The sequence below is a fragment of the Corticium candelabrum genome, chromosome 15 (genome assembly GCF_963422355.1).
Source record: "Corticium candelabrum chromosome 15, ooCorCand1.1, whole genome shotgun sequence".
NCBI lineage: Eukaryota > Metazoa > Porifera > Homoscleromorpha > Homosclerophorida > Plakinidae > Corticium > Corticium candelabrum.
This window is the reverse complement of record NC_085099.1, coordinates 7,327,945-7,469,113: the sequence shown is the minus strand read 5'-3', so window position 1 is coordinate 7,469,113 and position 141,169 is coordinate 7,327,945. Positions and strand designations below refer to the sequence as shown.

At 41.6% G+C, this 141,169-nt stretch overlaps 17 protein-coding genes and 2 long non-coding RNA genes across 22 annotated transcripts; 9 read left to right on the top strand and 10 right to left on the bottom strand.

Annotated features, from left to right (window-relative positions):
* Positions 1-20,056: 20,056 nt before the first annotated feature.
* LOC134191216 (uncharacterized) lies at positions 20,057-22,300 on the bottom strand. The gene has a single exon (XM_062659809.1). The coding sequence runs from the start codon at positions 21,214-21,216 to the stop codon at positions 20,107-20,109; it is 1,110 nt and encodes a 369-aa protein (XP_062515793.1). The 5' UTR covers positions 21,217-22,300; the 3' UTR covers positions 20,057-20,106.
* A 1,949-nt stretch (positions 22,301-24,249) lies between these two features.
* LOC134191136 (uncharacterized) lies at positions 24,250-24,924 on the bottom strand. Its single transcript, XM_062659714.1, has one exon. The coding sequence runs from the start codon at positions 24,922-24,924 to the stop codon at positions 24,250-24,252; it is 675 nt and encodes a 224-aa protein (XP_062515698.1).
* Positions 24,925-26,979: 2,055 nt separating this feature from the next.
* On the bottom strand, positions 26,980-29,017 carry LOC134191607 (uncharacterized). The gene has a single exon (XM_062660228.1). The coding sequence runs from the start codon at positions 29,015-29,017 to the stop codon at positions 27,128-27,130; it is 1,890 nt and encodes a 629-aa protein (XP_062516212.1). The 3' UTR covers positions 26,980-27,127.
* A 1,109-nt stretch (positions 29,018-30,126) lies between these two features.
* LOC134191606 (zinc finger MYM-type protein 1-like) lies at positions 30,127-31,455 on the top strand. Its single transcript, XM_062660227.1, has 2 exons — positions 30,127-31,364; positions 31,438-31,455. Exons 1-2 carry the CDS (start codon positions 30,219-30,221, stop codon positions 31,453-31,455), a joined length of 1,164 nt encoding a protein of 387 aa, XP_062516211.1. The 5' UTR covers positions 30,127-30,218.
* On the top strand, positions 31,359-32,709 carry LOC134191336 (uncharacterized). The gene has a single exon (XM_062659944.1). The coding sequence runs from the start codon at positions 31,470-31,472 to the stop codon at positions 32,601-32,603; it is 1,134 nt and encodes a 377-aa protein (XP_062515928.1). The 5' UTR covers positions 31,359-31,469; the 3' UTR covers positions 32,604-32,709.
* Positions 32,710-48,242: 15,533 nt separating this feature from the next.
* LOC134191684 (GDP-fucose protein O-fucosyltransferase 1-like) lies at positions 48,243-54,880 on the bottom strand. Of its 3 annotated transcripts, none has more exons than XR_009971837.1 (8): positions 54,738-54,880; positions 54,520-54,638; positions 51,345-51,468; positions 51,127-51,289; positions 50,873-51,068; positions 49,696-49,932; positions 49,204-49,624; positions 48,243-49,150 (listed from the first exon to the last, which is right to left on the bottom strand). XR_009971837.1 is itself a non-coding variant. In XM_062660302.1 (7 exons), the coding sequence occupies exons 1-7, from the start codon at positions 54,856-54,858 to the stop codon at positions 49,424-49,426; spliced, it is 1,161 nt and encodes a 386-aa protein (XP_062516286.1). In that variant the 5' UTR covers positions 54,859-54,880; the 3' UTR covers positions 48,243-49,423. The 3 variants fall into 3 exon arrangements, 1 of the variants encoding a protein (XP_062516286.1); XR_009971838.1 differs by having other exon boundaries at positions 48,243-49,133; XM_062660302.1 differs by having other exon boundaries at positions 48,243-49,624.
* LOC134191685 (uncharacterized) lies at positions 54,878-55,180 on the top strand. The gene is made up of 3 exons (XR_009971839.1): positions 54,878-54,918; positions 54,975-55,012; positions 55,088-55,180. It is a non-coding gene; the product is annotated as an uncharacterized LOC134191685 (long non-coding RNA).
* A 9,321-nt stretch (positions 55,181-64,501) lies between these two features.
* LOC134191604 (eukaryotic translation initiation factor 3 subunit G-like) lies at positions 64,502-73,462 on the top strand. The gene is made up of 8 exons (XM_062660226.1): positions 64,502-64,546; positions 66,133-66,192; positions 67,906-68,013; positions 68,085-68,235; positions 68,308-68,424; positions 68,493-68,626; positions 73,145-73,251; positions 73,316-73,462. The coding sequence occupies exons 1-8, from the start codon at positions 64,502-64,504 to the stop codon at positions 73,329-73,331; spliced, it is 738 nt and encodes a 245-aa protein (XP_062516210.1). The 3' UTR covers positions 73,332-73,462.
* Positions 73,463-73,558: 96 nt separating this feature from the next.
* On the top strand, positions 73,559-75,873 carry LOC134190718 (nucleolar MIF4G domain-containing protein 1-like). The gene has a single exon (XM_062659202.1). It carries the CDS (start codon positions 73,559-73,561, stop codon positions 75,773-75,775), a length of 2,217 nt encoding a protein of 738 aa, XP_062515186.1. The 3' UTR covers positions 75,776-75,873.
* Positions 75,874-76,414: 541 nt separating this feature from the next.
* LOC134191603 (uncharacterized) lies at positions 76,415-79,701 on the bottom strand. The gene is made up of 8 exons (XM_062660225.1): positions 79,634-79,701; positions 79,152-79,449; positions 77,294-77,390; positions 77,164-77,225; positions 77,024-77,059; positions 76,887-76,964; positions 76,784-76,827; positions 76,415-76,729 (listed from the first exon to the last, which is right to left on the bottom strand). Exons 1-8 carry the CDS (start codon positions 79,699-79,701, stop codon positions 76,696-76,698), a joined length of 717 nt encoding a protein of 238 aa, XP_062516209.1. The 3' UTR covers positions 76,415-76,695.
* Positions 79,702-99,571: 19,870 nt separating this feature from the next.
* LOC134191602 (uncharacterized) lies at positions 99,572-101,792 on the bottom strand. Its single transcript, XM_062660224.1, has one exon. The coding sequence runs from the start codon at positions 101,790-101,792 to the stop codon at positions 99,783-99,785; it is 2,010 nt and encodes a 669-aa protein (XP_062516208.1). The 3' UTR covers positions 99,572-99,782.
* Positions 101,793-102,302: 510 nt separating this feature from the next.
* LOC134191326 (uncharacterized) lies at positions 102,303-104,154 on the bottom strand. Its single transcript, XM_062659931.1, has 2 exons — positions 103,606-104,154; positions 102,303-102,935 (listed from the first exon to the last, which is right to left on the bottom strand). The coding sequence occupies exons 1-2, from the start codon at positions 104,058-104,060 to the stop codon at positions 102,473-102,475; spliced, it is 918 nt and encodes a 305-aa protein (XP_062515915.1). The 5' UTR covers positions 104,061-104,154; the 3' UTR covers positions 102,303-102,472.
* A 1,784-nt stretch (positions 104,155-105,938) lies between these two features.
* Positions 105,939-106,861, bottom strand: LOC134191354 (uncharacterized). The gene has a single exon (XM_062659963.1). It carries the CDS (start codon positions 106,858-106,860, stop codon positions 106,300-106,302), a length of 561 nt encoding a protein of 186 aa, XP_062515947.1. The 5' UTR covers position 106,861; the 3' UTR covers positions 105,939-106,299.
* Positions 106,862-107,537: 676 nt separating this feature from the next.
* On the bottom strand, positions 107,538-116,658 carry LOC134191016 (myosin heavy chain, cardiac muscle isoform-like). The gene is made up of 14 exons (XM_062659570.1): positions 116,376-116,658; positions 114,706-114,752; positions 114,553-114,633; positions 114,442-114,494; positions 109,126-109,168; positions 108,943-109,060; positions 108,792-108,866; positions 108,364-108,740; positions 108,240-108,309; positions 108,127-108,184; positions 107,948-107,994; positions 107,843-107,890; positions 107,706-107,777; positions 107,538-107,570 (listed from the first exon to the last, which is right to left on the bottom strand). Exons 1-14 carry the CDS (start codon positions 116,595-116,597, stop codon positions 107,538-107,540), a joined length of 1,344 nt encoding a protein of 447 aa, XP_062515554.1. The 5' UTR covers positions 116,598-116,658.
* Positions 116,659-116,678: 20 nt separating this feature from the next.
* Positions 116,679-117,206, top strand: LOC134191015 (uncharacterized). 2 transcript variants are annotated; one of them, XR_009971708.1, is made up of 3 exons: positions 116,679-116,705; positions 116,762-116,825; positions 116,910-117,206. It is a non-coding gene; the product is annotated as an uncharacterized LOC134191015 (long non-coding RNA). The 2 variants fall into 2 exon arrangements; XR_009971707.1 differs by having other exon boundaries at positions 116,689-116,825.
* Positions 117,207-119,553: 2,347 nt separating this feature from the next.
* LOC134191339 (dentin sialophosphoprotein-like) lies at positions 119,554-121,815 on the top strand. The gene has a single exon (XM_062659947.1). The coding sequence runs from the start codon at positions 119,601-119,603 to the stop codon at positions 121,611-121,613; it is 2,013 nt and encodes a 670-aa protein (XP_062515931.1). The 5' UTR covers positions 119,554-119,600; the 3' UTR covers positions 121,614-121,815.
* Positions 121,816-133,021: 11,206 nt separating this feature from the next.
* On the top strand, positions 133,022-134,677 carry LOC134190665 (surfeit locus protein 4-like). The gene is made up of 2 exons (XM_062659129.1): positions 133,022-133,417; positions 134,062-134,677. Exons 1-2 carry the CDS (start codon positions 133,109-133,111, stop codon positions 134,557-134,559), a joined length of 807 nt encoding a protein of 268 aa, XP_062515113.1. The 5' UTR covers positions 133,022-133,108; the 3' UTR covers positions 134,560-134,677.
* Positions 134,678-134,709: 32 nt separating this feature from the next.
* On the bottom strand, positions 134,710-136,613 carry LOC134190663 (CWF19-like protein 2). Its single transcript, XM_062659127.1, has one exon. The coding sequence runs from the start codon at positions 136,529-136,531 to the stop codon at positions 134,714-134,716; it is 1,818 nt and encodes a 605-aa protein (XP_062515111.1). The 5' UTR covers positions 136,532-136,613; the 3' UTR covers positions 134,710-134,713.
* LOC134190664 (axonemal dynein light chain domain-containing protein 1-like) lies at positions 136,536-137,156 on the top strand. Its single transcript, XM_062659128.1, has 2 exons — positions 136,536-136,991; positions 137,056-137,156. Exons 1-2 carry the CDS (start codon positions 136,597-136,599, stop codon positions 137,138-137,140), a joined length of 480 nt encoding a protein of 159 aa, XP_062515112.1. The 5' UTR covers positions 136,536-136,596; the 3' UTR covers positions 137,141-137,156.
* The last annotated feature ends 4,013 nt before the right edge of the window (positions 137,157-141,169 follow it).

The window sequence follows — 141,169 nt, the reverse complement described above, 5'->3', positions numbered from 1 at the left end:
TGTCGACGTCGACGCCGACGTCAATATTGTGAACCAGGCTATACAAAGTAAAACGCAAACGGCGTTTGCGTGGGCGTCTGCACAGTCCAGCAGAATGACCTTTCTAGACTGTTTTCTTGGCTTTTAAAAAGCCAGTTATTTATGAAACGTTTCTTTGATGTAGACTCTGCTTTAATACTTCGTGTTTCCTCCTCTTGCTTTCTGGATTGATTCAACTCGTTGCGGAACACTCTACTAGCGCGCGCACTCCCTCTAGAGAAATCAACGCAAAGTCGCCTGCACTGCCGCCCACTCTTCGCGAGGATGACCAGCGGTTGCCGCTACTTTCAAGGTTCGCCAAAGGTTCTCAATTGGGTTGGCGTCAGGCAAACACGGAGGACAATCCAAAACAGTGACGTCATTGTCGCGAAACCATTGGCCGGAGACGACGTTCTTTGGTCGTCTACCGGCTTCTTGCGAGGGCGACGGGCGTGCATTTCTCTCTCCGCAAGTCGACGACAAACTAAAGATCTGGAAATAGCTTGTCCCGTGCTCTCCTCGAACTATTGTTTCAGCTGCCGCGATGTCAAACGGCGATTTCTCTTTGCTGTCTCCTCCAGAAAGCGGTCATCTCTGTCACATGTTTTTCTCGGCCGACGAGATCTTTTCTTACAGCTTATTGCTCCGGCCTCTAGTCTTTTTAGACAGTTTTTCACCGATCCACGTGAAACACCGACAGGTTTGGCGATGTTACGCTCACCCAGACCACATTCTTTCAAAAAAAAAAGCCTTCGATTTTACCGCAACGTCGTGGACTGAGCTGCCGATCTCGGGGCATCCCCAACTCACACCAGCTGTCCGACTTTTCCTCAATTTTGTCTAACGAAAGATTGGTCACTCAGCTACAGGAATCCGCAATTTGGTAGCTCTGAGCTCAACAACGACTAGACAATCAAAGATTTCGCGCTATCAACATCATTTTGCAACATTTCGACCACAACCATTTCAAACCGGAAGTTACACTTCTAGAAATTTTGTGTACAATCTAAAGAATTTAGTAGATTTTTTTACAAGATTTAGTTTTCTAGACAATATTCAGTTGATGTTTCAAGTTATTGTGGTTTTTGTGGGTTTTCTTATTGACAAAAATGACAAATAGTCCCCTCAATGACGTCATAGTGGTTTTTCGTTTTCTAAAGAAAAGCTGAAAGAAGTTTGTATTCCAAGTAGATTATGGGTAAAGCATGCGTAGGTTTCTTTCAGCAAATGGCAAAATTGAATAACAAGAATGTTTTGTTGAGCTATTCATCACGTGTTTGTTTTGTGGTGAAAGTAGCGCGCACTTCAAAATTCAAAATTCTGTCATAAGAAACAAACCCAATAGGAAGAGTCCTTCTCTGTAGTTTAGAATAGAAAATTTGCAGTACATTACAGTTGAAACTATTTTTGCAAAAGCTTTCACAATAATTTGTGGTCATTCAAACTTCAGGTATAGTCACGTGCAGGGAGTGGCTTTATACTTTTGCAACGGTCTGTATATATATATATATATATATATATATATATATATATATATATATATATATATATATATATATATACAGTCCGTGTCAAAACTATTGACACATTTAAGCTTGGAGGCGTGGCCATGGGTAGCGTGAGCAGGAACACATCCGTTTTCAGGTCACGGACGGTTTTTTTTTAGATAGAAGAGAATTATTGTGTATGCTCATAGGTTTGCTTTGCTAGACTTTTGGAAACTCACAAGTGCACATCAATAGTTTGTGTCCTCCTTTCATTTTTAATAGAATATACCCTTGCTAGCGTAGCTCTAGCGCATTCGGCTAGACATGCGTTCAGGGCAACAGATCACAAGGCGTGAGCAAGTGCCACTCTGCCTGGATTGCGTCTTCCAGTTGATGAACATTCTGAGGCCTAGGAAGCTCAACACGCCGCTTGATGACTGCCCAAAAGTTTTCTATTTCGTGCAAGATCAGGTGAGCTAGCAGGCCAATCAAGAAACCGTGGTGCCCGGAGTCTCGTTTTTCTAGCTTCACTAGCAGCGGAATTTTAATTCTAAGGCATCGTAGCAATACTTGCGTCATGAAGCTCTCTTCTGCTGGTGGAAGAACTGCATGACGACAACTTCCTGCACTGCAAGCTGATGTGCAAGTTTGTGCGGATTTGTTGTTCCTTGTTGCGTCATGTTCACTAATTGAAGCTCTTCAATGGTTTTCAGCTAGTTTTTGGTCTTCAACAGGAAGCTCTACGTTGAATTCCTTGTCCAGTGTCCAGTCTTTGGAGAGTTCAGTAAACAGTAGAGTGAGAAACACATGTAAAATTTGGCAGATCTTAGATGGCTTCCTAGTACTGGAGCGGTATAGTAACAGACTATCGCGGCATTGTCTTCCATGACTCCTTTGATGATGGATAAGTTCTCTACACGGATGTGCATACTATGGAATAGGTTTTGTGACTGTTTTTCAGCTGTTTGAGAAAAAAATGGCGTGGTATCTTAATAAATAGCAAAACTAGAAAACTTTCCAAAAATAGTACAAGTAAACCGGAAATGTGTCAATAGTTTTGACGCGGACTGTATATATATATATATATATATATATATATATATATATATATATATATATATATATATATATATATTATGTATATTATATATCCCAAGGCAGAGCTGTCTGCTACTGGGCGTGTCCACTGGTGGCGGATAGTGGAACAGCCTTTAGATATAAAGGTTAGCTGCGATATAAGCAGGGTACTCCCTGACGAATAAGCAGTCGCGGACCAACAGCGGTAATGTTAGCAGAGCGTGAGTGAGTCTGGGGGTGGCGCCTTTGTCTCAATGAAAAGCTCACAAAGCTTTATAACGACATTATGACATGGCGAGTACTGGCCGCCAATTAAAAAACGTCAGTGCCAAATGCAACTCAGTGGTGTGACAATCTACAGCTATAGGAGCATTAAGCCAATATGCTACTGTCTTTGTTTTGTAAGTTCTGCAAAATGTGACGGTAAATTTTGGAAGTCTGGTGTGGCTGGCATTCACAGTTACAGCAAGAATCAGGCACTCCAGCAGGGTAATGTGGCATACTTTTCTGGCAGTTGCACAGACCGAAACGTGCTTCTGGCAAGCCACTGCATATTGTTCTGCTTTTCTACTTGTTGCTATTACTAGCCTCAGTGGATAGAAGGCATTTCAAGACGAGAGAGTGGATCTGGGCATGCACATCCCTTATTCACTTTAATCTATTCCACGTGCAGGTTTCTCTTTTGTGTCGCTTTTTGTTTTTCTTGGAATTTTTCTTTTTCTGTTTCTTCCAAAGTCTCACGGCGATGGAGGAATGGTGACGGCGGCAGGCGTAGGATGGCGCTGGGAGTCGCTAGCCATGATTCTGCACGTGAGCGGTACCAGTAAGATGGTCGTTTGTGAATTAAGCGGGGGTGAAGTTCACACTCGGTCCTGCTGGTATGGCTGGGCAGCACTATTTAGTGATAGCACTGCCCACCTCACTCGAGGAAGGGCCTAGAAAAGGTGGCCTAAACAAAGCTCACCCTCTTTGTCCCTACCAGCTTACCGCGGTTGGTTGGGCATCCAATATTGCGGTCGAAATAAAGTGGAGCATAACCTCGCTGTTGCCTGTTGGAATGTTCGCTCGCTTCTGGACACGCAACAGCAAATGGAACGTAAAACAGCCATTCTGGCAAAGGAATTTCGTCGCTATGACATTGATATTGTTGCTTTAAGTGAAACCCATCTGTTGGATGAAGGAAAACTTGAGGAAGTCGGTACAGGTTACACATTCTTTTGGAAAGGACGTCCTTCAAATGCGACACGACAATCGGGTGTAGGTTTTGCTGTCAAATCCTCCTTGGTGGGTAGTCTCGACAACCTACCAAGGGGAATAAATGATCGTTTAATGACACTTCGCCTACCTCTTTCTGGTGGTCAATTTCTAACCTTGGTCAGTTCATATGCTCCAACGATGAACGCCTCCGAAGAAATCAAAGAGAAATTCTATGATGATTTGAGTAACATTATTGGTGCTGTGCCAAAGAAGGACAAACTGCTCGTCCTAGGTGATTTCAATGCTCGAGTTGGTAGCAATCATTGCACATGGAAAAATGTGCTTGGTAAACACGGCATTGGAAGAGAGAACAGTAATGGGTCACTTTTGCTGTCACTTTGTTCTACGTACCAGCTTGTAATCACCAACACACTGTTTCAACAGAAAACCAAGTACAAGACCACCTGGATGCATCCTAGATCAAAGCATTGGCACCAGATAGACTTCATTATTATTCATCAGAGAGATATCAGTGATGTTCGTCACACTAGAGTCATGCGGGGAGCTTCTGCCTCAGTCTTTTCTGACCATAGATTGGTGCGTAGTAAGCTTTCATTTTCTGTCGAGAAAACTGTTTCTCACCAGTCTTGCCAGAGATTTAGAAAATTGAACGTCAGCCAGCTAAATGATCCCTCTACCAGTCTTCGGCTGAAAAACGAACTCACCACAAAGCTGCAAGAATTGTATATTCCATCTTATGATTCAGCCAGCAACCTGGATGCATTATGGTCAAGTTTACACTCAGTTGTTCACAACGGTTCTTATGAACTACTTGGCAAGCCTAATAGGAAGCACCAGGATTGGTTTGATCAAAATGACACTGTCATCAGCCATCTCCTTGATGATATGCATCGCTTGCATCATGTCTGGTTATCAGATAAACGCAATCAAAGCACTGCTGATGCCTACCATCATGCAAGAAAAGCAGCAAGAGCTAGGCTCTCTGTGATGAAGAACAAATGGTGGTTACAGAAGGCAGAACAGCTTCAGTTAGCTGCTGACCAGCATAACTCTAGTGGCTTCTATCAAGGCCTAAAAGAGGTGTTTGGGCCAAGTGTAAAGACAATCGCACCTCTACAATCTGTTGACAACTCCACGCTTCTCTATGGACGACGAGAAATTTTGACTCGGTGGGGTCAGCATTTTGCAAGCATCTTGAATCATCCAACATTTATTTCACAAGAAGCTATTGACAGCATTGATGAACAGCCTGATCTAGTTGTAGCTTGTGAACCACCATCTAACAATGAGATAAATAAAGCTATCAGGAAAATGTCAAGGAATAGATCTCCTGGAGCTGATGGCCTACCTGCTGAAATTTTTCAACATGGAGGAGAACTGCTGTTGTTCAAACTAGGTGATTTCATTCGTCTATGCTGGGAACTCGAAGATGTACCCCAGAACTTTAAAGATGACAACATAATCCATCTATACAAGAAAAAAGGTAGTCAATCTGACTGCAACAATCACCGTGGGATCTCTTTGTTGTCTGTTGCTGGCAAAATTATGGCCAGAGTTCTTCTTGATCGTCTTGTCTCAAACTTTTCAGAGAGTATCCTTCCTGAAAGCCAATGTGGTTTTCGTTCTGGTCGTGGTACGTCCGACATGATCTTTTCAGCCAGGCAGCTTCAAGAAAAGTGTCGCGAACAGCACATGGATCTATTTATGGTCTTTATTGACTTGGTCAAAGCGTTTGACTCGGTTGATAGAACTGACTTATGGAAAGTCCTTTTGAGGCTTGGCTGCCCGGTAAAGATTGTGAATCTAATCAAAGCCTTTCATACTGGTATGATGGCTTGTGTTGTCGAGGATGGGTCAAAGTCAGAAATGTTTGCAGTAAACAACGGAGTGAAACAGGGCTGCGTTCTAGCACCTACTCTTTTTAGCATTTTGTTTTCCGTGGTTTTAAATGATGCCTTCAAGAACATCCGAGAGGGTGTTCGAGTTGAGTTTAGAACTACTGGAGGTGTATTCAATCTCAGGCGCTTACAAGCCAAAACAAAGGTTTCTAAGAGTCTACTGAGAGAACTCTTGTTTGCTGACGATTGCGCATTAGTTGGTCACACATATGAAGATATTCAACACATTGTCAACTGTTTAGACAGATCAACTAAACGTTTTGGCTTGAGTATCAGCTTGAAAAAGACAGAAGTGCTTTTTCAACCACGTCCAGGCTCAAACTATAACCCTCCTCCAGTTATGATTGGTGATCACCCACTGTCTTATGTCAGCAATTTCAAGTATTTGGGTAGTTTCCTTTCAAATAATGCAACTGTTGATGCAGATGTCTCTCATAGGATATCAAAGGCCAGTGCTGCTTTTGGTAAATTGTACAACAGACTCTGGCAAAGGCATGAAATCAAACTGACCACGAAGGTTGCAGTTTACAAAGCAGTAGTCTTATCAGTTCTATTGTACGGATGCGAGTCACGGACCCTTCTTCGTCGTAACCTCGAAAGTTTGGAGACTTTTCATCTGCAATGTCTTCGCCACATATGTGGAATCCAGTGGACTGACTATATACCCAACACAGAAGTGTTATCTCGTTGTAACATCAGTGGCATTGAATCTTTTGTTATGAAATGCCAATTTCGCTGGGCTGGTCACATGTCTCGAATGCCTAATGATGGAATTCCCAAACAACTCCTTTTTGGTCAACTGGAACAGGGCCATCGTCATCAAGGTGGTCCTAAATTACGTTATAAAGATTCTATCAAGGCTAATATGAAATCTTGTGGGATTGACTTCCTGCATTTTGAGAAACTATCCAGTGATAGAACAAACTGGAGATCTCTCTGCCATTCATCACTCCAACAGTTTGAAGAAATCGTATTAGACATCTTCAAGCTCAACGTCAGAAACGGAAAGAACAAATTGTTCCTACCAACAAGTCATTTGTTTGTCAATCTTGTGGAAAGGAATGCCGTTCAAAAGCAGGTGTTAAATCCCACCAGAGACACAGAGGACACTAAAGAGAGTCATCACTGTTATCAGTGGACATGCCATCATATATATATATATATATATATATATATATAAAGACAAGATCCTATTTGTTTGTTCGCCTACTTCCTCATGGTTGGCTCACTGTCACTCGAATTCTCCAGACATGCTTACCGAATGAAAAGGAACATAACAATGTCAGTTTTGATAGGTGGGTCCCTTTTTGGTGGTCGCAACCCTCAAGCAATAAAGCTCTCTATTCTGTCCGACACCGATCAGATTTCTAAGCACAACCTTCAAACTATAAAGAGCATAGTGTGCAAGGGAATAAACAGTTTTTTCCTTTGCATAGTTGAAACAGCAAGAATAGAGCATCTAATAGGACATTCTAGGCAATGTCACAATAGGTGACGTCACAATTTAATGCAAAATCACAATATGTGACGCCACAATGGATTACTTAATGGTTTCTTTTATAGTTCAAGAGATGACGTACGCTTAATTATAAGTGCATTTCGGTGCAGTCTAGGAGTGTTTCATTTTTTCTGGCAAGTTTCCTATATTAGAAATAAATTGACGTCAACTTGAGCCAGCTGTCGCTATCCAAAGCTAACGAGCAGCAAATAAAATCTAATTGTAAACGGACTACTCACTGTTAATTACTTAGAACATCTAACTGTAACTAAAATTTTAGACAAGATACTTTCATGGTAATTTCTCACAATTGAATGCACCCGGGCAAAGCCGAGCACTGTAACTAGTATATACATAATATTGTATGTATGTGTGTATATATATGTATGATTGTAGTAGCTTTGAACCTATATTGTGGTTCCTAGATGTCAGCAAGCCTTCATCAAACTTCCTGTTCAGAAAGACGTGCAGAATTTCCATTGGCACATCATTTGCAATCTGGTGTCGAAGAAATTCAGACTGTTCGATGGCCTCAGACCTATTTGTGTAAAGTAGTAATAGCTTTAATTCTGCTTCTTTTTAAATTTTGACTCCTGTTGTCTGTTGCTGTTTAGTTTAGTGTTTAGTGACCTTTTAATCTTGCACCGTACTAGTTGTACGTACGCAGAGGTCTCAGACATGCCCCTCAGGATGAATAAACCATGTATATATGTATGCATGTGTATGTATGTATGTATGTATGTATGTATGTATGTATGTATGTATGTATGTATGTATGTATGTGTGGCTCAATTGGTTAGAGTGTGCAGTTGGAGATTGGCAACATCTGGGACCTTTGGGTCAGAGTTCAAGTGCGGGAGGGCCACATACATAAGTTCCCTTGGGCAAGGAACTAACATACAATTGCCTCTCTCTCCAGAGTGTCAGTTCTGTCAGTACAGCAAGTATGAAGTACATAGTGACATAGAGTAACGGCTGATAGTGTTAGATTAGCAAGTTTAGTGATTGCAGTATCTAACCTGGGCCTTAGGGGCTCTTGAAAACAAAAAAAATTATGTATGTATGATGCAGACTTTGTAGTACACACAGAGAAAGATGAACAACTGATAATGGATCATTTCTCTGATGTTTGTGATGCTTTTGGACTGACAATTAGCCTTAATTAAGAAGACAAAGCCCTATAAAGAACCAATAATATTGGTGAAAGGAACCAGATTGAAAGTTGTTGACACTTTTCTGTACCTCAGAAGCATTATACCAAGGGATGGTGCATTGGATGCTGAGATTCTCTCACGTGTCCAAAGGCAAGTGTTGCTTTGGCAATCTCGAAAATAGAGTTTGGTCAAATAGAGGCATTACCATAGGAACAAAAGTCAGTTTCTATAAAATCTGCATCCTAACAACCTTGCTCTACTCATCTGAGATCTGGACAATGCATTGGAGACATATTCAATGGCTTGAACATTTTCATCAAAAATGCCTGAGGAGCATCCTCAACATCAAATGGCAATCACTAGCTCCAGATACCGATGTCCTTCAAAGGTCTCACTGCACAAGTATTGAAGCAATGTTAATCCTCAACCAGATGTGTTGGGTTGGACACATCATGAGAATGGAGGCTAATAGACTCCCTAAACAACTGTCCTATAGAGAGCTGCTGACAGCAAAGCACCCACAACATAAGCCCAGGAAAGGTTTAAGGACAATTTAAAAGAAAGCCTGAAGGCATTACACATAGATATGCAAGAATGGGAAGAGCAGGCTCTGAATCGTGCAGATTGGAGAAAATCCATTAAGGAAGAATGCAGCAAATTCAAGGACAAGCAGGTCCAGCATGCTAAGATCAAACTGGTCTTCGAAAAGGTTGTCCGCTAGGCTTGCCAATCAACAAGCTATCGTGGAAATGTGATGTGTGTGACAGTGCACTCATGTCAAAGCCCGATATGTGAACCATCTTAAGGTCTGTGAGAACAACCAGAAGAAAGCTAATGTTGCCAGCCTATCTCCCCATCCAGGCAACAACTCTTGCGTAGTTTGCAAGAAAAACTGCAAATCAACATCTGGACTGAAGCGGCATATGCTGGTAAAGCACAAGAAAGCTATAAAGCATCTCGATCCAATCAATCCAGTCAAAGCAACAGAGTTCATTTGTCACATATGCTTGATGCTAATGAAGTTGAAGACTGGTCTCAAGAGCCATCTCAGAGACCACAAACGTAGAAACGAAACAGTCGATGTTGAGAAATAGAGACGGCTTTCATCTGTAGAAGATGTAGCAATCACCATATATAATATGTATGGTATATTAGACATACCACGAGAGATGTGCACTGTATACAATATTTAACAAATCGGGACATTTCGAACTGTAGGTCTTTATAAACCAAAAAAATAGATAACGTTTATCTATTTTGCACTTTCGATGTTTCGGAAGCTGGGCTCTCTTCCCAGCAGCAGTACCAACTGCTACAGAGTACGTCCACAGGATGCAGACAGTGAAATGGACCTTAGATATAAGGGTTAGCTGTGAAATAAGCAGGCTCTGACTGACGAATAAACAGTTACGGACAATCTGGTGGCAGTGGTATCAGAGTGTGGTGAGACAGGTGGCACTACTGTTTCTATAAAATGCCACAGATACTCCATGACATCACTGGACATGGCGACTGCAACCGCCATTTCAAATAAGTTGTTGCACAACTAAAATTCTGATTTGGTCAATTAATGAGCATTTCAGCATAGCACTTGTAAGCAGCTGTGGTCACTTTGGCTAGAAGAGCCGTTGATTGAATACCGTACTGATGCGATTAATACCCCAGGCCTCGAGTAAAGTCCCATCCCCACTTTTGGTCCAGGTCCTAAGATTGTCCCACCTTCTTGTTCTTTAATTGTTGCTAATTGGCGCTTTCTATATAGACTAGCTTCTTTAATTGCCTACGCATTCGGCAACGTGTTCTAGGCAGCTATGCCCAAGAGATATCGTAGCTTCGCTGTTGAATACAAGATCAGCGTTGTTGAATGGCATCGAGGCAATGGCTCGGTGGTGTCAAAAACCGTCAACTAATTTAGCATTGACAGGAAGTGTGTGCGGGACTGGAATGCAAAGTACGAGGAGCTAAAGAGACACGAAGCAACTCCGAAAGGAAAGAAAGCAAGATAGATGCACGACGGACGTGAACCATTAAGTGTACAGCTTGATGATTGGGTGTTTGACTTTTTGCAAGAGAGGCGAACCTTTGGCCTGGCAGTTTCTAACGTCGCACTGATAGACGAAGCAAAGCGAGTTGCTGCAGAACTAAACATTGTAGGATTCAAAGCAAGCAATGGATAGCTTGTCAGGTGGAAGCAACGCTTTAACATAGGACTACAGCGCAAAACGTAGGACTACAGTGCAAAATGAATGAGTCTCAAGCCCTTCCGGAGCATTATCAAGATAACCTTCTCGGATTTTGCCGACAAATAATCCGGTTGCGTGAGACACATGACTATACTCCGTATAATTTGGCAAACATGGATGAGACAATGGTTTGCTACGACACTGTTGCTACCGTTACCAACAATGTTTGTGGTGAAAAGACCATAAGAGTACGAGATACCGGTTACCAGAAGAAGGCTGCACTGTTGCTCTTACAATTACAGCTAGCGGGCACAAGCTGCCGGCACTTGTCATATTCAAGAAGCCAACAGGTGCAATCCATCCGCGAGTGAGGCGCCATTTGATGATTCCAGCTAATGTCCTTGTAACTGCGTCAAAGAGCGGTTGGATGACTAGAAAAACAATGGCCTTTTGGATTAGAAGGGTGTGGGGTAATCCTGAAGACGATGTTCGACGTCTCCTCGTACTAGATGAGTTCGCACAACCACTAGATGAGTTCGCACAACCACTAGATGAGTTCGCACAACCACTAGATGTTTCAATCAATAAGCCATTTAAGTCGAATATGCGTCATTTGTGGGAACGATGGGCATTTGATAACCTAAAGCCAGGTTTACACTAAAGACGCAAAGCCTTACGTGTTTGCATTTGCGTCTTGCATCTCCTCGCACATTTTTTCTGTTCACATTAAAACTGCGTTTACATTATACACGCTTGCGCCTTGCGTCTTCTGGTTAACGCGCCAGCCTTTTGTGACTTTCAACAACATAATTTAACGCACACTACAAATTTTTTAAGAAGCTGTTTTGCTGATTGCAACCTCGATTTTGGCGCTTGCGTTGTGTCTTAAATGACAACAGAGGAAAAGGAAGAGAGAATGGGCCGCTCCAGTTCCTGCCAAAAGGCTCCAGCAAGGAACCTATCATAATTTGATAGAAGAAATGCATCTCTGCAATGTAAAAATACAATGATACAAACAAATGCTCTCAATTAGACGTTCTTCCATTAGAAATACGGGACTATCATCACCCCACAAGTTAGGTTGATATAAAAAAACGTGAGAGGCACGACGCAAGAATAGAAACCGAGTCTATTTACTTGCGTCTCTTTACATCTCCCTGTTTTGCGTTCAGCGTTTTAATGTGAACAGACACATAAGAACGTAAGAAAACGCAAAGCACGTAAGGAGCATGTAACATCTCCTTACGTCTTTAATGTAAACCCAGCTTAAGAGGCACAGCTAGGGTGCATCCGTGACGGCAGCAAGTAATCAACTGGATTTCCGAAGCATGGTCATCCATTTTACCAGATACAATTGTGACATCGTTTCTCCGCTGTGGAATCTCCAATGCATGGGCAGATCACAAGATGATGAGTTATTAGATCACTTTCCACTAGATGAAGCAGAGACGAGACAAGAGGCAGCAAGCTTGCTATTCAGTGACTCTGAATCAGATTTAGATGATTAGATTCTTCATTTTGCCTTGTGACTTCGGACGTCTGCAATGGATGGCTTGTCAGGTGGTTAATTACTTGTCAATTGATTAAGTTAATTACTTCCACCAACTAAAACCTCCAGGTGTCAGGTTTTGTGTAAAGTCCCATCCCCTAGTTTACCTTTGATGCTAGCCAACCATGGGGTGGGGTATTAATCGCGTCAGTACGGTATATAATACATGTATAAGTTTTCTGGTAGTTTACTGCATCTGAACTTGCTGTTTGCCACGTATCTTTACACCTGTCAAATTAATCAAGTGTTGGAGGAGAGAGTGAGATCAGTTCTGCACATTCTCATTTCACTATAATCAATTCTTTGTGTGGGTCTTTAAGGCAATGTCTGTATTTTCTGTTTGTTTTGTGTTCATCAATCCAGTCCAATGGTGACAAGCTAGTGGTGACGGGGGGGGGGGGGGGGGAAGGTGTAGAATGGCACTGGAAGCCTTTAGCCATAATCTTGCACGTTGGCGGCTCGTGTGTGATGGTTGTTCGGCTGCTGAATGGAGCAACAGTATCGTTCGTATCCTGTACGGGTGTCAGAGTAGCCCTATTCAGGGACAGCACTGCTCTACACACGGAGAAGGAAAGAGAAAAGTATCTCTAAACAAACCTTGCTCCTCCAAACCATGCTGGCTTGCCGCGGCCAGCTAGGCATTCAACTTGCGGTCGAAAAAATGAAATAATGACAGACTAAAGCTTACCCTTGCAACTTGGAATGTTTGCACCTTACAAAACAGTAACAAAAATCATGAACCTTGGTCTGCAATTATTGCAAGAGAACTGAAGCGATATATAACATCAACACAACAGCATTGAGTGAAACCCATCTTCCTGGGGAATTAACTTTTGAAGAAATGGGAGCTGGATATACTTTCTTTTCGGCAGGTGTGCGTCAGGTGTGCCCATTCTACTCTAGTCTAAAATGGGACCCAATCAAAAAGTACCACACTCACTCCTCACCAGACACAAAGATATTCTTCAGAGATGGGCTGTTCTGTGCTAAACCGTGGACAATACAGTTTGGTTGAAACTCCACAGATGGCAGAACAATTTCAATAGCAGCTACTCCAGATATTGATGAAGTTATGGACGTAATTTAGCAAATTTCGTCTGGTAAGGCATGTGGGTCAGATGGCCTACCAGCTGAAATTTTTAAACATGGAGGAATGACTGGTTAATTAAGAAGTCGACTGAACTTTACAGTGATATTTGGCAACAACAATCGGTGCCTCAAGACTTTACGGATGCCACTATTATTCACCTATGCAAATGTAAGGATGAACGCTCTGTCTGTGACATCACCGTGGTATCTCACTCCTGTCTAATGCTGGAAAGATACAGGCTTGCATCATTCTGAACAGACTCACCAATCACATTTCTAACAGCGTATTACCACAGAGTCAATGTGGCTTTCGGTCTGGTCGAGGAACCACTGATATGATATTCACAGCCAGGCAAATACAGAAAATGTGGTACAGTTGGTTGCCCGAGCAATGTTATTAACATCATTATATCTTTCCACGACGGCATGTCAGCTAGAGTAATTGACTCTGGTGACTCTTCCAAATCTTTTGAAGTCACAAATGGTGTAAAACAAAGCTGTGTTCTTGCACCATTGCTATTCAATATCTTTTTCCCCATGATGTTGCATGTTGCCTAAAAGACTTGTAATAGAGGTGCCTACATTTAATCACATACTGACGGAAGCATTTTCAATCTTCGTCATTTCAATGCTAAAACCAAGGTCAAAGACATTCTTTTATGGGATTTACTTTTGCAGATAATTGTGCACTCGTTGCACAAGATTTTGAAGACATTCAATTCAGCATGGAATGCTTTGCTCATACTGCACATTTTGGTCTCATTGTCAGTCTGAAAAAGACTGAAATAATGTTCCAACCAAGATCTGGGGCTCCATACATACCTCCTGTTGTCAAAGTTTATGATGCTCCTCTTAGGACAGTAGACAAATGGACAGTAGACAAATAAGTCTACTTGGGGAGTATACTTTCTCAAACCCCTACTATTGATGCTAAGATTTCATTGCACCTACATAAGGCTACTGCTGCGTTTAGAAAACTTACTAGATGTCTTTGGAACAAACACGGTATCAGCATAGATACAAATTTGTCAAAAGTAGAAGTATATCAGAAGGGGTTTCCCTAAAGCACGACACAATGGCGCAGTGCCACGCTACTCTCCGCCTTGCTATCCCCGCCTCGGCACGACATGTGTATGCGCAAACGTGGGGAGCGCGAGGCCGCATGCGCAAATGAGCCAGAACCAGCTGACGCACAATACCGGATGGCGGCGAGAAGCACTATTACTGCGTACTTTGGGAGTAAAAACTCTGAAGATCAAGGAAGAGACATTATGTGTCAATTTGTGTCCTACTGATTTACAGTAGATTACAAATGATTACATCAGAACTACCAGTAATTTTAAGGGTCACAATATTTCAGGCCATGCCCACTCAAATAAACCACTCCCCAAGCACCACGCTACTTTTCAATCCTGGGGGAACCCTTGATCAGTCAGTGGTGACAACCACAATATTCTATGGATGTGAGACCTGGACATTGCACAAAAAACACATCAAGCAACTCAATCAGGTCCACATGCGCTACCTTCATAAGATTGCAAATGTGAAATATTATGGTAAGACAAATTGTCCAACACTGATGTTTTGAAGAAGTGTAATAATATGTCAGGAGTAGAGCTGATACAGGCTCAACTTCTTGGTGTGTGGCCACATCGTCCGCATAGATGATGATAGACTCTCTAAGACAGTGTTTTAAGGGCAACTAAAGGAAGGTTTTAGATCAGCTGCTGGTCCAAAACTGTGTTTCAAGAACACACTGCAAGCAAACATGAATCATGTGGCATCACTGTACCGCACTGGGAAAACGCAAGACTTGACAGGACTTTATCGAGATCTTACTGCAAAAACTCAATCAAGTATTTTAAAGACAAACACATGCAAGCATTACAACAAAAGAGGGAAAAGTGAAAAACTGTAGTGTCATCAAGGAGTAGCAATTACATCTGCGATATATGTGGCCGCTCTTTCTCAGTACAAATTGGTTATGCAGACACAGACAAAGTCATAATTGAGCTTATACCCGTTTACACAAGCTCACATAGCGAGCCGAGCCAAGCCCAGTATTCCAGGCAGTGTTAACATGACACTCTGTGGAAAGAAGCAAACGCGCGTCATTAATGTGGGTAGTTGCTTGAAATTTGACATAGCTTGCGTTAGCTCATGTTTGCAATAGACAGAAGCCAAGCTGCTCGTGTTTTTCTCTTTGGCTTTACAACAGTCATATCGAGAATTGCGTAGGACATGTACTAGACGTCGCACTATTTATACGAGACATAGGTCTATCGCCAGGCAACTGTTGCTGCAACAGAGTTCAAAAGCTAGATTTCTTGCTCATCTTGGTCGGTCCACAATTGGATAAGACAGAGTCTCCGTCTCGCTCCATGCTATTTGTACCAAATGAGCATGTGCAGCTTGCTTTTCAGCACGCTATGTGTTCACATGATGTACTTGACCCGAGTCAGCCCGCGCTAGCCCGGCTAGAAACACCAAGTCAAGCTGGCATGGCTCGGCCCGCGCTTACACGTACCGTAGAAACCGAGCCACACGATCTGGCCCACTTACAAGTGCTCGTGTAAACGAGGTATTAGTCGTATCGACTACTCATTCCATCATCATCATCGTCATCACCACCACCATCATCATCATGTATGCATGCATGTATGTATGTATGTATGTATGTCCCAGATAAAGTCTGGTCGCTCACTCAGTTAGGATGCACTCTGCTTCCTTAAGAATGTTTTTGAGAGTGACTATCAAATTCCATACGTCTTCAATGGTTGCTAATGTCTGTAGCCTTTCTTTTTGGTCATGAGCTCCGCATCTACTTTGTCTACTTTGCAAGACAACAACAAACCACCTGACACAATATCACTTTCAACTCAATCATGTGCTTCATGTTGTCTTTTGTGTTTCCCAGTCTTCCAAGATGCTGATGCACTGTTCCAACACATCATTTAAACCACATATCACCAGTGAAGTTCCCAGATGTGGCAATTGCTGAGTCATACAATAGATGTGCTTGTTCTGTTTGTAGTTTTATGTATGCAAAGCAATTTGTTTGTGTCGCCAGTCTCTGGGTCATGGTCATTCAAGATGCCTTGATTTGATGGTAGAGCTACATAATTCTTCATGGCTGAACCATCTTACAAGGGAACAGGACTGATGGTGTTGTTCCTTCTGTCATCAATCTCAGCTGAAACATCGATTCTATAAAGATTCATGATTTCATGTTTCGAAGAAAACAAAAACTTTGATGGAAGGTAATGATCTAGTTTCGGAAGGAATCAAGGCAGCTGCAGACTTGAGGAGTCCAGGAGAAAATAAATCACTCATCTTCCAGTCTTCGATGGAATACATCAGTACCTTGCAACTAAACACAGTTTGTCATGTTCCTAGAAAGTGTTCAACCTCTTTTAGGTTATGTCTGTCAGCTGAATTCAGCCATGCATGCCATGAAAGACCGTGGGGTTTTGCTCCTTTGTTCACTTTTGCTAAAGCTGTCCTACGTTCTCCACCCTGAGAAGCAAAAAGAAGCATAACGTTATAAGCATCATTTTGTCTGTCTGTGCCAATAGCAAGAGATCTTGTATCTCTGTGGGAAGATGACAGAGTTGCTGCTAAACGTTCATCATGCCCAAACATCAAAGAAGTCATTGTCCCAACAAAATGTCCAAAGAGCACTTCCCTGCCAAAGAGGGACAAATCTGTGATGCTATGTAAACTCCCAAATTGTGCTCATGTTAATAACGCCAAAGCGCTCCATGTGAACTAACTGAATGTCATCCACAACACAAATCGCCAAAATGAACTGATTGATTGCCTGCCCCTTTATGTGTTGGTCATGGAAATCTTGACAAAATTCCTCGAATTAAAAGTCCAGGCTATTATAAGCTATGTTCACATCATCAGGTCAATGCCATAGTAGGTACCACTACTCCAACTGCTCAGAAAATTCTCGGAACTTAACACGCTGGGCTTGTCTTGCACTCACTAGTAGTATTGATCAACATATTGCCCATGGCTTACTAGGACACCCTTGACTGCACTACATAAGTAGCAAAGTCACCGAGGAATCAGGCCAATGGCAGTTGGTGAAACGCTATGACACCTTGTCAGTCACATTTGCTGTGCGTCTCTTATCCCCACAGACAAGTGGGTGTGGGGTTCCCAGAGACTTGGAAGCAGCTGTTCATTCCTTACTGACACCTACAATAACAATCCAAATCGTGCTGCCTGAAATAGATCTGTCAAATGCATTCAACAACAGCCACAGAACATCATTCCTACATTGGTTACACAAAGAGCTACCTGACGTCTATCCATGGGCTCTCTGGTGCTACATACATAAGGTCAACTTCACTTTGCAAGTCATCATTTAAATTCAGCTGGAGTATAGGAAGGAAACCCTCTGGGTCCACTTTTGTTCTCTTTAGTTGTGACTGGACTAATGGCTGCAGTTAGAACTGATGCTTCAGACATTAAACGTAACTGCATAAGTTGTATGAACACAAAAAATAAAACACAATAGTTGATACATATCAAACCCAAATTTCCGTCCTAATCAAACGTCAAAGTGTATGTAGACCAGGGTATGCATGTTAGCAACTGCTTTGCTGATGATGCTTATAAGAAGAACTACAAGTTGTAGTAAACCCGTGGAAAGTGCGCTCAGTATAATGACAGCCACGTAAAACACTAATGCAACCCCTTTAATTAATTAATTAATTAATTAGCTTTCTAACTTAATTAATAATGATTTTCTACCTAGCTAAGCCCCTCTACTCCGCAACGTGTTCAATGAATGGTTTCTCTTGGTATCAAACCGTACAGTGAGACTTCTGCACTACGTACACTACCTCTAAAACAGGAGGTCGCCACGTCAGCTAGTCAGCAACCTCAACATGCCAAAGTAACGTGCAATTTAGATTCAACACTGTCAACAATGGCAAAAGACACTACACTTGCCTTCAAGTTGTGTATATTCCAAGTTTTGCTGATAGTTAGTACACGATGAGCAGAACGGCAGACAAACATCGAGACGAGGCATGCGCTACGTTGATATCAACACAACATTGTTTCTTATTAGTTAAAAATTTGCTTTCCGCATGCGCAATGATTGGTTAGTCGGTCCTTCTACGTAGTACGTATTGTAATATCTGTTTGTCTGTCGACGATCTCTCTGTCAAAATCGATTTATTTCATAAATAAAATATCATCGCTACAACTCACACCAATGCAAAGTTGAAACTATTACGTACTGATGTCCAGGAGCAACCACGGCAGTTAATTAAACAAAAGCTAATGAAAAACTAACTGATTTCTGTTATGTAGCAGGCCTAGTTACGTAGCTAACTCTATATCTATTAATTAATTGTCCCTCAAGTTGACCCTACTTAGGCTACTCGCCAACACAATGACACACCGTCACACAACCACCACAACTTCAACTATAGTACCGTTAGAAGCGCGGAAATACGGTACAACTACAACTGCAAGTGCAGTAAGACTGACTCTAGTGAGTCACACTATACTACACGCGCATGCTCAGGCAGTCCATCGATATCACACTTCTCCCCCTCTCTAGAAAAATCTGGGACCTATACTAGTTGTACGGTATCCGTAGGCGCCTCCCGTTCGTGAGTAACACGTCCAACGGAATTTTCAGACCGTCTACTGAAACGCTGAGTCCTAGCTAGACAGTACGTATTTGTTGAAACCCTAGCTGTCATGGAAGTAAACATGCTAACTTCCTAGTAGTTTAGATTACGTATAGAGGCCTGGTATAGGTAGTCGTCGTTTTGCGATTGTGATCAAGACAATTGAAATGTACAGTCTAGGTATGCACTCAGTTTCGTTGTAACGACAGTGGTATGCTATTTACTGACATAGAAATTGATATCAGCAAACATTGACTATCAGCAGTGTTAGATGCAGCACAGTGTAATAAAGGATTGATTGTAGTACGGGACGTGTGACTAGTTGACTGTAGGTGGCATTCAACTCCTGAAGGTGGTTCTTGGTTGTCACGTACACACAGTCCCTAGCTACAATACAAAAGTATGGGGCGACGGAACTTGATGAAGCATTTTCTTCGTGGTTTGGTCACTTGCGCGAATCGTTCTTAGACGCATCTGTAGTCGGACACGGAAACGATTTTTAAGGTAGGTCCTATCATGAAACGTGGTCGTGGGGAGGAGAAATTTGAGATTTGTGTGTACACATATATTTAAACAGAGTTACCAACTCACACGCAACTTGCGTGAGTCTCACGCGAGTTCCTTCAGGTCACACGCTCACACGCAAGGAACCCAGATCTCACGCAACTTTTAGATTGCTGGAAGATCTAGGCACACGTGTACAGTGAAACTGTAGGTACACCGTAGATTCACGTAAAAATCTGTAGTGTCTGATAGAAATCTAAAATCTAACGAGACTGCCCTAGAGTGATCGATCATTACGAATAACCAACCCCAGGCAAGTCTAGTTCTGAAGCTGTCAAACATATTCTGCCAATTCTAGTACTGTACTAGTCCGCGCATCCCTAATTTCCCTCCTCCTTTTCAACTTTCGGATGTCGTCAGGAAGTCCAAAACAGAGAGGGACTGATTACGCGAGACTGATTTACTGCATGCCTAGACTATATTGGTTTATCGTTACCAGCAGAAATTCTAATTCTGCGAGTACTTGCTAGATAATTATTGTCTAATGCGTATTGACACACTATGTGTTGTTTTTTAGATATTTAGGTATTAGTTTTGTGGCCACGCCTATATGTAGATACAAAGTACTGATGAAAATCTGAGATCTCACGCATTTTCAGTATTCCTGGTTGGCAACTCTTTATATATATATATATATATATATATATATATATATATATATATATATATATATATATATATATTATATATGTATATTCTTATTGCAGATAACAACTACCCGTCCCCTGCCAAAGTTGGCAAATCCCAAAAGTCAAACTCAGTGTCAAATCGCAAACTAGTGCAAATCATACGTGCGTTAAACTGAAATAAGCGAACTGAAAGCTGTTGCAGTAGGTTACTGACTGCCCTACTAAAACTTATTCTGCTCTTTGCTGTGGTCTTGGACGCGATAACCTTTAAAGTGGCAAGACTGGAAGACGTCCACAAACCAAAAGACTCCACTATTATTGGGTAGAAGTAACCTCCTGCCGCATTGACTTCGCTGTCGTGTCGATGGTCTTTCTCTTCTTCACCAGCCATTGCAGCGGCTCCAGCAGAAATGGCGGATTTAGCGACGTACGCCGGCTGCATGGTGTTTCTTATCGAAACGTCGAAATAACCTGGTCGTCCATCAGCGAAATCTGGATGAAAGATATGTCCAGGGCGGCTATTGCTGTCTGGACCACAACGTTGCTCGAGCTGAGCGCCTTCGTTATCCACCAGTAATGCGTGATATATGATGTCCCTCAGTGCATCGTGGTGTTTAGAACGTAAAGAACCGTGACCACATCCAAGAAGATGGTCGCCAAAGCAATCAATTACACGCCCACATGAACAACGTATTGATTGTGAAGGAGAAATAATCGGAATTCCAAGCCATAGCTTCAGAGCAACTGTAAATTCATGCGGAGCCATGGATAGGCCTAACTTAACTTTTGGAATGGCCCGTAACCATGCTGCAGCATGAACTGACGACTCTGTGTTGAGACGTGCCTTGTCTCGAAGACTGCTTGTGTCTTTAAGGGTGGAGAGCAATGCGTCATCCAGCTGCTTCTGTAATACACGTTGAGACTCACCAGACGAGTTATTAGGATGACCGTCCGCGACGTAACTAGCCAGAACTTGTCTATAGCGGACAAGGGCGTTTTCTTCACCTGGGATGGATATCGGCGTACAAGGTGATTCGACAAACATTGGTGACGTTGGAACTAACACATGTGTAGGCAACTTCTTGTTCTGGACTAGAAGGCGTGTTGAAAGCTCCCGAGAAGCTTGACAGCTACCAAGAAAAGCGGCAGCCGAAGTTGTAGCTGCCTGTCTCAACCCCAGGCCTCCCATGCGCATTGGTAGAGTAGCTTGCTGCCAAGAAGCATCAGGCAGAGAAGTCTTAGTTATAAGTTCTAGAGAACGTCGTGTCCCGGTGTCAAAGCGTGTCCAATGGTGATCAGTTGTGCCCGGAGGAACTGTTCTGAGAGGATTGTTGATCTTGCAGAGGCTGAGGCAACTGCGAAGTAGATGAAGCTCGACTTGGGGTTGTTCAATTCTGGCAGAAAGCTTTGATTTTCAAGCACACTGTCAACCCTTCTGCCTACAATGGCACTGTAAAAATCATCCGTTCCACAGACGGGTGACCCAAGCAGCTCAACTCCGGTATCTTCAATGCAGATGCGGCGGATTTGTGATGGAAACCTAGGAAATGATTGATCACCTGACGGCCAACAGACTTCGCACTTCTTCAGGTTGAGTTTTAAGCCAAAAGACGGTCCATTGTTAATCAATGAAATCAAGAAAGAAGAAACAGCGTCTCTGGTCCCAACAAAGGTACCGTCATCAAGATACCAAACGTGAAGGAAAAGTCCATCGATTGGACCAATGGTATCCAACAATTGAAGAACTACAAGCGAGAAAAGCAGAGGACCCAGAGGATCACCTTGCTGCACTCCAGTTGTTGACAAAATACGATGTTGACCAAATCTTAATTCTTCTACAGTTGTTTAACACCACTGCACATAGAGAAATAAATCAGGCAAGTTTTCCTTGACACGCTCCAAAAACGATGAATGGTCACATTCATAAATGCATTTTGCATGTCTACTTTGAAACAGCATAGATCATCTTTGTGACCTTCCTCCTTGAAGACAGTACGCAATGTATGAATTGCAGCCTCCAATCCTCCCTTGGTTCCAACACCCACTTGACCATATGGTAGCAATAAATCTGGAAGACGAGATTTTGCAGCCTCACAACAAAGCCTGCTAGCTAAACGACGGATAACTTCCCCCACTGCTATTGGCCGGTAACCTCCCGTTTTCTTGCGGAGGGAGGTCAGGGGAGCTCCTACCAGCCACGGAGATATGCTAGCATTCAACTTTCCAGAAACAATAAATGACATTAATCTAGTGAGCTGATCCAAACAAGTCTGCGTAACTGGAACAACAGGACCTGCAACTGCCTCAAGCAGGGCCGTAGGAGCCGGTGCGGCTGGTGCGGCCATGGCCGCACCACTTTTTGTAGCCTCGCCTAGCCAGACCCTTCTCTGCGCGAGCGAAAGAGAGAGAAGAGGAAAAACAAACACATATAAGGAGGCATTCAATTTGAAACCAGACTGACAGACATTCACACACACGTACACGCACACACACACACACACACACACACACACACACACACACACACACACACACACACACACACACACACACACACACACACACACACACACACACACAGGTAGACATACAGAGGGCCTGGGTACGAGGCTACCCTCTTCTTGGCCTCAGATAACGCGCGTTATTGACAATGGCGAAAGCTCCTCATCCGGCTTCTTTCTTTCTCCGCCAATGTCCTGTTATTGGAAAGAAAAACGATACAAGATCAACGCCTTCTTTAAGTGAGTCACCTCACCAGCCTACTGCCATTCAGTTTCACCTTCGAAGCACAATGAGCCAAATCAGGCTTAATAATTGTATGGTACTGCACGTTCACAAGGACCTTACTGATGATTTAGATTTAGCAGAGATTGGGAATAGGTTCGTAGCAGGGTCTGAGCACAGGGAATCACTATTTGGAAAGTTTACTAAATAATCATTATTAATTGGAGCATTGGTCTCTTGCTTTAACGCGCACTAAATTAAAAGCCACGCCCTTTAGCGTGCGTTAGGCCGTACCACTTTTTATTTGCTTCCTACGGGCCTGTCAAGTAAATGCTGAGCTCGAAGCTGGGATCCTCCTGGACTTGTGCCTCTGGGAAAAGCCCTGAGGGCAGTAAGAACAGCAATGGAATCAATTGCCAGAGGAGCTGGTAAATCTTCAGAAAAAGCTGGTAGATCATGCTGCGGATGACGTTGAAGAAGGTCTTGAAGCGCATCAGGATCAGAATGAGGTGCACAACCTTGGGAACCCAAACAACGCATGCCATCTCTATATCGACCTTCTTCTGCAAGCTTGATAGCTCTGCGCACATTGTTTCTTCTTACGGAGTCGCCATCACAAGTAGTCTCACGAGACATTGCATCGTTTCTAGCTTCCTCCCACAATTCGACCAGATGCTCCTCCCGCCACTGGTGCAGGCGACTGAACAACAACGACTTGACATGTCTCTTCTTCCTCCCCCTGCGTGAAGGAGCTCTGAGGACACTTTCTGCAAACATAAACAGCCTCACAAAACCCCAAAGACCATCCGCATAAGCATGACGTAATATATATATATACCAGAAGCTCGATGGAGACCCATATAGGACCACGCCCATTTCTGTTGTGCGACCCTGATTAGAAGCCTCGCTACGCTCGGCAATAATCAGTAACCTAGGAGATCAGTACATAGTAAGAACAAGATCCTACCGATACGGTTAGAATTATATCTCTTTGGCTGCAATCTTGTTCTTACTGATCTCCTAACTCCTGTTCCTTGATCACCATTTGGTTCTCTCTTCATTCTGATTGCTGCTTATTTTTGACTGTGTTGAAATCAATTTATCACAATTCCAAATTGATCCATCCTCCAATTTATAAGTATTTCTCTTATGCAACCTTCATCACTTGTAATGGAGTACTGTCGATCTAACTTATGTCGCTTAATTGACAGGTGATTTCACTCTGACCAGTTGGCCTTTCTCAAAATTTGAATCCTGAACTGATTTCTTCTTATCCCAATAGCTTTCATTCTTCTGTAACGAGTATACGACTTGCAACAGTTGAAACCCAAAAGGCCACGATTCTATTGTGCTCGTACACTATATACTACTTTACTAGTCAGAAAGTAGGTGTGTCCATACGGTAACATGAAATCACTAATTATTATGACTGAGTTACTCTACATTCCTCCCTCCTACGATTCTAACGTGACCTCACGTTACAATGACACAACTGCAAAAATCACTACTTTGTGTCACTAACTACGTAGTCTTGTAGCCATCTTGGTCGATTATGTTCTCTAGCAGGTCTTCGAAGCGGTAAGTCCACGACCAATGGTTGGTCTAGTACATCCGGGACTTGGCCTTCCGCGACTACCTCCTCAAAGTACTGAACTGCTGCCGGTAGAATATTCGGACTGGCCTTCTCTGCTTGTTGCTCGTTCTCTTCAGTTGGTTTCAACACTTGTTGTTCTCGATCTTCCTGACAGCTGTCGTGTACCGGATGTCTGTAACATGGCTTCACTCGGTTATAGTGTACTCGCCTCCGTCGTCGTCTTCTACCTTCCGCAGGAATGACGTCCATGGTGCCATTGTCGTACACTGCCAATACGCGGAACGGATCCTTCCAAGGTTTGGCTAGTTTGCTGGACATTCCTATATTTACAACTGGAGTAAACAACCAAACTAGATCACCTGCCGTGTAATGATGATGCGGAGATGTCTTCTGGTCGTAGTTCTCCTTCTGACGACGTTGTGCTGACACGATGTGCGTCTCTACGAATTCCTTGGCCAGAGCTCTGTCCTCCTTCAATCGTTGTCCGAACTCCGTTGTTGCTTCTGGTTCAGGAAGAGGTGCTCCAGTCTGAACGTCGACAGGAAGGCGTGCACTTCTTCCTAACATCAATTCAAATGGACTCATTTGTGTCGTTGATTGCTTTGATGTTCTGTAGTGAAACAGAAGTACAGGTAGACATACATTCCAGTCTCGCTGATTGTGGGAGACATGCTTAGCAAGCAGGTCTAGCAGAGTTCTATTTGCCCTCTCGACTAACCCATCACTCTGGGATGATACGGAGTAGTTCTAACTTTCTTTATCTCAAGTATCTGGCAAATCTCCTGCAGTATCTTGCTCTCGAAATTTCTCCCCTGGTCACTATGGAGGATAGCTGGTGTTCCAAGTCTGCAAAAGACCTCATCAACAAGTACTCGTGCCACTGTTGATGCCTTCTGGTTGGGTAGTGCAAAGGCTTCCACCCACTTGGTGTAATAATCAGCCATGACAAGCAAATGCTTGTTTCCCTTTTCTGTCTGAGGTAAGGGACCTAGAAAGTCAATAGCGATCATTTCCATTGGACCTCCAACTGTAATGTTGTGTAGTGCTGCTCTTGGGTGACGTGGTGGTCTTTTCCTCTGACTACACTGTATACAACACTTGATCCAGTCTTTGATATCTTGAGTGTATCCTGGCCACCAAAATCTATCCTCCAGTCTTCCCAAAGTCTTTTCCAATCCAAAGGTGTCCACTCTGGTCATGCAATTGAGTTAAGATCTCCGATACTAAAGATGTTGGAACAACTACTAATTCTTGTGTTTGTCTTCCTGTAGCCATTCTCCTGTCCCGAATTCTGTACAGTAGTCCATCGTCTGTTACTTTCAACTGATGCCACACTCGACCAAATTGTTTAAGCTTTGAATTACTTTTCCACTTTCCCGCAAACTGTGGTCGTCCTGCTGGCATCTGCTCAAGCACTTCCTTTATTTCAGTGTCACTTTTCTGCATGTGCTGCAAGTCAGCAGCTGACCATTGGGGAAGGAATCCAACTGCTGCACATGATTCAGATGTCTCGTTGTGGTGAGTGGATAGCATTTCCTGGTCTTCTTTGTCTGTGTCATGGTGTCGACTCCATAAGCTATCTGCAGTAGTATTGTCCTTGCCCCTCCGGTAGACAACGTCCATGTCATACTCCCCTAACATCAAGATCCATCGTGCCAGTCGTCCCATTGGTTCCATGACTGACTTCAGCCATGATAATGGACAGTGATCCGTTGCTACTGTAAACTTGTGACCGTACAAGTAAGGACGAAATGCTGTAACTGCCCACACAATTGCGAGTGCTTCCTTCTCTACTGTTGAATAGTTGTGTTCTGCTTTACGCAAAGCCCTGCTAGCATAGGACACTACTCTCTCTTTCCCCTCGATCACTTGAGATGGCACTGCCCCCAATCCTGTCTCACTAGCATCGGTGGCTAGGTGGAACGGTTTATCAAACTGTGGAAAAGCTAGGACTGGTGGTTCCGTCAGTCTCTCTTTTTAGGACAGTGAAAGCTCTTTCACTGGCTTCAGTCCAGACGAAGTCTGTGCCTTTCTCCTGCAGTTGAAAAAGTGGGGCAGCAATCTGCGAAAATCCTGGTACGAACCTCCAGTAATAACCCGCTAAGCCAAGGAATCCCTTCAGCTCTTTAACTTCTGTTGGTCTTGGAAAATTCTTGACTGCCTGAAGCTTTACCGGATCCGGTTGAATACCCCTCGCAGATACTATGTGTCCCAGGTACTTCACGGAATTCCTCACAAAGTGACACTTAGCAGGTTGTAGCTTCAAACCTGCTGCATTCAATCTCCCAAATACCCTTTCTAGCCTCAACGTGTGTTCCTTGAACGATGATGAAAACACTATGATGTCATCCAAGTAGATTAGACATTCTTCCCATGATAAACCAGCTAGCACTGCTTCCATGAGTAGCTGAAAAGTACTGGGCGCATTGGTAAGACCGAAAGGCATGACATTAAATTCGTACAGCCCATGCATTGATGTGAATGCCGTCTTTGGTCTATCCTCGGGTGCCACCTCTACTTGCCAGTACCCAGAAGCTAAGTCCAACGTAGAAAAGTACTTGGCTCCTGAAAGGCTGTCCAGTGCCTCATCTATCCTAGGCAATGGGTATGAATCTTTAGTCGTGATAGCGTTCAACTTCCGGTAGTCTACACAGAATCTAAATCGGCCATCCCTTCTCTTTACAAGAACAATCGGACTTGACCAAGGACTTGCTGATGGACGAATAATGTCCCTCTCCAGCATCTCTTGAACTTGGTCTTTGACCACGTCTCTCAAGCTGTGTGGAAGTCATCTGGGGTGCTGTCTAATTGGGGGACTGTCCCCAGTCTTGATTCTGTGTTGGACCCGATTCGTTCTGCCTACTTCGCCTGCTTGGAATGCAAACAGATTAGTATGCGTGATGATCAGTGCCTCTAATTGTTTTCGTTCGCTTTCCTTCAGTTGCAGCTTGTTTAGTTCAAATTGCTGCACTAGCTCATTGTTCTTTTCACTAACTGATGCATTAGTAGGTATGACATCACTTCTAGGGACTGTATCTTGGCTAGTGTCAATTCCTGCATCTGGTTCTTGAATTACGCCTACAATGGGGACGTCGTGGTCTATGCTGGTCAGTTGCCCCAATGCAGTTCCTTGTGACAGCTGCACTGGTCCACCAAGTGCCATCAATTGCACTGGCACCACATCCTGATCCAAACTGATTAGTGAGTGGGCAATCATGACACCTGTCTTGCTAATGACAGTATTGTCTGGCTCTAACATTGCCACTCCCTCTTGACATACCTTGTTACCATACTCATCCACTATGTGAGCTTCTCCCAGCTGTCTGGTCATTGTGGGAATCTGCATGCTGTGGTTGAGAATCAGAAAACAATGATTGCTTTGTACTCCTGGTGTGGTCAACCTTCCAATTGCACTTCCTGGTAGTGTCAGCCTGCTTCGCCTCAAGTCAACAGTATTGTTGTGCTTCAGAAGAAAGTCTACACCAAGAATGGGTCCTGTAGCTATGTTGACTACCAAAAATGTATGATGAGTCTTCCACTGACCAATTTCCACTTGCAAATCCATCTTGCCACAGACATGGATATCATTTCCATCCACTCCTTTCAGTGAATTGTGGCTATTCTCACCACTCCTAGATGAATCGTGGTTTCCCAGATAAAGCCTGCTGGGCACCAGAGATGCAGATGCACCGGTGTCTACCAGACACTGCGTCATCTGTCCTGCCACAATCGCTTGTACCGTGAGAGAGCATGATTGATCAGCTTCTCCACCAGTCAGAATACCCACAGTATTACGTTTCTGCGGTTTTTTGGTCAGGCTAATGGGGTTACTGTTGGTCTTCTTCCATGCTTCCTTGTGGGTAGGTTTCCCAGCCGGCACTGGACAATCTCGTTTCCAATGATCTGTACTACCACATCTGAAGCATCCTCCACTAATCTTTCGAGAACGGGACTGTTGCTTCCCAGTAGCTCCACCTTGAATGCGGTCTTCCAGTCGTTCCATACGCGAGGTCAACGCTTCTAAAGAACGCACCATTGTTTGTGCTAATGATTCCTGATCAGCGGACTGCGCTCCTGTTGTGGCAGCTATCCTCCCTTGTCTTGTACCTTGCCTGTCCTCTTTGCGACGCTGCAAGAGACACAGCTCTCTAGCTTTGCTCACCGTTTCGTTAAGGCCCACTGGTGCTAAGACGTATAGCTGATCACTGATGACCTCCGGTAACCCGGCAATGAACCGGTCAATCAACTGCCGCCGACGCAACTCTGCGGATAACCCAGGCTGTGCTCTGTCTAGCAAACGTTCTAGATCACGTACAAATACATCAAGGTCCTCACCCGTCTGCAGAGTGCGACTATTGAGCTGCCGCGTTGCAAGGCGACGACGTTCTTCTGTACGCGGTTCAAATGCTGTTTTCAGAGCGGCAATGAGGTGGTCGTACGTATCCGTTTGCTGTTGGGTCAGCCGTTCAAACACTGCAAAGGCTCGTCCTTGTAGCAGAGTAGGCAACCGTACGACCTTGTCGTGGGCGTCCCAGCGGTTAGCAGAACAGCAGAGATCAAAGCGACGCAACCAGGTAGATATGTCGCCATCAGCAAAAGGTTCTGGTAGGCACGGCTGACGATAGGCTTGAACATGAGGTTGCTGTACAACTGGCTGATCGGCACCTTGCTGATCCATTGAACTCACTTCTGACACCAAAATGTAACGAGTATACGACTTGCAACAGTTGAAACCCAAAAGGCCACGATTCTATTGTGCCCGTACACTATATACTACTCTACTAGTCAGAAAGTAGGTGTGTCCATACGGTAACATGAAACCACTAATTATTATGACTGAGTTACTCTACACTTCCTTGTTTGACTTCCACATCTGCTGCTACTTCTTCCATTGATCTAGCTATGAGCTGCTACCTGTGAACTTGGCTGAATAATCTGTAACGGTAGCCGTAATTCTTGCTTGAGCATCAACTAAGCTACTACAGTATTTCCCGCCCAATTATCCGGTTGGGGCAACCAATTATCCGACTCAGTCAATCAATTATCCAGTTTGGGGCAACCAATTATCCGCTTCAGACAACCAATTATCCGGTTGAGGCAACCAATTATCCAACTCGGCCAATCAATTATCCGATTGGGGCAACCAATTATCCAATGTCGCTCTGGCAAGCTGTACACTTCGCGAATGAAACTCTCACCTTGCATCGCTGGTTAGTTGTTCAGTTCTTTGGATCTCAGTCAGATTGATCGCATCGTGGGAAACGCTATGACAATTAAGCTACTACACATATGAATGTGAGGATCCAGCTGCAGCGCGCCGCAACTGAACAGCTCTGCTGTCTTTCTTTTCGCATCAGTCTCATTGACATGAGAGAAAGATCACTGCACCACCGACACTCTCAGCTTCGCGCCCTCATCCAATTCTGAGTGAAACAAATTCACAATCGCCTAGCAATCGACCTGAAGAGTTTAGAGCTACCTAGACTGTAGACGTAACATGTACTTTATCAACGTGTGTTTGAGTAGCGTGGTTGTTAATTCTGCTGAGTTCTACAGTACATATTTTCTCTAATTTTGCTTGCATGTGCAGCTTTACGGTGAGTACATGTTAGCTAGAAAGCGCGTTGAGGCCTAGAGCATCTGCTAAGTTCTTTAGTGCGTCAGAACACAAATCTAGCAAAAGTTGCCGTCTGGCTGTGACAAGAGTCTGACCCTCGCTGCAACAACTGCAACTGCACCATGTCTCTGTGTGGTCATCCGCGCTGGTGGCAGGGGCGTAGACACAATTCTAAAACTGGGGGGGCTTAACCAAGAGGCCTAATTGTGCTTTTGCGCATGCGCCCAGTGCACGTTCATCACCCGACTGCATCCGTATCACAATGTCTCTGATAGCGTGGCTGCGGAAAGCGCAACAACCGGATGGAAGTGTAACTAACTATCCCACTGGCATTGACCATGAAAGCAATGTCTCAGGTGAAGAAGACGCCCAAGAGCACGCCCAAACTAGCAACGTGGCTGGACCAGCCTCTACAAGTTCTGAAAGCGGCCACCACTCTCACCAGCCCGACGCAACTGATGCCTCCGAGACAAGACCGGTTGCTGGCGCCCAGCCTCAGCCCACCTTGATGCCTTGGAGTCCTCACCAACCCTTGCTGTCCTTCCCATATCGCACATTTGCTAAGCAGCAGCGAGCATTCTGTTCTTCTTGGTATAGAAGATACCCGTGGTTGCATTATCAAGAAGCAGATGACAAAGTCTTCTGCTTCTACTGCCAGGTGGCGGAGAAGAAGGACTTAGGCTCAGTTGCTCTGCGCGCTGGGAACTTGGACGATAAATTCGTGAGAACTGGCTTTACAGACTGGAAGAAAGCACTCACTAAATTTGAAAAACATCAGAAATCAGTCTTTCATCGTGATGCTATGGATATGGTGGTTGGCAAGGAACAGAATGTTGGGCAAATGCTAGGGAAAGGTTATGCAGAAGAAATGGTTGAGAATAGGAATATGTTACAGATAATTATTAGTTGCATTCGATACCTTGCTCGGCAAGGTCTCGCCATGCGTGGTCGGTCTAAACCTGAAGGTAGTGTCGCTCTTGAAAGGGATTCCAACTTAATGCAACTCCTCATTATGCGTGCTGAAGACAATCCGAGGCTCTGGAAATGGTTAGACAAATGCCAGGCCAAGTTCACAAGCCCCTGTATACAAAATGAAATTCTCAGTATCATGGCATTAATGATTCTGAGAGATGTTGTTAGGAAGGTATCGGGAAAGTGGTACACTATCATGGTAGATGAAACTACAGATTTGTCCAATACTGAACAAATGGTCTTCTGTCTTCGATACGTAGATGATGATCTGGAAGTCCATGAGGAAGTAATAGGGCTGTATAGCTTAGACTCAACTTCTGCTGACTCTATACTAGCAACAGTTCAAGATATCCTGTTACGCATGAATCTAAGGATTGACCATTGCCGAGGCCAGTGCTACGACGGCGCTAGTAACATGGCAGAAGCGAAGTCAGGCGTTGCAAAAAGACTAAATGATCTAGAGCCCCGTGCGTTGTACACACACTGCTATGGTCATGCATTAAACCTAGCGACTCAGGATGTGTTGAAAGGTATCAAGGTCATGCGAAGTGCTCTGGAGACCGTACATGAAATTACTAAGTTGATAAAAAAATCACCCAAACGTGAAAGCATCTTCAAGAAGTTTAAAGATGTTGTCACTGCTGGCTCTCCAGGACTACGGATTCTTTGTCCTACACGATGGACGGTCAGGGCTGAGGCATTAACGTCAATATCTGAAAACTACACTACACTTCAGATGACTTGGGATGTGGCAAAAGAAGCCACAAAGGATACTGAGATGAGAGCTAGAATTGGAGGAATCGCTTTGCAGATGGACACATTTGACTTCGTTTATGGTGTTGAACTTGGAAGAAAGCTGCTGAACATAGTGGACAACCTGTCCCGATCCTTACAGAGTTCTACTATTTCAGCATGCGAAGGCCAAAAGCTAGTCAGTACTACAACAACAACTATCCAGTCAATGAGATCTGATGAGTGCTTTGATATATTTTGGAAGTACGTTGAACGCAAAAGATTGTCACTTCAAGTGCCATCCCCTACCCTTCCACGACGTAGGAAAGTTCCAAGACAATTCGAGGTAGGAGAAGGTGCAACAGTACATCCAGTAGAAGTGAAGGAGATCTATCGAAGGGCTTACTTTGAGGCCATTGACTTGATTTTAGCAGCAGTCAAAGATAGATTTCATCAGAAAGGATTCAACATGTTACAGAAATTAGAGACAGTTGTAACTTCTCTTCAGCAACCCCAGCAATCGGAAGCACTGAAAGAGATTGTCAATTTTTATGGTGATGATTTCAGTCACCCAGACCGACTTCAAACACAGCTCACTCTTCTTCATGCAGGTACTGAACAGCCACTGACGGATGTACGGTCTCTGGTCGTATACCTCAAATCCTTAAGCAGTGCAGAAAGACAGTTTTTTTCTGAAGTCATCAAAGTAGTCAAGCTCATTCTGGTAATGCCGGCAACAAACGCCACAAGTGAAAGAAGTTTTAGTGCTCTCCGTAGACTCAAGACATGGCTACGTTCTACAATAAGTGAATGTCGTCTCAACTGGTCTATGATACTCCATATCCATAAGGACAAAACTGATGCATTACCAATAAAAGGTGTTGCGAATGAGTTTGTTACACGTAATGAAAGCAGAAGACGACTATTCGGACACTTTGATTAAACTCTTTTGAATTAGTAAATGTAGTGTTGTGTTGTACGCGTACTGCCTATCCCTTAATGTATCAAAGATTTGAAATACAAGTCTCAAATTCTGGGGGGGCTTGAGCCCCCAAAGCCCCCCCCCCGGTGTCTACGCCCTTGGGTGGGCGATAATTAATTACCAGACAATTACTGATGGTTTTACCTCCGCGATTTAATTAATAGCGAAAACCAGTATTACCCTGTTTACTGGTGCAGCAGTACGGCGACAACATCCGTCCGTACGCTGTATTATTCCTCTAACCAGCGCTTCCATATATCTACACTGCTCATAATTGAAACCATGATTCGAATAATTGGTTGCCCCAACCGGATAATTGGTTGTCTGAAGCGGATAATTGGTTGCCCCAACCGAATAATTGATTGACTGAGTCGGATAATTGGTTGCCCCAACCGGATAATTGGGCGGGAAATACATGGCTGCAAGCCTTGATCTCTGGCCATTTGAATGTAAATCATGGACTGCAACAAGATATTTGTATACTATAGGTCACTGGTGCTGTGTATCTCACCAACAATATCTACCTGTAACTTGTCCTAAGGTAATTTTGGCGAAGGAATAGTTTGAGTGGAGCTGGTCTTGAATTGACTGACTTGCCACTCAATGAGCAAGCTTCGCAGTTTCTGATGAAGCTCTCAATTTGATAATCCATACCTGGTCATCATACTGATCTTTGACAGTGTTGCTTTCTTCGCATTGATATTCCTAAATAACCCGCATGAGCCAGTTCTGTCTCAAGGTAGGTGGAAACTGCTCTTCCTCCTGTTGCTATGCAACACTTGTTCCATACCGTCAGTTCTTCTCAAACATTCAAATATGGTCTTAATGACTCATCTACATTCATAGGCATCTTTGGCCAATTAACCTTCACTAATGTAATCCTTGACACATTCAATGGTGTATCTTTCTTGAGAAGCTTTTGCAATGGTGCAGTACTAGTGATGTCAGCAAACGATAATTTGTAGTTCCTAGAAATGCTAATAATTCCCTGGCTGATGTTGGTGCTATTGCTTTCCAAATATAGCCGTCACATTGGAATGGAAATGAAATCGAACCCTTTCTCCTTGACACATGTAACATAGAAATTCAATCTCTGACACTCCCACTTGACGCACTTTGTTCGTCACATTGAAATCGTGAGACTCCGTTGTTGGACCAATGGTCCATGCACAACATATCGCCCCTAGTCTCGCGTAGCACTGCATGAAAGAATTGCCGCCAGTCTTTTGAAAAGCACTAATTTGTAAGCGGGCACCGGACAAGACTAGCGAGAGAGAGAGTCTGGGCACGAGGCTATCATACCTCTGTTTTGCCCTTTGTCATAGCTACATGATCTACCGACTCTCTCTAGCCTCGACACTAGGCCTCCCTTTGCTTTCGGTGGTCCGACCGCGCGAGGACAGCAACGGGACTGTAGACGTGATCCAGTCTCGTTGCTATCCTCGCGCGGTCGGACCACCGAAAGCAAAGGGAGGTCTAGTGTCTAGACTCTCTCTGTTGACATCATTACGAGCTAAATTTAGTTGTGAGCACCCGGATTAAAGATGTCTGCCTCAAGTGGACACAGTTTTCGGAATCCGAGGAAGGCGATATCCAGTCCTGCTGACATGGAACTATGGATAAAATCACAGGCAATGTTTTATGAGTATTCTAGAAAGTTGTTGTTTAATTAAACTATCTGCTTGCACATATCACTCTAGACGTAGCTAGAAGAGCATTGCTTTTGTTTACGACGTTCTGATATGTTAGACTGTTTGCAATCTTGACTATTTGTGATCTCCAACTTTTACGGCTGCTTACTTGCTAGCCAGCCACCCAGCCAGCGTGATACCTTTGTCTGTCCGTCTGCCTGTCTTTTTCACATATTTACAACCAACACTATGTAAAATGTTCCAGAGACCCAATAGGGTCAATACACCTCACAAACTAATGTACACAAAATTGAGTATGATAGTTCTTTACATTACTAGAGCTCATAAAGGCGTGACTAGAGTTTCCTTGCAATAGTCTTAGCATTGCAACGTTGTAGCGCTGTTGAGAATCGTTTTCTTCAGTAACACATGAATTTTTTGCATTCTTATTGCCATCATCATCCGTCGGCCTGGTTGATAGTTCCTGTAGGCATCTGATGGCTCGTTCTCCCCAATGACCAAAATGCTCAAACACAGTGGAACAAGTGTCAAGGAAGACGCACCAGGGAGAGTGACTTGACCATGTTTAATTAAGGATGAGCCAAGTGTCTGCCTGTCTGTCTGTCTGTCCAATACATGTATTTCAACATTGAAATCTACATACAACACAATGTAAGCAACTTTACTGTCCCAATCGCACATAAACTCTACCAAACTAAAACTCTACAGAAACCAGCTCTATATAAGGCTGTACAGTAAAGCACATTAATAATGGTGTATATTGTTCATTCTCTTGACTTTCCTTGTGCTTTCCGGTAAGAGGGATGTCTTCCTGGAAATCACTCTAGCATTACATTGTTGTAGCTGAACTGATAAATGTTGTCTGTCTGTCTGTCTGTCTGTCTGTCTGTCTGTCTGTCTGATATAACAACATATGATCCCACTGGACACTTGACAAAAGACCTGGACATTTCACTTGCTCATCCACATTCTTGTGACACCGTTCAATCAGCTGCCAAAAATATCAGGGTATGCAGCTGAGTTGAGAGAAAAATGCAAAATGACAAAATATAGTCAACAGCAGTCTATAGCAGGATCTGTTACAACATGTATTCCACTGGTTTTAACACTTTGGCTTTTTGGGCCCTATGGCTGAAGACTATCTCGATAAGATCTCCAAAATTTCAAAAGATGCAAATGGAAAGCAGCAAAACTGACTTTAGAGATAGATGGAGAAAGCAACTGTCTGTAGTTGTACAGTCTTGCAACTCTCGTGTGATTTTTAAAAAGTTGTCGAAGTAGTCTAAGTGCAATTTTTATGATTTTATGCATATGTAAAGTTAGCGATTGTTGTTGGTAGAGTAATAGTTCAAATATAACAATCTGTCTGTCTGTGTGTGTGTCTGTCTGTGTGTGTGTCTGTCCATCTGTCTATCTGTTATTGTTTTACATAAAGCTAGTGCTTGTTATCGGTAGAGTAAGCATTCAAATAAAACAATCTGTCTGTCTGTCTGTCTGTCTGTCTGTCTGTCACAATTTAGAGTACATGATCATGGCTATTACAAACCTCTACAATTGTTCAGTAATGTCCAAGCTACTTTCATCATTATCTACTCCAACGCCACCAGGCGTATCTATCTGTCTCTGTCTGTCTGTCTGTCTGTCTGTCTGTCTGTCTGTCTGTCTGTCTGTCTGTCTGTCTCTCTGTTGGTGGGTCAACTGAAAGCCTTAAATCAGTTCTTGAAGATCTCAAAGCTTCTTTGTAGTAGTTGGGTTAGAGATTTGTGACAGAAATGTGAACTGTAATTGCTCATCTTGTGAGTGTTGCCATTTTCCAACTGCGGTTGCATATGATGGAACTATCATTTTGGGCACTCCTATAGGGAATTCAGACAATAATGATCTCGATGCAGTGATATAGCCAAATCTGGTGATCGTCTCTGTTCTGAAAGTGTCAAGTTTCTTGACAGTCAAAGCTTGATGTTTATTTTACGCCACTGCTATGTCCCCAGAGTCCCCAGACTGAATTACCTGGCAAGGCATTTCCTGTTGATTGAGAAGCAGTGGCAAACATCCCCATGATAATATGACTAGATCATCATTTGAATGCATTATAGGTTACAATCATCTGGATGATATCAATTGGAAACAAGTAACTTTAAGTATCAAATTGGGTAGTTTTGGATAGATACAGATCAGTCAAATTTCACCAGCTGCTTTCTTGCCTTCATTGTGTTAAGCCATGTAAGACATACCTGAAAGGTTTTTATCATTTTCTGATATAGTCAACTATCTTCAAAGTAGTGAATCACTACCAGGGCCAATCGATTCCATTGTGGCCTCTTCCTGTCAAGCTTTACCATCAGTGCCCAAGTCAAACCATGAAGATGGAGAACAACAGTCTCTAACGACTTTATATCATATCCAAAGAAATTACAGCATTGATTGTCAACCAAGATTGCCAGTGATAAGTGCTACTGATATTATTATACAATCACAGTCTGATAGAGATGCAGCACTGTTGAGATCTCTGCATTGACGAGGGGCTGGTGCATGGCTGGATGTCCATACTTCTGCTAAGCACGCTTTAAAAACAAACAAATTTCTTTAGCATCTCACCTGAGGTTGGTAGTGGCTCTACTTGTCACCAATTGGATTAAAAAGTGTGATTATGGTCATGACTTGGATGAATACGGATACCATCTTTTAACCTGTAAATATGGGGGTGGACCTGTGTGGTCTCACAATTCAGTCTTGAATGGGTGGAGTGAGTGCCTGTTTGACCTACACCTTCCCCGTCAAACAGAACCACGACGTCAATGCATCAATACATCAATACTCATGACCGCTCAGACATTACAATGTTTGATCCAAATTCTGGACTGAATTTGTATCTAGATGTTTCACTTGCTTGTCTATGGAGTCAGGACATTATTAAGAGGGCTAGCAGGGAAAATGGTCATGCTGCCACGACAAAACAAGAAAAGAAAATGAAAAAATGTTCAGAAGAGCTTGTTCCAGGAGGATATGTATCAAGACGTGTTCCTCTTGTGATAGAACATTTTGGGAGGTGGGGCACAAAAGCAGAGATTTTTGCAGAATTTGTTACAAGCCAGAAATGTTAACGACTACAGAGATACAATTGGTGTGATCTCCATACTTCCCACGCACTTTGAGCTTTTTCTTACTTCCTCTTTGTTGCAACTTCTGTACACTCAATAGCAGATTGTGAATGAAATTGCCCTGCTCAAGAGCTGGCTATTGAAGTAGCTACTTAATGTTACATCTTGTTTGGTCATTAACTTTATGTCTGGTTTGTTGTCACTGTTTAATAGTGTAATGATTTTGTGACTTTTGTTGATGAGTTGCAAATGTTTGCAGTAGTCTATTGATTAACAGTTTTTCTGATATGACATTTAGTGTATCCTATAAAACTAGATTGACTGATATTTATGCAGTTTAAGACTGTAATTCTTGATGCAAATGATTTCTTATATATGTGCACATACCGTGTGTGTGTGTGTGTGTGTGTGTGTGTGTGTGTGTGTGTGTGTGTGTGTGTGTGCGCGCGTGTGTGTGTGTAGGCAAGGAACTCACATGCAATTGCCTCTCTCTGTGGAATGTCGTTTCTGTCAAAACAAGTACAGCAAGTGCATAGTGACTGATGGTTGTAGCCAGAGTTACTTCGTAGCGAGTGTATAGTGACAAAGTGACTGTTGGTTTACGAGCCACATCGTAGCAAGTGTATAGTGACTGTTGTGCCTAGAGGCTCTTATAACAAAAAATGTGTGTATGTATGTATGTATGTATGTATGTGTGTGTATGTGTATGGATATGAATGAATGAATGTTATTGTTATCGCACATAGTGCAGTTCCCACTCAGGACTAATACATAAGCGCACATGCACACACACTATATATACATACACGTAGAACAATATGACATACACAAAAGACCAATACCACAACATATCCTACATTCTATATTCATACCACCCCATCCCCTTAGGTAGTTTGTTCGTAGACCTACTGCCCTCTTCAAAAAGCTAACTTTGATTCGCACAGTTTCTCTGCTCCTTCTCGAAATCAATCTGGAAATCTGTCTCAGAGAGAATCTTGATACCTAATCCCATGCCTCTACGAATGCCCTTTTGATAGGCCCTATTTACCGTTGTACATACCACCAACTTCTATATATCATATGTACTATGTTTGTATAAATGTATGTATGTGTGTATGTAGGCGTATGTATGTATGCGTATGTATGTGTGTATGTATGTATGTATGTTTGGTGTACAAGAAAGTCGGATGTATCTTTTTGGAAGCCTTTGGGACCTTTTGTATACCTAGCTTTAGTATAAAGAATTTAGATTGATTTAGAAGTTGTACCAACTTTTAATAATAACAAAAAAATGTATGTGGCATGTGTACAAGTGTATTGTGAGGCTTGGAGGACACCACGAGGTTTGGTAGCTTTGCCAACCTTCTTGATTCAGAGCAAGGTTTTCAAGTTATTTTGGAAAACTTTAACAAGAGAAAGCTATAAAGACTAAATCAATAAGAAGAATTTTTAAGAATGGTGGCCGAAACGGTGCAGAGACTGTTAACAGTCAGATTGGTTGCGGAATGCGTGACAGCATAAGACGTAGTGAAGGCTTTATTTTATGCAACTGCCAAAAGAGTGTATCATGTGCGTATGTCTGACAATAGCTGAAACGTGGCAGGTTACCTTGATGCATGAAGTAAGAAGCCAAAGAAAGGTCCATAATGATAGGTCTGATAGTAAATAATGTTCAATTGAAAGTAACAGCACTACAGGATCCACCAGCTTTTGTCTCAGTCAAAATGCCCTTTGAAATGACAGCTAATGTCGTTATCTCGAGAATAGCAGATAACGGTCAAGTTGCAAAATGGTCAAGTTGCAAAAATCACAAGGCATACATATTTTTTGCACATGCACAGAAACGGGAGTGAGAGTATACAAAGTACAAAATCCAAGAGGGTATTTCCAGAGTGCATAATTTATGGAAGATACAATATATGTCTGCATGTGCCAAATGCTGGACAATTAACATCAAACATGTTATAGATGTGGCATCACCACTCACATGGTAAGGAAGAATTGTGAAGACCAGCATAACGAGAATCATGAACACGATCTTGACAAAAGCCACAATGTAGAATGCAGCAAGAAAACAAAAGAAGAGAATGTGGAATTCAAAGAACAGGAAAGTCAAACGCCAACAGAAATGAAACATCCAGAACAGAATTCTGAAAGTAGAGACACTGTGGAACCTCTACAAGAAATGACAGGTTCAAAAATGGAAACCACCGATCAATCACAACCAGAAACAGACTACAAAAGAGTAAGTGGCCAATCAGTAACAGCCATGTTACTAATACTAGAAACAAAACAGTGTGCACAAATCATCCAACAGAAAGCACAGCATATTACAAGCAAAAATCTAGAGATTGGTCAGAGATTGAAGTATTAGACAAGGAAAAAGAGGAAAGGGAAGGAAAACTGAACATGACACTCTAACAAAAGCGTAGAACAATTAGCTTACAGAAAAACAAAATCACAGTCTAGGTCACCGGTCATTCAGCAGAGTAGCAAACGTTGAAAGGGGCACACAAAGGGGCACGCAAAGCACCACGGATAAAACTACATTTTCTTTTATATGGCTTGGGTTTACATTAATGAGTTATGTTTTGTTATATCAATCTTTCTATAAATTATAGCGTTAAGATTGCAACGTTACATGTCAGCGGATTACATGATGAGCAAATGCAAAAGTTTTATTATCTTGGTTTAATTCACATTGGATAGACATATCATGTTTACAAGGAACATCTACTTCAAATGATAACAGAAAACGTCAGCAATTTTCAAAGTACTGCTTAGGTGCAATACAGTATCATTCGTATGGCACCAATCATAGTAAGGGATTAACAATCTTATTATGACGGAGTCCAGACATGACAATGGCAGTAGTGTCACAAAGTGAACGTCACCATACCATTCTATTGAAAACAGATTTTTATAATTTTTATTTGGCCAATGTCTATGCACCAAATATACTAACCAAGAGAGTGCTCTACTTTGACGAACTTTGTGACAAACTGGAAGGAGAACAAAACAACATTGTGTGTGGAGACTTTAACACAGTAGCAGATCTCGTATTAGACAAACATTCCCAAGTGACCACTAATTCCAGTAAGGCACCCACAACATCTTTACAGCAATTTATGACTCAAACCAATCTTATTGATGTTTACAGAGCCAGGGGCGTAACATGGCAGAGAGAAAAGATATGATCTAGGTATCCAATTCATTCATACATGGGTGTCAGATATGCAAACTACACCGAAAATCTACAGTGACCATTCTTCTGTGTACTGTGCTTACTAGAGACTGAACATGACCACAAATAAAGAAGAGGAATATGGAAATTTAATGTCAAGTATATAACAAAGACAACTTGCTCTAATGCCAGACGACACTTTCTCAGCAAGATAGATACTGTATTAAATGACAACAACTGAGTTTCATGTGAAGGTCCTCTGTCATTAGAGGAACTTACTATATCCGTGAGACAACTCAAGACAGGAAAATCTCCGGGACTGGATGGAGTGCCTGTTGAGTTTTATCGTGCATTTGGGATTGCCTCAAAGACGACCTTGTTCAAATTGTTAATGAAGTCAACATCTCAAGATTTTTGTCATCAAGTCAAAGAATGGGTGTTATTAGATTACTTACAAGGGCAGAGATCGCGAGAGCTTTTTGAACTGGAGGCCTATCAGTCTTTTGACTACGGATTATAATAAAATCATTTCTAGAGCTTTAGCCGACCGTCTCAAACAATACCGCGACTTATTCATCCCAATCAGACTTGCTGCATTTTAAAGAGGACTATTTCTGACAATTGTGCCATAGTCAGGGACATCATTCAGCACTGTGAAGCTAAAGAAACTGCAGCAGCAGTTATTTCTCTGTATCATTTCATAGAGTTGACTGGCAATATTTATTCACCATACTGGAGAAGTTTGGTTGTGGTCCTAGTTTTATTGCCTGGATCAGGCTTCTGTATCACAATATTGTTTCTCATGTCATTGTAAATAATTTCCTGACCGCCAAGATACCGTTAACAAGGAGTATGCCAAGGTTGCCCATTGTCACCACTGCTGTATGTGCTGAGTGCAGAACCTTTGCCTGAAGCTATTTGTGCAAATGTAAGAATAGAAGGAATTCATGTGCCAGACACAACGCACTCAGTCAAAGTTTCAGCATATGCAGATGACACAACCTGCTTTGTTTCAAATAACGAGGGTTTTGCAGCTCTCAATGAGGAGCTACAACTGTATGAACTGGCAGCAGGAGTAAGATTGAATCGTATGAAGTCAAGAGGATTATGGCTAGGATCTTGGCACTCACGTCAAGATGCACCGTTACAAATAGACTGGACCTCAGAAAGCATAAGAATTTTGGGACTGACAGTCACAAGAACCTATTTTAATACGGTGTTGACGAACTGGAAGGATATCCTACAAAGACTTCAAACAGCATTAGCAGTGTGGAAAAAGAGAGATCTATCCATTTTTCGGGAGAGCCAAAGTGCTGCAAAGATTTGCCCTGTCCAAGGTATATTACGCAGCATGTGTTCTTACAATGCCACAGCACCTAATGAAAATGTTCGAAAATGCGATCTGGTCATTTGTCTGGCAGGAGCGTCAACCTCTTGTAAAGCGTGGAGTGTGTATAGCATCAAGGGATTTTGGAGGACTAGATGTATCACACCTCCCATCTAGGATAAATGCAATTCAATCCAGAGTCTGAAGAGGTTATATACGGCAAGTGTTTACACAGATTGGATGAACTATGCTTTCTACAGGTTCCGAAATATTGGGGGTTTATACAGGTTGGGGATGCGAGCTTTTGGTGCAGCCAACTGGGAACCATCAGGTCGGCTTGTGGCAGTACTACCACTCTTTTACCATCATCTGCTAAAGCTGTGGCAGAAATGTGGAGGAACAATAAACCCAGTGAAACCACGTTTTTATGAAGAGCATGTGCAGAAGCACTGTGGGGCAATGCGCTTATTACAGATGAACATAATCGGGCCTATACTATCTGTCACTGGCAACGTTGAGATACATAACAGTACATGACTTTTACAGTAATCCGAGATCACGATCAAATGCAGTGTCTTATTCAGTATACTCAGCTTTAGGCAGAGCCATTCCTGAGCACTGGCAGACACTGCCAAAAGCATCATGCTGTTTCAGAATAAATGGATGCGAGAGCTACACTTATTTATGAATGGAGATAGTTCTACTTCAATACAAGATGTCTCAACGAAGATTGCTTATAAACATTTCAAAGCCTCGGTAACAGAAGTCCCCTTTTGTTATGAGAGATGGAATGCTGTTATGTCAATTTCGGAGATGCAATGGACTCTGGTCATCCCATCAGTGCATTCAATGACATCATATCAAAAAGACATACTCTGGAAAATGTTGCATAGGGTATTACCAACACAGCACAAACTTTTTGTCTGTGGTCTAACTGATGATGAGATGTGTTTGGACTGAAACACGCAAAAAGATACATTTGACCATGTTTTCACCGACTGCTGCAAATGGCAGGATACTCTAAAAATTGTACAAAAATATCTCTGTCAACATGGGGTAAGAATATCAAGAAGTACCAACATTTTCAAGCAACTGTTATTAGCGAATAGCCAAAGAGAAAAGATCTACTTCAGTGTGCTACTAACAACTTACTACACGAAGAGACAGACAATGCGACCTCAAGCAATAGTGGCAACATATATTTATCAGTTATGATTAGTTGAACAAAATTGTAGTATACTAGTTTCAATGTAATCTGTATTATCACTGAGTTTTATGGACTCTTAATAAACAGAAAAAATGTATGTATGTATGTATGTATGTATGTATGTATGTATGTATGTATGTATGTATGTATGAAAGATTGCTTGCTAAACGATCTTTAATTCACTTGAGTATGACCTTCTAGTCTCAAATTATACCTACCTTCTACAGTCTGTTTACTCCACTCTCAGGCCAGACATAGTGATTTACAATTCAGAAAGAGTAAGTCTAGTTGAGTCGACGGTCACATTTGATGAAAGAATGGCAAAATTCCAAACTGTTGAAACAAAAAAAACTATGAAGATGTAATTGGAGAAGTAGCAGCCTGTGGTTCCTAAGCTACTCTCCACACCATCGAGTACTTACAGGTTGTCCTTTTTATGGTTGAAAGACATCACCTTTCTTGGCAAGGTCTGTAGGCTGTCTGTTGCTCCTATATTTTGTGGTGTAAGAGAGACTTAGCTGAATGGGATTGTCAGAGTAACTGACTTAATAGTTAAAAGTGTTGAGTGTTTTATAATTAGTGCAATGTATACTAAATAGTTCTAAATTGAGTGACGCTGCATAGTGTGCATTGATTTAAAGGCAATGTTGACATCACTTGTAGCAGCTCCCCTTTAAGCAATAAAGGGTTGTCTCGTGTATGTATGTATGTATGTATGTATGTATGTATGTATGTATGTATGTGCAGTGCCAGTGGCATATCCACATGGAGCATGGTGTGTACGTGTGCCCCCTTTAGGCCATTGCCTGTATGTCTCCCTTCCTATCTGATCATTATTTGTTGTGTATTAACTAGTACAGCCATAGCATCATTTTTTGAGACCACAGAAACGTTACCAGACATACAAGGACAGCTGTGACTTAGTCTTGCACAGCCAGCCCCTCCCCTTTTTGACTGCCAACGGAAGTCAAAAGGGGAGGGGCTGGCTGCACGAGACTAGCTGTGACTTAACAAAATTGGTGTGACATGTAGCTGTGATCTGATGGTTGACAACTACAATATGGGGATATTAAACTGGAAATTGGTTTTGTTTCCAATGTTATCTAAGTAGTTAAAAACTGTTTAAAGTCTACTCATCAATTTTGCATCCTTCCTGTTGTAAATTTCTGGATTTGCCACTGATATCTCTATGGATATATAATCTGAGCTATTAATAAACTCTCACCATCGATCAAGAGACGAGCAATCAAACCTATTGACAAGTCTAAAACAATTTGGAGGCAACGTTTCCAGTTGAGTTTCCGAAGTGGTACATATGCAATTAATAGCAATCATAGTTCAGAGATGTAGTGCTAGAGTGATGCACTGCACTTAGAAACTGAATGAACTACAGTGCTACTAATGAGCATTATTTACAGTATTGTGTGCATGAGACATACATCTGTAATGTTTTTATGTTTTTCATATAGCTTGCGAGTTTAATAAATCAATTTCTGTTTGTTAGTGTGTCTGTCTACCTGCTTGCTTGTCTGTTAGCCAGCTACCCTGTCTGCTCACTTGCCTGCCTGCTACCCTGTCTGCTCATTATAATTTTAAATAATGTAGTAGTCACCTTGGTTGAATATATACATATATATATAGGTTATATATATATATATATATATATATATATATATATATATATATATATATATATATAGGTTTTGTCTTCATTGATGCACTGACAGAAGTACATAATATTTTACCTATACAAAGACCTACCTAACTATACTACCATATCTATAGCAATCAATGAATGTAGTCTATGTTCTGTATGGTTCTAATTATTAGATACATTATGTATTTGTACCATGGCTATACAGGGGCATCTTGAAGCAACTCAATAATGCTTGGGGCTCCCAGGGGAAAAAATTGTGCAGTATAATGTTGTGTTGGTTTAGGCATACAATGATATAGTTGGCTTAGTCTTAGCCTTCAATGAGGCAGTAAAAGGGAAAAAAGTGTCAGAAGAGTATTGCAAGTCCGAAGTGAGTGCTTTACTAATCATTTTCTGTTTTCTTCTTCTAAACCTGTAAATGCCAATTGTAGCCTTCTTGTGTTTAGGCAATTGGCAAATTGCTGGTATTATTGGAACGATTGGACAAATTGATTGATGAAACACCAGCAACTGATCATCCACAGAGATTTGGAAACAAGGCTTTTAGAACATGGCATTCTCATCTTGTTCAGGTAATTGATTAAGTTAATTATTTTGTGGCTGGGCGGAAGTGCTTCAAGTCAACAATGTAGAACAGTGTAATCTGATGTGACTGTTAGATTTACGGTAATGTCAGAGTCAGGTATGCATTGCATGCAAGACCAACCATGCCACAAACCTAAACTTGTTTGGTGTTGTTTTAGTAAGATTTCACTGGTTTTAGTAATACAAGCTAGCATTATTGGATCAATAACCTTTGCTGTACATATCTTGCTTAAATCTATGCCACAATGGTTTAGTTCTACGGTCTTTGTGACATTTTGGTACAGGAAGGTAAGCAGCAATGGTCACTCCTCCAGGTCAGAGTAAAGGGCAAGTGTAGAGATGTTGCTGCTTCATAGATTCCCTGAGTCACATTTTAGTATCTAAAGTTGACTCGCCTCTTTTGCATCTTGTTTTGGCAGAATAGTCTTTCAGGTAGATAGTGACTGTAGGGGGATATCACTTACTAAATCTGTATCTGATTACCTCCATGTTAGCACTAAATCTACATATATGTAGCAGTGTCACTGAGGTGTCACTACGAACATGTTGGCGCTCTAACACCAATCAGCCTACTGATACTTGATGGTCTACATTTGAAAGCCTTTAGCCACGTTTACATGACGTTTTGGGACCCGGGCCCAACTCGGGCCGAACCCCGGGACCGTGTGTTACACGACAATTATTCGGGCCAAGTTGGGCCCTGGGCCCACAGGCAAGGCTCATTTTCAAATGCCAGGATGGGCTCCAGTTATGATATAGCTCCCCCATCAGTGACTAGTGCTCGCATGCAGTTAATCATGGTGGAAAATCATGAACTCATCTCACATGCTTTTCAAGTAATTTCTTGTCATGCCATCAAGCTGGTTTTGCATGCTCTCATCATGAGTGTCATCACCTCTTTGTCATTCCACGTACAGTACATAACGCTTCTGCATCCCGCTATTATTTACAGACCACGTGATTGACTCACAGTTCAGACCCTGCACATCTAGATGAGATTTCGATGGTGAGTATGGACGTGTGAATGCTAAACAGGCCCGGGCCCAGGTTGAGCCCAGGACACAATTTAGTGGGCCCCGTGTAAACATTTAATCAAAGTTGTGAGGTAGTTTGATACAGTAGCAATATCTATACCATTTCTGCAAGTGCTGTTGGACCTTTGCTTTCCTGTTTTTATCATAATTATTAAATTGTTTATAGAACAAGACAAATGACATTTCACTTGCACTTAAATCTGTTTTGGTCAATTTGTCATCATTTCATTTTAAATATATCCTTATGAAACATTTCATAACTGCATGATACCCACCCATTCTGCATTATGGTATATCATACACTGCATTGTACTGACTGTTGAAGTAAAGCAAGGAATACGTTACCATAAGACAGGAACTTCTATTCCTAGTACATGTAATAGCAGGATTGTTAATTTTTTGGTTTACTTGACTGTCAAGAGGTATTTCTGGCTACAGCATGAATGCTAGCTGGCTAGTTAAACACACTAATGACTTGATAGTTTGTTTAAATAGCACAAAGGTACATTTCTTACTGTACACTTGGAATCCCTAGAAATGTTTTTGGTACATGTATGTATGTGCAAGTGTTTCGAAAACTGCAGATGTGTATGTATTCTGCATTTCTTCATTTCTTCTTCTTGTGTATGTTCTGTTGCGACTACGTAATTTTGTCGTTAGTGTGTATGCCTTGGGTACTGTGCGTGCCATCTCGGTATGAAGCAAAATACATGTACTGTATGTATTATTAAGAAGCAAACCATAGATGTAGATGATTCCTTTGGTTGTCTTTCTAAATCTGTTTCAAATCTGTGGACTGCTTGTGCCTATAGGACAGTGACACATTGTTGGTTGAATTACTGGGTGTTGAAGGCAAGGAGGCAGCAGTAGAATTGACAAAATATTTAACTGGTAATTTTTTAGTAGATCTGTACAGTGGTGTTGAAAAGGAAGTTATTTACTATTCAATTGTCTGAACAGGTGGATTTGGAAATGAAACTAGAATAGACTATGGAACTGGTGAGGGGTATATACCACTGCTCTGATACTTCCTCCTATGTAACTAACGTCATTTACCATCAGGGCATGAATTGTCGTTTGTGGCCTTCTTGTGTTGTTTATTCAAACTGAGGATACTTGAAGAAGATGACTATGTAGCCATTGTATTCTCTGTCTTTACCCGGTAGGTCTGGTATTGTTTCATAGTTCCTATTGACACTAGTATGTTCTAGCTATTTGGAAGTAGTGAGAAAGCTACAGGCTGTATACAGAATGGAACCAGCTGGCAGTCAGGGTGTGTGGGGTCTGGACGACTTTCAGTTCTTGCCATACATTTGGGGCAGTTCCCAGCTAATAGGTAACACTGAAATGACAATTACATTGGTATGTACATTGATCTTGTGTATATTTTCTACATACTAGATCACCCCACAATTCTGCCAAAATCAATACCAGACTTAAATGTTGCTCAAGTAAATGCTAAGGACTACTTATTTATGGGATGTATTCAGTTTATTCATGAGGTACTTTCAATCAGGAAGGTTGACAGCTAATGTACCACCACTGACTAGGAGGTGAGGTGACTGTTTGATGTCTGTTGTAGATGAAATCAGGGCCCTTTGCAGAGCATTCCAATACATTGTGGGGCATCAGTGGCGTGCCACATTGGGGCAAAGTTAATTCTGGTCTAATCAAAATGTATAAAGCTGAGGTAATTGGATACTAGTAGTATGATGGATTTTAGTTGATTGGATATTTGATGTAATTGTAATTGCAGGTTTTGCATAAATTTCCAGTCATCCAACATTTTGTGTTTGGATCCTTGCTATCAATTGGGGCTACAACACATACTTGAAGTTTACACACCATCCAGGTTACATACTGACCATAATTCTTTTATTAGATGTAGTGTAATACCTAAGAATTATGTTTATTAAATATAATAACCATTTGTAGGCCAGCTACAAACAGCTTTGAAAGCTCAGCTTCCACTCAACATACTGTAACAACAACTAATTTCCTACAACAACTTTTAACAGTGCAATACAAGCTAGAAAACTAGAGCTTCTTGCCACAGTCTTTGATGTGGTAAAGTTTGTTCCCACCAAACATGATGAAAAGGCTCTGAATCAAACCGCGGGCGTTTACACGCCCTACTAAAGTCTAAAAAAGACTTGCTGTCCTTTTCTGTCGAGCAGCCTTGGAACTGTTCCGCCTCCACAGAAGAATGCATGGGCGTGCCTTTGTGGCTGGCAACGGGGTCAATCATCGAACCCACTTCCCTGTAGGAGGTCTTGGAAGTCGAACCGTCTGTTGTTACACGTGGCCTTTTCCGGCAGTTCCCTCCATTCCAAACATGTGAGGATGTCCGTCGTCTCTCCATTTCCATGTGTACGTGATGTGAAATCAAGTCTTCTGATTGTGACGAGTAAACCACATCCATGTTTGATTGCATTTCCTCGTACTGTGACTCATCGTCCGTGTCACTTCGAGAACTCAAATCATAGTCTGTTTGGTCTGACTCGCATTTCTGAGGCGGCGGTGAACCAACGACCTGTACAAACGTCTGACCGTTGAGAATGCCAGCTCTCGCACGATTAACGACACTCGCTATGAGAAGGTTCTCACGTAGAGATGGTCCGCTACGACACCGTTGAGCACGAGATGCTTTATGAAGTGAAACCTGAAGTAAGTAGTACGCATCCATCTCTCGAACGGGAAGTGAGCTGTGCCCGCCACTCGCTTGCTTTTTATTAGTCGTGTGCCTATTCACGTGAATAGCCTAATTTGTGGTCATCAGCAAATGCTGACCAATCACAACACAGGTGACCTCACCTTTCACCTAGTTGACGTCAGCGACAAAGCTTCTCATGACGTGCTCAAATTTCTCGGTGCGTCATATGATCACAATGTCACACACTTGCACGTAGTGTTTAGAAAGACGCGTGCGCATTGTACCCTGACACCTGAACTAATTACACCTGAACTAATTACACCAAACAATGCGGATATACCCTACTGGAATTTGTTTTTCTACATGACATGTTGGCAACGGCTAGAGTTCCACTTTAGCACCTACTTTTATTTTCGGAAAAGCGAAAAAAGAAGAGGGTTTGCCTGCAGCTTCCCTTTCACGTACCACAAATGCAGTAAAACTGGAGACACAGTTTCCAATAAAATGATCGGCTTGACCAAGAATAGCTAGGTCCAGCTGTGGTGACCAGTCATGGCCACCAAAAGAGGTTACCACACTTACCTAAACACGTACAGCCACCAATCAGTTATGCAAAGAAGGGACAAACAAATCACAGTTGACCTAGACTTGACCTTCATCTTAAGAGCTTTCAGGTGTTCACGTAGTTCTTTTAGCATAGGATCACTGTCTGTTGCTACAAACACACCCTTGGCTTTGATTGATTTGACTAGCTTTTTCACTTCCTTCAAAACGTCCTGTTTTGAAGGAAGACACAAGGATCTAGTGAGCTTGACTGCTGGCTGATAACCCAAGCACTGAGGTGAAGCCATCATATTTGTTATTCCATCAGCATGCTCACAAGCACGAACCTGTAGAAATTAACAATAAAACTGAAAATAGCAAATCTATTGTACACAAAATAGCTCATTCACAAGTGCTCTGGTTCAAATTCATAACCAAGCCAAGTCGATCGAGTCACACCAGTTCCTGTTCACCAAGCCAGAGACAAAAGTGAGCCCTGTCAGCTAGTGGGTGTGTTTTGTGCACACTAGCATTCATTGTGTACTGAATGTGCACGCTATGATAACTATAGATTAAACCAATCATTGATTCAGCTACACTGTCATACACTACAGTCGAACTTCGCTAATCCGAATCCTTGCTAATCCGAATTACTCGGATCCTACTGGGCAGCCTTATCCAGGTTGTGGTTATCTAGTTTCAGCAAACGCACGCATCTGACTATTTTCAATCTTGACTGTCACATTTATTATTTAGAAGTGCATGTAGTCATTGCGGCAACGTCCTTTACCATAAACACGACATCTGTGTAGAGATACATTAATGTGCCAGTGGCCTGGGTGTCCGAGGCAAGGTCTGGACCTCCAAGGCTATGCGGTTTGGCATTTTGGTAATTCGAACAACTTCACTAATCTAAACAGGGCTTCCCACGGGGTTGTTCAGATTAGCAAAGTTTGACTATATTTTGTTCTGGTGCATGATTCTATTGGTCTTGAACTCGGTTGCTGCTTCAAAGATGGACAAGGCAGACAGTCTCCTGCTCATTTCACACTATTTTGTAGGTAAACATGTGTAGCCTGCAACTTGGCTCGAATATTCACATGGTGCAAGGAGACTCTGTCAGCCCAGGCTAGCATGGCAAGATTTGCTGAACAAGGCCAGCATGACTCAGTCATGGCTCAGCAGAACTAAGCCCATGTTCACACAAACTCTGAAACCAAGTTTAACCTGTGCTGGCCCAGTTTCAGGTGCTCGTGTGAACAAGCTATAAGACACAGTATGACTAACCCAATCAATTCCATTTCTTAGGTGAATTCCTATCCATGCTCCTGAAGGTAACTCCCTGTTAATAAACTCTTGGACTCTCTTTATTATTGCAGGAGACCATTTGAGGTATTTTTGAAGCCACTTATTTTCCTCAGCTACTGGAAACGCTGCTGGAGCACCCATAAAAGCCAAAACTGGATAGTCTTTGGGTGGAAACCTGTAAGCACAACAACCATACAGTGCTACAGTGTTATGGGGCTTCTGTTGGGTCTTACTTCCTGTTCCATTCATCTCTAACCCAATTATGGTGAGTTGAGAATGATAACCTCGTGTAGGTCACAGAGTCATCAAAATCCACACCAAACCGGTCCCAGAAAGGACCAAATGGATTACCCCGCTTCATGGGACAATCATTACCAGGCTCTCCATAACAGAATCCTAATCAAATTAGTCAGACTCAGCACTCATTGAAGACTATTTAAAGGTCACTCACCTTTTCTTTTGCCGGGTGGCCAAACTTCTGGTGCTAGCTTGTCCATAAAGTATTCCATTGGCATCACTCGATGATATTTCTGGAGAGAGGAGACTTGGAACCAATCCTTGAAAGGAACGTGGCTCTATGTAAACACACATGCAATCTACAAACGTACCTTTGAAAAGATAGGGAAAAGGCAAGAGAACCATGGGGCACCCTTATCATTTAGAAATCCACCTGTTACCAGCACAACAATCAAGCCAAGTATAGATGATGAGGAAAACAAATCACAACTTCTAAATTAGCAATAAGGTCAAATTCACTTTGACAAAGCAGCATCACTTGAATATTTAATTAAACTATTGCAAAAATTTTAAACATTGTAAGAAACTAACTTTTTGATGGGTAAAAGGTGATGTATTCACCTTTATGAATAACTGCAAGCAACAGTGATATCCAGCAGTGGCATACTCAGGATTTTTCTCTATTGCTAGCAATACCCCTAGGCTAGGGCCCTTTGTCTCGAGACATATATGATGCCTGTACACAGGAAACTTTTGATTTGGGACATCAAAAAGTCATCAAACTCGTAAAGATGACTATTCCTACTTGGCAACCGGCGTAGTTCTATACTCCTTGAGCTTCTCATTAGGTGTTTTCACATCGTAATTAACCGGATTTTCAGTGGTTCTTCTCGAGCACATTGCATCCCATTACTCCTCCAGATTCTGTGCACCTTGCCTAGCTGTCACTGCAAATAGTTGTGAGCATAGCTTTTAATAGCAAGCTAAACCTGCTCAAAAGCCTACTTGCGTTCAACAATGACCAATGACAGGATGTCATGTACATCATGATTACTGGGGCACAAGGGCGGCGGAAGCTCATTTGGATTGGGGATATTTTGTAAACATACTGCTGCCATTTTGATTTAACTACAGATGGTTGGTTTGTCATTGATTAATCTGTGACAGAAGTAGAAGCATGCACACAAATGATCACGACAACCTGTATAAAGCGACTCAATTGCAACACCATCCAATAGTATTTCTATGTAAGTATGTAGTCTTCTTAGTTGAAAACGTTCTTTCTGAAGTTTCTATGTACGTCCACGGTCGAGTATTGGAGGGGCGATGCCCCCAATCCCGATATTGGAAGGGCAGCCGCCCCTCCTGTTTCCCAGTTCTGTTGCCCCTGTGGCGCTATTGTTTGTTCATCGTGGATTCAATTGGCAGACTAGACAACATGTGGCTGGTGTGGTTGACATGTTTGTCAAGAGGAATCCTCATCGTATGGCCTTGAAGTTTTCACAGCTAATGGTTAATTAACTACATAGCCTATCAAATATTGAGATGTTTAAGTCTTGATGTTTTAATCTGCATTGGTGCACTGTTTTAAAATCATTTTTACAAGTTAATTAAATACCGTATTCGCCCGTAATAATGCCCTGGGCGTATAGAAAAGAAACGCTTTTCTCTGGGTGTATACTAGGGCATGGGTGTTATTTTGGTCCCAGGCGTATCTAGCGTTGCAATATGCTGTCGTTTGGCCAGTCATCATCTAATCCCTTGAAGACAGAAATACCACAAATGCTTGCAATTATTCATTTGCAAGATCAAAGGTACTGGTATCCGTACAGCATCAGCATAGACACAGAAACTAAACACTACACATGCAAACCAGAGTGGTCAGCTTGAAGTCTGTCAAAAGCATCAGGATCGCTAATTGCAACGAAGAAATAGTAAGCACTTTCACGCACCACGGACCCCATTTTGTTTTGTCTGCGCATGCGTATCCTGGGTCTAAACTTGGCCATGGGCATATATACGGGCATGGGCGTTATTTCGGTGTGGGCGTTATTACGGGCAAATGCGGTAACATTATTAGTAGTGTATGATAAACAATTGATGACAAATTGATGCACAAGCTTCTTTCAGCTATACCCTGTAAGTAACCCTGCCTACACCACTGTCCAGAAAACACAAATTAATTCCATAATTGCACATGACAATCCATTTAAAAGGTATGCTGTGACCTATGTGAAGTCAAGTCCTACATAGAGTCACTCTATATTAAGTTAATTAAAGTCACCTTATATTTTAGCTAGCCTCAGTAGGTCCAACCTAATCAGATCACTATGTTCAAAGTTGAACATGCATGACCTAGTTTGTGGAACTATCAAAAATTGTAATAGAAGGAACTGGTTTACCTCCACACAGAGGAACATTACATGTGCCAAGATGGATACAAATGACATATTCTACCCTATACTACTAGCCAACTAATTTTAGCTGTTAGCTAGCACCTCTCTGGTAGACATCTACTAAGAAATACTTGTGAGAAAAGTTGGCACACACTATTTACTACATAGTAGTCAGCCCATTCAGTGTTACTCATGCTCATGTGCAATTAGGGTAAGTAGTTTGTCTGTCCATCCGTCTGTCTGTCTGTCTGTCTGTCTGATTTTATTAGACAAACTTCTACATACAGAACACTAAAGGTTAAAAATATTATCCATGACAGTTCAAGTCAGTAGAAGCACGGTCACAGCAAACTACAAGTTGAAACTATGCGCAAATAGTAGTTCTAGATCAATTCTAATGAACATCACCTTGAATGTCTGTCTGTCTGTCTGTCTGTCTGTCTGTCAATACATATCTTTCTTGTCTGTTTGTCTGTCTGTCTGTCTGTCTGTCAGTCTGTCATGATCATATATTTCTTAGATCAAACTAATGCACATTTTTCTGCAATAAAATTAAAAGGCTACGACAAAAATGAAATGTCTATAAATCACTACTGCAAGAAAGCTAATGTGGGAAGACCTGAGTGCTAAGAGTCATGGGCTTCTCAGGTCCACCACATAGTCCGGACAGTTTCTTTAAGATCACTTGTGTATTGCACCTTTGTAGCTGGATGGAAAAGTGTTTTCTCCACTAGTCCGAAAATTCTGGAGCATTTGGTCTTCCGGTTTTGTCTGATGTGTGTCTGTCTGTCTGTCTGTCTGTCTGTCTGTCTGTCTGTCTGTCTGTCTGTCTGTCATCACATATTTTTCAAATATGAACTATGATACGTAGCTAGTACAACTAACTATCTATATTGTCTGTCTGTCTGTCTGTCGATGACTACAAAAATGCCAGATCTCCTTGCCCAGCTAATGACAACAGGGTACTATAATTATATTATCGAAAACTCGTACAGATGTTGCTACTGGCTTAGATGGGTACACAACCCATGGAGGAAGAGCTAGCGTTCGGTTGAGACCATGAGCGAAGGCCAAAGATCCTAGGAAATGATCGCCTTGGTTGCCAAAACGGCCTAAAACAAAAAAAAAACATCAATCAACAGTGCATGTCTTCTATGACAAATCAACAACACAGTGAGTTTGATCACGCACGTCCAGATCATGTGACTTACCCATACAAGGACAGTACAGGAGATAACCGTTGAGGTCAATCTCCGACGACAAAACAGTCAGTAGCAAGCCATACACGACAATCCCATGACTTGTAATCGAGAGAAACAAACCGTAACTCATGCTAGTTTTGTGAAATTAATATCAACTCAACCATATCATGCCCGAAAAAGACAGCGCAGTGTACGTGAACGCAACTGACTATTTAGAGCGACGATGTAATTTTGATGTGTCGTTAGCGATAAGCCCAGCTGGGCTGACCAGGTGGAGGCTGCAGGTAAAAGAGATTCCGTGTATGCGCACGTGGTGTCTGCGTGAGCCCAAGATTTTTGCTGTTTTGGACATGTGGTAGGATCTGTACCGCCTGGATCAGAAATAATCGAAGGTGATACGAAGATCGTGGTAGAGTACAAAAGAGGTGATGATAGAAAACTACTAAAGGTAATTTTCTCATTCTAGTTCGTACCATCTAATGGATGTAGCTATAGTGTATTGGATGTGTTGAGAGGTTTGGGGTTGGCACCGTTGCTTAATTTAGACATATCCACTAGTGTATAATACAGACATGTGACCAACACGGGTGACTGAGACTGTCAGGGTTATCTATATATATAAAGGAGAGGTGTCTGTCTGTCTGTCTGTCTGTCTGTCTGTCGGTCTGTCTGTTTGTCCGTGTGTCCGTCCGTACGAGCGTTTCTCAAAAACGGCGAGTCCGATCTCGGCCGAATTTGGCTCACGCACGCCGAATTCATTCCAGTCGAAAGTGAGACTGTGGTCGTCTTCCTGACTTCTCCCACGATGACGCCATTTCCTGACGATCGCACTCGCTTCCCCTCGCGTGTGAATATCTCCGGAACGGCGCATCGTATCTCCACCAAATTTAGACTGCCCATTCCCGATGTCGGACAGTACGCGCCGAGCGTGTTGTTTATTGCGGGAAACGGAAGATATTTTTGCTGATATCCGGGTCTTGAAAAAATACGCCCATAGTCGTTTGCCAGTCTACGAGGGTCGAAGAGCTGCTGTGTTTCATGCACCTGTTCCCCGAAACGCCAGCAACGACTTTGAAGAGACGACGTTCAGCGGGACTGTCGAAATGACAAGAGTCGGTACGAGTCGTGACTTCGTTAGATACGGAGCTGCCGTATTTAATGCACCTGTTCCCTGAAACGCCAGCAATGTCTTGGAAGAGACGAAGTTCAGCGGGACTGTCGAAATGACGAGAGTCGGTACGAGTCGTGACTTTGCTACATACGGGGAACGGATTATCCGGGTGAGTACTGCATGTGACTTCTAGTTCTGCTCTGATGGATTCGTCTAACTGCACGTGACTTCATTTCGGACAGCGCAATATCCGGGGATTATCCGGGTAAGTATTACATGGGACATCGGACAGTATCTCCACCGAATTTAAACGGCCCGTTCCTGACATCGGACGGTATGCACTCCCTGCAGCGGAGAGAAGTGACCATGTCTCTAGAGGATGGTTCACACTGCCCATAATTACGTTATCAAATAAATATCCGGGAGTGCTATACGATTTGTCTAACTGCACGTGACTTCATTTCATTCAACGGGACAGCGCAATATCTGGAAGTGCTATACGATTGCAAGTGTATACGAGACATTTTTTATTCACTGCAATCATTCATGGCCAACATCACCTATGATACCATCAAACGCATTTTTAGATACTTTCTGCTATAATCTCTATCTATAAATGCGACCTGGCTCTCCTCCACTTCTGTGTTGTATTGGCTCTATGACAAATGTGTGTCAACTGCGGTGCTATGAAGTGGAAAAAAGAAGCACCTGGCATGTGTTGTCCCCCGGGCGAAGCCGGGCATTGGAGCTTGTATAATATATAACAATGACTGCTAGGCAACAGGTTACATTCCTTCAACTGGATCACTTCAAAAGAATGTTTCTGCTTTTCATTACCGGCCAATCCTTAAAGTCACACTCTGTTGGCGCATGCTAACGCCCCCAAACTTGATGGCAAAGCTGGATATCAGAGCTTAGTCACTGTTACAATTAAAGAAAATGTATGGGGGTGATTTTGCACTCATTGTTGAAGCAGAGTTCGGGTCACTCTCAAACCAACTCGTCATCTTTCCTCAGGTTGAAGGCATCAAATAGGTTATGTTTTACAGGAAACCAGGTTCGAATATGCGATCGCTACATGTCAGCGTGAAAACAGAGTGCATACGATGATCACATGGTAAGCAATAAGTAGGTCACATGATAAGTGCAAGTGCACAATGCAGTGCAGTTGGTCCCTTCAGTCATTCACATTCACACCCATTTTATAACCCACGAGCACATTTTCTCAGCATCTCGTGAGTGACAAATAACATTTTGACCATAGCGAGGCTCTTAGCTTAGAGCGTGTCGACGGAATATTTTTACGTGACCATTGTATGTGCTCTTTCACGCTATTTGCGGCTAATACCTAGCGCTAATATCCAGCTTTGCCTGTAATTCAGCCCAACCTTCTATCTTGATTGCGTAGCTATGCAATCAAGGTTACGGGGCATTAGCACGAGACAACAGAGTGTGACTTTAAACTAGGGGTGGATTCTCTATCCTCTACTATCTAATCCAGTTGAGGTTGTGGACTTCTACCAGGTGAGGTATCATGTTTAGGTCTTCAACCAGAATCGGTGGAGCTTAACCAACCTCAACCAGCTAATCTAGCCGTAGTGGATTAGCTACGGCTGGATTAGTTGGTTTTAGTCCATTGGCCAAAGTCTAAAAGACGCCTAGAAATCGACTTTCATTGCCTCCATCTCGCAAGGAAGGTTTTTCGACGGTAAATGGTAGCCAAAATAGTCACTAACAAAATTCAAAATGTTGCCACTCATGAAAGGTGTTGTTGTTGAAATAATAACTAATATCTAATGCGCGCATTGCCTTGGGTGGCAAGTGAGGGTTATACAGGTAGCTACATACTTACAAAACACTGAAAGCATTTTTGGAGCGGCTGTTTATCACGTTTTGTAGGTAACAAAGCAAGCAGAAGGTTGTATAAGTAAGGCAATTGTATCCTTAAGGTTATATTAAATGCAACGTGCCAGGCTGCCAGCGCCATAAATCTATGCGGCCTAACGCTTTACATGGGCGTGGCTTAGGGAACATTGTTAGCTAAGTCTCTAATTTGACGGTACGCATGTTGCCAGAGTAACAATAGCTCTAAAAATATATTTAGTCGTTGTCTGAATCAGAGTTGAGCCATTATTGTTACTTCTTCTGTGGCCTATTATCTAGCATGCGCTGCAGTGAAAGGTCTGTGCAGTTAATTAGGATGGTGACAGGTCGCTGGTGCATTGGGCCGTGTTGTAATCGCGTTGACATTTATAGCTGGCAAGTTTCTGAAAGCAATCACATGTACATCCGAGTCCTCCACTATGATAGCTATACAGCTGAGGTTGTTTTCTTATCGTTAGCTCTAGACTATTGAATCTACTTTGTGCTTGTGCGTGTAACTAGAACGACAGCTTTCATGGTACTACAGGTATTATATGGTATAGTAACAAATTTTACAAGCAACGAGGTCAGTCACTGTGCGAGCGAGAAGTGCAGTCCTATCGTCTTCTTTGATTTCAGCAGTCTTGTGAACCATATGTCCAACTTTCTTAATTAATACTCATACCGCAAGTATATTTTTAATTTTTCAAAGTTTTGTCTGTTCTTTATATTCTATTGCTTTGTGGTCTTCCGTCACAAAACAGACACCTACCGGCCAGTGAATCGATCCCTTTGCTGCATTATAGTGGATGTACTTGTACTTCTGGAAGTTCTTGATGACATGAAGCGGTACTGGCAGCAACAACAGGTGTTGCAGTATAGCACTATGCATGTCAGCTATCTTTGATGCAGTAAAACGACCAAGGTATATACATTTGTATGTTCTATACGTTCGGTAGCAGATACAATATGGTAATTTCCTTGTAGCTCATCCACTGAATGTAGCTCGTCCACTGAATACGTACTGAATTGTTTATCTCCGCTAATTAGAACTCTAATAATTAGCTATATTGGTAGCGTTCAGAAATGTCGACCAGGTAGCAAGTGTAAACTCCATCAGTTTGATCATGACCAGGCGGACATGCAGGGTGTTTTAGAGTCTAGCTAGTGGTTGAATTACGCATACATCAGTAAGCTCATGCTCTAGGTAACTTCTTCGCAGGAGGCTTTTTGAGAGCAATTTTGCACAAGTATGTCCTTAGCTATAGTGACCTACTTGCAGTGATGCACCAATTCAGTGTTACAAAAAAACAGCAAATCCGAAATCAAATTAAACTGCCATGTTCATTTGTATAAAGCTTGGCGTTCACATCCACACTAAACATTAAGTTGCTAGCACTTATACCCATGCATTTCAAACTAAACTCACAACGATGTGAGTCCATACCTCTCTTATAGAACTGTAGAAGTCAGAAATATCTCTGACTCGAGGCATGATCTAGGGGATCGAGACGTGAGCTTTGACAAGATTCTACAGTTAGTCTGTTGGCAGCTCATGCATGTAGTAGCGCAACCAACGCGTGAATTCGAAGCACCAACATGCAGGTATCATATACAAAATTATGTCGATCGCTATTTCAGAGAAATTGGCTTCGGAGATGAAGCCACTTGCAAAGCAAACCGCGATGTATTCCATGTATTTTAGTCAGCAAAGCGATGAACAACAAGGCTAGACCAGTAGAAGGCAACTAACTAGATTTAAAACATTCTGTCGTTGGAACCCAGAAATTTAATTCGCAGTAATTTTTGTCTTGATTTTCAAATCGCAGTAATTTAAGACGGCAGAAATTACCAGCTAGATAATTATACGAAACTATGATACGTGTGGTGAACAACAATATTTTAAAATTTGAAAATTGCGTTGATTATTGTGCGGTAGACGGTTAAACGGTTCGAACTTAATGCTAAAGATCATCTAATAGTATGTGAGGTCATGTAGTAGAAGGAACCAGTCGTTAGAAACCCTACATCAATGCAGCTGCAACCCAGGTCTGGTTCACAGTTTCCCGTATGTCAACATTAGACGCCGACAGGAAGACACCATTAGCTCTAGTTTAGTGACACTAATCTATTCCATTCTGCTTATAGTATATACTTCTAGTCAATGTACAACTGCAAAATGCCGCAGACCTCTCTATCGTCTGTGGGAGAGAGAAAAGAAACGCTGAGACCCGTATGTAGGTACTGGACGCTTGAGGCGATTAGATCATTGTAATTTAGCACAACGGCCAGCTTTTGAAAGTGGCAACAAATTGAAAGTAGTCAATAAGTACTTTGTCTAGCATTTGCTACTAAGATACCTTTCTTGCGAGATGGGTGCAATGAAACTTCACATTTCTCGTAGTTGGCCGATAGACTAGTTGAGCTCCACCGATTCTGGTTTACATAAAGAAATGTTACCTCACTCAGTAAAGGTCCACAACCTTAAAAGGTAACTGCAACGCAAAATCAAAAATCTTTTATGTTGGAAATTGTTAGTTCTAGTTGCATACATGACGGGGAAAAATAGTTTTGGATTTAAGTTCTGGTAACACGTTATAAGGGGCATAGTGTAGTGTACACGTCACAGAGGGGAGACGTGTGTGCGTCTGTATAGTCAGCGGCCTGTAAAGATGACTACATCTTTATATCCAAAGCAACGTTACCAGAGAAGAGGCAACGGCAGCAACAGTTATTCTTCTGAAGAGCCCTCTGGAGGTTTTTACGTGATGCTAACGTTCCCTCATTGCATGAATCGCAGGATGAAGAAAATCTGCTGGGAGCCATTCTAGTGACTAGACCACACAGGTTCGAGTTCAGCGACAGTGTCTCTGCAGCTTTGAGATTGCCTGTTGCCTTGGAAGTGGACCAGGAAGAGGACAGGCTACCCAATAGCCTGTCACCATTGTAAGTAGGAGTAGCAAACGTAATCAATGCACATCCGGGTAAGTAAACAACCATTACAGGTGCAGCTGCGGTTGTTGTGAGATGATGGATACATACTCGTGGGGAGTGTGTGTGCTGTCAAAATGTATTTGAGGTTTTCTCAAATAATGAAGTGATAACAATGTCGAATACTAGTGACAATAGTGGCACAGTGCACTGGTGAGTTCATGCAAAACTCTATTGCTGTGAGAAAGAGAACGAAATGAGTTGAAGTTCGTACGTTGAATTCACGTTGACACAAGGTTTGATATCACTGTACAGTATACTGTAATGCATACGACTGCACTCACTACACACATGCACCTATACATGCGAGTCTATATATAGTCATCAAGAGTCTGACCTCTCCTAGCCATCTGCAGTACTTTTAGTCCTGCACGAGAGTCTTCCTTACCCTCCCGCTTCTCAGATACGGCTCTCCTTTTTTGCGAAGGTTTTAGAGTGCTGCGATCTTGAAGTGTGGAGGCAAGTAGTTGGAAAACGGTGGCCTTAATTTCGCTCTTCTACAACCCAGACCAAGCTCTTGAATAGGCCTGGCTGTATGTATCTCGAAGCAATCAGGCTAAGAGTAGCTACTACAGACTCTCGTCCACTCAGTAGGACGCGTTTTACTCAGTTGTAGTCGCCTGGACGACACAAACGTTTCTGCAATTGTCCTCTCTATTTGTGATTCCCATTCTTTCTTAGCTTGGGGATCTTTGGAAATTGAAACACGCTTGTGTATGACTTGCGCGAATTGGTGCATCCTGCAGCCACACAACACCAAACCATTCTTTTGCCACAGATTCCTTTTTTACAATACACACTAGCGTGGAGTTTCCCCTTTGTGATGTCACACTACACCACGCCCGTTAAAATGTGTTACCGGAACTTGAAGAACCGGAAGCAACTTTGACCTGCTATATCTCAGCGAATACCTAACTTAAAAATCTAAAACTATTTTTTCTGTCATGTATGCAACTAAAATTATCAATGTCCAACATAAAAGAATTTTCTATTTTTGCGTTGCAGTTACCCTTTAAAACTGGATTAGCTGGTGGAGATTAAAGAAATGCACGCCAGTTTAGCTTAAACCATTCGTTTAAATGCTAGTGGAAACATGGTCTAGAAGTGGTGCTTAGAGTGTCTTAAAGGGGAAGTCCAACAAAAATGAACTTAACTTGTATGAGTGGATCTTACCAAGACAAATCGATCGGTATAAGTTACTCCGTTATCTTCGCTTTTGTATACGAGAACAAGCAATGTTTCTGTGATGTGCTACGCCCATGCACCTGCTCCACGCTTCCTAGTGGATTAAGCTCCGCCCACTGCAAACAAATTGAGAATGCTGAATGTGAATGTGAAGATATTATGAAGATCTGCCTTCTTGCCGTCAGTGGCTCCTCTCTAGAGTAAAATGGTGTTGGTAGAGCTGTTTTCCCACCAGACTTTGAAGCAGAATTTCTCAATACCACGGCTTACCTAGAGAACGTGCTTGTGCTTAAGTATTTGTTTGTCCTTGTTCTTTTAATATTTGAAGAGAACGTTCAGCGCGCCGTCTGGCGTGTGCAACAGAGGATGATCCTATTTTTACATTTGGGATTGTAACCTTCTCCCAATCAGCGGCTAAAGAAAGTGAGCAGATCGGATGTGAAAATAGGAACGTCCTCTGTAGCACACACCAGACGGCGCGCTGAACGTTTCTCTTCGGATATTAAAAGAACAAGGATAAACAAATACTCAAGCACAAGTGCGTTCTCTAGGTAGGCCATGGTATTGAGGAATTCTGCTTGAAAGTATGGCAGGAAAACAGCTGTACTGACACCATTTTACTTTAGAGAGGAACCATTGATGGCAAGAAGGCAGATCTTCATAATATCTTCGCATTCACATTCGGCATTCTTGATATATTCGTAGCAGTCACCCGTAAATGCATTGATTTGTTTGCAGTGGGCGGAGCTTAATCGACCAGGAAGCGGGGAGCGGGTGCATGGGTGTTGCACATCACAGTAACATTACTTGTTCTCGTATAGAAAGACGAAGATAACGGAGTAACTTATATCGATTGATTTGTCTTCGTAAGATCTACTCATACAAGTTAAGTTCATTTTTGTTGGACTTTCCCTTTAAATGTGACCATGTACACTGGTTGAGCTTGAGAACAGTAGAGTCAACAACCTAATATTGGACACTTTCATACGGATAGCAAACGAGAATTTCTTTCATCTAAAGGCATAAATATAGAGAATAGTTACAGAGAAAAAGACATGTTAGATTGGGCTTGATCGCTTGCCGTCTTGCCATTCACGTCGACAATTTACAACTTCCACTGCTGTTCTCATATATCAGACACACCTACTAATTATCAGACAGCGGTCGGTTTTTGCTTTGAACGGTGCTACGGCTTACTGTTTGCACCTTTAAATAACAGGTACATGTTTCTTCTACGCACTGCGTGAACAAAACAGATTGGCAGCTTACCACGTTGAGAAGTTGAAGAAGAGGGTGGGTTGTGTTATCTAATGTCAGAACCTGTTGTGCCTGATTTGAGTATAATGCGATGGATTATGTCAACGTTGATGGCAGACGTCCAGCAACTGTTCCCTTAGTATGAATAGTCTTTCATTCGTCTCCCATGTCAAACGAGGCAAGTAGCTGGAAAGAGATGAGTCTTGAAATTGCTCTAGTATTGCATGTATACCTATTATATGCCCAAAATAGACAACTATGATCGCAAAGTGCCTGTTCTAGATGTCAAAACTGCATCCACATGTGTATCTGCCCTCGTACTGTACTCAAACGAATGGGTCTTGTAGAAAGTGGTAGCTCACTTGAATGATCATGCTCGTTCTGAGCATCACCATCGTTTGTGAACAAATGAATTTAGAGACGACGGTAGCTGACAATACCTTGAATTAGTCTTGCATAGCCAGACCCTATACTCACGTAGCCAGACCTGTTGCCGCATAGCCAGAAATCGGCCATCTAAAGACCAGATTGGTATGCACACAGTGTAATCCTATCTTAAGTAGCTTCTCTTGTTTTATAGAGAACACCTCAAAGACTACAGCTAGAGTCGTTGCTGTTTGTGAAATCTGCATGTTAACAGCAGCACTTAAATGCGGCCGGGAACGTTGCCGTCGACAGGCTTTTGATCTCATGCAGTCATGATCGATGTCATACGTGTAGCGTTGTGCGCTCGTGTCACAACCGTGAACGGAGACTGAATGCAAACATACTCGATGGATGTGAACGTACTCAATGCTGTTTACTGTTTGACGTCCAAGCTGACCACAGATAGTCTAGAGTGAGCAATATATCTGGAAGGGCTTGGAGCTGATGTCATCGAAACAAGATTTGTCATCTTTCTGTGTTTGGGTTTCATCTCGTTTGTTTTGTGCATTGCTTTACGTTGAGTACTTTTGCATCCATCCAGTACGTTCGCACTCAGTCTCCGTTGTGACACAAGTGCATAACGCACGATGTCGATCATAACAGACTGCATGAGATCGAAGTCTGTTGAAATATTTTCGTGGTCGTGTTTAATTGCTGCTGTAGACATACAGGTTTCACAAACAGTAACGACTCTAGCTGTAGTCTAGAGTTGTTCTCTACGAAACAAGAGAAGCTAGTTGAGATAGGATTGCACTGCTTGCGTACCAATCTGATCTTTAGTGAAACATTCAAGAAACCAAATCAGGTCTTTAGATAGCCGATTTCTGGCTATGTGGCAACACAGCGACATCAAAGGCTGGTACCAGACCCAATTTCACCCGGAAGTACCACTACCCACTACCCCATCACCTCTACCAACACTATACTTGCAGGCAAATGCATGTTACTTTCTTTGGCACTTAATCTTCAGTGTGGAGACATAACAGTCAGTATGAAAGTTGCTTTGTCAAAGTGTAGTGATCTTGTTTATAGCAAACAGTTGTTTGTCTGCAATGTTGCTAAACTTTCTCAAATGTTGTTGTATTTTTTGTAGAAAGTACAGTTGCAAACTCATAAATTTTGCAGCAAAGTGCAACTTTTCAAAGAATAGAACCATCATTTCAAACAAAACCTATTTACTTTTACGAAAATGCCACGTCATTTTTCTGGCAGTGAATTAGGAGATTTTGTATGATACTGCACCAAGAATTACCTAATGGTATTTACTGCGTTTACTGCATAGTTCATGGTTAGGGAATGGCAAGTAGGTGTGAAAGTTCTTGGAAACAATGCATTTTGTAATCTGTTTGTTGAGTGAGATAGAAGCTCCATGCAGAAACATATTTGTCGTGATAAGCACATAATGTGACATGTATGTAGTTGAAAAGTTTCGTATTATATATAAATGAATTTGGGGTTATCGTTATGTTCTTGTTAACATTTTTACCTTGAAATTAAAGAGTTTGAAATGAAATTATTTTATACACAGTCTTGGGGAAGGTATTATTCAGATGCTTTTGCACTGTGCACGTGCTAAACGTGGTGACTATTGGAAGATAACCGATCATCATGGGCCACAGTGAAGACAGTGAGAGTGATCTAGACAGTAGAGATATTGGCAGGGAATAAGAGATGTAATGCACTCTAGTGTACATACTTGTATTTTTAATGGTAACAAAGACAGTGCTGGTTCATTATCATCTTGGATTGTGCTCTTTTGGAGATGACAGAAATCGGTAATTAAATTTGGAAAACCCAATAAACAGTAAAGATTGCTTAGAGACAGTAGTGATCAAAAATTAAAAAGAATTTGTCTAGTTCAAAATTATTATTGTTTGAAATGAATTAGTGGTAATACAGTAATCTCTCAATTGTGTATACTTAGCTGTAGTCTGACCTACTTAGATATTTATTAGCACACAATCTTGAAGTTTGCACAATTGTATTGATGCATTCTTTGAGAGTACAATAGAACCTCGCTATTCCAAACAGCCCCGTCCCAAGCCCTGGTCAGATTAGTGAAGTGGTTCAGATTACTAAAAATGCGTGGGAACATGTAGCCTGGGAGGTCCAGACCTTGCCTCGGACGCCCAGATCACTGGCACATCTACGTATCTCTACACGTATGTCATGTTTGTGATAAAGGACACCGCTACAACGACTATATGTACTTCTGGCAGTCAAGATTTAAAATAGTCAGATATGCGCATTTGCTGAAGACTAGGGGCGCATTTTTTATTCATCACAACCTAATCTGGTTGAGGTTGTGAACCTCTGTCTGGTTACTTTATCTCCACCATCTAATCGGGTTGAGCTCACCCAAACTCCACAAACTAATCCACCGTCCCACTGGATTGGTTAGTGGAGTTTGGGTGAGCTTAACCGGATTAGGTAGAGAATAAAGAAATGCACCCAGATAACTGCAACCCGGATCAGGCTGCCCATAGGATCTGCCAAAGGTAATTTGGATTAGCGAGGATTTGGATTAGCGAGGTTCAACTGTAGTGATGATCCATTTTGCATTTGTTTTAGATTACGAGAACATACAGGATTGAAAAACGCCAGCTGTCCAAGAAAATAGCACAAAGAAAGGTGAGACAACTGCAGTACTTTTAACACTCTGTCTCAAAATATACAATAAATAAGTGATCTAAATGCATTGAAACTAGTAGGTGACACTGTTTTAGAGAAAAGGTCATGACCATGTGGTCTACACCTATCTTTATGCTTAACTTAGGAGACAATGAGCTGGGTACATACCATAAGTAATAATTCAACTTGGTACGTATGCAACCATGAACTAATTATGACGACACATATCCGCCAAAGATTTGTTGCTAATGGATCAAGCTGGCCAGTTCTTCCTGTAGCAAGAGCACTAATGCTTCTGCTCTCATGTTTGATTTTGATGGACACCAGATTCTTCTCATCATAAACAATTTAAGACACATTGGATTTCACATAAGTCAAAGGGATCTGGTTTACTTTATCTAAAGCAGTTATTGATAGGACTTCTTCTAGGAGTGTATGGAATCATTGAGATAGTTACTGCAAATTGCTTTCTTATTGCTTGAAGCATATTGACAAGAAGTTTTGTGCGTTTCTCTTTTATTCTGCCTATGTTGACTTGAGTTTTTCAGGATAAAGTGGGTGTCTTGTGATGTCAACGTTGAATTAACAGAAACTTCTTTGAGCATCTATTTGTTGCTTGGTCTGTTATTTTAAGATATCCAGACTTTGGCAATGTGGTCACTGTGTTAAAATCATTTACTTATAGATAATTGACAGATTGTCAATGTATGAATGGCAAATTGCTTAGTCTTCTCCAGACTTGGTGGATTTTACAACTCTTTTATTAGAACATGAGCTTGCTTGCTTGCTTTTGGCATGGCACTAGATAGCAACAGAACTGTAGTTTCTGACTGCATGCGTTTCATCATGGCAACTTGCATTTGTTGTTGTGCAATGACATCTGTAATTAGTAAGGTGTAGAAAGCATTCAGTAATTGAGACGTGAAATGGAGTTGGCTTGCATTGCTCATGGTTGTATTTATTTGTTTGTTTAAAGGTGCCCGCTCACGATTCACCACCCACACACAGACACACCCACACAAACTTGAAATCGTGTACCTACTACCATCATATAAGATGAAACATTGGCGGGAATTTATTTGACAGTTTGCTAGGAAATTGACAGAAGAAATGATATTGGCAGATTTTATTTTGGCAGTTGGACATCGTTTGCTGATTGATGTATGTACGGTATTCCCACCCACCTCGTCAAGTGGCTGCATCATGGAGGAGTTTGCAATTGACAGCTGCATTGATGGCCATTGCACTTTTCTAACTCACTGGTCTCCAACTACTGTATGGTGATGAAGAATTGCTGTGTCAGCGCGAAGAATGTAACCCGCATGATTCCTCCTGCTTCATCGATAACTTTACAGCTTCATTCTCATGTTTAACCTCCCTGCTAGACAGGGTATAGGCACAACAGACGGCAAGCAGGGTTACCATCTTGTGGCCTCATCCACATGACGTACGTACCACCACATTGCGCCTAGATATCTGATCCACATAGGTGATGACGTCAATATATCCCGGTGGCCAAATTAATGGCGGATTTTTATTGGCACTTGCTGAAAATCCGCAAATCTGCTAAAATATATTCCTCGCCAATATTTCATCTTATAGGTATGCATGGTTCTTGCAGAGTTATCAAGCACATTATATAGTCAATGTACAAAACTTGGATTCTGTATGTAGTCATGCAGTGGTTACTAGAGTATTTTGTTTATGTTGCAGACATGGCGAAAATTTGGACAGGCAGCACAGGATCTTCCGTCAGGACCAGATCTTGCTACAACTCAAGTAGCTGATGATGTCTTTCTTACTCTTGCTACAAATAAAGAGGCTAGAGCAAACAACTTTCTTTTGGTGGCAACATCATGCATAATACTTTTTGGAACTCTCTGTACTACTAGACTCTAGAACAGGATGACGATCCTTTGAAGAAATTGCAAGGTCAAAAAATTGTACAGTGTCGCATTTGCAAAGGTGATCACTGGACAACGAAATGCCCTTACAAAGACATGCTCGGACCTATAGTAAAAGATGTGGAGTCAGAGTCAAAGGGTGTGTCAATAAGAACATGTTGAATGATCGAGATCATGTGGAGTTTCTTGATGTTGTGTTAAACTTAATTAGGAGGTCAAACAGAAGCAAGAGTGAAAGGTGTTGCTGTAGCTTCTGGCAAATACATTGCACCAGGTAGAAGAGAAGAAGGTGGGGATCGAAGAGGAGAATCAATGTCTATGAGAAGAGGTTTTTGGAATATAACAGGGTTGGATATACATGTATAGTATATTGATGTTGTGAACATGCTGTTGCAGATGACCAGGCAACGTTACGGGTCACTAACCTGTCAGATGAGACAACTGAAGCAGATCTTCAAGAACTCTTCAGGAGATTTGGAGCTATTGCAAGAATTTATCTTGCAAAAGACAAAATCACTCAACGCTCAAAGGTTCTGTTATGAATGCTAGGGACATAGAGTAGTACAAAGTGAAACAGAGAAAATCAAAAGTCGTTTATAAAAATTATGATGACCCAATTGATGAATGGGTTACAGCAGTTTGCCTTTCAATCTAGATGGAGGGTTGTACATGTATGTACATCAAATAAGAATATTATTTTCGTAGCTCTCATGGGGTATTGCAAGAATCATACATGTCAACCCCAAGGTTTAGGTTCCGGGAGACAAGTCCTTATCCTTGGATACTCAAAGACTTTTCTCTGCAATGACTTGTTCTTTTATTATCTAGGTGGATTTGTGTGTAGAACTATATAAATGAGTTGCAGACTTGGCGGCTTTCAACACCTCTGTACAGTAGTTCATTTCTGAAGGCTGTTCATTGATTTTTACTGACAACAGCGCCAACAGCGTGTCATGGGCAAGTTCAGATCTGAAGTCTGTTGAAATGTTTCATATTATTGAAAAAACTCTCTTACTTGATCTTTCTGGCTGAGTGGGCTTGGCTTCAGAGTCCTGGACAAATTTGGTAGAGGGTTTGGTGTCACATCTTGCTCTCGTGAATCCTCAGTTTCTCTCAGCTTGGGCCCAAACAGGTTTTCAAGGGTTTGCTGTGTAGCAGCCATCTTTCATGCTTCTGGAGCATGTGCTCTCCTGTGAGGTTTGGAGATCTCGAGGAGCACAAACTTACCAGAGCCTTATGTTGAGCTCTGTATAGAACCTACAGTTGCTTCCCATTGTCCCTTCCAGGATTCCACAATTTTTTATCATTTCTATAGTCTAGAACTTGGATTTGAGTTGCTTCAAAACTAGGAGTTTCCGGGAGATTTGCAGCTCTTTGCTAAAGTGCAGGAGTTGATTCCAGATTCCACGAGACTTCACACCTACGGGAAGGTCACTTGCAATAGTTTACAACAACAAGGTTGCTGCAATAATGCAATTGCTCTGTCCTAACACGGAAGACTGAATCACAGTGACTTAGTCCCAGCAACCATAGTTTTGAAAGCAGTAGGAAATACTGGTACTGGAGAATTCAAACTGTTTGGAGACACTTGTTTACAAGTTCTCAAAGATAAAGTCAAGGGTAATTTTGAACAAACTGTTGATAGCAAGTAGCTCAGATGAGCCAAGAATCATTTAATAGAGGCATTTTACTAGATAGCTAGATGTATATGAGGACAGAGCATGTTGGATCTTTACGTATCATGAATGAATTTTTGGAGCTGATTGCAATTTTAGCTATACATACCGCCCAAGTGTATAGCCATGTCTGCCAATCTAATCAATGTCAAAAATACTCTTGTCTCAAATCATCCTGCTGTTATATTACCGTTGGCTCACTGACAACATTTCGTGTAGCTTAGAAATAGCGTGAGACCATGGTTAGGCGGTTTTGCTGACACTACTTTTGAGCAATGATCGAAAAATTTCCAAGCCATGTTGTGTCTAGAATCCGTTGCTCTCCACAACCAATGTATAGAACATTTCTCCATGCATGCGGACTTGGTTATCATGCTTTAAGTCGTCCATTACGCCAGCAATAGTTGCAACACCTGCTTTTGCTGCTGAGACATTGATAAAAGATGGCAGGAGGGATTTTCTCACAGAAATGTCTTAAGACATCGGTTACAAGCTGATTGCAGTAAACAAATATTTTTGGTCAGTACGGTATAGAATTAGTTCAGCATATTTTCAAAATGTCTCATTCTGTCAGTCTACTTGTCAGTAATGAGTCATGTCAGCAAGCTAATCTTTGTGTACTGGTACAATAGTGGTAGGTGAGAGAGACTATAAAACTGTTGTATGTAGAATAAAGAGTGGGCCAAATAACTGAGTGTAGTCATGACTGTCAGTTGTGTTACAGTACTCGTTACATGAAGACATGTTTTGAACACAAGTGTTTGCATGCAATTCTCTCAAACTGCTAGTGTGCAACTGAACTAACTGGTGTACATTTTTTGCTTACTTGAAGAAAATTTGTGCCCTAGATATGGACATCTTGGTATCCACACAAATCAGTTATCTCACCGTAACTATCGTAGACATTGATAATCTCCAGAATGCCATAAATGTTTCCTACTGATGTAATACCTGAAATGTATCTACGTTATTTAACTGTTTGCTTACATAGTCTATAATAGTTAGTATTTTAAAGCTTTTCAGTATATTGCAGAAGGCTTTTAAGTAGACTCTATTTAGATTCACATGCATGCAAATCCCTACTGTGCAACTATATTTTAGGTAATTAGACTTCTGTGCTGACCTGACTGTAGTAGTAGTTCTAGAGAGCTGCCTTTATCTTTAGATCAGAAATTAGTACGATTTACTTTATATACAAACTGTCTAGAACTAACGTTCATGTTGAAACCCTGGCTATTAATTTTGCTGTTGTATGTACATAATTTGTTTTGTCAAATATACCATGTTTGTCAGTACAGTAGACCCTCGATTATCCGACCCCCTTTGAGCAATCCATGGAGAAATGGAGGTCGGATAAGTGAAAAGAATGGATAATTGAAGCATTAGAGTTTCTACCGTACCTCGGAGTTCCGGTCTGCTTTTTTGAGTCTCAGTATAGTGGTCTGAACTCTGAAACATGTACGATACCCTGGTGATAAAAGGATAGCACGAAGACGTAATACGTGTACTATATGCAAACTACAGTCACCAAACTAAGCCTCTGTATCTTTCATTGCCATCACTGCATGTTCTCACTGCACTTGCACAAACGGGTTTGTGACATCATTACAGTTGCGATGACAGTGGAATCTCTGGCATACAGAGATTCCACTGTCTGTATGCCAGTGGAAAGCAATCTTTCACATACAGAGATTCCACTGAACGATCTCCAAATAGCCAAATGCTACAATAGAAGTCGCTGGCAATAAAATGGTAATGCGGTAATGCTTCTTCGCCAATTTGGCTAGCATTTACAGTGTACTATGTACACCTTCCTCAGGATCAGATCTTGCAAGCACAGTCGCTACAGCTCACTCAGAATGGTAATTAGCACAACGCATTGGAGTTTCAAGGACTATAAGGCCAATCTATGGCGCATGATTTGTTTATGTCTTGCACTTAGCAGGCACGTGTTAAACTAGAAATAGTCACAGTGAAGATGACAGTCATGGTTCTGAAGACAGCTGCTGAAGTAAAACGAAGTAGACCAATGGTAGAAACTACAAGGAAAATGACAACGACGACTTCAATGATGCCGAACTTTGATGATACTGAGCATAGAAGGGCCAAAACTTCAAGATTTTGATTTTGATGAAGATATTAAATTTGGTATAAAAAGCTAAAAAGGATAGCACTAAACACTTGAAGTCTGATTTGTTTACACTTTGTCTTTCAAAGTCATGTTTCCTGAGCATGACATTTGTTAGATTAGTGTACTACATTTGTTTGCAGCAATTGATAAATGCTGCCTGTCTGTCCGAACAAGTTAAACTTGACTCAAGAGTAGTTGTTGTTTTCTGGATTGTTAGCTGTTTGATGTTTGAGTGATTTTTTCTTGGCTCTAAAAAGAATGCTTGGCTACAAATGAACAAACTCCTTAGCCAATTGGCTAGTAATCAATAATTTCGAGCGGAACACTAATACATGTGTTTAGCATAGTACTGTAATGGTAGTTTTGTTGTCAAATATACCATGTGTCATGAGTAGTAGTTTCACAAACACAGGTGCAGACAGAGAACAGCACGTGGCCTGTATGAGCATAGGTTCTAACACATAACAGTGCCTCAAGTACTAGATGCCTGAGCTAGCTTAGTCGTTGTCGCCAAAGTCAGCTATCATTAGGATTTTCTCGGTTTTGACATCTTGTTTCTCTTGTTATTCAAGTTTTGTGTGCATTTATATTGAGCACTGAGCACTCTGCTAATTTTTTTAGGAAGTTTGGAATTGTACATCACGTGGTGCGCCTAACTGTGCATATTTAGTGTTCTACTTTTCTGTGCATTGCAAATAGATTTTTTCTGAAGTCCAGTGAGAAAGTTGAATATCCATTGACTTACACAGATTTAACAATAACCAGTTGGTACACATTGTTAAAAAATACATTTTCGCATGCTCGTTCTCATGTAGGTGAAGTGAATTTATTTGTGACTGCTTTGAAGACTTGTTGGAAGCTGTGGAACGAATAAGGACAATACAACTTAATTTTCTAAACATTGCTAAAACTCTGTGAATAGCATTAGAGGACTAAGAACGGTTTCTATACCATAACTGTACTTAGATAGGAGTTTTGTCTTTTTTTGTTTTGTTTTGACGTCATTGTATGTGAGTGTCTTGTACGTCTGTAATTCTTTTTTCTTCTCTTCTTACATTTCCCTTAGAGGGGAGCTACACCATTATGTTGGTGTGAATCAAATATATCATATCATATCAATATGGAGAGTTGTGGCCTCTATAGGGTCTGTGTCTAGCTAGCAGTAGCTATGTTTCTAATTTTTACTATATGTTGTTACTATGTTTTATATTGACCAACTATTGCATTTTGGTGTTCTGAAGGGTTTTGCATTTGTGAATTATCACCACAAGGAAGATGCAGCACGTGCTATTCAAGCTCTTAATGGTTATGGATATGATCATCTAATTCTTAGTGTAGAGTGGGCAAGGTTATTTATGATCTATGTAACTTTCCGTTGTCTCATTTTCTGACGTTTGTTTTGTTCATTTTAGGCCTTCACCGAACTGAGCAATGTTTCAGTGTTTACATTCTTGCATGCCAACGCTACAGCTATCATTTTTGGTAGTTCCGAGTGACCTTACGTTGCAAGGCTTTGCTGTTTTCGGTTGTTAGAATACTGTAATTCAAAATGTGAACAACGCAGTGTGGATTGCAGTCCCGGATGTGAAGACTGCTGTGCATCCGGGACTGCCATCGGGCGTACTGCATGTGAAAATGATAGCCGGGTAATTGAAATGAGAGTCAGCGGTGCTGTTTCTTCGAAAGTTACGTCTAGTGGTCGTCGGAAAGCGAGGAAGAGGATACGTAAAGAGAAGAAAGAAAGATTGAAAGTTTTCTTCGAAACAAAGGCAAAAAAGGGCCGTAAAAGAAAAGGCCGCTTGCCGGCAGTTGCATGTGACAGCGAACATGGCTACCGGTTATTTCATGGCCAAGTTGTGACGAGGAACCTCGATGATGACAAAGACAGCATGAGTCGGCAACGTCAGAGAAATCTGAAACACAGCGTGGCTTTTGGAACAAAGGAAGAAGTGCATGTCAGTTTGAAAGATTCAGTTGAGTCCAGCTGTCGCAACTTTCGATATTCAAGGCAAACGGCATTAATAGCCAACAGCAAAGAGGATAAAGAGATCGGGAGGCTTGAGAAAAAATTAGGATTGAAAAAAGGAAAGAAGTTACCTTCGACTTTCAGTGAAGACGGTCTAGATTTCTTACTGGAAGTAGCGGACGTTGAAATTGCGGCAAATGAAGTTGAGGAAGTAGCGGAAAAGAAAGCGAGTGACACTGAGACAGACATAGAGTTAGATGGTCGGTCCAAAATGAAGAGACATGTAGGGCACGGTGAACAAGTCAACTTGGATAATGATAGTGATATCATTGATGCAGAACCATCTGTAGCAGTGAAGTACCTTCCTCCTCATCTTAGAAAATCAGAGGCCAACAGAGAATCTTTGACTTTACAAAGACTTCAGCGTGTGTTGCGTGGACTAGTCAATAGGCTTAGCGAGCATAATGTCAAGTTGATTGCAGGAGAAGTGGAAAGCCTGTTTCGTGAGAATAGTCATAATGACATGAGCAGTAGTTTGACTGAGTGCCTACTTGATTCCTGCGTGAAATTATCTCATGTAGGGGACCAGATTCTAATGGAAAGCATACTGTTATTAGGGCTTGTGTGTCATAATGAGGGTGTTGAAGTTGGCTATTTTTTCTTGGAGTCATTGGCCAAGAAACTAGAGCATACTTATGAAGAAGATAAAAAGAAAGCAACCAAAGCAACTGCCAATATTGTGATGCTGTTTGCCTTTCTCTACACACTCCAGATGATAGACTGTTGTCTGATTTACGATTTAGTTAGGAAGTTTGTGGCTTCGTTTCATGAATTGGATATTGAACTTCTTTTGATGCTACTGAGTTTGATAGGACCCCAACTTCGAAAAGATGATCCTCGAGCACTGAAAGACATTGTTGTAGAGGTTGAGGCAAAAGCATCTTCTATACCTCACAACCAAGGAGAGAAATCTCGTGTGAAGTTTATGGTGAATGCAATTACAGCACTGAAAAACAATAATCTTAGAAAATTGCGACATGATCCGGTAGCAATAGATTGCTATAGACAACGTTATCAGGAACTAACTAAAGGAAGAAAATCAGCTGAGTTGCCAATGAGGATGACTCTAAATGATTTACTGAATGCAGACACTCACGGGAGATGGTGGATTGTTGGATCAAGTTGGAAAGGGGGTGAAGTAGGTATATTAACCAAACTAAAGGAACATGAGATGGCTGGTGTGTCTGATTTACATATGCTTACATTGGCACACCAGCAGAGAATGACGAGTGACATTAGAAGAACTATATTTTGTGTGCTCATGTCTAGCGATGACTATCTTGATGCATTTGAAAAACTACTTAAACTAAATTTGAAAGAGAAACAGTCACGGGAGATTGTTTACGTACTTCTTGATTGTTGCCTTCAGGAGCAACTATTCAATCCATTCTATGCATATTTGAGTGAGAGATTATGTCAATGCAGTCGTAGTTATCAAGTGACATTACAGTACAGCATTTGGGATCGTCTGAAAGCAATGGAATCACTGACTGAAAGCAATAGACACAATTTGGCTAAGCTCCTTATTCATCTGTTTATCACTAAGGCAATGTCTCTTTCTGTATTGAAGGTTATTGAATTCTCACAACTGGGAAAGTCATCTGTTCAGTTTTACTCATTTCTGTTACAAAGTCTTTTTGATGAGTCTGAAATGTTTCAGTCAGTATTTGCTCAAATTGCTGCTACACCAGATTTGTATCACTTGAGAGAAGGGTTGCATGTGTTTATGCATCATTACATGCTCGATAAGATGTCGAACTCAGTAGAAATGAAGGCGTTGAAAAGGAAGATCCGATTGGCTGAAAGGAGTATGCAGATTGGCATGCTGATTAGTAGACATAGGTAGTATGCAGTAGTTTGTTATGCTGTCATTTGTATTATAATAACCTACATACAGTACAAGTAACAATATATCGACTATGAAGTATCTTTGACTTACAGTCAGAAAAGAGACATATGAATTAAGACAAGTTACGGATACTCCAATAGTAAGCAAAGAATCACATAGGATTCAATTCAATCAGCTTGATATTTTAAGACTGATAAAAGCAAGAATTACTGCAGGGACAGGTATTGAATTGAAATCACTCTCACCAATACAGTACAGTACTAGAAAGTATATGTATTTGATCCCTTGATAATATCAGACTTAAAAAGGAGCATGAGATTATCCAGAAGAAAAGGTGTAGAATGAGCGGAGCTACAAGAGATTGTCCTTTGGGTCTATTGATATGATATTGAATTTGATGGGTGGTGGTCCATCCAAGACCAGGCTCAATAATATTATGAAGCTCTAACAGCAGAGCACTGAATGATTTCCGGTAGACTGCATTGATAACACTAGTAACTACTACTAGATGCATGCCCATGCAACAATTGTGGAAAACTATGAGTATAGTAAAACTGGCAAAGACATCTACTCAAAATCAAGTTAACTTTTAACCAAGTTCAAACCCTGAAAATCTAAGCAGTTTATTTCCACACCATTGACAGACATAAAAATGAACAAAAAGGACACAGCATTCAAATTTGATGAATGTCGCATATATTATTTTAGTATTAGGAAAATTAAACTTAGAATTACATGTAATTAACACAATAAAATTTCTACTATGTAAATGACGTTATAAAGACATATATTGCGCCGTCTGATAGTAGAGACTCATTGCCCCTTAATTAAACCAAGTTATTTGCTAACTAAAATATTTTATATTATATTCCTAGAGTCTTCATAGAAGGTGCAGCAGAAATAGAGCATGTCCTGTGTTATGTTTGAAAATTGCTAAGTTGCTTCCTGAGCCTGTACACAAAGCTAATTATGAATCTTGTCCTTCACAAAATTGGCATCAACAACCTGTCATACTGGTCTGTGATTGTTTGCCGTGCCCTTCTGGATTCCTACATAATCTCAGTAAGTAGGATTTTATTATCATACACATGTCAGAGATTATACCTACTTGCTTTGCTTCTAGATCCTCCATGAGACGCTGCTTCTCCCTTAGTGCAGCAGAGCTTGCATGTAATGCACGTGCTCCCTACAGAAACAATGCAAGTGGTTGGCAGACCAAACTGCTGATTACTTATTAGCAATTACTTTTTCCAGTCGATCGGTTAGCTGAGCTGCTTGTTCCTAAAGCAAAGAAAAGATTGTAATTTGGGAAATTGTCTGTGGCAATGATTGCACCAAATAATATGCAAAAGTCCTAAATGACAGTTAATTCATGTTTTGCTAACTTGTAATTGTTGAAGGGTCTTTCGAGCGGCCAAATTTTGATCAGTTCCAAATGCTCCCAATACTGAGACACAAAAACCAGGTCTTAGCAAGCAGTATTTTTTTAGCTATGGCCTTATATCCAATCATAACCTTGCCTGTCCTGAGCCAATGTTGTCAGCATTTCTCTGTGTTTTGACAATTCAGACAAAAAGTAGCGACGATCTTCTTCAGACGCTTGTATCAGCTCCTACAAGTACATCAGTTCATAATAACTATTGACTTAGAATTTTCTGTTCCAGTCTACCAGCTAAGGAAACATCAGACAGGACAAATACTTGACCACTCAAGATGATTGTAAAGCAATCAGCCACACAAATTCTACATTGTAATAAGTCAGTCTTTCACAAAGCCACTTCCTTTGTCTTGTGAGCATCTGCATGGTTGAATTTGTAATAGTTCTTATCTCCTTATCATCAGTAATGATCACATTAGTAACAGTCTGACTACACTGCATACATGTTCATTGTTGTTCCAATAACTATAGTTAGTGTATTAAATACAAATCATAAACTTAAAAGCAGACTGACTACAAAGACCAAGTGACTATAATGACTACAGCACTACATGTTGTACTACTAGTAGCTATAGTACTACAGTGTAGCCCAAACTGCTATAAACCCTACTCGTACTTGTTAATGCTAAAATGTTTGCAAAGACAGTGCTGGCTACACAAAAACTCCTAGACATAATATACATACAGATTGATTTGCATGCAGTTCTAGTTTTGGACATAGATTATATTGCATGTACATACCGGTAATATGCAAAAGAATTAGATAATACATGATTACATACATTGGATGTTGTGTTTCTGCTCAAGAATTCTACACATTCAGTCCACAATTGTCCTAAAGCCTGAGTGCTTAACAAAATTCTCATACTTAACAACTGATTCGCAATTCTGAAATATATATTGAATGAAAGATCCTAAACAGCCACATCCAAACTTTCTCACGGCAGGTGGCCAGAGCCATGCAAAAAAAGCTATAAATATATATGAATATTTGTAAGTAGCATGCTACATCGCAGGATCCATCAGATTTCCAGGTCTGTGATTTGATCTGTCTGAAGAGTATAGTATCAATCTGTCTTGAAGGCAACACTTTTCTTGAAGACATGCAGTCACCACACAGCTGTTGCTTCTAGTAGCAAATACAGTTTTGCAAAGTTGAACAGCAATAAAATTTATGTTAGTGATTAGACAATTTGCTTCACGAGACATACTTTTAGCACAGTGAAGATGATGACATCATACATACATAAATTCTCTGAAGTCCTGTAACTACAGCTCACAAATTTCACCTATATAAGTCCAGTAACAGGCCATGTTCACACTGATCATTATTCTAATCAAAGTGTGGTTAGTTAAGAGCGTGTTCACACCGCTAACTATGATTAGTAAGTCACATGGGCACATGAGTGTAATTAGCCTGGACAGTTTTCATCCGTCATACCCGGCAAGAATTCGTGTGAATTGTCTTGACGAATCCATTGCTTTAGGTTTTGAAGCGGGAAACATCTATTTTGCTTTTTCTAGCAGCTCCTCCAGAGACGGCAAGAAGTTGTCACATGGGACATCTGCCTGCGCTTCTGTAGACGTCGCCATGTCGTTGCTGCGTTTGTACGTTTAAACATACAACACCACATCAGAAACATCGGCAGCATGCTCTTCTTGTATACTACCTCGTGCCAGAGTCACATGCAACCACTAACGCCACTAATGTGGTTGTAATACTACTCTTTACGGCATTAGAATGGCGTTACACTAATCATGATTAGGACAGGTGTGAACATGATTGACAACATGTGAACACGCTCTGAGACTGTGTAAATGCAAATTGGGATTGCACCATAAAATGTAAATATGCCTTCCATCTGGGTGTATATCCTTTCTCAAATTTTGATCTCTCTCAATTTGTCAGATAGAATGTGAATAAAATTAATGTACCTCTGCATGCTGATGGCCTCTTGTCACTTGTTGTCTCAGAACTGCATCTCTCTCTAGTCGTAGCTTGATCTCCTGCTGTAGCCACTTAAGCTTACTGATCATATCTGTGACCCACTTTCGCAAATCATTTTCGGTTCCGATGCTTAAACACATTGCTGGGTAGCCTGAATGGATGTCATGAGCCAAATGACTGACCAATACATCGACTTCACTGGCTACTGCTCTGAGCACAGTTTCCTGATCAGCAGAAAACTGCTGAAAAATACGTTGGGATTTTTGTAAATCTTGCTCCAGCTCCCTGAAACCAAAACACGAGTATTAATTACAACATGTCAGTGTCCCGGAGTGACCTAGACTGCTGCTAGAATCCCATTGTAACTAAGGTTTTAATTAAACAAACTTTAGGCCTTAAGTTTTGTACACTCAGTGCGCACTTGTGCACATGCAATGCATGCATATATGGCTTGTAACAACTAAGACACCCGTTTCTCTCCTTTGTCTGACCCTCTTTCAATCCTCTATCTGCCATATGTCTCTCAATCTTGAGCATGTGCTAAAGGTGCTAAACATTTACATTAAATGTACCTGCATATGCTCAATTAATAAACATCAACTCTCAAATTTATACAAGAAACCCAAAAGACAGGTTAATTTAAGTAAGTGCTACTTGTTAAAACTAATGGATGCTGCACTCACTTACATAACATCAGAACATTACTCACTTGCATCATGTGTGCCTTCAGCCAAAAATATCAGCAGCACTAATGCACCAATACATGTAAAGCTTATGTCTGTTGCAGTAATCTGTAAAATACTGAGAGATCTAGCTTTTTGCTATTGCCACAAAAAATTTAGTATATATGCAAATATGACATCCTACAAGCTTCAAACTTCCAAGACCCTTTGGGAGGCCAGCTTATGGCTGAAAGGGCTTCCTGTTGAACTATGATCTATCTATCTATTAGTAAACCTATATAATTACTATAATATAATATAATTACTATATTATATAACTATACATATACAAATGTATGACAACGATGCTAAAAATACCCTCAATAATCAGTGATAACAATCTAACTCTACTGCGTATCATTGGTCGGTCGCTTGGTTTTTGTTGGTCTACAGCCAGCATTACTATCCCTAGTGGCTTCTGCACCTCGGGTAATAAGCAACCTTTACATACAACACTAAACATCGTGTAGCAAGGGTCCCCCAGCTAAAGGCTGCATGATCAACCCTAACTAGAATACTACCAACTAGAACACAAAAACAGTAACATTCTCAGCTTAGTGTTAATTTGAGTGTTGGTATGCAAAGTTTGCAAAGTGATCTTCTCGATTTCAAGAATATGAACCCTTCAGAACTGACAAGTACTCTCTGTTCGTGATGACTTTGTGCTCGGAAGTGAGTAATGATGCAGCTGTATTTGTTTATGTTAAGTGATATCCCATTAACTGTACATCCTAGAGGTCATATTACAATACAAAGATGTTAGGTAACAGTAGAGGAAGTCATAGGCTATCAAGAAGAAGCAGAACGAGAAGAGGAGTCAGAATATCAAGCAACTACTCGCGAAACAAGAGCAACTGTGAGTTGATGTCAAGGCAGTGGACCGTTTAGTGACATTGCTAATTGGCTACTTCCTCTATTAGCAGCATTCTTGTTGTAAGACCAAACCTTCTTAATGAGTTAAGAACCCTAACGACTCTTGATACGCAAAAGCCTTATCAAACCGCCTGTGTAATACATACGCCTTCGTTACCCTAACTATAGAAAATCCGGGAACTTGCGGTTTCAAATGATACCAAGATCGTCACTGTCTGCCCTATGCGCAGAAGTTATTACAGATTTTCAAAGCGCAAAGTCAACGCGAACAGAGAGTAGGTGCAAAAGTACAGTTTGAATGTGTTTGTTTTGCCTGTTTGAACAAGCTGAGAATAACGATTCACTTTTCTAAGTTTTGGATTTCAACAACTGACTCAAATGAACAAGCCAAGTGGCTTTTGATGCCTCATCCCAAATAGCAATATGTAATGAAGAAAAGCAATTGCTATTAGATCTCACTGTTCAGCCTTGACATCCCAGCACTGCACAGTAACACCTTAGACAGATGTAAACTATAAATTTGTTTGCAGGAACAAGATTCAACTCTTAGTAAGCAAAGCTGTAGATATTTGAAACTTTTGGTTTCATCTGTTATGTCATCAGGTGACATCCAACACCAGCTAGTAGAGACAACTAGATCTTTTGTCTGAAAACGATGGCTCTTGCAAAATAGAAAGTAATGGTCAATAACATTTTTGTTTCTTGGCTGTAAACCACTTGTTTATGTCAAACCTTTGATTCGGCACTCTACGTTTGGCAAGATGAGAGCTGTTTACTATAATTGGACATCTCCTCTCCATTCTAGTAACATTCCAGTGTTGAACGTAGAGTGACTAAAATAAAAGATTTCACATAAACAAGTGTTTTACAGCCAAGAAACAAAAAATGTAATTGACCATCACTTTCTACTTTGCAACAGCAATCGTTTTCAGAGAAAGACCTAGTCGTCTCTACCACATGGTGTTGGATGTCACCTGATGACATAACAAAAAACCAAAGGCCCAAATATCTACAGCTGTGCTTACTAGACAAGAGTTGAATCCTTTGTCCCTGCGACCAAATATGTAGGTTACATATGTTAGAAAGATACTGTTCCTGGCATGAGAATGTTGCACATCTACTGGCATTTGCTATTAATTAGACCAAAGCAATTGAAATATTCCAATGTGACATGAAAAGCAAGAAATGTGCCAGTTAGAAGTGGAAACCATAACTTGCAGATTGTCATAAGAAGGAACATCAGATTAGACAAAGTGGTATTGCAACGATAGTAAGAAAGCAAATTGAATTAACTTGTGGTTTACATTGCCCAATGTATCAATTAATCCACAGCACTGGTATGGTGTAGCTTTTGGTGTGTCTTGGCATCCTGAATTGCTTCAAATTGAACTTGGAATTTCACTTTACTAAAGAAAGAGGAAGTGACATAGGCATGATTGGTTTAGAAGGAGAGTCCGTACACAAGTTACAGAAGCAGCCTGTACACCAGTTACAGACGCAACGAGTACCCACAGCAGGTAACACACAAACCGACTGATAAGATATCTGGTTGTTGTTATCACTGTGGTAAACAGGGACACAAACAGTTCGAGTGCTGGTTCAAGAATGTCAAGTGTTTTGGTTGTGGCAAAATTGGGCATGCAAAGGCTGTTTATTGCACAGTGAGAAAAATGGCTCAGAAAGAGGACAGTGGTAGAGGTACATACAAAATCGACTATGAGAAGGCGCAGTCAGATACAAGTGAGGATGAGGAGTTTGAGTGGATTAGTGGCAATATTCACACGTTACACAAAGGAAAAGAGAAGCCTAGACAACGTTGACTGTACATGGACAGCCACTCGAGATGGAAATAAACACGGAAGTGAGTGTCAGTATTGTGAGCAAAACAACATGGAAGTCAGTCTGGAAGAAGGTGAAGCACCATTGAAAAATAAAAAGAAGACGCTGAAGACATATACTGGGGAACCAGTACCTGTGTGTGGAAAGTTGAAAGTGTGGGTAAACACTTCAGATGGACGCCGATTGTCTCTTCCCGCTTGTTGCAGTGGCAGGCTCTGGCCTGAGTTTATTAGAAAGAGACTGGATTCGACAAGTACAAATTGATTGAGGAAGAGTTCATCTTTTGGAGGCAAACCCTCACCAAGAAAAAGTGGAAGGGTTATTGTTATTACACAGTAAAGTGTTCAGTGGGAAGCTGGGCAGATTACAAGGTGTGGAAGAGAAATTACCAGTGACAGAAATGACAAGTCCCAAGTTTTACCGACCAAGACAAGTACCGTATGCTTTGAGAAAGAAGATAGGAGAAGAATTGTTCGACATCACAAAAGCCGGAATGATTGAGCCAATACACTATTTGGAGTGGGCGGTTCCCATAGTCCCAGTATTGAAACAGTGGAAAGATCAGAATCTGTGGAGACAATCAGTTGACAGTGAATCAAGTGTCAAAATGCGATACTTATCTGATTTCACACATTGAAGACCTGTTCACTCATATAGCAGGAGGAGAGCAGTTTACAACCCTGGATTTGGATAGAGCGTATCAACAGCTTGTACTTGATAAGGAATCACGTAAGTATGTAGTCATCAATACTCACCAGGGATTATATCAGTTTAATAGACAACCGTTCGGTGTTTCATCGGCTCCCGGTATCTTTCAAAAGACGATGGAAACTCTGTAGCAAGCAATTCCAGGAGTAGTTGTCTACTTAGATCACAAGGAAGAAACGAACAAGAGCATTTGTCTAACTTAGGTAAGGTGCGTACAAAGTTGGAAGATGCTGGACTAAGGCTGAATAAAGACAAGTGCCGGTTCATGCAATCTGAAGTAGTGTATTTGGAACATGTTATTGACAAGACAAGGGTTACATCCAGAAAAGGGACGAATTCAGGCAATAACGGAAGCACCCACACCACAAAATGTGACAAAATTAAAAGCGTACCTAGAATTGCTATCTTATTACGGCAAATTCTGTTACAACAGGAGTAAAGCAGAACTGGTCATGTGAACAAGAACGAGGTTATTGCCAATCAAAACAACAGTTAGTGTCAGCCAAAGTGTTAGCACATTTCCATCCACAGTAAGAGTCCGTTGTAACCTATGATGCTTTGTCATATGGTTTAGGTTCTGTATCTGCTCAGAGAGGGAAGACTGGAAAAGAACATCCAGTAGCATTTGCAGTGCTCGAAATAGTGGTCGGACATCGGACATTTCCGAACACTTTTGTTGTTTGTCCGATCACGAAGAAGAACGTTCGGACAAGATGTCAAACTTTAGAAATGTAACTGTAGACCTGCCGTAAAGGAACTCTAATGTCTTGCTCTCAAGGCTTGATTTATTATTTTCCACTACAGCTAGCTGCACAATGAGCGTCTATTCGTTTTGCCGCTTGTTTCCGATGTCTATTACCCAGTGATCGCCGCTCTTCATTTGATAATTGAATTATAATTACTAGGCCACAGGTGCAGCCAACTGTAATCAACGTGTTTCTCGTATATGGGTTAGTCAGAAGAGGTACACATGAGTTAGCATACCCCAACTGGTCTTGTAAAATGGATCCCTGAGTTACGTGATGTAATGATATGCACGGCGTTCTCCAACTATGTCGTAACTTGTCTGCTGTAAACTTCAATCTTCTGTCGCTTTTCAATGTTATAGTATGTACAGTATCCAGAGGTTTACAGAGGATACTCTCTGTTCGCGCTGACTTTGCTTCCGAAAGTCAGTAATGATGCAGCTGTAATTGTTTACCACACGCAGATGTTAAGTGATATCCCAAAACTGTCCATTAGAGGTCATATTACAATAGAATAAGGTTATGTAAATGTAAAGGAACTCAAAGGCTATCAAGATGAAACAGAACGGGAAGAAGAGTCAGGAATACCAACCAACAGCCCGCGAAACAATGAGGACTGTGAGTTGATGTCACAGCGGTAGACCGTTTAGTTACCTTGCTAATTGGCTACTTCCTCTAGACACTAGTAACTGTAAAGTCATACCTTCTTAATTCATGAGCTAGGAACCCTAACAACTCTTGAAATGCATCAACAGCTAAAAAATTTGCCAAGATCACGCCAAAGATCATGCCAAAAGTGAAATGCATGACCTGGCAATGAAACTACTAAAGAAAAAGCAGGGTGCAACATTTGTTGAGTATGCTCCAAAGATGAAAAGTATAGCATTACTGCCAAAGATGGATGCTGGTACCAGGCACAAATGTGTGCTAAGTTTGATATTCCGTACTTTCTTGCAAAGGAAAACTAGCGTTTGTGAAGTTCGAGTCATTGTGCAAGTTGGAAAGAGGCACGGTGTTATGCTAGGTGATATGTACATCAATGATCACGGATGCGCCATGTTTGTAAACTTTATTGCTTACGAACTACGACAATGGCTTGTGACTGCTATTAACAAAGCTCATTTCTTTAGTCTGCAAGTGAATGCATCAACAGATGCTGCAAATATAGAAGTTGAGCTGTTCATGGCAATCTATTTGGATCCATATACTGATGATGGCAGAATGCACGTTCGAAACTGCTTCTTTTCTTCAAGATATCCTTGTAGTGTGACTGGTGAAGGTTTGTATCAATGTTTCTGCGATGCTGTGAAGTTTGTCGGGGTTGACAACTGGAAAACAAACTTATCGGTCCTGGTTGTGATGGTGCTGCTGCCAATATGTCTACTAGTCGTGGTTTACATAGATTACTAAAAGAAGATGTTCCATGGTTAACAGTATCTTGGTGTTTAGGAAATCGTTTAGAACTTTCTATTAGAGATGCACTCAAATCGACGTTCTTCACAACCATTGATGAACTTCTGCTTCAAGTCTACTTTATGTATGAAAAATGTCCTAAAAATGTCGAGAGTTAAAGCAGGTGATAGAAGAGCTTAAGTTCTGTTTTGAAGATTCTGAATTGCCTAGGGCTGGTGGGCTTCACCCACTTCATGCTTGTGGCACGCGATTTGTATCGCACAGAATTGCTGTCTTAGCCCGTCTCATTGACAGATTTGGAGTACACATTAGCCATCTGACTACGCTGAGTCAAACATTACCACGCTCAGTTGAGCGTCAGACTCTTCATGGTTATATACTAAAGTGGACCAATTCAAAAATTCTGTTGGGTTGTGCAGTGTTTCACGACATTCTTAAACCAGTTGCTGTCTTGTAAAAACTTTGCAGGAAGAAGACTTGTGCACTGTTTGTGCCATTGGTTCTATCATGAAGACAAAATCTAGACTTGACAAGCTACGAGTTACTGCATTCCAAGAGTTACCTTCTGTAAAAAAGGTAACCGGAAGAATAAAAAGCGATAGTAACAATTCTTCGCTTTTGCTGTATCAGACTGTACAGTTGAAAGACTACAAACCATCGCTAGAGTACTTGGAAACCCACTACCTTTCTTGGATTGATATAGTTGAAACATGTTCTCATAATCGTCTCGTTTCTCAGGGAGTTGATGTTGCACTTCTTCAGCAAGCTGTTCTGATACTAGTAACAAACGGATGGCAGCGAGTGAGTGGCTCTGAATCTCCTTTTGACTATCATACAATTAATTCAGTCTGTGAACGTTTTGCTACACCATTAGAGAAGGCAGAGGTAGATATAGCATTGGTGCAAGATGAGTGGGATTGCATGGTAGCGTATGCCAGAGAATTTCTTGATATTGTGCGAGATGACTATAGAGTTGTGTGGTGGAAGCTCTTCAACTGCGCAGACTCCAGTCGCTGGCACAACATTCTTAGAATAATTGAGCTGTTCTTCTGCTTGCCTGTTGCCAGCGGTCATTTAGAACAAGTCTACTTGCAGCATAAGATGATAAAGACTGACAGAGGGACATGCTTGGCTGAGGACACCCTAGATGATCTCATGGGCATCAATGTATCTGGACCTGCTCTAGCTGACTGGGATCCAGACTCAGCCATTGATCACTGGTGGAGAGTAGGGCAGCATCATCCCCATAAGCAAGCACTAAAGAATTTTTCATCGCAATCACAGGACAGCCACAACAATAGTGATGATGCTGAGTTTTCTATTGAGGATTGGGAAGCTTGGGTGGAAACTGTTGACAAGCACTAGTTTTGTACATTGTACATGTAACCTGTACAATTTAATGACAGTTTAAGCCTAAGTAGTAACTGATTTACTCTCTGATACAAAAATTAGTACAAGCTGCTTTACAGGTAATTAATAGTTAATTAACAGTGAATATAAATGCTTATGATCAGTACAGAACATGACTCAACTTCTGCTTTACTATTAATTAATTTAGCTTTATACATTTTGTCTTACGTATCTCGTTATAGAAAATTTTTAATGTCGCGAAATCCACAGACTTCAAATCACAAGTCATGAAAAACAATCTGTGGTAGACCATTTTAGTCTGACTTCTATCTCAAACTCCGTTGACTTGTGGATACTTAGTACTGTTATAGACCAGAACTGGTCTACCTATGGCTGGACAGCTTTAAAATGTCTTGTCTAGTGTCGTTGTAAAAATGAAGAAATTATTTCCACTGTTGTGTCTTTCAAGAATGGCAAAAAAATTGCCTCAGCTTTTGTGATACCTTACTGAACTTTTGTGCTCATGTAGCTGTTGACTGTTTATGGATATCATAAGGCATGGTGACACCGATCTTTTGCACTCATCATGTTAAATTTGGCTGCCTTTTTTATTAACGCATGTTATACCAAACAAATTAAAATCAGGTTTTGATGCTCCTGAGTAAGTTAGTTACAACGGAAAACATGTTTGAACCAATTCTAGCTGTGAAGTCTAATCAATTTAAAATTTTAGTCTTGCGTAGCCAGCCCCTCCCACTTTTGATATTGAAAGGGGGAAGGGCTGGCTACGTGATACTATGTCTGGACAATGTTGAAACCTTAATTCGAGCACTGATTTGCATCAAAAACATTGACGAGAGCGGAGAGGAATTACGCACAGGTGAAAAGAAAAGCACTGGCAGTAATTTTTGTCTACAAAGATTTCACCAGTATGTTTGGTAGAGAGTTTGTGCTAGTCTCAGACCGTAAATTCTGGTAGGATTGTTGGGGGGAAATATGCCTCTTCCACCAATGGCATCAGCGAGAATCCATCGATGGGCCGTGTTCCTATCGTTATAACTTGCAATACAAACCAGACCGGGACATGGTAATGCAGATGACTGCAGTTGGTTACCCTTACAACTACCGTCGACAACTGAGGAAGAAAAACCAGAGCCAATCAATTTTTACAGCAACTGGAATTGTCACCAGTACTGGCAAAAAATGTTAGAAGATGAACAGAACAAGACACTAGACTGTTTAAAGTACAATTTTATGTCAATCATGGTTGACACAATAAACCACTAATCGAAGCGTTGTCTCCTTACTGGTGAAGAGCAAGTGAATTATCTATAGAAGAGGAATGGGTATTATGGGGTACAGGGTGATTTTATCATCACAAGGGCAACAACGAGTTTTGGAGGAGTTACATGCTGGTCATCCTGGTGTGGCACAGATAAAAGGCTTAGCCAGAACAATAGTCTGGTGGCCTGGACTGGATGTAGACATCAAATGCAAGGTCCAAAGTTGTTCTAGTTGTCAAGAAACAAGGAACGCACCACCAAAGCTCCACTGCATCCCTCGTCTTGACCCCATCAGTCGTGAATGAGGGTGCATGTAGACTACTCTGGACCCTTGTTAGAAAAAAACCTTTCTTGCACTCATTGACGCATACTCGAAGTGGATTGAAATAGAACCTGTAGAATCCACGACAACAAAACTATGGTGGAAAAGAAAATTTTCTCAACTCATGGAATTCTTGAAAAACTGGTATCAGACAATGGGTCAGTATTCACCAGTCAAGAGTTTACCGATTTTGTAAAATTGAATGGAATTGTCTACATTAAAGCAGCACCATATCATCCGTCAAGTAATGGGCTGGCAGAAAGAGCAGGACAAGTATTGAAGAAAGGACTGTCCCTAGCAAAACAAGGAACATTGACATATCGCTTGACACAAGTGTTGTTCGGCTACCAAATTACATCGCATTCCACGACAGGAATATTGCTTGCGGAATTATTAATGGTTGCAAATTACTGTCACGTTTAGATTCGTTACACCCCAACTTGGAGCAAACGGTACACAAAAAACAATGGCAACAGAAATATTTCTACAAGGGTAACCGGAATAGTATGATAGACTTTTACAATGGGGTGAGAGTCTATGTGCGCAATTACAACAGAGGTCCCCCTTGGGTAGCTGGTGTAGTTCAGTCCCAAACAAGCTCACTATCATACACTATCAAACTGGAAGATGAGAGGGTAGTCAAACAACATTTGGATCAGATTCGGAAAACCTTACAATTAAAAAAGACATGAAAGAGATGAATCAGAAGATTTACTAGTGGAACCAATACATCCAATGGTACCAGTATCGCCGGGAGAACCCAAAGAATGGGATGTCGCACAACACTTACCAGAACAACAACACAATGGAGTTGACAAACAAATAGAACCAGTACCATCACCGGAGATTAGCACAGAACCAGAAGACTTAGAGACACACGTGGAACGAACTGGAGCATCAAATCTAGGTGCCAACAAAGGAGTGACTCCAGTCTGCCGTTTCAGCAGAAGAAGAAAGGCACCAGACAGACTGAATTAGTAATTAGATTATTGTGTTGTACTGCATACCTCTTAATTGTAAATATCAGTCACATAGTCGGGGAGGGAGAAGGATGTAGTATATGCATACGGGAACTCGCATTTTGTTACAGTTTCAGTCATTGCCCAGCATTAATGACTAGCCAGTCATTCTTGAAATAGATTGACTTGAGTTAACAGCAAGACTGGCTGAGCGCGTGCTAAGGACGCGGTTACTTGTGACAGAGGGGTAATTTAGTCTCTCCAGGATGCAATCAGTTCCCATAGCATTCCTAGCAGCTTGGGCTCACACATCCCAAGAACTGTCTTTGCAGTTGAACTCACATGAGTTAAATTGACAACTTTTTAGAAAGACAGTTGTTTGAAGGATCTCTCTCTCTCACCAAGGACAGCTACACAAGAAAAACTGCCAGAGAAATCCTTATAAAAGTCAAAATTCCTCAGTCAAATTCTTGAAAATCCGGAAAAGTTACAACATCGTCTCACTTGCACAATAGTTGATCATAATTATAATCTTGTGTTAGGAAAAGAAAACTCAGATAAAGTTTCAGCCAGACTTAGATCAGTCAGTGGAAAGGGAGCTGGTGCGTTCTTGCAAGTGATCCCAATGTCAAACGAGCTTGCAGTAAAACCTGGCAAATTTCGCCTAGCAGCTTGTTTATGTTTAGAGCTTCACCCTCCTTTTCAGGGAATGTAAGATAAATGCAATTGCGGGACACACCTTGACTCTTTTGGTTATCATCTCTTAACGTATGTAAACATGGAGGAGGCCCCATCTGGGCTCATGACTCAATTGTAATCTCTTGGTCAGAATGCCTGAAAGAGTTAGCTGTTCTCCACAAGAAACAACCAAAAATACATATCTGAACAATGAGGGTAGACCTGATATTATCATATGCGACACCGGTAATTTGTCTGATCAGGAGATTGATATTTCACTTGCTCATCCCTGGAGTAAAGTGGTCGTCAAAAATTGGGCCAAACTGAGTGGATTTGCTGCAAAGAAAAGAGAAGAAATGAAAATGATAAATACGACAGTGAGATTCTTCCAGGAGGTAATGCATCCCAGTGCACTGAGGAGTTGCAGCTGACCGTCTGCTGAACACTTTGTCACTTAAGTCCAAAGATCAAGAAGGCTAAGAAGATCTCTGCTGACTTCAAGACCTACTGGAGGTGTCATTTTTCCATTACACTGCAGAAACTCAATGCCGGTGTGATCATGAGAAAATTAAACATTGTACAAGGTGGTTCTTTTTTAGTTGATGAACTCAAGCGTGTCCAGGCGCGCCCACATTAATTACTTAAGTTAGAGTTTTAGTTGACATTTCATGTAGTTTACTGTATCTATCTGATGTCTTTGTACTAGAAAATTTACATGATATCCAATAAAAATCTATCTACAAAAGATTTCCCTATGCTTTGATGAGAACACAAAGCTGAGTTCAAGACTTATTGGAGAATAAGGCTAGCTATCATTGTCACTAGACATTCGCTAAATAGGTCTTATGCGCGTTTGTACTATTAAAACCAACAACTACTATAAAAGGCTGCGATGGGACCAAAAATGCGTTTAGCTTCTCATTTCCGAGTGTCACATTGCGTATCATCTAGCAAACACGTAATGAACCATGAAACTGATCTTCCTGTAGGTTGTTTGGTAGATTGCTCACTTCGTGTTGTATTGCGTGACTTGAGAGATGTGTTTCGACGCTTAACTTGCATCTAGCTAGTTCAGAATGCGCCGTCCTTTCCAGTGTTGACTAGAATCCGTTGGTGAGATCACACGAGTTTGTTTAGATAGGTGTTTTCTACAGATCCAGATGTAACTGACATAATGTCCTCACTGGGAACCAACAGTCAGCACAACACGCGTACAGTAATCATGGCTTACAACCTGCTTAGTAGTGGAGTCCTCTTCACAGTCGTGCAGTTAACTTAATGCTCTAGGTCCAACGCAGAGCAACCCGAACAAGAACATTGATGGCTAATTAACGCTCCCCATGACTGTATTTGCTGTTGACCACGAATCTAGGCTATATACGTGTTATGTGACCATTGATCCAGCAAATAGATAGCTGCATTGTCTTGCACACAAGTTCAGTTATTGTGAGTTTGCATCCCGTTCCCATGTTTGCTAGCTACACGCATTTTTGGTCCCACCGCAGCTTTTATAGTAGGTATTGATTTAAATATTAGAAATGAGGATAAGGCCTATTAGCAAACAATTTAATCTTGTATGATGTACATGCAACATTCTATTATATCATTTATATCATTAAATCTATTTATCTATCTATCACTCACATACTTACTCTGTTGCCTGCTGTTTGCCAATGCCTGTCCTTCCATTCTAACCAGAGTATTATAATATTAGCAACTTCTTAAAGAAAGAATTCTACATCACTCACCTTCATCTTGTACATTCTGACTAGTCTACCATATTTTTGTTGTAGTATTGCCTTTTCCTCAACCACTCTTATGATCAACAATAATATTATATTAAATTTGCAAGGAAAGAATGAAGTTACTTCTCAATGTTTGCTTGAAGCTCTCGTTTCTGAATCTGTTCTCGTGCTTGCTGTTGTTTCAAAGCATCAATCCTAGATTGCTTGTCACTGAGAGATGCCTGAATTAAATTTAAGTTGAAAATTACACTTCACTCATCTGACACAAGACTAGTTAGAATAAACAAACCACTTACTTTCAGAGCAGCCATTTCTTCACTTAATTCCTGTTTTTCCTGTCTCAGGTTTCTGAGAACATCATCCACACGATTCTCACCTTCCATCTAGAAAACAAGCATCATAATGAATCATAATGAGTACAAAATCAACATACTGTTTGTCGATCAAGTTCTGAATAAAGTTCAGAGACAAGAGCATCATGAGACAATTGAGCCTATAAAAGACAATTAATAAATATTACAATAACTGTTAAAATACATCAAACACTAACACTATAACATGGCGTAGCTATGGAGAGACCTAGTACAGACCCATGGTCTCAAAACGTTTCAGCCTTAGACTGTTTACAGTGTAAGATAGATTGGTTGCCCGGGAACCTGGGACAACCAAAAATAAGTCCGGGCAACTGAAACGGCAAACTATGGTTGCCCAGAGACAACTAGCTGACAGCTACCCTACCTACCAGCTTGACTTTTCCTTCCTGAGCAAGCATGCCTTCATTGTTATATCACTGGTGTTAATTAGCAGCCCACTGGAGAGAGGTACCTTAGAAGAGACCTTGGTTACTAAACTTAATTATAGATAAGTCTACCGTTTTGCAGATCTACTGAGAGCATTTAGTTGTCATAGATGACAGATCAGATATCTGTGTGTCCTTTCCTAATTAATTACTGCCAGATTGGGCATGCTACTTGGTGCCATCTATGCTTGTGCTTGCTTGCTTGTAACATAGAAGTACCCAAAACTAAAAATGTCAAACTAGCATCCTACCTATATACGCTATTCTTTAATTAAGACAATGGCTGCAAATCCTAAAATCATGATGGGCAGGATTTCAGCTACTGCTGCAAAGTCCTGTTAATTACCCTTCTGATGGCCCTGCAAATCATTTGCCTCTAGATCTGTGTCCAAGGAGATGGAAACTGCCAATTTAGAGCGGCAAGTATGCTTCTCACAGGTTGTCTGTCTGTCTATGGTCTCGGCCTTTAAATGTTTATGTCTGCCCACAAAGAGCTGCAGCTGTATTCATTGAGAAGAGATAAGAACTTCTTTGTAAGGGTCTTGCTGTTACATTTTTGGACTTGGGCGGCAAATCTCTTCCTCCAATAGTCCAAGAATTCTGGCGCATTTGGTTTGCCCTCCTCATTGACTGAACTGCAAGGTAGATGTTGCAGATATTGAAACCCTTTTACTCCCCATCTTCCAAAGTGCTAAAAAACAAGGGGCATCATTCTCACAGAGGCGCCGCCTGGTCAATCTCTTCTCTGAATTGTACTTCTTCCATTTTTTCTTCATGTCTCAGAGCTCCAGGGATGGGCAAGAGATGTGCCCTGAAAGAAGAAATTTGTGCGGAAGAAAAATTCGTGCGATTTTGTGCGATCACAAGCCCATCGCACAAAATAAATTCCACATATATTTTTCCCTTGCACATGATCTTGTTGTGCATGGCCTTATTGTCGCACAAATTAATTCCGCACAAGTAGTTATGTCTCTAGAAAAAGAACAATTTTTCTACCGCACAAATTTCTTCTTTCAGGGTATTGAAGTCAATGGTAGATCCCGACTGTGTATCAAAAACAACAATATCGGACCTATCCTCAGTGTTTGTATAGCGATGGCGTGGCTCTCTGTCTTCTCTCTGTCTGTCTGTCTGTCTGTCTGTCTGTCTGTCAAATTTTCATATATTTTTATACATCAAAGCTAATACAGGTGAAACTAAAGTAACAGCTAATGAACAACAAGTGTCACAACTACAATTACAATTACACAAATAACAATTAGCATCTCTGTCTGTCTGTCTGTCAAATCTTTAAATTTCATCCATATGAACTATTACAAGCTGTAGCTAAGAAAGTCCGTTATATATCAATTAGACCCACACGAATCTCTAGAAAATTATCAACTTAGGTTGCATGCAATTGGACATTATATATATGTCACTAATGTCATTTTCTGTCTGTCTGTCTGTCTGTCTGTCAATACATATATTTCTTATACAAGACAAATATGATTATTACAGCCTACAATAATAAAACCTACAAGCCTAAAAATAGAAAACCTGATGTCAATGATTTGCTACAAGTAAACCTTATTGCATTAGCTATAGACACCAAAAATATTTACAAATTACAGTGCAACATAAATAAAAAGTACTAGTAGATTGAGTTTTAGTGTAACAGGCAAACCTGAGACATTTCTTGTCTTAGAGCAGCAATCTCTGTCCTAGCTTCTGTTTCTCTTTTCTTTCACACGTGTACAATGCTGTTTATTCACTTCAAAATACCATACCAAAATTTGACAATTAACCTTGCATTTTGTAAGAAGATCCTAGCAAAGAATGTTAATATTTTAAGGAAAACAATATACCAACAAATTATAAAAAACTACGCAGCAATCATACCTGATACTTTCCTAGATCTAGCTGTTTAGCCTTTTTGAATTCCTGAATAGAAACAATAAAAATGTACTGTGACTGTGAACAAAGACATTCACAAATGTTTACAATGATTGACAGCAATATACAAAAGGTATTTCCATTTGTCACTTCTCAGGGATTCGGTAGTGGAGTAAGCGGTGTTGCCAGTCTTGGCTGCTAAAGTCATCTGCCACTATGTATGTGCTGACTGACATTTGCTAACAATTACTAGCAGTATATCACTCACAGGTGATTTGACATAAAATTGAGAGCTTCCCAAACATGAACAATATTCTCAACCACAAATTAGTACACCTGAAGCACTTAACAGTGTAATAGTGGGCAGTGAGATTCCCAAGTAACCAAGTAGTAAAAACTATGAGTGATATGGTGCGTACAGACACATATGTAAGCTTGTTTAGTGTGCATGTGTGCACAGACAGATATGTGATCTTTCTGTAAGTGCACATATTTGATTAAAAAGATTAGTACATTATTATGTTAGTGTCAATAACCTCTGCAAGTTCATTCTTCTCTTGTTCTGCTCTGCTACGTTGTAACTTACAAGTCAGAAAATCAGCTTTCAACTAAACAGTTTTAGTCACTGGTTAGTATATACCACACATTCACATGAAACAATATAACTTCAATAAGTGCATATAACATAACTACACGAAAAAAACCAGACCAAGTCTATCCTTTGTGACCTAAACAGCAAATGTAGCTATAGCATAGCTTGCAAGACAGTGGAATTTCTAATATAAGACTTTTATGCCTAGTAAAATAAAATCTCTACTACTACTACTGAAAGACATGGTGTATTTGATAAATGCAATAATAGACTTTAAGTATACAATAATAGCTAAGAAGGTAGCAATCAAGTTCTTACTTCCTAAATAAAACACTCTAATAAACTTCAGGATTCAAAAAATGTGTTTGAGTCTGGTCGCCAGTTTGGTCACGTAGAGGAACGGTTGGTCGCCAAACTTTCACTAGTTTTTTAGGTTAGAGATTCCAGATGTAAACAAGTCATTAATATCACTGTTGAGACCCTTTCCCACATTATCATGTTTGACATTAAATTAAGACCTAAATAGGAATTTGCGGTAACATTGGATGAACATTGGCTAGTAAACACATCAGTCTTCAGTACTGTGCTTGGAATTCTTTCTATGTAATACTATGAGTATTCATATTTCATCCTAACTTTCAACTAACTGTATAGCTGGAATCAAACAAAGCGGTGGTTTGTCATCACATCGACATCCTGGCAATCCATCCAATAAGACATGAGCATTCTTTGTTTGAGTAGATAAGAGCGTTTCTTCTCTTATGACTCAGTGCCACTATTGTTGTTGAGAACAATACATCCGGCTACTGCATGTAACCCCACCTGTCTTATGGCTAGCTGTGCTAATCTCTGGAACACAAGTGATAAACTTTTGTTATTGTAGCGCTTCAATAGCGTGTGGCATCATTCAACATCTAGATCTCAGAACTGGACATGTAGAAACTTTTGTCTGAACAAAATTTCCTAGTAGCACTAGGAGACGTACAAGCTCCTGGACGTACCTGGTAGTTCTTCTGATAGAAATGCACTCAGGAAGCTTGCTGTGGAAAAAGCTGTTTGTTTTGCAAAGATCTACGTAATAGTTTTTATTTGTCTCAATTCAAGCTGGTCAGATTCTTCGTTCCTTTGAACAGTGTAGAAAAGGATCTAAATAGGCAGTTGCTGTCACTTTCAACTACGATTGACTGCAGATTTGCTGGTGTAGCGTATGAAAAATAGGAGTGACCGCAATGTTTGAAAATTAAACGTGCCTGCAGGTCTTTAGTTGGATTTGTCTGGAGCTGATAGCAGAGACCAATGAGATCAGTACAGGCAGTAAAGTCCATAAATAGTAGGTGATACATTGTCACGCAATATGTACGAAGGTGCGCTAAGTAGACGGCCTACTTAACAGTGTGCCACTAAATGGTAGACTTAGGAGGTGGCAACATATTGTAACGCAAAACATATCTGCTGAGCAGGTGGTCGCATCTAAGAGCTGCTGCCACAAAAGACTAAAAACTACCAAATGTTTCTAGTTGCCAAATTGGCGACCACACTGCTCGTTTAGTCGCCAACCTAGAAGTGGTCGCCATATGGCGACTTGGCGACCGGATTTTTCGAACCCTGAATAAAGACTCAGATTTATCTACTGAAACAGTTTTAGTCTTTATTAATGGAATAATCGGCTCTCAACTGTCGCTGAGAGAATGTTGTCTTGAGTCTACTACTGAAAGACATAGTGTGTTTGAATGAAAGTACTACGTACATATACTATGAAAAAAATATACATACACTAATGTGTCCACAAAGTTTACTACTACGACTGTAAGGCAAACACTAGAACTAGGTAGCGACATTCTGCATGCCCAGAGACATGATATATTTAATTAACAGTAAGACAAACCACTCTCAGCAGAAGCCAAGAGTATACTGTTGTTAGTGATTGGGGGCTTTGTTTTGGATCTGCACCCCCTGATACACATAACTGCAGATCAAAGTAATGCGAAGCTTAGTCGACATCTGACCCAGCACAGTGTTGTACTGTAGGCCATTTCCTGCTTTTCTGAGGCGAGAGATGATATTCGTTTCAGGAATGTTGATGTTAAATTGCTTGCTCCTCCTGTGCAAGAGAATATTAGTGGTGTGAAAGAAGCTTGTCCGACTCTTATGATTCGAGCCTCGTATTTATGTTTCTTTTCTTGCTCTTGTTTCCTGTACAGAGATGATACTGCTGATGATCTATATGACTGAGCATGAGGATTGAAGATTCTGACATCAAAGTATGTTTTCTGAAATCTACCACCCCAGAAACCGCACGCGGAGATGTCCAGCCTGGCTTCATCATCAGTGCTGTTACTCTTCTGAGGCAGTATCTCTCCAGTCAGTTTTTGTAAAATTGGTTCTTTCTGGACATAATGTCAGACATCATCCAACAGGTTAGCCACAATGTCTCGGGTCTCATTGTACCTCACTGTTGGAAATCCACCGGTAGGACATGAGAGTGAGTGATCAACTGAGAAATGGTCTCCGCAAGGGCAGAAATCAGGTAGAAATGCTGGTCGCCAGCCTTAGCGTAGACATAGTGCGTTGTGAAACTCAGATTTTGTCAGAAGAAAACTATGCTCTTCTATAGGTAGAGCTGTCAGCCACACAGAAGCGCCTTTCTCTTTGGCTACATCAACAGCATGTTTGAGATTTGTATTGAGGTTGGCAGAAATTTCCTCATCAGTGACATTGATGACAAGATTTTCTTGACGTTTGACTGAGGCTTTCAATACGCTTTGTTGTTGTGAAACCTCCTCGGTCATTTGATTTTGCTGCTGAAGAATGAGCTTGGTAAGAGGCTCTGTAACTTTCAAGGAGTAAGCACAGTCTCTGTGTAGGGACAAAGGATCAATGATTCCAAGTCCACCTCGTCAAGTTGAAAGAGCAAACATTTTTCTCATCGTTTCCCCAGGTGCGGATTGACCCCTTAATGCAGGAATTAGGTCTGAGTCGATTGCTTTAGTCAGTGGTTGCAGAAATTGGGCTAAGTTGCTGTTGGTCCTGGCGATATAGATCAATTTACTGCTTACTCCATGAGTGAAAGATGAGTAAGCTGCATGTGGCTGTGTCTTGGCGATGACAGAGAGATGTTCAATTTCCTTAGTCCAGTTTTCAACTTTGTTCTTGAGAAAAATGTCATAGAATTTCTTTGTTCCTAGAGCAGCTCCTAGGTATTTCCTACCTTCCGTAGCAATGTTGATACTTGTGTTTTCAAAGTGAGCTCTTGCTGCATCAATGTTTCCTTCTTTAACTATCAGCCATGACTTCTTTGCATTAGGCAGGTAGCCAAAGGAAGAGCCAAATGTGTTGAGTTTATTCCACCATTGTCTTAAAAAGTTAAGTTTCCCACCTGATGCAGCGTCGTCAGCATACCAAACTTGTGTTGTCTCTTTTGTGCTAACCTTTGTCAAAGAGGAAATGTTGCAAGGGCATACATTGGCATAGCTAATGGATCACCTTGAGTCGTGCCTTCTTTAGATATTAGAACTTCACCTCCAACAAATAGGAAAGATGGTTGACGGTATGTGTTGGCGAGCACCGGTAACATGGCAGGACAGTTAACAGAAATATTCGCTAAAGCCACTTGACGGTTCAAGTTATTGAAAGCGTTAGAAGCGTCTACAAGTAGGATTGCTTCTGTATTTGAATCATCAAGGAGAGTTTGCATTGCATGTGTGGCACATTCAACACCTGATGATTGGCCTGCACAAAGTTGAAGTGGTCCAGCAGCATTCAGTATGTCTGACTTTGCAATACTAAGGATGGCTTTGCCGATTATCCTTCTTGCTGTTTCACAGATGCCAATTGGTCAAACTCCAGGTTTCTTGTCCAGTGGAGTCAGACGACAACTCACCAAACCAGTAAGACCAATTGGATCAACAAATTCTGTTGAGATCCTGCGTGCTAGCAAAGCCAGGGAATTGCAGAGGTCCCTAGAAGGGCCTTGGAATTTAGTGCATAACCTTCTCTAGTCTGCAGCATTCAAGCCAGAAAGACCAGCAGCCCCCTTGCGCTTCAAAGCCATGTTGCGGATTACCACTCCATCAAGCTGATCAAACCAGATTGCATGAACAGAAGCTTGGAGACCTGGATCCAACACTGCATCTGGTACCAAAAATGCAGGATCAGGATGTTTTTTCTTCAATATTTCTCTTACTGGCTGGTGTGAACCATCATCAATGCATTCATTCAAAGATAGAACACCACAATCAGCCTCGTCTGAGAGAAATCTCCCTGCAGCCCTGACATCACCTCTTTTCATGTAATTTGCAAATTTTCGAGATGAATCCGTTTTCATGTTTGAACGACAAGACTGAGCTAGATTACCCAGATGTAATTGAATTGTTCTTACTTCTCTAAGTAGACTTTGCATATCACCTTCCAGCCAGGATGTCATTCGTCGTGTGAGACAAGATGCATAATCTCGAGGCTTCGATTTCATGTACTACTACTACTACTACTACTACTACTACTACTACTACTACTGAGAACTGGTGTATTTGAACAATCAAACGGCATCTGCTAACACACTACTACTACTACTACTTGAATAAACTACTACTACTACTACTACTAATAATAATAATAAAATCTCTACTACTTTTTTCAAAATACTACTACTGTATGTAAAAGCTTCCTCTATAGCAACAAGTTTCTAGGTTGTAACAACTTTGAGATAAACAGTCTTCTATAATCTACTTTCTGCTGCTTCCAGCAGAATGTTGAAGTCCCTTGAGGTTCTGTGAAGCTTGGACCTGCATCCTCGCAAACACATCACGCAGGCCCGAAGGAGTGCAAATGACAGTCGACATCTCAGCCAGTTGATAGTTGTGCTGTACTCGGTGTGGTGCTTTTCCGATAAAAGTGAGGCTAGTCTTTTCAAAAAAATAGACGTCAGTTTACTGCATCCTCCAGTGCATGCTAAAATGATTGGCGTGAACGATGAAAGCTCCACGTTATTAATTCGTTCCTCGTATCGCCTTTTCTTCTCTTGTTCCTGCCGTTTATATAATGACGGGATCTGCACTGATTTGTAGGATGAGGCATTAGGGTTGAAGACCCTGACGTCAAAGAAAGTTCGTTGGAAGTGCCCACCCCAAAATCCACTGACAGCAATATCAAGTCTGGCATTTTCGTCAGAGGTAGTACAGCGTTTTTGAAACACCTCGCCGTTGAGAGGTTGCAGAACGGGCTCTTTGTGTACATCGTGGCAAACCTCTGTCAACAAGTTGGTAAATAAATCGCGGACCTCGTTATGGCGGATGCTGGGGTATCCTCCTGTTGGACATGACAGAGAGTGATCTACTGAGAATTTAGATCCACATGGACATATGTCTGGGAGGTTGGACGGGTGCCAACCGTATCTGAGGCACAGGGCATCCCGAAACGCAGATTTGTGCAAAGTGAATCCGTGTTGCTCTAGTGGGATTGCGGTCAGCCAGCAGGAGGCACCCTTCTCACAGGCCAATTCAACTGAACGTTTCAATTCCACAGATAGATCATTGACAGTGATTTCAGAATGAGACTTTTGTGCTAGATGTTTTTGCTGGCGAATGCTAGCTTTCATAGAATTCTGCTTGGTAGGAACGTTATCCAGGTTTGTTTCTTGTTGCACAATTCGGTTGACCAGTGGCGCACAAATTAACTTTGAGTATTCCAGCTCACAAGTCAACGAACGTGGATCTACAATTCCAAGGCCGCCTAGTCGAGGTGGTAATGCAAAAAGCCTTCTCATCTTGTCTCCTGGAGTACTTCTATTGGTTATGGCGGGAATCAGTTTGGATCGTAACGCCTCCTCCAGAGGATTAAGGTACGCTGCAAAGTTTTCATTGGTTCTGAGTGCAAATTTCCAGCGTCCAATCAGACCCCGTGTGAATATCGAGTGAGCAGCTTGTGGTTGAGTTTGGGCAATGCAACTGAGTCGCTCTACTTGTAACTTCCAATTGGTCACCTTTTCTTGCAGGAAGTTATTGCAGAAATCTTTGTTTCCAATAGCAGCTCCAAGGTACTTTTGTCCTTCTGTAGTAATGTTGATATTGGTATTTTCAAAGAGATGTGTAGCTTTGTCAATATTTCCTGATTTCACTAGCAACCATGACTTTTTGGGATTTGGAAGATACCCAAACATAGCACCTAAGTCAACCAATCTGTTCCACCATTTATGTAGACAGTCTAGCGAGCCTCCAGCAGCTGCATCATCTGCATACCATACCTGCTTTGTACCATTCGTCTGCACACTCTTTAGAAGTGGAATTGTGGCCAGAGCATACATTGGCATCGCTAAGGGATCTCCTTGAGTTGTTCCTTCACTAGAAAGCAACGTTTCTCCACCTACAAACAATGAAGAAGGTTGTCGATACGTGTTGGCCAAGATTGGAAAGATGGCTGGGCAGTTGACAGATATGTTAGCCAGAGCAACTTGACGGTTCAAAGTATTGAAAGCATTGGTTGCGTCTACAAATAGCACGGCCTCTGTTTCATCTTCATCATAAATACCTCGAATAGCGTGTATGGCAGCCTCGCATCCGACGTTCTGACCAGCACAGAGTTGTAGGGGTCCGGCTACGTTCAAAATATCTGACTTTACCACACTCAGGACAGCCTTGCTAATTATTCTACTACTACTACTACTACTACTACTACTACTTTTTCCTCTACCGGTGGCATGGGCTCTGAAACTTCCACCTTCTACAAACATCTTGCCAGTTTAATTGCCAACAAAACTGAAAAGAAAAGAAATATAGTTCAGTGATGGAACTTCTGAGATGTCGGATCAGCTTTTCTCTAATAAGATCTTCTGTTTTGTGCATTCGCGGAAGTAGATCAGCCAAGCACAGGCCTCTAAAATGTCATGACATGGATTTAATCAACAATGAGGCTTGCCTCACTAAGTAGATTGTGATGTTGACTTAAGTGGGTTTGTTTAATTGAATGGATTGACATGGTGTTGTGTTGAGTGCCGTCGTAGTGGTTTTTGTAGTATGGGCATGACCGGTGGATGCTTTTGCTGAGTAATAAACTACTACTACTACTACTACTACTACTACTACTACCTAGATGAGTAGGTGGTGACTATAGCTTGTGATAATAGTTAAGCATACAGTGTAATGACATAAAGTAGTAACTGACTTTTAATTGTTTGTTTTGCTGCGTGCGTATATCTGTCACTTATAGTGTTGTATGTTATTTAGTTTGTTGAAATGTATACTACTACTACTACTACTGAGAAGATATGGTGTATTTGAAACAATAGCAGACTACGTATACACAAACGGCAACCTACAGCGAATGGCAATAAACTATTACTACTACTAAACAATTACTGTCATATACAATAGTACAACTTTTACTACTACTATGTCATGTACAGTAAAGTCACTAAGCTGAGGAGGCCAGGTGCCCCTCAGACGTAGCCAGGAGAATATTGTTTTCCGGCCTGACGTAGCGTTTGCACCTGCTGCCCCTGATGCACATTATGGAAGCTCTTAGGAGTGCGAACCCGAGTCGACATCTTAGCCAGTTGATCACGCTACCGTATGGAGTGTCCTTTTTCTCAGATATCATTGAGGCCAGCTTTTTGGTAAATGACGTTGTAAGCTTGCTCATGCCACCAGTGCAAGAAAGGATAATAGGTGTAAAGGAAGCATTTTCTACTTTTCTCAGTCTTTCTTCATATTTCCTTTTCTTCTCTTGTTCCTGTCTTCTATAGCATGATGCAACTTCAAAACATGTGTACGAGGTGGCATTGGGGTTAAACACCCGGACATCAAAATATGTCTTCTCAAATCTTCCTCCCCAAAAACCTCTTGCCGAAATGTCTAATCTTGCATCATCATCTCGACTGCTTGAACGTAAAGAGAACGTCTCTCCACTTAGTGATTGACTACTACTACTACTACTACTACTACTACTACTAAAATGTAGTAGTAGTAGTTTATTACTCAGCAAAAGCATCCACCGGTCATGCCCATACTACAAAAGCCACTACAACGGCACTCAACACAACACTATATCAATCCATTCAATTAAACAAACCCACTTAAGTCAACGTCACAATCTACTTAGTGAGGCAAGCCTTACTGTTGATTAAATCCATGTCATGACATTTTAGAGGCCTGTGCTTGGCTGATCTACTTCCGCGAATGCACAAAACAGATGATCTTATTAGAGAAAAGCTGATCCGACATCTCAGAAGTTCCATCACTGAGCTATATTTCTTTTCAGTTTTGTTGGCAATTAAACTGGCAAGATGTTTGTAGAAGGTGGAAGTTTCAGAGCCCATTCCACCGGTAGAGGAAAAAACCAACGGAGTGAAGCTGGCATGTTCCACTTCCAGTACTCGATGCGCATATTCACGTTTTTTTCCACATTCATGGATGTTGAATGCTGATCTCAAAGAGCCTTGACTATTGGAGCGCGCGTTTGGGTAAAATACCCTTACATCAAAAAATGCACGGTCTCCTTTTGTCCAGACTCCTTTCGCTGAAAGATCAAGTCTAGCCTCGTCAGACATGTTCACTGTTTTCTTCTGAAACTTTTCTCCAGTCAGAGGTTGTAACATCGGTTCTATCGCTACATCATGACACACTTCAGTCAAAAGATCGACAGTTATATCCCTAATTTCATTGTGCCTTAGCGTCGGAAAGCCACCTTTAGAACATACCATTGCATGGTCAACGTTGAAAGCAGATCCACAGACACATTTTGAAGGTAGATTTGGTAACATCCAACCATAGCGCATGCATGAAGCATCACGAAAATCTCCTTTGCTCAAATGAAAACCATGTTCTTCAACCGGTAAAACGGATAGCCAATTTGATGCACCCTTTTCAGAGGCAAGTTCAACGCATCGTTTCATAGATGCTGGGCAATTAGCTTCTATTTCTACTAAAGCTTGTTTCTGAGAAGCCCGTTTTTTCAAATTTTGTGGCAGACTTTTCTTTCTGAACAGCTTCGACAGCCACATTGTAGCACTGTTCTTGTTGTATTATGAGAGCTGCTAATGGTGCTGTGATACGACAGGAAGACTTGAACTCAACATCGGACGTGTGAGTTGGATTAGTCAAGTTTAAACCTCCAAGTCGACAAGGTAGAGCCAACAAATCTCTCACGTCTTGGCTACAATGTTGCTGGCCGGTTATGGCAGGAATGAAATAATTACGAATGGCTTCCTCGAGCGACTGCATCATGGAAGAGATGTTTTCGACAGTTCTTGATATGTATGACCATTGACATGACAAGCCATGAGTAAATGCAGAATAAGCAACATGTGGTTGTGTTAATGCAATCTCTGACAAGCGTTTTACTTGCATGACCCATTTATCCACCTTTCTGCTGACATATTCTTCAACAAAGGATGAACTACCAAGAGCAGCACCAAGGTGTCTCTTCCTGATGTTGTTATCTGAACAGAAGTGTCTCCAAAAATATCTCTTGCCTGCTCCTGCTTGTTTTCTTTCACGATCAGCCATGTTTTGTTAGCATTAGCAAAATAGCCAAATTCTGGTCCATGCTCTGTAATAGCATCCCACCATTTTCTCACATTCTTAATGGATCCTGCCCCAGTAGCATCATCAGCAAACCAAACTTGCTTGCACGTACCCATAACTTTGGTGATGAGAGGACTAATGCCAATCGCATACATTGACATGGCCAGAGGGTCACCCTGTGTAGTACCTTCAGATGACTGTATAGTCTCTCCTCCAATCACACACATCAATATGTCAACTCTGTAGGTGTTAATTAAAGCTGTTGCAATAATAGGGCATAGTATGTGAGCATTGTGCAAAGCAACTCGACGGTTCAAAGCATTGAACGCATTACTTGCGTCTACCAACAGAACACAGTCTGTAGCATCATCTTCAAATATTGCTCTCATTGCATGAACAGCTCCTTCACATCCTCCTTCTTGACCAGCACATGCTTGCAAAGGCCCTGAACAACAGCAGACATCATCCTTCACTATAGACATTATCGATTTGGCAATGATCCTTCTGAACGTTTCTCCAATACCAATTGGACGTAGACCAGGAGACTTGTCCAATGGGATTAGTCGACAAGCTACTAGTGCTTAGATTCCTCTTGGGTCAACAAATTCCGTACAAATGCGTCTTGTCAGAGCAGCCAATGCATTGCATAATTCAGTCGACTGATTGTGAAATGAGCAGCAAAATCTTCTCCATGCAACAGAGTCAACTCCGGAAGGCCCGCCAGCACCCTGAGTTCACAAAGCTGCAGACTTGATGACAGAGCCATCAATCCTGTCAAAAATGACTTTTGGTATGTCATTGACAGGACCACGAAGCAATGCAGATTCACATATTGGTTGATGTTTGGGATGCTTCAAATGCAATAGTTCTTTTGCAGTTAAACCGCCACTCCCTTCAACAGTTTCAATAAGTGACAAAACACCTCCTTTGGCATTGTCTGATAGGTACCGCAATGCACTCTTAACTTTGCCTTGAATCATAAGACGTGTAAAAACTCTTGTTATTTGTTCTTCTGAAACATGGCATGACTTATGCAAACGTTGTTGAAGTGATCGACCTTCACACAGCAGGTCCTCAAATCTTCCATTTTTCCATAGTTCCAAACGCCTCTGAAGATTTCGTATATGTTCATGTGACTTGGACTTGGCAGAGGGCTTTTGAAGTAGAAGCATTTGCAGGACTACTACCGCCTTAAGAGCAATACCTTCCAATGCTGTAGCATTTGCAAATGCTCCAATCAGCCTTGACATTTCTGATACAAACTCCTTTCCAGCTTTTCCAGATGGCAACAGGAATAAATTTTTCTTCCAGAAAACAACTTCATTGTAAATGTCATTCAATTCAGTCTACTAAAATGTCATGACATGGATTTAATCAACAGTGAGGCTTGCCTCACTAAGTAGATTGTGACGTTGACTTAAGTGGGTTTGTTTAATTGAATGGATTGATATAGTGTTGTGTTGAGTGCCGTTGTAGTGGCTTTTGTAGTATGGGCATGACCGGTGGATGCTTTTGCTGAGTAATATACTACTACTACTACTATTACTACTACTACTACTACTGAGAAGATATGGTGTATTTGAAACAATAGCAGACTACGTATACACAAACGGCAACCTACAGCGAATGGCAATAAACTATTACTACTACTAAACAATTACTGTCATATACAATAGTACAACTTTTACTACTACTATGTCATGTACAGTAAAGTCACTAAGCTGAGGAGGCCAGGTGCCCCTCAGACGTAGCCAGGAGAATATTGTTTTCCGGCCTGACGTAGCGTTTGCACCTGCTGCCCCTGATGCACATTATGGAAGCTCTTAGGAGTGCGAACCCGAGTCGACATCTTAGCCAGTTGATCACGCTACCGTATGGAGTGTCCTTTTTCTCAGATATCATTGAGGCCAGCTTTTTGGTAAATGACGTTGTAAGCTTGCTCATGCCACCAGTGCAAGAAAGGATAATAGGTGTAAAGGAAGCATTTTCTACTTTTCTCAGTCTTTCTTCATATTTCCTTTTCTTCTCTTGTTCCTGTCTTCTATAGCATGATGCAACTTCAAAACATGTGTACGAGGTGGCATTGGGGTTAAACACCCGGACATCAAAATATGTCTTCTCAAATCTTCCTCCCCAAAAACCTCTTGCCGAAATGTCTAATCTTGCATCATCATCTCGACTGCTTGAACGTAAAGAGAACGTCTCTCCACTTAGTGATTGCAACGTGGGCTCCGTTTCCACATCATGACAGACATCAGACAACAGATGAGAAAACATATCTCGGATTTCTACTACTACTACTACTACTACTACTGAGAGACATAGTGTATTTGAATAAAAGTACTACGTACATATACTATGAATAAAATATACATACACTAATGTGTCCACAAAGTTTATTACTACGACTGTAAGGAAACACAACAACTAGGTAGCAACATTCTGCATGCCCAGAGACATGATATATTCAATTAACAGTAAGACAAATCACTCTCAGCAGAAGCCAAGAGTATACTGTTGTTAAAGATTGGGCGCTTTGTTCTGGATCTTCACCCTCTGAGACACATAACTGCAGATCAAAGTAACTTCTACTACTACTACTACTACTACTATTGGGGAAACCTGGTGTATTTCAACAAATCGAATATGTGTGTATAATACTAAGGCAATGATCTAAAGTGTCCTTCTGCTGTTGCCAGCAGAATGTTGCTGTCATTTGTTGAGCCTCTGAACTTTACTCTAGATCCCCTGAGAGACATGATGCATGGTCGCGGAAGGGCAAAGCTAAGGCGGCAACGAATCCAGTTGAGTGTTTGGCTCTACAGCATGTTTTTCTTGTGAGATAGTAAAGAAGCTAATCTCTTCAGGAATGTTGTGGTGTCTTGCTACATCCACATGTGCATGACAGTATGATTGGCGTGAAAGAAGTTAGTTCCACTGCCGAAACCCGTTCCTCATATTTCCGTTTCTTCTCTTGTTCCTGATTTCTGTAACAGGATGCAATTTTGTTTGTGCAGTGAGAGTCCGCGTTTGGATTGAAAATCCTCACTACTACTACTATTATTATACACACACTTAGTCTACTGAACAAACATTGTTCTAGCAAATTGCTTGAGACTGACCTTTTCTGTCCTTTTCCTCATTTCTGCTAGCTCATCAAGAGTAGTCTTATGCTTAGAACGAAGACCACTAAACTAAAGAAAATAAAAGCTAGCAAAGATGTTATGAGCCAACACAATACAAACATATGAAAGCCAACTTCAAGTTTTGATTCTTGTGTTTCATCACTCTTTGCTGCACACTCATCCTGATGATACAAACCATCTATAATCTGTAATGTTTATTTATTGAGACCACTAATAACCTGCAAATTTGCAAGGGTTTGCTGTAACTGCCTTAATTTCATGTTTCCTATCAACAGTGTCAGACAGTGCAATTGAGCAAAGAAGTTGCAATACAAAAGCATAGCAACAGTCACATGACCAAACCATTTCAGAAGTAACTAAGACCATAAGGTAGGGCAATAATAAAACATCAGTAAACCTTCATCGATGTCATTTTGAAGTCTCCGCTTTACCTCCATAGCATATTCAAGGTTGCACTATAAAACAGCTTCATTTTGCAATACCTAAAACAATGATATATTCTCACCAAACCTGCATCTCTTCTCGACTCTCCTGGCACTGTCTTAGCTTATTCTCAACTCTCTGTAGCCGAGCACGATACCTAAACAACTACGCTGGCCTCCAAAATGTGATAAGCATGCAATGTACAGCCAACTTTCTAATCATGTCAAGAGCTTTGTTGTAACTCCTCTTCATCTTTTCCTGTCTAGATGATGCATCGGTTTCAGTCTTTCTGTTTGCTTCTAGTAACCTCTTGTTGGTCTCATGCAGTATGTCTTCCCTTGTAATAACTTGCTCCAATTCCTCAGTTAGCTTGCTACAATCATTCTCGCTCCTTTTTAGTTTTTCTTCAACATTTTGCTTTCCACTTTCAACCTTGTCTAACTGAATCTGTGTTTGTTCCAGCTGTTTAATAAGTCGTTGTTTCAATCTCTGAGTTTCATCATGTTGCTGCTTCAGTTCAACCACTTCAGACTGCCTCTCTGCTTCATACTGTTTTGCTTGATTAAGATGAAATTTAAGGTCAGCAACCTACACATATGCATACATCACAAAATTGTATCTTGCAGCCAAATTTATTACCTGTTTCCTCAGCTGAGCCTCTCGACCAACATGCACATCTAGTTCCCTGGTTGTTTCTTCCAGATCTGACATAACCTATGTTTACAAACAAACAACACCCTTTAATGCCAATAATAGTTTATCAATTTTGTTAATGTTATTGCTCTCTGACTCTTTCTCTGTGCTGCTCCACTTTACTAAGGTGACCTTCCATTTTGATTACTTTTCTGGCAAGAAGTCTTCTGTCAGTAAGTGAACGATTAAGCTGCTCTCTTCCTTTGTCAAGTTCCCTACCAAAATAAATAATTGCAAATCTGCAAACAATTTATTAAACACCATAACAACTGAAACTGACTCTGTTGTATCATCCAAGTCATCTTGAAGACGCTTTTCACGAGCTGAATGAAACAAAAGAACTACAACTACCTAATAAAGCCTCAAAATTAAGAATATTTTCAAGAGAGAATATATGCAATTTGAAAATTTGCAGCTCATATTGCAAACTTGCCAGCACAAAGCAATAGCAATCTGTAAAGCCATAATAACAGCATATCTTTCACTGTTTAATATTTACAAATACTGTACAAACTGCCAATGCATAAAACACAAAAATTAGCCTGAAAAACATATAACTTAAGCTAAATTAATATGTCTGTGGCAAATATAGCCACATCAGGCTATTATCAACTGCCATACCTCAATTATTTCAAATAGGCTGTTGTTTCACAGTAAATCCAAGCAAAGGGCTGCATAATGACACAAATCAATCTCAGATTTCCATTTGTAAAGGCAGCTGTTTATGAGTTTTGAAATTTTTGTTGTTCCAAAACAATGATTTACCCAAAAGGATGTCTCCAGGGTAGCAATATGAAGTAAATCAAGGCGACAACATTCAATGTTAAAAATCAGGAATTTCTCAACAAAGCAAGAATGTTGACGAGTATAAACTAGATACTGTAAAACGACACATGTAAGCAAGGCATGACCAATACAAGTTTGCTCGCTCACCTTTGCAACTGTCACGGTTAAGTTGAGTTGTCTAATAATTGACTGAATACATTGCTGCCATTGTGGTCTTTTTCCTAGTATCTGGTGAGCTAAAGAAACCTCAGTTATATGTAACAAGAGCAGTGGCTCCATTCTACTGAGCTGTCCTTGTTTTGCATCTTTGGAAGATGATGTTATGTTTTGTTCTACCTCTCCCATGGTGATTATTCATATTTCATCTGGTTGACCATATGGAAGTGTTGCCTTGTTGTGGCATAAACGACATGATCATTTAATTTCTCCCGTAAAAACTGCTTCTGAATGTATAGTTCCTGTGTGATTAAGTTCTTGCTCTGGAATAATCTTGGTTATTTCAATTTACATGCCTACAGAGTATGGTGACTCTAAAGCTTAGACGATTCCAATATGGAATTCTGATATCTGGATGGGACATTGGGTACAGAAGTATGTGATTAGTCTTGGGTGACTTTAATGCTGATCTGCGTAAATCTGGAAAATTCTCAAAGCCGTCTATGTCTTTCTTGGACAATGACAATCATATTTCTGTGGGTTTGTCTGATCCCCAAGTGGCCAGTAATATATGTTTACATGGCATAGTGCTGATTTTCTAAGGAGTCATGGATCAACTATGTCTGTGTTTTAATCCTTGGTTGATATAGTAGTGCATCCGACTTTGAGATAAGAGATGGTATAAGTATGTATGTGTTCTGATCACTGGCCAATCTCTTGGTGTAGTGACATTAAGGTTGATGAGGTAAATAAAATGGCTGAGTCAAAGACCAGAAAGAAAAGACTGTTGTAAAGAAAGGCTTGTTCTGAGGATCTATTCAGATATAGGCAATGTTTGGAAATGGAATTAGAGAATTTGGTTATTCCTGCTGATGAGGCAGCCGTATATAATGAGCCTAGCTGGGAAACCACAAGGAGGTTATACAGTTGTATTTTGATGCCGTGGTTAGTTCAATAATGAAGGCAAGCAGGAGGTGTATACTTATGGGAAGACAAGTACACTAATACCTCTGTTATCCGGGCACCTCAAGACCGGGCACTGTTTGTAACTGGGAAATATCCATATCTCAGAGGGTTAATTACCACACCGATAGCCAAGAGAGGAAACTGTGATCCGCATACAATACACCGACGCTTGGCGACAGTCGGGTCCTCTGCACCGAACACGTGACAAGTGATCTTTTCTCGATCTTTCCAAATGTCTCCAACAGTTGCTTCGGCAGTTCAAAAATCACAACTACATGACGTTGAGACTTCCCTTTCTCGATTTCACTTATGATTTTTATCTTTTTCTCAAGTGTAAGGGCAGAGACCGCCTCCGCTTACTAGTTACCATTTCCATGGATGCAAAATTGCGCATGCGCATTCATGTAAAACGTTTTCACACGTGATCGTTGGGACTGCCCGGTAGATCGAGGTGCCAGGAACTTCGAAGGCTGGATAACCGAGGTATTAGTGTAATGCAAAGGCGTTGGGATGGGACTACTAACTTAAAGTGTTGAAAGGCAATGCTAGGGCAAGTTATAAGTTATGGCAATCTGCAGGTAAACCAAGGTGTGATAAGTTGTTTGATGCAATGAATAGTTTGAGAAGATTATTTAAGTAAAAATGTATCTTTCGTTGTATCAAAAGCGTTTAAGCATGTTCTTCTTTACAGACTTCATGCTCTTTGTAATTGGTAAATTGTTCAGTAAACTATTACGACTTGGTACACCAGAGTATCTTGCACAGATATTTGCCAATTGGTACAATGTGCAATCTATGCAGATAAAGTGGGATGACAATCTTTCAGAACATTTTAATGCCTGTAATGGTGTTCATCAAGGTAGTGTTTTATCTCCATGCTTTTTCAATGTTTAAATGGACAATTTATTGGGAGATCTCAGAAAATCTGGTGTTGGTGCCAAGATCAGCAACATGTTTTTAGGGTGTTATGCTGATGATTTCTTGCTTATTTCTTCTACTGAGACTGGTCTGCAAAAATTATGAATACTTGTGTGCAATATGCCAATGCTCACCATTTGAAAATCAATGCCAAGAAAAGTCTGTAATAGGGTTCATAAAGTGGTACATCATCACGTGATTTTCCAGAATTTTCAGCAAATGGAATTACATTGTCGTGTCAGAAAATTATCAATCATCTGGGTGTTGTTTTGGATATGCCGGGTCGTGATCAGGTGGTAGTGGATGCCAGAAAACGGAAATTCTTTGGTGCTGTTAAAATTGTACCGATCTTCCTAGCAGTACTGTAGGACAAGCCTATCAGGATGATGCCGGTACCATTTGCTCTCTACTGGCATCCCAAAATGACGACAAATGTCCCAATGGATAATGGAGGCACCTGATTGTGTCGATCCATGTAGTCTATCGGTGCCAGAGCACTACAGCTTGCCACAATGTGGTCAACTGTCTCCAGGCCTACACTGCAGAAGCTGCAAGCGAGACTGACATCTCAATGCAAAATGTTGTGCTCATACCAAGTCCTTATTGTGTCATTATGCCTCTCCATAATGGGCAAGTGGATCTTTACCCCATCTGTGTGCCCACCAACCCGGCAGATGAGCCCAGTAGGGTAAATGTTTCTGTGTAGTCCAAATAGCGATCAATGACTAGACAATTCAATACAGATTGCAGGCATGAAGGTGACCATAAACTCGGAACAGCGTGCCTATTAGATATCGATGACAACCAGGAAAGCACTGAACGTCATCGTAAATACCACAGAAACTTCCCTTTGAATCGAATGAGAGGACTTGCTAGCATCACACTCCTGTACCATTTGCATGAAGAGATCAGAGCTGTTATGAAGGTAACAGTCCAACCCCACAATACAAGATTGATACGTCGACTCAATCTGTTGTAACTCTCAACTGCCCTTGGTGCACGAAGCGCACAGTTGGTCAACGTCTGCCACATGATGGTAGACATCGTGCATAGAGAGAAGTTTCCTGGTCTGTCGATCAAGTTGCTGCAGGTCCTTGGTCCTTCAATGAATGACGCCAGAACCATAAGTGAGAACCAGCAGTGCAAATGCGTTAATGGCCAGAATTTTGTTCCGGCTATACAGCTCGATCCTGAGAACCATCTTCACTCTGCTAAAGTATTCACAACGGAGCTTCTCCCGCATAGTGCCAGTGTGGAAAATAACGGTAGAACATAAGACTATGTCCCACCAAATGTGTTGTTTGTCGGACCAAATACTGCACCAGTGTTGAGACGTATTTAGACAAAACATCCACCCATACAAATATATGATAGTGTAAACATTGTCTATTACCACGTGATGGCCTTTCCAACGGTGTAACCCGTTAAGCTGATTCATGACCTTAGGTACCTCCTAGCATGCTTTATCAAGAGAAAACTTCAGCTGCCTTAACGCCATTTCTCTCTGCAAGTTGGTTGTAAAAAGTACATGCAAAATGGCTGTAGTAAGGGAGCACTTAATTAGACAGGCAACTCCATACAAGAATGTCCTACTTAGGCTCAGTCTGTCCGAGCCAAAATAATACCCTATTTTCCACACTGAGTGCTGTGTTGGATACCATTACTCTCGTCATTATTATGAGGTCATTACCATCTAAGTAGGGTAAGTGGGGTCTTTACCCTCAAATGGGTGCCCACCAACCCGGCAGGTAAGTCCCAGAGAAGTACATGTTTCCGTGTAATCCATATGGCGCTAGTAACTGACTTATTGATTATTGATTGTGTGCACTACGAGGATTTCGCCAGCTCTAAAAACACGTCCAGTAGATATCCAGGAAAGCACTTATCCTCATTGCCAACGATCCCCATGCCAGATCACAAAAACTCCACATCAACAGAAACAACTCTCACAAACATGCCAAATAGACAGTGAGAAAGAACCAACAGACTCGTTATATTGCTGTCGCCACCCAGAATTGAACCCAGGCCATCATGGTCAGAGAACCAAAACTCTAACCACTAGGGTATAGCTATTATTACTATTATTACTATGTGTTGTTATGCCCCTCCATAATGGGCAAGTGGGGTCTTTACCCCCATCTGGGCGCCCACCAACCCGGCAGGTGAGCCCAGCAGGGTACATGTTTCCGTGTAGTCCATACGGCGATCAATGACTAGCCAATTCGATATAGATTGCAGGCATTACGGTGACCGCGTACTCAATACAGCATGCCTAGTGGATATCAACGACCACCAGGAAAGCACTGGACGTCATCGTCAACGAACCGTTCGCCAGACCACAGAAACTCACCAACGACTGAAACGAGTCATAGTCTCATGGATAAAGCTAGAGAAACATGAGAAAGAAAGACAGACAAGTTTCACAATTTACTGTCGTCACTGGGGTTTGAACCCCCAAACCATGGAGTGGCAGCCATTGTTGCTAACCACTAAGCCACGGCGGTGATATTACTATTATGTGCTCACATTTCTAATGAGGAATATGAATGAACAACATGACAAGTTGCTAGCTGTGCTAATGCCTAGTTACAAAAAAAGGTTTCAGTCATGATGTTGCAAATCAATGAAATTTGAACTTGTGAATGTTGTTTCAAATTCCACAAGTACAACCAACTATGGGTGCGAATTATAATTTCCAGCTTGTATCTGTGAATTTTAAGCCTTCCAATACATTAAGACTTTAATTATTAATATACACACTATGACCAACCTTTACGTCTACGATCCACAAGAGTTGCTATGTTTTCAGCATGACGTTGCCTCCTGTTGACAAAACTTATCACTATTGTAAAATTGTATCTTGACATAACATACTACTCACCTTTGGCTGATATCAGTATCATCTGAAGATGACAAATTGTCTTCAGCAAACTGTACAACAGATTGCCGTTTAACCCTTGCTCTATGCAATATCATTAACATCAACAGACAACTAAACTACAGTACACATAAGTAAAATTTAGTTTTGTTTCACCTTGTCTGTTCCAGCTCATAATCTGATTGTTCTAACTCATGTTCAAGCTGCACAAAACATATCATGTCTCAACTACAGATTACACAGCTTGACCAAATGAAGAAATGTTGCTGACATTGTCTTTCCAAAGTGAGAATGTAAAAAAGTAATTACTTATTTGTCAAATAACATCAAATACAGTGTAATGTATGCAGTAAGAACAATAAGAGTCTAATAAACAGTAATGAAGCAACGCATATCAACTCTTGCAATACTTTATGAAATAACTAACAACAGATAAATATAAAAACAGACTATATAGCCTGTATGGTTCACAAATACACAGCTATAATAAATGGCATGCTGCTCATCTAACAACTTTGGTAGCTAGATGCTACATTATGAGGAAACCTGCTGTGTGCACAACAGCATACTAATAGTGTATTTCTATTGAAGTAGCACAACTCAAAGCTCCTTTACTAGCAACAAGACAACTCAAGTATTGTAATCTTGCAATGTTAAAATTGATCGGCAATCAGACCACTGCCTGTTGCATACTACAGCATGTAAACAGTTGATGTAAAGCGAAAGCTATTGGCATGGCACCCAGGGGTTTGCTGCTTGATGCTGCTTAGACACATAAAGAATATATATATATATATATATATATATATATATATATATATATATATATATATATATGTTGTGCACAAAGTGCGAATTTGGACAATCCATGGATTGCCCGACACAATCCATTGTTGATAGTCTGTACAAACCATGGATCACCATTACAAATCATGAAATTCTAACCCTAACAACAACCCTAACCCTAACCCTAAAACTAGCCGGAAAAACTAGACATCCAGTTTGTCCATATCCACTGTTTGTGCATAACACACACACACACACACACACACACACACACACACACACACACACACACACACACACACACACACACACACACACACACACACACACACCAGAAATAGTAGTGATCATACAGTTACTGTGACAGTTATGCATACTACTAAAATTGGTAAACAAAATGCATCATAAAAGTACTGTATTTTCTATCAGTATAGCCAAATCTAATCCATTCTAACAGCAAATAAACCAAGCACTATGTGCTCTAAGTTCCTAGCCAAGCACTTAAGTAAGTAGCTCATCTGGGATATCTAGTCTCAGACCAGACTCATATTTGATACAATAACAAAAATGCAAGGCAAATACGTAAATTAAAATTATATTCATTCCTCACCAATTAAGTGCAATGTCAGTTCATGTACTCTTGGCAAAAATGTAGAGAAACAAGACATAATGAGCCTATTATGCACAATAAGTGTAATAAGTACTGTAGTACCATAGTCTGTTACGCTGATTTTAACCTAATTACACATCAACAGCTCTTTTGTTCACGTTTAATACTTGATTAATTAATTAAACAAATAAAAATGGCCTAAAATATGAGCTTGCAATCAAATTTCAACTCCGCACTCATCACTGTGGTAGGATATGCTATATTTATTTTCCCGCCGTGCAGCCTTCAAACACTATAAATAATTAGTCCTATAAATGCAAGTTTACGTAACGAAACACGATGGTCGAAGCGTAATAACGCCACGCCTTGCCTACGTCGGATGAACGTGAAATCCAACACCCACCATCCAATTGTGGCGGGACTTACGTACATCTGTAATCTCCTCTTCTTGTCTCTGCGTCAAATCTTTGTAACTTTCAAACATTTCGTCTGCTTGGTTTAGTTTTTTATTGGTTGATTGGAGAGAGTCCGCCACTCGATGTAACTGATCTGCAAGTCTTCTGTAGCCTCTTGGCCGTCGTGACTCGATAAAACTACGTCGATCATGCGCATCTCGTAGCTCGCTAACTCTTAGTCTCGAGCTTTCGGCCATAGGAAGCCTACATACACATTCATGAAAGAGATATAGCCGAACTGGTCGGATAGAAGTTTGAACTTTCCGCCGAAGAGGAGCATGCGCACAATCGTTACAGGCAACAAGGTCTGTCTGATTGATGATTGGAATGATGTTCTAAATAGTTGATTCTTGAAAACTAGACAGTTCTTCCTAAAAGCCGTCATTACACGTGTACAAGTGAAGAGAGGCGGATCGAATCTGCAAGTGAGATTCAAATGCAAGTAAAGAAGCAGGGTGATCTACACCTGGTCTACTAGACTTTTTTGGCACACTTGTGGAACTGTGTAGATGCTGCAGATAAATTGATTTGAAAAACAAGCAAGGTAAGCTACAGCCGAACTACAAAACTGGCGTTACAGAATTGTGTGAGAACTTATAGCGCGCGCTAAAGGCTCAACTACAACTGGAAACTGGTCAGTTTAAGTAGTAGCTACTTGCGTAGTATAATCTTTATTCTGAAGTCTTACAATAGCTACAAGCTAGAAGACTAGACTAGAAAGAAATATCATAGTGAAGAATATGCAGTTACACACTGTGACAGTACAGTCACATTTCTGATAGTTAATTATATCTATGGGATGTCAATTTATGATCATACTGTTATTACATGTAAGCAGTACAGGGCAATCCAGGCATGGCCAGGCACAATCAGCACGAGTCCTCCTCTTCGAATTCAGCAGCGCCCTCTGGCAATATTTCTTGTCCGCAACTGCAGGGTTTAGCCTTCGCAGCGATACTAAAATAGTAAATCTAAGCAAAGCGTTGCGTCATAGCTTCCATAAGCCCTGGGAATGACGACACATGCAGACCAGCTAGCGTGTGATCGAGCTGCCAAGGAGGTATCAGATACACTCTAGGCCACTGAGCAAAGTATCTACCCAAACATGCATACTATTTTAAATATTCTTCTTGTGGCTCCTGTGACTACGGCCGCAGTTCAATATGTTGAAAGAAGTACTCAGCCCTCGCGTTTGTCAAAATTGAGCTTCACAGAACTATGATTCCGTCTATGAGCGAGGACAGGCTCAACGACCTAGTAGCTGCCTATTCTTTTGTGCACAAGGACTACATCACGGTGATTGACTCATTTGTCCGGATCGAGATGATCGAATGCTTCTTGTTGATCCCCTATAGATGAAGAAATCAATTGAAATGACGTTATAATGTAGGAGAATTATTGATGTGTGCTTGTCCAAATGAATGAACTGAATATTGTTGTATAGGAGACGATTTAAAAGTTGCCATTCAATTAACTTGCAATAAAACAGTAAGTAACATACATATGTCCTAACTGGTTCATAATTATACCTGTCCTGATGTGTATTCACGCTTGTAGTCACTTGTGCCCCCTTCAACCACTCTCTGGATCTGTCACTGCAGTACAGCTAGTTTGAATTGGGATGGTAGCAGAACTAAAGTGTTGGACTAGTCAGAAATAAATTTACTTTCCTACCTACACAACTTGCAAATCAGGTGTTCCTAGAAACAGAAATATGTGCATGGAATTTACAGCAAATGAGGTTTCTTGCCATGCAGGATCAAACCTACTGCATTCAGATTTTGTGAATAAGAAAATTCCCCTGGTGTTGCCTAGTCTCCCATGCCAGGTCTGTGAAGACGAGATCACCCAGACCTGTCCCCCCGCGTACGCCGAAGGTCTGGCACGCGAGACTAGGTGCTACCTTACCCCACTGCAAGGCAGCAAACCAAATTAAGCTTTCTAAGCTCAGAGAACAAGTAGCACAAGACAGTCAACACAACACAGAAGAAGGTATTCTTTCAATAGAGTTTGTAGTGTAGGACTCAATGCTTTGATATGAAAGTTGGGATCCAATAATTACTGAAGTTTGTATGTGTGGAATGCCTATAGACATGCACAGCCAACTTCTGTATCACTTGTGGTGTCGGGTAAGGATGCTGCAGTGTACTACAATCTATATCAATACACAAAATATTTCTAGACTATATGTCACTTGCCTAGCTGTATTTGCTCACTAGTATTCATACTCATTGTCGGTTAACTTGGTGATACACCAGTATATTGTTGTCAGACTCTACTATTTCAAGAAACGCTGGTGATGGTCACTCACTATAGCAGCAGTACAACAATAAAAGTGTGCCTCACTGTTATATCTAATTAAGTTAGGTCAAAGCTGTACTCAGAATACAAGCATGTACTCATGCAGTTACGCAATTTTTTTCAAGTTACAGGTACGTAAGTTTCAGAAAGTTCAATTGCAGTTGAATAGATACTTATTTCACTTTTTAGGCCAGAGACCCAGTAAATTCCTTACCTAATTGTTTGAACCTATGCAAGCTCTAAACTTAGGATAAGAATTAGTGGTGTATAAGTAAGCTACTTAATTAATCTCAGGTTGCCATGTTTCTGCAGCACCATAGGCTTATCATGATCACATGTATTTGCATCTCATATTACGTACGGCCTCTTAAATTTGCAATGTTTCGAAGCTGAAAATGGGCATTCGAAGTAGACGTTCAAGGTTTGACACCGTCTCAACTGTATCAGTCGTAAGACCTTAGAGCACGTTTGAGGAACGTGTTCTGTCGTATTGTCTGGAGACTTATTCAAAACGGGTCCCTAATCCGGTCACGCGTTTGGATTAGCCTAGAGTATATCAGGTGTGGTTGCTAAACCGTGCTTCTCACCTGACGAAAATCGAAATAGGTGGTTTTTAGCAACGGAAAGAAGTTCGAAATCCGCTGCTTTTCAACTGTACTTGAGGATGATGATATGTACGTCTTGTCTTACGGATAATGGTAGCACCCTGGCGCCTGGGAGCGGTTGTAACACGTTAGATGTGATCGCAGTTTATTATTAGTACGTCTTTAGCAGCTTCTATTTGATGCTGACACAATCACTTGTTGGCATCGGACAACGCGTTTCTCAAAGGTCACCCCACATTGCCCTCATATCAGATACTTGGCACAAGAGTCACCACTAAGTCACCTGGTTTCGCCATGGTACGAGCACTTCTGATTTTTGTTGCTACGTTTTACTATGTTCATTGCGTGACTTTACATGGCCAGCGAGGCTATCAGCAGAGTTGCAATCAGAACGTCGGTGTACCCACCAATGAACGTTACATCACAACTGTTGGCTGTCGATTGACAATTCAACGGAGAAAGAATGCACTGGAGTACGAACTAGACCTAACCATATCGCTGAAAATGCCAATAGATGGATGGAAATTGACTGTAACGCTGGCTCGCGACCGACTGCAGCTAGTAGGTGTAAAAGTGAACGATCATGATATGCAGCAACGAAGTCTGTCCTACAACGTCGACGGTCCGGTTATTGCTATTCAAGCAGGAAGTATGGCCAGTGGCGGTCTCGAAATAGCATTCAAGCTAACCGACTCGCAGAAGACACCGATAAAAGTGCGTGGCCTAGGCAACAGTTTCTGGCCAGCCCTAGTGCACGCAGAGTGCTTACGCTGCGGTACAGTTGAGGATCAACCGTCCCAGCTCGCACCCGTGCAAATGTGTATTGGCCGAATGTTTGACACCATTGCTACAGTGACAGCAGATGGAGGACACGGCGCGTCTATTTATGGTAGCATTATTCACATTCATCGAAGTCATCCGTACGCATATTTGTCTAGTTCTTGCCTCGTCGATTTTCATCGCTCTGTTCGAATTGGCGATGTTACTGGATGTACAATGGTACGCGACGATATCGAATTCTCCACACGGAAAGTGATACAATTAGCACGCACGTCGAAAGACAGCCCTGAAGTGTGCATCTTGAGAGTGTCGTACGAAAACACTGTTTCGCACTATCCTCCGAGGGTACTTTGTACGGTGTGCCAAGATTTTACTTACTCTAACTTGAAAAAGCGATCGATTATTAGTGACAACAGCAATCAACAAGACATCGCAACAAGTGGTCACTCGTCGGACTGCGACGATGAAGACGATGACTGCCCTTCGGGTTCTGCAGTGCAGCCTGAGTCAGGGACAGGGAGCGGTGAACCAACAACCTACATGACCAGCACACCGACCCAGACAACGAGTACGTCGACGGCAACGTCATTTGCAACTACTCAGTCAATTTCCACACCTCCACAGCAGGTTGACGGCAACACTGCATCGAGTGGTACAACAGACGATTACAAAACAGATGGAAGTTCTGAGTCTAGTAAACCTCAGACCACCAGCAAGAACGAGGTTAACGAAACGGAGAAACCAACTCATTTTGACCGTGAAAATGTCTTTAGCAATGACGACAAAGGTGATGATAATCAAACTGATACAGATAGAACGGACGGAGCCATTTCTATCGGGAATAATTCTAACACCACGACAGCTCCGGGAGGTAATCCCAACTTGGCAAGAAAACCGGGCGCAAATGTCAATAGCATTACTTCATCTGGGATATGGATTGGTATAGGAACAGTCATTGGACTTTTGCTACTTTGCGTTTTCATCGCTGTTATTATCGTGATCAGTCGTAGACGTAAATCATCTCCCGCAAACGTGCTATCAAATAATTCTGCAAACGTGAATCAAAGCGAAGACAACGTGAAAGCAGGGCAGGCCGCAACAGGTGTTGGTAATATCGCCCTATCACTGGATACCGCTTCTGAGAAAGATGATGTCCGGTATGATGTGCCAACTACTGTCCACTACGATGAGACAACTGTTGTCCACTACGATGTGCCATCTGCCGTTTCTGCTAGCATTGATCAGAATCGTCAGTACGCTAGTGATGCTGTAGAACCTGGTAGCAACGATCCGAATCCGCCTGCTCTTGTAAACAGCAACATCGATAAAGCTACTTGTGCGGGTCAACAAGGACAACAAGATGAATTGTCGTGTAAACAGGAGCCGCCCACAGAAGCTAAGGCTGACGATAATTCGCTAGCAAGTAACACAGCAGATCAAGGTGAACACAACCACGTAGATAACTCAGATCCTGACACAAGTAGCAGCTCTAACAACGCTGATAGTACGAAAGTCACGGAAGTTTAGCTTTTCGCCTACAGACAATGTACTGTATGTGAGAACGGTCTACAAAATAGTTGCGTAATTTATATAGTGCAGGAGTGTGGCTGATTCGATGTTAACTCAGTAAGGTACTCATAGACAGGAATGGCATTCTAATGAAAACAGAAACTGAAGTCTATGTATTGATTGTCATAATGTGAGTCCAATGAGATTCTGAACGAAAGAATATTAATAATTAGCTGAGGAACCCGTTCTTCGCCCGAGCTGATTAGAGTATTGATTGTTAGCAGTGGCGTAGGAAGGTGTTCACGAGCGGAGGGCTGCTACCTTGCTTGCCAGACCGTATAACCAGATTTGCAGAAGTCAGTAGCACTGAAAATTGAAATTTCTACAGTGAGCGATGGGGCTGTAGCCCCCAGCCCCCGGTTTCTACGCCGGTGGTTAGTTAATTAATATCCCGTTGAAGACAAATGAAAATTAAGTAACCGAGTGTTCCGTTCTAGGTTCTGTAGTATATACATCCGGGAAATTGCGTTGTGTGAGTCCAGTCATTTGTTCGGCATTTAGGACTAGCCAGTCATTCTTGAAATAGATCGCCTTGAGTAAACAGTAAGACCACTTGAGCGCGTGCTAAGGACGCAGTTACTTGTGACATCTGGCGACGAGGATGGCGGCAGTATTCGGACAAATAGCGGAGTTCGACGAATCAAAGGAGGAATGGCCACTTTATGCAGAAAGGTTAGAACAATACTTCGCAGCGAATGGCGTAGACGACGCGGCTAGACAAAGAGCTATTCTATTAAGCGTGATTGGAGCTCGTACTTATCGAACTCTACGAAGTTTAGTGGCTCCGCTGAAGCCTAAAGAGAAGTCAGTCGACGAAATACTATAGACGTTGACAGAACATTTTGACCCGAAGCCATCAGTAATAGTACAACGATTTAGATTTAACAGTCGATCGCGTCAGGAAGGTGAGTCGGTCGCTAAATTCACGGCAGAACTGCAGCGACTAAGTGAACATTGCGAATTCGGGGCGGTGCTTAGTGATATGCTACGAGACAGACTAGTCGTAGGTATAATGAATGACCGTATACAGCGACGGCTGTTGGCAGAAAAAGAGCTGACATTCAAGAGGGCGTATGACTTAGCGATTGCACACGAAACAGCTGAAAAGAATACCACAGAGTTACAGCGGGAGGAAGCAAGTAGTGCGCCTGGCAACCCAGAAGGAGAGTCCGTACACCAGTTACAGAAACAGCCTGTACACCAGTTACAGAGGCAACGAGTACCCAAAGCAGGTAACAGGCCGACTGACAAGATATCCGGGTGTTGTTATCGCTGTGGTAAACAGGGACACAAACAGTTCGAGTGCTGGTTCAAGGATGTCAAATGTTTTGGTTGCGGCAAAATTGGGCATGCGAAGGTTGTTTGTCGCACAGTGAGAAAAATGGCTCAGAAAGGGGAAAGTGGTAGAAGTACATACAAAATCGGCTATGAGGAGGCGCAGTCAGATACAAATGAGAATGAGGAGGTTGAGTGGCTTAATGGCAATATTCACGCGTTGCACAAAGGAAAGGAGAAGCCTATGAAGACAACGTTGACTGTACAAGGACAGCCGCTCGAGGTGGAAATATACACGGGAGCGAGTGTCAGTATTGTGAGCAAAACAACATGGAAGTCAGTCTGGAAGAAAGGTGAAGCACCATTGAAGGTTACAAAGAAGACACTGAAGACATACTGTTGAGCCGGTACCTGTATGTGGAAAGTTGGAAGTGTGGGTAGACACTCCGGATGGACGCCGATTGTCTCTCCCGCTTGTGGTAGTGGCAGGCTCTGGCCCGAGTTTATTGGGAAGAGACTGGATTCGACAAGTACAAATTGATTGGGGAAGAGTTCATCTTTTGGAGGCAAACCCTCACCAAGGAAAAGTGGAAGGGTTATTGTTATTACACAGTGAAGTGTTCAGTGATAGGCTAGGCAGATTGCAAGGTGTAAAAGTGAAATTGCCAGTGACAGAAACGACGAGTCCCAAGTTTTACCGACCAAGACAAGTACCGTATGCTTTGAGAGAGAAGATAGAGGAAGAATTGTTCGATCTCACAGAAGGCGGAATTATTGAGCCAATTCACTATTCGGAGTGGGCGGCTCCCATAGTTCCAGTTTTGAAAAACAATGGAAAGGTCAGAATCTATGGAGACTATCGGTTGACAGTGAATCAAGTGTCGCGATGCGATACTTATCCCATTCCACGCATTGAAGACTTGTTTGCTCGAATATCAGGAGGACGAAAGTTTACAACTCTGGATCTGGATAGAGCATATCAACAGCTTGTACTTGATGAGGAATCACGTAAGTATGTAGTCATCAATACCCACCAAGGATTATTTCAGTATAATAGATTACCGTTTGGTGTTTCATCTGCTCCCGGCATCTTTCAAAGGACGATGGAAACTCGGTTGGAAGCAATTCCAGGAGTAGTGGTCTACTTAGATGACATACTAATAACAGGAAGAAACGAACAAGAGCATTTGTCTAACTTAGATAAAGTATTGACAAAATTGGAAGAGGCTGGACTAAGGCCGAATAAAGACAAATGCCGGTTCATGCAAGCTGAAGTAGTGTATTTGGGACATGTCATTGACAGGACAGGTTTACATCCGCACAAGGGACGAATCCAGGCAATTACGGAAGCACCCAGACCACAAAACGTTACAGAATTAAAAGCGTACCTAGGATTGCTATCTTATTATGGCAAAGTCTTACAGAATTTATCAACAGTTCTAGCTCCACTACATAGATTGTTACGAAAAGGAGTAAAGTGGAACTGGTCATGTGAACAAGAACGAGCTTATCGCCAATCAAAACAACTGTTAGTGTCAGCCAAAGTGTTAGCACATTTCGATCCACAACAAGAGCCCGTCCTAACTTGTGATGCTTCGTCGTACGGTTTAGGTGCTGTATTGGCTCAGAGAGGGAAGGACGGCAAAGAACACCCAGTAGCATTTGCATCGAGAACATTGACAAAAGCAGAGAAGAATTATGCACAGGTGGAAAGAGAAGCATTGGCAGTAATTTCTGGTCTACAAAGGTTTCATTAATATCTATTTGGTAGACAGAGTTTGCTATTGTCAGACCATAAACCACTGGTAGGATTGTTTGGGGAAAATACGCCTCTCCCGCCAATGGCATCAGCGAGAATTCATCGATGGGCCATGATCCTATCAGGTTACAGTTATAAGTTGCGATACAAACCAGGCTGGGACATCGGTAATGCAGATGCCTGCAGTCGATTACCCTTACAGCTACCGTCGAACTGAGGAAGAACAACCAGAGACAATTCAATTTTTACAGCAACTGGAATCGTCACCTGTATTGGCAAGAGATGTTAGAAGATGGACAGAACAAGACCCTATACTGTCTAGGGTACAATATTATGTTCACCATGGTTGGCCTAATAAACCACTAATCGAAGCGTTAACTCCTTACTGGCGAAGACCAAGTGAATTATCTATAGAAGAGGGATGCGTATTATAGGGGTACAGGGTGATTGTACCACCACAAGGGCAACAACGAGTTTTGGAAGAGTTACATGCTGGTCATCCTGGTGTGGCGCGGATGAAAGGCTTATCCAGAACGATAGTCTGGTGGCCAGGACTGGATGGGGACATCGAACGCAAGGTCCAAGGTTGTTCTAGTTGTCAACAAACAAGGAACACACCACCAAAAGCTCCATGGCATCCCTGGTCTTGGCCTCATCAGCCGTGGATGAGGGTGCATGTGGACTATGCTGGACCCTTGCTAGGGAAAATGTTTTTTGTACTCATGGACGTACAGTCGAAGTGGATGGAAGTAGAACCTGTAGAATCAGCGACGACGAAAACTACGGTAGAAAAGTTAAGAAAAATTTTCTCAACTCATGGAATTCCTGAAAAACTGGTATCAGACAATGGATCAGTATTCACCAGTCAAGAGTTTACCGATTTTGTAAAATCGAATAGAATAGACCACATTAAAACAGCATCGTATCATCCGTCAAGTAATGGGCTGGCGGAAAGAGCAGTACAGGTATTGAAGAAAGGACTGTCCCTAGCAAAACAAGGAACCTTGTCATATCGCTTGACACAAGTGTTGTTCAGCTACCGGATTACACCGCATTCCACGACAGGAATATCACCTGCGGAATTATTAATGGGTTGCAAATTACGGTCACGGTTAGATTTGTTACACCCCAACTTGGAGCAAACGGTACACAAAAAGCAATGGCAACAGAAACAATTCTACAAGGGTAACCGGAATGGTATGATAGACCTTTACAATGGGGTAAGAGTGTACGTGCGCAATTACAACAGAGGTCGTCCTTGGGTAGCTGGTGTGGTTCAGTCCAAAACAGGCCCCCTATCATACACTATCAAACTGGATGATGGGAGGGTAGTCAAACGACATTAGATCAGATTCGGAAAACCTTACAATCGGAAAGACATGAAGGAGGTGAAGCAGAAGACCTACTGGTGGAACCAATACATCCAAGGGATAAACCATGTTCAAGAGCAATGGTACCTGTATCGCCGGGAAGACCCGAAGAGTGGGATGTTGCACCAGACTTACCAGAACAGCAAGATGGCGTTGACAAACAAATGGAACAGGACGCCATGGTATCATCGCCGGAGATCAGCACAGGACCAGAAAACTTAGAGACACATGTAGAACCAACTACAGCATCAAAGCTAGGTGCCAGCAAAGGAGTGACTCCAATCCGCCGTTCCAGCAGAAGGAGAAAGGCACCTGACAGACTGAATTTTTAGTAGATTAGACTATTGAGTTGTACGATATATCTCTTAATTGTTAGTATCAGTGACATAGTCAGGGGGGAGACGGATGTAGTATATACATCCGGGAATTGCGTTGTTTGAGTCCAGTCATTTGTTCGGCATTTAGGACTAGCCAGTCATTCTTGAAATAGATCGCCTTGAGTAAACAGTAAGACCAGTTGAGCGCGTGCTAAGGACGCAGTTGCAGTCCGTCAGCCAAGGCTTGGTTTTACGGGGGCGAGGTTAGAATTTATTTTTTGATATCCGGGAGCCTTCCGCCTTTTTAGGCGTGGTTGCGTTTGGAAATCTACTGGAAAGAAGGACACTAGGACGAAGATCACTGTCTGTAGAAGATGTGCACTTAAAGGACAACATATTGGCTAAGTCTTATCCAATAAAACTGAAGATAGACTGGCGTATTTGCGACTAATCACGTGGCAGCGTCTCGCTAGTTTTTGAGCACAGTGCCGTCTCTTGGCGTTTTTTTCACCAACAACCTAGTAAATTGTAAAGAGGGCATGTGATCGCGTTTTACTGCATTCTAAAATCTGGTGCGCATCTACAAACACGGGAGGTTTCTGACCCAAACTTGACGCACTGTAGTCTCGTCCCCAGACTCTCTCGCGCTAGTCTTGTCCGGTGCCCGTATGACAATTCCAGGCGCGAGAGAGTCTGGGATCATCCTGCCTACTTCCTGCCATATCTCCTTACTAAATGCTCACTAAGTGTCACCCCCAACGTCATCAACTGTCACCCCGAACGTCATCAAGTGTCCCGTAACTTTAAAATCAGATTAGCGTTAGTCTAATCCAATAAACGTACCACACGAGATGCTATGACCATTGTTTGGTGTTTGTGGCATATCCAGCACTTGCAGACAACTGAAGCATGTTGAAAAGGTAAGACTATGGAGTGTTGGTGACGGGTTTCGTGTAGGCTTGTAGTCTGAGATGTACAAGTGGCGGATCCGGAGTGATGACCTTCTAGCTAGTTCACACGCGGCCATTAGCGTTTGTGCGCAGACTAGACTCTGTAGCAAAAAGCGCGCAATGGCAAGGGAAGGGGTTGATCTTGACATGAAACTACCGTCTACCGTTCGAAAAGTCTTCAAGTATGAAAACAAATACATCTTTTCGCGAAAGAATAGCCCTAGAAGATTCAAGTTGACCCTCCAGACCGTAGTTTCATGTCAAGATCAACGGCTTTCCTTGCCATTGCGCGCTTTTTGCTACAGAGTCTAGTCTGCGCACAAACGCTAATGGCAGCGGGTGAACTAGCTAGAAGGTCATCACTCCGGATCCGCCACTTGTACATCTCAGACTACAAGCCTACACGACCCGTCACCAACACTCCATAGTCTTACCTTTTCAACATGCTTCAGTTGTCTGCAAGTGATGGATATGCCACAAACACCAAACAATGGTCATAGCACCCCGTGTGATACGTTTATTGGATTAGACTAACGCTAATCTGATTTTAAAGTTACGGGACACTTGATGACGTTCGGGGCGACAGTTGATGACGTTAGGGGTGACACTTAGTGAGCATTTAGTAAGGAGATATGGCAGGAAGTAGGCAGGATGATCCCAGACTCTCTCGAGCCTGGAATTGTCATACGGGCACCGGACAAGACTAGCGCGAGAGAGTCTGGGGACGAGGCTAATGCACTGTGCAGTAATGGGAGTAAGAATCGTCAAGTAGAAACCACAGTTCTGCGCCTCAGCAGTCTTATATGGTGGAATATCGCTACTCTGTTGAGATTTCTCTGCGCTGAGTGCTGTTTTCAACGAGTTACGGTATTCCTTTACTTCTTTGTAATATGAGTTTTTAGTGTTCTCTTGTTCTTTTCTTCTGTAACTCTATCAAATTGATTTTCAAGTTTGCTGATAGTTGTAAGTGTTTTGATAATATAAGGAGTCATAACTAGCCAAGGGGATTGATGTTGAAGAGGTGTAGAGGCTGAACTGTTTGTTCATGCATTATAATACCTACTCTGCATATGCATGTAATATGAGGAAGAGAAAAAGTGGAGAAACTGTTCATCGTGGAAGAGATTGCCAGTCTTGTGCTAGATGTGGCACCACTGCAGAGATCCAGAAAATTAAAAGAAGAGTTGAAACAGTGGGTAGTGGCTGCTCTTGAAATCAAATCAACCCAAAGTCTTGCTTGTGTCACAAATATGATAGTATTAATTGTTATCAAAATATCACTATCACACGACCATAAATTCATCAGAGAGACTCTTACCAGAGGAATAGTGAGTAAGTGTACTACAAGTATATGCAAATGAGATCAATTTTCCAATAATATTAAATAAAGGCATGTAACTGCAGTTTATTATCGATAGATAGTTATTAAATTAATTGATTAGTTGACTAATTGTTGCACAGTCAATACATACTGTACTAGACACGTTCAGTAGTCTAGTTTGTTGCTGTGATAGACATGCGTTGTGTATTACATCAGACAATTCTTTTCAAAACAGATCAACATTTAAGTAGCCAGAAGCTAAACAGTAGAATACGCTAGAAAGTAGTTTGACAAGTTGTACAGTGTACAGTAGCCTTACATTTACAGTCACTGCCGATTCTGGCATTAGCATCAGCAGTAATGCAACGTGATTACAACAAGTGGCATTCGTAGATATGAGCACACGGCCGTCTCAAAGAATCTAGTTTTCTGACAACACCGTACGATGATAGAACGGTAGACAAGCTTCTGGTGAGAAAGGCGTCTAGCGGTGTGTCGACTCAACGGTGTTGCAGTGCGTAGTTGAGTTGCCACTTCCGGCTTAGCATGGCATTCACCACGCAACTTTCCTCTCCCCAAACAAGGTCTCAAATCGCGCTGTTGACTTCGCAGGTGTTCGAACAACGACCCCGTGTGTCATGCTATGTAACACATGTCTTCCGGGACCGCCGAAGAGTCTTAATCTTATGTATTGCAATAAAATGCGTATTTCATCGTGGCGGAGCACGTGGAGCTATATGCGGGGTGCGGACCGGTGCGCTAGAAAATAAAAGCGAGGTCCTACGGGACGTTGGCTGACGGACTGGTTACTTGTGACAGTTCCATTCGGTGCAAATGCAATCAGAATTAATTTGGAAAGAAACGCAAGTGCTAGAAGAGTGGCTTCAATCGGCAAGAAATCTTTGATCGGTGGAAGCGTTGCGAAGGATGACGACACGCACAGTTGATCTACACGGAACTCTAGCTGGTGTGGGCGTGCGTTCGAATGAAGTGGAAGGTGTTAGTAATATCCCGTTGAAATGAAATGAAAATGCATGTAACCGAGTGTTCCGTTTCCGAGAAATTAGCAGCAAGTCTTCCGTCAGAGTTAGATATCCGGGTAGGAGAAACTTGAGAGTCACACGCAATTAGTTATTCACCCGGATAATCGATTCTTCGTATATGACCAGTCATGTGCACGCTTTATCATGCAGCTATATTGACAGTCCCGTTGGACGTCGTCACTTGAAGACGTTGCTGCTGTTGTAGAAAACAGTTGTAGCGAACGTAGCAACTATTTGATGCGCGTAAACGGGCAAACGATGCTAACCGTATTTGTTACAGACCCAGATATAGTCGAAATATCTTGCTCTTGGCGACGTCGCTGCTAATAAACAACACGCTCTGTGCTTATATTAGTGTCCGAGGGCAGTTTGAATTTGGTGGAGATCCGATGCGTCGTAACGGTCGTTCTAGAGAATTCGCGCTCGAATGGAGACGGGTTCGATGGGAAAGAAATCGTGTCGTCAATAGTACTCTGGAAGGCGGCGACACTCTCACTGTCCGAGTATCCCGTTCTGAGAATTTATTATGAAGTACTGTTTAGTTGTTCACATGCACTTGTACTCCGTTCTGAAAAATCAGCAGCCAGACCTAATTCTCCTGAAGTAAAATTTTTTGCCGCGAGACTTTGTGAATTCGTTCAGAGTTACATCGCGTTCACTCTCGTTCTGAGAGTAGCCGAGTGTCCCGTTCCAAGAAATTGGCAGCGAGGTTTTCCCGTGTTGAAAGTGACGTGCAGTTTTCTGTAGATATATAGCTTGACACGATTTAGCTCACTGTTAGCTCTCTATTTTGGATGTTTTCGTCAAACACAAATGAAAATGTAACTTGTCCCGTTCCGAGAAAATTAGCGTCGAGTTTTTCATTAGAGTAATACATCCGGGCAGCAGAACTTGAAAAGTCACGTGCAATTTCTTACTCATCCATATGTAATGCAACCCTACTACGTCTCGCCTCGCTGGCCATTTCGACAGTCCTGTTGAACGTTGTCACTTTGAAGACGTTGCTGCCGTTACAGCAAACAGGCGTATCGAACTTGGCAGCTATTCGACGCGGGTAAGGTGACGTCGGGCGGACCCGGATATTCTAAAAAATATCATGCCTTTTTCGACGTCGTCGGCAATAAACAACACGCTCCGTGCGTACTGTCCGAAGTCAGGAATGGGCAGTCTAAATTTAGCGGAGACCCGAAGCGCCGCTTCTGACAAATTCACGCGCGACTGGAGGTGGGTTCAATCGGCAAGAAACCGCGTCGTCCCGAGAGAACTCGGGAAGACGACGACAGCCTATCTGTCGGTCTGTTTTACAGGTTAGGCGTGCATGCGCGAGCCAAATTCGGCGGAGATACGCGCGGCGAAGCATACACACACAGAGACGGCTCTTCTGTGTATAGAGATACCAGCGCTGTTTGAGAGATTACCGTACCGTCTAAAAAATTTATACGGTAGATGTTTGGGATGGTCTCTATAAAAACACTATAAAACCATACGCTTTGTAGATTAGCTAAGTGAGCTTAGTGAAAATCTTGTTTTCTTGTATACATGCTGCATCTTCTGTCTCTTTCTGCCATTTAGTCTGTCCGTCTGTCCGTCCGTCCGTCCGTCCGTCTATCTATTCTTTGAATGGTGACACAGTAAAATGTGCTGCAGTAGAATCAGGATACGCAGACAAGAAGATGGAGACAAGAACTGTACTAATCAGCATGCAGCTATGCGCATGCATGCAGGTAGGAGTGTGTTTAGACAGAGATGCAATGCAAGAGTGATCAGTGGAAAAGTGTCTAAGTTAAATTGATTCATCAACAATGTAAGGTAGAGGACTTCTTATATGACTGAAACATTAAGATTATTATGTTAATTGATTTAGAAATTCTAGAATTGTTACCGTATTGCGACTAGATCATGTAATAGTTTGTATAGAAGAATAAATAATCTGTCTGTCCGTCCGTCCGTCCGTCTGTCTGTCTGTCTGTCTGTCTGTCTGTCTGTCTGTCGTTTGCTTGTTTTGTGTACCGTGCTATTGTTGTCCAATATTACTTCTGCACCAATGCTTAGTTTTGGCTGTTCCTCTGTCTCTTTGTCTATCTGTATGTTCTTTGTGTGCCTTGGTAGTGTATTCAAGATTGTTTCTTATTTTTAATAATTACTTTATTGCTTTGAATTGTACAGATTGGTGAAAATATTCCATTGAAACTTTTGTACCACTTCTCATGTTTCTCACTTTGTGGCGTTATCAGTATTGTGGGAGAAGCTTTCCTGAGAGCATACGCGTCCAACCAAAACTTGACGTTGCGTAGTACTGTAGTTTTTAAAGTGCGATGGAATAGTTTAACTAACTTAAATTAAGTTCTGCGAGGCCATACGAATATTATACTTTAGCGAGTTTAGTGTAATATACAAACCTTCTAGTCCTCTGTCAGCGACTTTCCACTTTGCAAACGTTGTGTTATATCTACAACTCTAGTCGTCCTCGCTAGTGCAACAACACAGAGATGTTTGTTTACCTTGTAACCCACAAGCTGCCAGACGAGCCGAGATTTGCCTCAAAACGGAACGTCAGACACGCGAAATTGCGATCGACAATGTCGTGATGACTTTGGTATTTATATGAAGCCAAATACAAACGAAGAAGAAGCAGATCGCACTCGATTTAGGCGTATCGAGACGTCTGGGAGACGCGTGAAATTATCATGGCCATCGTCACGTCGTTCGAGTCCGTCTCGTACAGTTGTAAGAGTTGGAGAGTGCCGATTCGAGGCGCGAAACCAAATAGTCCCCGCAACCAAATAGTCTCGCAACCAAATAGTCCCCGCAGGTGGCCGAAACCAAATAAGCCCCAGTTAAACGGTTTCGGGAACCAATTAGGAGCGCGATAATTGCCTGCGACCAAATAGTCCCCGTACAATGTCTTTTAGGATATTGTGAACCGGACGACGCTGACGTCGGCGTCACAACGCCGAGTTGACGGTCGACAACGTTGGCGTTGACGTCAACGTCGGCGTCAATATTGTGAACTAGGCTGTACTCGCCAACGCGAGGCGCCTACGGATATTCGAGGTATACGGGTACTAGAATTGATTATAGAGATATTCATAGGCTATCTAGGGAATAAATAACAGTTTGCAAATTAGATGGGAGGACATACATTGTTGTTTTTCCCTAAAAATTTTGCCAAATTTCTACGGCCGCCTAGAGACCAGAGACACACTCACTTATCTGAAAGTTTGGAGCTTACGGTGGTCGCGGCCTCGTGTCTTGTTGGGCTTTCCGTAAGTGTAATTCTGCCCATACTTCATGTACACTGTGCACGCAGGTTCAAGTTGTGTTCACTAGCGCACGTGCCTTGTTGACGTCATATCAGTGTCGTGGCGTACAAGTCGAGTCCTGCAAGTCGAGTCCGTGTTGTATTATAAGTATTACTATGCAGACCAAGCTTATAGCACAAGGGGAAGACGTTGCAGACCAGATACTGCGTCGCTCTAAGCACGTGCTTCCGCACATCGCGCGTCTCTGTTTGGTATCGACGTTCTTGGAGGACGGAATTCGAATGTGGGCGCAGTGGAACGAGCAGCGAGACTACATCAACTCTACATGGAGTTGTGGGGCATTTCTTGCTAACTTGTTCGTGTTGATTAATCTTTTTGGCCAGTTAGGAGCCTGCGGTATGATATTAGCTCGATTTCAAATTGTGCCTGCCATCGCCGTTCTGTTTGGGATTATAGCGTTGCAGGTACAGTAATGTAGAACGTCGTGTTGTTCGTTTACGCGGATTGGTTTCACTAGCTGATGTAAAGGGTAGAAATGGGGCGTCAACATTTGATTACGTGGAACTTGGTTGAAGGCAGATTGATATTGTACGTAACGTCGTTGGAAACGTAGCGGACGTGTAGTACGTTACTCACTATTACTAATCAGTGAAATTTAAATACGAATAATTAGTCTATTGGTTAATTAACTAATAAAACGGTCATCATTGTTCACTTACTAGTTAGTTTGTTGCAAGTTTGCAAACGGTGTTTGCTGCTGTGCTCACATTGCCCTTCTAGGTGTGATAATGGTACTGTGTGAAGAGCAGAGGGCTCGGAGTTGTAGTAGTAATTATGATGTCTCAAGGCATGCATGGTTACAATACCCGTATACCCAAACTCCCTTCTGTGAATTCAGATATGTCTTGAACCAATGGTAGTGAGTGCAGATTACAGTGTTTACAATAGTGTGATATCTCAAACACAAGGAATTTAGAGACAGAAGTGAGTGGGGGCCATTAGGTCAAGCTGTTTCTTTTATCAATAAGACAGTTACCTTGATGTTTGGTCAGTTTATTAATAGGTATGATATTTGAGATATAGTTACTAATGTCTCAATTTGTTTTAGACTATCATGTACAGCATCTTGTGGGATGTTCGCTTTTTTATGCGAAATCTTGCTCTGGCTGGTGGTCTTGTTCTTCTGCTGGCAGAAACACGTACTGAAGGAAAGACAATGTTTGCTGGTGTTCCTTCAACTGGAATAAACAAGTCGCGAAACTACATGCAGTTGGCTGGCCGAGTGCTACTTGTTCTCATGTTCCTCTCTCTGATGCACTTTGAATTTGATGTGCTACGCTTCATTGAGATTGTTGTTGGTGGTGCTCTGATTGCACTGGTGGCAATTGGATTCAATACTAAGCTTTCTGCTCTTGTTCTTGTTCTGTGGCTCTCAATTCTCAATGTCGTTCTTAATCCTTGGTGGACAATTCCATCTGACCGCCCAATGAGGGACTTCTTAAAATATGATTTTTTCCAGACTTTGTCTGTTATTGGTGGTCTACTGTTTGTTGTGGCTCTAGGACCCGGTGGAGTGAGCCTTGATGAACACAAGAAGGAATGGTAGTCTGTTTTTAGCAGCATGGTATCTATACTGTGAGACTTAAAATGGTCTTGTTCTAGTTTGCAGTTGTTTGTGTCTGTATACATTGTCGTTATAATTAGTCTACACTGACTTTATTACAGCCACAGTACACATAATGCTGTCTGGCTATGCCAAATTACTTTTTGTTCACCAGTCTCTTTGTCCAGTCATATTTCTCCCATGTCTTGCCAATCTGTTGTGCTCTGTGGTTTTGCTGATCTGCAGACTCTCTCAGTGGCTTCCTCCACAACCTCGGGTCTAACTCCAGCATACCTCCGATTATTTCCTTGCCAAAGTACAATGGAAAATTTGCTTCATTCTCAATGACATGCGCATACCCACCATCCAGTCCAAATTCAACACTGAAGTAGGGAAACCCACGAGGTACCGATTGTCGCAACTCCTTGTGTCGTGTGTCTATCAATTTCTTGTTCTGTGCCCATTCACTCTCACATTCAAGAATGGCCTTCTTGAAGTACAAAGGAGCTAAATGACCCTGGTCCTTTGGCACTGGGATGCAGTCAAGAACCATATGAGGTTGTTGACGCAAGTGAGTAGCCATTTCAATAAAGATAACATCCTTATATTGAGATGCAAACATTGCAACTAGGCCTTTACGAAAGACTTTCACTTCAGCCCATACATCCTCATCTAGATTGACAGTACAGGTATAGTGAAGAGTCGGAATCAACTGACAATGTCCTGGCACAAGTGGCTGATGAAAAGGAACAGCAAGATACACTTTCATACCAATACAAACAATAAGCTGTTTCTCCAACTCAGGGCTATCAATAGACAACTTACTCCTTATCAACTGTCGGTGTTCTTGCAAAGCTCTTGCTTTGTCTCTCTCTGAGTTCTCAGGCACAGCTGCTCTTTGACTGGCAGTGGACACAAACATGTCGTCGAGAGTATGGTCAGCTCCCATCTTCTCTAGATACCGGCCTGCCATCCTATTCACAGATCTGTGGAGGTCATCAGCACTGGTCCTTTTTTCTTGTATTACTAGATCCTGCAGGCTGTATTCATCATCATCAGCAAAGTACTTAGCTCGTTTCCCATCTATCCCATATGATCGATCCTTACCTCGTCTTCTCCTTTCACTGCTATTATGTGATAAGCTCATGGGGCGAACATCACCACAGCGATTGCTGTGAGTTAGTAAAATCGTTTCTTCCTGGAAAGTCTCTTTCTCAACAGATTTCACTTGACTGCGGTCTTGAGCTGCTTTTCTTGCCTGGAGATCTTCCAGTTGATTTCTCAACTTAGCAGCCAAGTCATTATCTCCCATCAGTTCAGCTCGTGTTGCTCTGGCTCCCAGTTTATTTAGTTCAGTGTCAGTGACTAGATTCTCCACTACAAGTGAATTTGCCTCCGTGAAGCGTGCTAGATGACAACCAGATTTAGTCACTTCTGAGATGTAGGGTGAGCTTCCACCTAGTTCTGGGTCTGACTTTTCATCTTTGAGCTCTGTTGGAAGGCCAGATCCACCGTCCTTCCAGAAATGATTTAACTCTAGAGCATGTTGTGTTGGATCATACTCATCTAACTCCGCCTCAACTGATTTATCTACCTCGTCTTTCCCTGTTCGAAAGACCTTTGTAGATGGGATAAGAGTAAGCATCCAAGCATCTCGCTGACGTACTTCCTCTGTAGACTTCGTTTCGCTCGCTCTGTTTGCAGACTCGACCCAAGTGCCCCCACCATCTGTATCAGAAACAGAATCAGAATCCGAACTCTTTGATTTTTTCCACCGTGGCTTGTCCTTTTTGTGGTGACTTTTCCTCTTGCTCTTCTTCTTCTTCTTCACCTTTTTCTTGCTGTCTAGTAAATCCTCGGTCGATTCATTTCTCTGACGTTCTCTTGCTCTCTTTAGTTTCTTTTCTTTTCTCAATTTCTCTAACTTTGCTATCCATTTGTCCGATTGAGGCCCCTGACCCTCGCCTTTCTCCATGAGATTTCGCGCACGCGCAGTTCGCTTCCATAGCAACTGGACGACATTCTTCTTCTTTGCGAGCTATGGCCAGTTCTGACTTCGCCTCAGATAGAATTGATCCGTTGAAGTATCGGAATGAGGTTTCTAACCCTACTTCTACACTAGTGTCAGAATCTGCTGGAGAACAACAGTGTTCCGGTGGCCTTCTGTTGCCGTCTATAGGAGGAAAGAGAGATGTTGTGGACCGAAATGAGGACTCTGGACTGCTGGCTGCTGTGGCTGCCCTTAGAGAGCAGAGTGACTGCTTGCCCGCTGAGATACTAGATGCTTTGAGAAAGACGTCGAAACGTCCACTTCAATATCAGCGGAAAACGACGGTGCCTTGTCCACCCCCCAGCAACTTGTGGAATTTTCCTCATAGAAGAACAAAACTGAGGCATTTGACTGACAATCCACCTTGTGTGGCTGGTGCTGGCAAGTGAGATGTGCACTAATTAGCATGCCGCTGATCTTTTTCTCTAGATTTGTATGTATGATGGTAGGGATATATCGTTTCTCCATGATGTCCATGATGGACAATTTGAATCACAGGTACATAACATAAAAGCTTTTGGGATTGTGCTCTAGTTTTAGGCCGTGTTTACACCGGGGATTTAGTAAAAGTACTCTAGCGAAACTACCGTTAACAATGTTTTGTGTACAGTACCTCTCTAGTACGTCACGTGCGTCTCGTGCTTAGCTTGGTCTTTCCGAAACATCTTGGTATTTTCCGTGTCTCCTGCGTTGAAATGGCTTTGTCTGACGAATGGAAGGCAGTGGCTACGGATCTCGGCGTTTGCAGTGTGTCTGCAGCTAATGGTGAAATCATAATCAGTCTTTGCTCACAAGCGCATGCGCAGCACGTGAACAACTCACGTGCAACTCTAAAGGAGATCTAAAGCTAGTCGCGACGCTACCAGCTTTCGAATCACTTTAGCCTAACGATTGTTAGTGGCGGTATAAACAGTTTCTAAAGACGTTCTAAAGCCATTCTAAAGACAAACTAAAGTTGATTAGCTCCTGTGTAAACACGGTCTTGGTTACATTGTTATTTTGTTAATTAATAATAATTAACATGCACGCACGCTAAACTGTACTAAAAAGTTTAGTACTAAGTTTAGGGTTGAAATTTATGATCAGCCACACAAATACGTAGCAGCATTGCGTATGATTTCTTTGAGGGCTAGTGCAAATGACACTTTCAGACTATGCAGTACTGTAATGTTAAGCACAAGATCAAACCTTTTTAGGTTGTTGATACAAACGTGATAAAATTGAAATGAGAAATTTACTCAACAAGCTCTTAAACCGCATGCTGCTTAGCATGCTAAGTACTTTATTCTTTTGTTTTTTGAATGCCACAAAGTGACTGCAAAATTCAGACCTGAATTTATATAATGCACAAACATCCACTGCTGGTGCACTGAACAGAAACACAGTACAGTAGACCCTCGATTGTCAGACCCCCTTTGGGCAATCCACATAGAAATGGAGGTTGGATAAGTCAAAAGAACAGATAATCGAAGCATCGGAGTTTCAACCGTACCTCGGAGTTCCAGTCCACTTTTTTGAATCTACGTATGTACATAGTCCTAACTTTGAAACATGTACAATACGCTGGTGATAAAGGGATTGCATGCATGTACTATATGCAAACTACAATCACCCAAGTAAGCCTCTGTATCTTTGTCGCCATCATTGCATGTTGTCACTGCACTTGCAAACAGGCTTATGACGTCATTCTTCGTAAACACGGTTGGATAATCAAGGGGTCGGATAATCGATGGTCGGATAAGTGAGGGTCTACTGTATAACAGTATATGCATGGACAGCTATTATAAAGTTCTCTTGCTTGCTCCATTGTCTACGTAACATGATAGTCCATTGCTCATGAACTGATTACTTTGCTTGACTTCTAGAGGGCAGTGTACTCTACACGCATGGTATCTGTTTGCTCTCCTGCTTGCGAGTTTGCTTGTTTGTGTCTGTTTGTCTGCTTTCCAAGCTATCAGTATATTTGCTGGGTTGAGTCATCGATATCAAATCTCAATTATGGCTTGGAAATTGTTAGAACAAACATATTTACAAAACTCAGTTCATCTCTTCTATCTTTTTGCCTGTTGTTCTGTGAATGTTTGTCTTCAGTTTGTATTGACTTGTTGCAGAAGTTCTCAACAATGATTGCAAAGTTAATACTAAACTAAACTTTACGTATGGACATACTTGCATTTGATTTCAAAGTGTTCTTGAAGCATTGTCATTGCTTGAACTACAATTGTCATTGTATATAATCTGCAAGATGAATTGATTAAAGTGGGATGGGCATGTGCAGAATTAATCTTACACAGTTCTCTTTTTCAAAATTGTTGGCATATGTATTTCAACGTCAAAGGTACAATGTGTCAGATATTCTAGTTTTGGTTCCAAACCTAAGTAGCTAGAGACCAACGGGTAAACTACAAATTTTAATGAACTGTATATAGGAACAAGTATTTGCTTTGTAAACCTTCTCTGCAACTGACTTCATTCTCTGGACATAACCCAAACGTGGCACAATGATAGGTAGTGTCGCATAGCCAGACCCTCTTTTGCAATTTCAGTGAGAAAGGTCTGGGGACCTGCCTTGATGTAGTTGTTCTGTTGTTCTCTATCCCAGTCGATTCTGGTGGGGTGAAAAGGTGTCTAATGGTCTTTGTTAATCTAACGGCACATGAAAACATGCCTGCATGATGTAGTCTATTTTCCATTGTTGTTTACTGATCTGATGAACCATAAGCAATTTTGTCAGTCTTTTTCAGGCTTTTGTTGCAAATATTTTGTAACATGTCAGCCTGAATGGTGATGTGCATGGTCTTATCTTGATGAGCTGTGCTCAACTTCTCTGTTGCCTTAAAATATATGTCACTGACACTTTATCACCAACAGTTATTGAGCAAATCCTGCAGGTCTTGTGCTCAGATGAGTGCAAAGGTTGACTGCATTGCTTTCTCCTTGTGGATTGGTAAGGATGAATGTGTTGCCACTGCTCACAGATTGGGAAAACAGTAATGGTGATATAGATTGGATTATGCATGTGCATTTTCATGGGCACCTTGAAAGTTGATAGCCCATCAGAGACCATCAGACACCCCTTTACCATAACAGAATGCAGTGGATGATGAGAATGGCAGAACAATTACATCAAGTGCTGTTTCCCAGATACAGTGGCATAGCCAGGCTTCTAGATTAGGAGGAAGAAGTATAGTTTCACCATTTTGAAATAGTTGTAAAATGCACCGTGAGCGAAATTATCAGTTTCAGCTTTTGAGATTTGAAAATGCAACAATTATGGTATTTAGTGAACGAAGGCGTCAACCTGCTATTTTTCATTGGAAGCTTTCTAACAGTTAATTAACGTCAAAGCATTTCTACATCTGCAAAAGTGTCATTTGCAAGCTCATCGTCTAGATCTATTCTTCCTGACATTTTTGTTTATTTTGATGGTTATATTTGCCAAAAGCATAAATAGTGTTTCTACTTTGCTTGGAAACTCTCATCGTAAATTGTGGTTGTCCAGTGATGTTAATATTTTAGCTTTATGCACAGTTAGCTTTGTCTAGGTCTTGTACACCCACGCTATAAGTATCAGTTATTACATGGGTAGCTGGTGTTTATGGCATTTATTGACCTGAGGCCTCACAGGATTATCAACGAGATAATTGACCGATCTGGAGGCAAGGTTCAATTAGCAAGGTGATAAGCCCTGAGGTCAAGGCGTCGATAATGCCATAAACACCACATACCCATGTAATATGTAATATATTTATTGTATGGGCGTGGATTGCATGAAGCCAACACCCACTAGTGACGACAAGGAGAACAACTCCAGCAATGCTGCTGAATGGGACAGGTCATGTGAAGTAGCAACACCTGCACTCCCCTTCCACTTTTCAAATTGCAGCGTTACATTCTACATGGGCAACAAGCAATAGATAACTTGTTTGTGCTTGTAACCTTGCTGACGTAATTAGTAGATGTAATAGGTGTTATGTGACTGCCCTAGGTGTGTTGTGTTATGTTTGGTAGCTAATGGCTTGTGAAAGTTTGTATAAGGGAAAGATGCTAATGGACTAAATGGCAGTTAGTGTATTGTATTCGAGCCTGATGTTTACTCTAAAATATACCCAGGGTATATTCTGTTGCTATGACAGTGGGTGGATTATGGGTTATATTCTACCTCCACATGACCTGTACAAGCGCTGTAACTGGCTCATATTGCGTACCCGACCATGCCCATATAATAAATAACTGCTGTAGTTGCCATGCTAACTGCAGAAGCTTCTTCTAGAACATATTTAGAATATGCAGTGTAGGTTACAAGTCCCCGTATACATGAGTGAGTAACTTAGCACATGAGCACTGCTATGATCCAGTCATGAAAACAAGAATTAGACAGTGAAGACACTCTTCAGCCATTTGCTACCAATCGACATTTTCCTAAAGCATACAGATGTTGAAACCTCCTTCGCTAGCATAGGCTTTGTACGCTTGTGAAACTGTCAATAACTGTGAACAACCCCTAAGAGGGCATGGAGAAGGGCTGAATTCCAAGGGTTTTTTAATGAAATATTGAGCTGA

Coding starts and splice junctions, on each gene's coding strand:
- LOC134190664 (XM_062659128.1), top strand. CDS start 136,597: ATGGCCAGTTCTGACTTCGCCTCAGATAGAATTGATCCGTTGAAGTAT. Junction 136,992..137,055: donor TGTGTGGCTGGTGCTGGCAA/GTGAGATGTGCA, acceptor GTATGATGGTAG/GGATATATCGTTTCTCCATG.
- LOC134191354 (XM_062659963.1), bottom strand. CDS start 106,860: ATGTTTTCTCATCTGTTGTCTGATGTCTGTCATGATGTGGAAACGGAG.
- LOC134191603 (XM_062660225.1), bottom strand. CDS start 79,701: ATGCTCAAGATTGAGAGACATATGGCAGATAGAGGATTGAAAGAGGGT. Junction 77,060..77,163: donor AGACCCTTCAACAATTACAA/GTTAGCAAAACA, acceptor TCTTTGCTTTAG/GAACAAGCAGCTCAGCTAAC. Junction 76,730..76,783: donor ATCACAGACCAGTATGACAG/GTTGTTGATGCC, acceptor CTTTGTGTACAG/GCTCAGGAAGCAACTTAGCA.
- LOC134191016 (XM_062659570.1), bottom strand. CDS start 116,597: ATGGCCGAAAGCTCGAGACTAAGAGTTAGCGAGCTACGAGATGCGCAT. Junction 109,061..109,125: donor GACTTGGATGATACAACAGA/GTCAGTTTCAGT, acceptor TTATTTTGGTAG/GGAACTTGACAAAGGAAGAG. Junction 108,867..108,942: donor TGGAGCAGCACAGAGAAAGA/GTCAGAGAGCAA, acceptor TTGTAAACATAG/GTTATGTCAGATCTGGAAGA.
- LOC134191607 (XM_062660228.1), bottom strand. CDS start 29,017: ATGGATCAGCAAGGTGCCGATCAGCCAGTTGTACAGCAACCTCATGTT.
- LOC134191684 (XM_062660302.1), bottom strand. CDS start 54,858: ATGAGTTACGGTTTGTTTCTCTCGATTACAAGTCATGGGATTGTCGTG. Junction 54,639..54,737: donor CCTGTACTGTCCTTGTATGG/GTAAGTCACATG, acceptor TTTTTGTTTTAG/GCCGTTTTGGCAACCAAGGC. Junction 51,469..54,519: donor CTAAGCCAGTAGCAACATCT/GTACGAGTTTTC, acceptor GTGTTTACATAG/AGCCACGTTCCTTTCAAGGA.
- LOC134190665 (XM_062659129.1), top strand. CDS start 133,109: ATGCAGACCAAGCTTATAGCACAAGGGGAAGACGTTGCAGACCAGATA. Junction 133,418..134,061: donor TTGGGATTATAGCGTTGCAG/GTACAGTAATGT, acceptor AATTTGTTTTAG/ACTATCATGTACAGCATCTT.
- LOC134191326 (XM_062659931.1), bottom strand. CDS start 104,060: ATGTGGCTGTCGAAGCTGTTCAGAAAGAAAAGTCTGCCACAAAATTTG. Junction 102,936..103,605: donor CAGAAGAAAACAGTGAACAT/GTCTGACGAGGC, acceptor ACGTTCAAGCAG/TCGAGATGATGATGCAAGAT.
- LOC134191216 (XM_062659809.1), bottom strand. CDS start 21,216: ATGCGCATGGGAGGCCTGGGGTTGAGACAGGCAGCTACAACTTCGGCT.
- LOC134191606 (XM_062660227.1), top strand. CDS start 30,219: ATGTCTCTGATAGCGTGGCTGCGGAAAGCGCAACAACCGGATGGAAGT.
- LOC134191604 (XM_062660226.1), top strand. CDS start 64,502: ATGTTACTTTCTTTGGCACTTAATCTTCAGTGTGGAGACATAACA. Junction 64,547..66,132: donor TTCAGTGTGGAGACATAACA/GTCAGTATGAAA, acceptor CATTTGTTTTAG/ATTACGAGAACATACAGGAT. Junction 68,014..68,084: donor CTCTTGCTACAAATAAAGAG/GCTAGAGCAAAC, acceptor CTGTACTACTAG/ACTCTAGAACAGGATGACGA.
- LOC134191136 (XM_062659714.1), bottom strand. CDS start 24,924: ATGAGTCCATTTGAATTGATGTTAGGAAGAAGTGCACGCCTTCCTGTC.
- LOC134190718 (XM_062659202.1), top strand. CDS start 73,559: ATGAGAGTCAGCGGTGCTGTTTCTTCGAAAGTTACGTCTAGTGGTCGT.
- LOC134190663 (XM_062659127.1), bottom strand. CDS start 136,531: ATGGAGAAAGGCGAGGGTCAGGGGCCTCAATCGGACAAATGGATAGCA.
- LOC134191336 (XM_062659944.1), top strand. CDS start 31,470: ATGCGAAGTGCTCTGGAGACCGTACATGAAATTACTAAGTTGATAAAA.
- LOC134191602 (XM_062660224.1), bottom strand. CDS start 101,792: ATGTTTGTAGAAGGTGGAAGTTTCAGAGCCCATGCCACCGGTAGAGGA.
- LOC134191339 (XM_062659947.1), top strand. CDS start 119,601: ATGGTACGAGCACTTCTGATTTTTGTTGCTACGTTTTACTATGTTCAT.